At 41.8% G+C, this 144,179-nt stretch overlaps 7 protein-coding genes, 2 long non-coding RNA genes and 3 other non-coding genes across 16 annotated transcripts in view; 8 read left to right on the forward strand and 4 right to left on the reverse strand.

The window, feature by feature from the left end:
* Positions 1 to 10,382: 10,382 nt before the first annotated feature.
* LOC148893718 (uncharacterized) lies at positions 10,383 to 13,251 on the reverse strand. Its single transcript, XR_016116066.1, has 3 exons — positions 12,769 to 13,251; positions 11,234 to 11,406; positions 10,383 to 10,833 (listed from the first exon to the last, which is right to left on the reverse strand). It is a non-coding gene; the product is annotated as an uncharacterized LOC148893718 (long non-coding RNA).
* A 13,474-nt stretch (positions 13,252 to 26,725) lies between these two features.
* On the reverse strand, positions 26,726 to 43,800 carry arel1 (apoptosis resistant E3 ubiquitin protein ligase 1). Its single transcript, XM_089004444.1, has 22 exons — positions 43,734 to 43,800; positions 43,006 to 43,184; positions 41,811 to 41,979; positions 40,880 to 41,100; positions 40,353 to 40,424; positions 39,460 to 39,686; positions 38,653 to 38,890; positions 38,407 to 38,576; positions 38,122 to 38,302; positions 34,276 to 34,520; positions 34,117 to 34,194; positions 33,561 to 33,702; positions 33,367 to 33,488; positions 33,221 to 33,296; positions 33,026 to 33,135; positions 32,438 to 32,617; positions 32,083 to 32,205; positions 31,559 to 31,688; positions 31,388 to 31,446; positions 30,205 to 30,294; positions 29,951 to 30,126; positions 26,726 to 29,280 (listed from the first exon to the last, which is right to left on the reverse strand). Coding segments are annotated over exons 1-22 (3,093 nt in total). The 5' UTR covers positions 43,736 to 43,800; the 3' UTR covers positions 26,726 to 29,177.
* Positions 43,784 to 47,303, forward strand: fcf1 (FCF1 rRNA-processing protein). The gene is made up of 8 exons (XM_089004443.1): positions 43,784 to 43,911; positions 45,152 to 45,216; positions 45,290 to 45,361; positions 45,445 to 45,593; positions 45,672 to 45,744; positions 46,715 to 46,802; positions 46,935 to 47,029; positions 47,106 to 47,303. The coding sequence occupies exons 1-8, from the start codon at positions 43,909 to 43,911 to the stop codon at positions 47,152 to 47,154; spliced, it is 594 nt and encodes a 197-aa protein (XP_088860569.1). The 5' UTR covers positions 43,784 to 43,908; the 3' UTR covers positions 47,155 to 47,303.
* Positions 47,304 to 49,334: 2,031 nt separating this feature from the next.
* Positions 49,335 to 59,200, forward strand: vash1 (vasohibin 1). 3 transcript variants are annotated; one of them, XM_089004979.1, is made up of 8 exons: positions 49,335 to 49,454; positions 49,883 to 50,169; positions 55,298 to 55,386; positions 55,614 to 55,670; positions 55,948 to 56,022; positions 56,478 to 56,859; positions 58,423 to 58,532; positions 58,610 to 59,200. In XM_089004979.1, the coding sequence occupies exons 2-8, from the start codon at positions 49,948 to 49,950 to the stop codon at positions 58,680 to 58,682; spliced, it is 1,008 nt and encodes a 335-aa protein (XP_088861105.1). In that variant the 5' UTR covers positions 49,335 to 49,454; positions 49,883 to 49,947; the 3' UTR covers positions 58,683 to 59,200. The 3 variants fall into 3 exon arrangements, with proteins under 3 accessions (XP_088861105.1, XP_088861104.1, XP_088861103.1); XM_089004977.1 differs by having other exon boundaries at positions 49,351 to 49,454; positions 49,927 to 50,169; XM_089004978.1 differs by having other exon boundaries at positions 49,339 to 50,169.
* A 527-nt stretch (positions 59,201 to 59,727) lies between these two features.
* On the reverse strand, positions 59,728 to 60,788 carry LOC148893722 (uncharacterized). Its single transcript, XR_016116101.1, has 3 exons — positions 60,389 to 60,788; positions 60,205 to 60,313; positions 59,728 to 60,124 (listed from the first exon to the last, which is right to left on the reverse strand). It is a non-coding gene; the product is annotated as an uncharacterized LOC148893722 (long non-coding RNA).
* A 241-nt stretch (positions 60,789 to 61,029) lies between these two features.
* pomt2 (protein-O-mannosyltransferase 2) lies at positions 61,030 to 71,896 on the forward strand. The gene is made up of 21 exons (XM_089004988.1): positions 61,030 to 61,718; positions 61,897 to 61,981; positions 62,076 to 62,180; positions 62,317 to 62,425; positions 62,506 to 62,614; positions 63,245 to 63,404; positions 63,477 to 63,583; positions 63,654 to 63,736; positions 67,760 to 67,869; positions 68,201 to 68,267; positions 68,340 to 68,400; positions 68,486 to 68,564; positions 69,295 to 69,446; positions 69,522 to 69,613; positions 69,704 to 69,780; positions 69,843 to 69,914; positions 69,984 to 70,043; positions 70,131 to 70,236; positions 70,418 to 70,558; positions 70,625 to 70,736; positions 71,405 to 71,896. The coding sequence occupies exons 1-21, from the start codon at positions 61,441 to 61,443 to the stop codon at positions 71,508 to 71,510; spliced, it is 2,271 nt and encodes a 756-aa protein (XP_088861114.1). The 5' UTR covers positions 61,030 to 61,440; the 3' UTR covers positions 71,511 to 71,896.
* Positions 71,897 to 72,207: 311 nt separating this feature from the next.
* lin52 (lin-52 DREAM MuvB core complex component) lies at positions 72,208 to 94,009 on the forward strand. Of its 2 annotated transcripts, none has more exons than XM_089005083.1 (6): positions 72,208 to 72,241; positions 73,719 to 73,793; positions 73,878 to 73,915; positions 73,993 to 74,059; positions 74,432 to 74,515; positions 93,200 to 94,009. In XM_089005083.1, exons 1-6 carry the CDS (start codon positions 72,223 to 72,225, stop codon positions 93,253 to 93,255), a joined length of 339 nt encoding a protein of 112 aa, XP_088861209.1. In that variant the 5' UTR covers positions 72,208 to 72,222; the 3' UTR covers positions 93,256 to 94,009. The 2 variants fall into 2 exon arrangements, with proteins under 2 accessions (XP_088861209.1, XP_088861210.1); XM_089005084.1 differs by lacking the exon at positions 93,200 to 94,009 and adding an exon at positions 76,595 to 78,103.
* A 10,719-nt stretch (positions 94,010 to 104,728) lies between these two features.
* vsx2 (visual system homeobox 2) lies at positions 104,729 to 114,475 on the forward strand. Of its 2 annotated transcripts, none has more exons than XM_089004416.1 (5): positions 104,729 to 105,288; positions 105,604 to 105,688; positions 106,140 to 106,263; positions 111,261 to 111,441; positions 112,901 to 114,475. In XM_089004416.1, exons 1-5 carry the CDS (start codon positions 104,760 to 104,762, stop codon positions 113,275 to 113,277), a joined length of 1,296 nt encoding a protein of 431 aa, XP_088860542.1. In that variant the 5' UTR covers positions 104,729 to 104,759; the 3' UTR covers positions 113,278 to 114,475. The 2 variants fall into 2 exon arrangements, with proteins under 2 accessions (XP_088860542.1, XP_088860543.1); XM_089004417.1 differs by having other exon boundaries at positions 104,736 to 105,288; positions 112,964 to 114,475.
* Positions 114,476 to 129,924: 15,449 nt separating this feature from the next.
* LOC148893726 (synapse differentiation-inducing gene protein 1-like) overlaps positions 129,925 to 144,179 on the reverse strand; it is a 19,978-nt gene continuing 5,723 nt past the window's right edge. The window contains exons 2-4 of the mRNA XM_089004063.1: positions 142,667 to 143,128; positions 130,906 to 131,043; positions 129,925 to 130,441 (exon numbers count right to left, since the gene is read on the reverse strand). Of these exons, the coding sequence (XP_088860189.1) occupies positions 130,283 to 130,441; positions 130,906 to 131,043; positions 142,667 to 143,083 (714 nt within the window). The 5' untranslated portion in view covers positions 143,084 to 143,128 and the 3' untranslated portion in view covers positions 129,925 to 130,282. The remainder of the gene's footprint in view (positions 130,442 to 130,905; positions 131,044 to 142,666; positions 143,129 to 144,179) is intronic.
* Positions 132,615 to 132,687, forward strand: trnat-agu (transfer RNA threonine (anticodon AGU)). The gene has a single exon. It is a non-coding gene; the product is annotated as a tRNA-Thr (tRNA).
* On the forward strand, positions 133,207 to 133,279 carry trnat-agu (transfer RNA threonine (anticodon AGU)). The gene has a single exon. It is a non-coding gene; the product is annotated as a tRNA-Thr (tRNA).
* Positions 136,005 to 136,077, forward strand: trnat-agu (transfer RNA threonine (anticodon AGU)). Its single transcript has one exon. It is a non-coding gene; the product is annotated as a tRNA-Thr (tRNA).

Genomic DNA, 144,179 nt, shown 5'->3' on the forward strand with positions numbered 1-144,179 from the left:
TGGCCATCAGTCATAATTCTAGTGAATCGACCTTTACTGGGTCCCCCATAGCGTCAACTACGAAGGACTCCAGAAAATTCACTTTTTTGGGTTTATACCCTTCTTCTGTTGGTATTAACGCTATTTGCAATTTTTGTAACAGGTCTCTCCCCAACAAATTTATAGGACACTCTCCACTCAAGACCATAGTGACCTTGTATGGACTTAGTCCCTCATCTAAAATTTTTATTGGTTTGGAAATCGGTAACAATGTCACTTTCCCATCTGCAGATACCACAGAAATTTTGTTGTCGACTCGGAGTGACACCTGGAATGGTGTCTCTTAAACACTGATCTGCATGCACCACTATCGCAAAGAAATTTGACATCCTTTTTCCCGATTTTTAGCCAATAATAAGGTTTTTCGTTTTCCGGTAAAGTTAAGGCAAACACATTAGTCAAATCCAAGATTTCAACTGGTTTTATTGATTCCCATTCCTCACTGTTGTGATTGTTGTCATCAGTGTTGAAATGGGGTTCCTCACGTCAATCTGAATGTTTTGTTTTATGTCCTTCACCATATCGCGTATTATATGGTGGAGGTCTGTAAGATTTCCCATGTTTCCTTTTCGGTATAGGTTTCTTTTTGCAGTGGCGAGCCATATGCCCTACACTGCCACAACTGTAGCATCGATCATTATGCGGCATCCGTCTCTTCATCCGATCCTGGTATAACACGTTCTCCATTATGTTACCCATGGTAGATGCCATCACATGTTCCATCGGCGAATCTGCACCATTTCCCCACTTTTTTCTCACCACTTCTTGGGCGTGTATTGCCCATTCCATGAGATCAACCAACCTTCCAGTCCGGTGTTGGACATAATGTTTGCGAATGAAATCTCCAATTTCCGGCGTCAAATTCTGCAAAAATGTTTGCTTGAATTGGTTGACATATATAGAATTCTCATCAGCAGATTCAGGAATACAGCAGTGGTTTCGAAAAACATTTTCCAAGCGTCCCCGAAAAATGTTAATATCTTCTTCCCACGTAACTGTCTACAATTCTGAATCAAGCCAAAGTTTGGTGTTTTCTTCCATAATGTTCGGATGTTTTCACAAACCAATCTTCGTTGGGTTGACGCTTCCTCGGTACTGTCATATTTGTTCCCATCGATGTTTTCCCAGTAAAGTCACCTTTCACCCGATTCCAATGGTGTCCCAAGCATCTCCTGAAAACCTTAAGTGTTTCTTGTCCATTCAACTGATAAGAAGCACATAATTCCTCAAAATTCTCAGTCCAACTTTCTGCATTTTCAACAACATCACCTAGTCCTTTACACGCTTCTGCAACATCACTGTCGCCCCATGGCCGATAAACCAAGATAGTTTGATCATGTATGCTTGAAGAATTAGGATTTGCTACCTGAATGAGTGGCAAAGCGTCACAGTCGCTTCCATTATTCATTTCAGTTCCATTCAACTCTTCAAACGGATACAATTGTCCAGAACAATTTGCTTTGCTCCTCGTACGCGAAGAGACACAATCAGCGGCAATCTGATTTGCCATCTCAGGTTGTAATCCTCGTATTCCTCCAGTAGGGGTCATAAGCGCTCCATTCTGCTGGTCTGCCCAACAGACATTTGGAGTCATCACCTGGGGGGCCCACCCAGGGGGGCCCACCCGCCCCACAGGGGTTGAACAAATGGCGTCCTCCCCCTTCTTCAGCTCCGCGGAGGATGGGTAGAAGGAGTGGTAGGAGGGGGGTTGCTCAGGGCAGCCTGCTCGGGGCAGCCCCCCGCCTCTCCCCCTCGCCTCCCGTGGGGGAGCCCTGGGGATTGAAACAATGGCTGCTCTCCATTTTCCACCAACTTTTCATTGGGACGTGCAACAGACGAAGCCACAGTTTCATCGTCAGAGCTCACTTTGGAAGACATTGCAACTATCGCTTTCTCCTCTTTTTTCATCCGTTTGGCTTCCATTTCTCTCTCTCTGATTTTTGCTTGCGCAATCCAAGCTTCGCAGGCAATTATCTCGGCACGTATCTTTCCAAGAGATTTTTTCATCGCGGATGCTTCCTGAAGTTTCAATCGAAACAAAACTTCCTTCAGAGGCTGGAGTTGTAAAGAACCAGAGAACGTACTACAGTCCATCCATTTCTTGCAATAAAGTTCGCTACCTGGGAACTTTTTGGACATAAACTCTACGTCCCTATGAATTGGGGTCTTTTTAGAAAAAATAGCACCCATTTTCACGATTGCAACAACAAATTCCTTCTTCAGCTATCACAAGAAAGGAAGCACACCTCGCGATGTTGATTCAAACCCAAGAACAAAGGGCGTGATTCGCGCCAATCCTCAGCCAGGATGCGCGTTCACGCACACACACAAGGAATGCTCTTACGCACACACGCACACACACACACACCAACGGCTCAAATGACTTCGCCCCCACCCTTTCTTCTCTCCGAGACAAAGAACTTTCTCTGAGCCACGATGCTAGCATAGACAAACCAAGTTAAGAATGTATTTTTGATCTTATTTCTTTCCTCTCGACTCAGTACAATAGCAGCTGCCCTAAAACACTTCCGCTCTTCAGAATAAAAGCGGTCCACCACACAAACTGAATCCCAGCTATCACCACCTTGTGAACAATATTCTTTCGCTGGAAAACTTCCGATTCATCACATTCGGCGTGTGGATATTGCGTGCACCTTAATATGCACTCCTCCACCGGCACACGTATTCTCATTTGGCCACCTTGCCTAACGAAAATCGCTTCACACCGGGTCCGTACGTGAGTCAAGTGGAAAAGAGACTCTCTGGCCAGGAGGTCTCACAATGCATTCAAACAATGGCTGCTAGCTAGCGCGCTACTTACTTAGTGAACTTTTGAATGCTGCCGTGTAGTCCTTCAGCCAGAACGCGAGGAGCACAACTGCCACCAGAAAGTTGTGATTCTTTCCGTCTCTCGCGTGGAGGATTTTCGCGAACAGGCTTTAGTGAAGAACGAAAAAAAACTTCGTATCTTCCGTAGGTCGTCCCAATCAAAGCGCAGATTTGACGCGCATCTCAATGCGGGTCTCCCGTCGAAAAATCATAAAACGGGTCAATCGCCAGGAGCTTCTTTAGCTCCCGTCTCGCTTTGACTGGTCACCCAGGTTGTGGTCCTCGAGCAAAGATTGATTTGACTTAGCACGGGTTTTTCGGCACCAATTAATGTCCGATTAAAACTTCGTTTGTCTTTCCTGGTTCGCGCATTGTCTGGAGTTCACTTGATAAAAATATCAGCAAGTACAATAGATGGTGGACAAACATCTACTTTATTCTAATGAGACAGAGAAAGCACTTCTCGTCTCGGTGGGACGAAGACATGAGCACAAGAGCACAAAGAACAAAGAGAAAAAGCAAGAGAGAGAGCTCCCGCTCTGACAAGTTTTTACTCACTGAAGGAACAATAGCAGACATTGAAAACAGCTACAAGTACCTCGGTATACCACAGGCCAATGGCAACCTCGAATTAGCAACAAGGAAAGCGGCTACGACCAAATACCTCCAGCGGGTGAGGCAAGTCCTCAGAAGCCAGCTCAATGGCAAGAACGAGACCCGGGCAATAAACAGCTATGCCCTGCCAGTGATCAGATACCCTGCAGGAATAATAAGGTGGCCAAAGGAAGAGATTCAGACCACGGATGTTAAGACCCGAAAACTCCTCACCATGCACGGAGGGTTCCATCCCAAGTCCAGCACATTGAGACTGTACACAAGCCGTAAGGAAGGAGGCCGGGGACTAGTGAGTGTGAGAGCCACTGTCCAGGATGAAACATCCAAGCTCCATGAATACATCAAAGAGAAGGCTCCAACGGATGATGTACTCAGAGAATGTCTCAGTCAATGGGGAACAGAGGATGAGGTGCTGGAAGAGGGACAATCATGGGAGGAAAAGCCCCTACACGGAATGTACCACCGAACCATAGCAGAAGTGGCTGATCTCAAGAAGTCCTATCAGTGGCTAGAGAGGGCTGGCCTAAAGGACAGCACAGATGCACTCATCCTGGCTGCCCAAGAGCAGGCCCTGAACACCAGAGCCATGGAGGCAGGGATATACCACACCAGACAAGACCCAAGGTGTAGGTTGTGCAAAGAGGCACCTGAGACAATCCAACACGTAACTGCAGGGTGTAAGATGCTGGCAGGGAAAGCCTACATGGAGCGCCATAACCAGGTGGCTGGCATAGTCTACCGAAACATCTGTGCGCAGTATGGACTGGAAACCCCAAGGTCAAAATGGGAAACACCTCCCAAGGTGGTGGAGAATGACCGAGCAAAAATCCTTTGGGACTTCCAGATACAGACGGACAAGATGGTAATGGCCAACCAACCAGATATCGTGGTCATAGATAAAGGGGAAAGGAAAGCCGTTGTCGTGGATGTAGCGGTCCCGAGTGATGGGAACATCAGAAAGAAGGAACATGAGAAAATCGAGAAATACCAAGGGCTCAGAGAGGAGCTGGAGAGAGCCTGGAAGGTAAAGGTGACAGTCGTGCCTGTGGTGGTCGGAGCACTTGGGGCAGTGACCCCCAAACTCGACGAGTGGTTGCAACAGATCCCGGGAACAACATCGGATATCTCGGTCCAGAAAAGCGCAGTGCTGGGAACAGCACGGATACTGCACAGAACCCTCAAGCTTCCTGGCCTCTGGTAGAGGACCCGAGCTGAAATGGGGACAGACACCACCCATGGTGGGTGAGACGAGGATTTTTTATATATATATTTGTGTGTGTGTGTGTGTGTGTGTGTGTGTGTGTGTGTGTGTGTGTGTGTGTGTGTGTGTGTGTGTAACGGAGTTGTGCACTTAGATTATTAAATTATGAAGGAAGTGACGCAACGGCGCACAGTGTGGCACCATGTCCCGCCCATAGTTTCCAGAACAATCTAACGCACATTTTCATGACAATATGTTATTTTGTTTCCCTTTTATACTGTCTAGTGTTATCTAATTAGTTCCCTTATTCATTTCGAGTCCAGATTACTTTTTGTGTCATTATTTACTTCACGTTTTGTCGAGTGGAACTTTGAAGCACATGTGCTTCATAGTGCTTTTCTATTGCGCAGTTAATCACAAGACGAACCCATGCGACTTCACCCATCCCTTCTGCCATACTGTGTTGCAGGTAATAATTGCTTCATTTCGTTTTTATTGTACAATATTTAGTTTCTTGTGTCGTGTTTCATTTGCCCGTGAACGTTCGTGGCGGGTTGAACTGTGCGCCCTTGCAAGCGCACTGCGTGTTCTGCCGAGTCTCCGCGTATGATGCGTTCAGGGACATCACGTAAATAACCATGAATTTGTGTTGTATTCTCTTTTTCTGTAAATAACCACTATACGATCACACGTTGTTAATTCTGTTTTGTTATCTACAATGTTTTGCATTTGAGAACAATCTGGAGGAGATTCATGTTAATCACAAGACGAAACCCATGCGACTTCACCCATCCCTTCTGCCATACTGTGTTGCAAAAAATAAAAGAAATAAAAAGACACATCCACGCGTCTGGTCTCATTAATACGGCAGCATCGTGGAGATGAAGACAGTCACTGTTGTGCCACCCGTCACACACACACACACACACACACACACACACACACACACACACACACACACACACACACACACCTATATATATATATATAAAATCCTCGTCTCACCCACCATGGGTGGTGTCTGTCCCCATTTCAGCTCGGGTCCTCTACCAGAGGCCAGGAAGCTTGAGGGTTCTACGCAGAATCCGTGCTGTTCCCAGCACTGCGCTTTTCTGGACCGAGATATCCGATGTTGTTCCCGGGATCTGTTGCAACCACTCGTCGAGTTTGGGGGTCACTGCCCCAAGTGCTCCGACCACCACAGGCACGACTGTCACCTTTACCTTCCAGGCTCTCATATATATATATATATATATATATATATATATATATATATATATATATATATATATATATATATATATATATATATATATATATATATATATATATATATATATATGCACACTTTTTCTTTTTTAATTTATGCCAATTAATCTTTATTATATCTGGGTTAAAAAATACCCAAAACTGGGTGTCACAACAAGCCCCAAAAGGGGCCAAGTCAGTTCTGATCTCAATACTGATTAGTTCAATTGAAGGTAGCAAATGACCAGATTATTGTTATATTGTAGTTGTGATTCAAAATAATTGTAATTTTCTAAGAAGTAACTTTCCACTGTCAAGGGATTTATTACACCAGATCTTTACTTCATAATGCTTTCATTTTTGTCCAGCCTTGGGAGTGACAGAGACTGGGAATCTGGAGGGGGGGTTACTGTCCACCGATCATTTCCAAGAATGTTACATTAAACTTTTCATGCACCCTGTAACCTGATAACTTGATAAACTGTCCACTGTAGTAATTGCTATCCCTGAAAGGGGTAAATTTACTTCCACTTCAGTACACAAAATGTAATCTGCCTAACCTAATCAAGTAGGTCAAAATAATTAACCCAACTTGGATAAAAGCCAGCCATTCAATCCAGAAGTTTTTAAGCGTTGATTAATAAACACACATGAGCTATGTTTAGTGTTCTTTCCAAAAGGCTGATGCTAGAAATGTAAAAGGCACCCTACATGCCGAATGTTTCAGGAGATCTTTTAGCGGCGCACTTCTGTCTCTTGTTGTGATTTAAAAAGCACCTCCTGATGTGAGCAATGTACACAAAATGATGTCACGCCATCGAAAGATAAATGCCACTGGAGCTAATTCAAAGGGCGTAGGGGTGCACTGGCAGTTTCGAACTGAAGACGGCAACGTTCCAGGAAGCAATTGTTTTCTGAAGATGTCAGGGATAATAAAAATGCTGAAGAAAAAGTAAATTGAGAGATCCACCCCTGTTCTCACTTTTCCAAGCCGTTCAGTGTATCACCCAGCTTTATTTTTAACTGAGTGTAATAAGGCCAGCTAAAGTCCTCCCTACTTTGTTCTTCATGTAATAAGGCCAGCTAAAGTCCTCCCTACTTTGTTCTTCATGGCGAAGCAGACATGGAAAATTGTACCTTGAGTAGTATTTTCCGCATTAACAGGCGGATAGAAAGTGATATGAGTTGGCGACTACCCCACATCCTTCCAATTCTACCACAGGAGCTCCAAAACGATGAATAAGCCAATTCAAAGTCAAAAAAGAAACCAAGTCTGGTAGTGAGTGCCCATATTGACTTTCCGGTGAATTGTCCAAATTGTCAAATCTGACAAAGGGTCAGCCAATCCAATATGAAGCAGTTTATCACTAACCTATACAATCACTTGGAACCTCATAAAAATGACTTTAAAACAATCAAATGAAATATGATGGGACAAGAACGATGGCAGGTGACACTAAATTTCAAACAATGTTTTTGTCAATTCATATGTGCAAAGCGTACCAGCTTCGTTTGAGGGCTTCCCATAAAACATAAACATCAAATAACTCCACAAGGTCAGCACCTGAGCAAAAAATACAACTTTAAAAGATTGATAGACACTTGCAACAGCCTAAAAAATCAGAGGCAACAACTCCTTTGACTCCCTCGAAGCTAAACCTATCATGATTTGCCAGGTGGTGGTGGTGGACCCCAAAAAAGCAGACAGCAAGGTGTAAATAAAAATTGTATTAAGTCAGCAGGAACAAAATCTCAAACAACAAAGTCAGCGGAAAAAAAAAGGTCCAAAGTAGCAAACAAAATCATGAGTGAAACATGACAAGACGAAACAAACCTGACAGGATGAAACAATGACCCAACACTGAATGGTCATGCGGGGAGTCCTTTTAACTGCCACTGATTAAAACCACCAACATTGTGCAGCTCTCGGCGGTGCCCGACAGTGCCAACCGTTGGTCGCAAACCGAAACGTGACAAAACCATCCGTGACCATAGTGGTCATGTACATTTTGATATCTAGTACAAGAGCTCCATTTCAAACACAGTGGCAAAATATAAGTTCAATAATAAACATTGTTGACTGAGTACCTCTCGAGCAAGCCATTCAAAACTATTGTCTTTGTAAAAGTGGAATATGGGATAAATGTCTGATTGGATGTTGTGATACTGTATATTGGAAATAATCATGTTGCAGCTGGTCGATAAAAAATATTTGGTGAAGAAGTTTGCATTGACAATTCTGATTGCATTGACATTGAATTGCATTGACAAAACATTGATGCATCGGCCTGAATTCTGTTCAAGCTGTCAGTTCAATTCCCACTCAGTGACAATGTGAATACAAGCATGCATGGTTGTTGGCTGCTTGTGCCCTGCAATTGTCCAGAAAAAAAGATCTGTCATTCACATTGTCAGGTTTGATGGGTTCCCGCTCCACATGGCACTGAGCAGGTTAAGTGATATTGAAAAAGGAAGGATGGAATATTTCCTTTGTGCGTAATCTGTATCTGACTAAGCAGAAAAGGGTTTGTGGGCATCATGAAAGATGGTTGGATTCTAGAAATGGTACCATTTGTTTTCCACGCAGTAATCACAACAGTCGGTTCAGAACACTATTTTGGCCAACACAACCATTTGCCACAGATGGGCTGTCCACCCTGGCCCAGATCTGAACCCCAATATCTGTGTTCCAAGTCAGCAGTGATCCCCACTGAGTCATTCAGCCACTGCCAGTATTCAGAAAAGCTCGCCGATTTTTTTAATATGTAGAAATTTGAGCGCACCACATTTCAAAGACGACTGATGTATCTTTGTCGTAAAACGTTTGTGAAGCAGTACCTGTAAATGTGTCATCATCCTCCTCATTGAATGACTAATTGTCTCCAGGCACAAACAATGACAGAACGACGAGGAACTTGAACCACGCTGAAGCCTCAAATATTTCCTTTGAAACATTTTTTGTCCAAATGCCACATCGTCAGCCATAAATCTCTTCAATCTTTGTGATCTCCTGACAATTAAAAACACACCCTCTCTCACGCGAAGCGCGGTGCCTGCGCGCAGGACCACAAAAAGGTTGACAAATCAGTCGACTGTTTTGATAGCCACCCGCAACCTGTTGAGTAATGTGCATTTTTAAAAGTCTGTTTACGACGTGGACTAGATGATGAATGAAACCCATTTAGCGATTGACTCACCGATGACACATGCCTTTCAGCAATCCCACCACTGACAGCTCACCGGTATGATATGGTATGGTGCGGGCTGTCTGGCCATACTAATTGTCGGCTCTGTTTTCAAGCCGCGTCCTTCACATATGTAGCATTCAGTTTCATATCAAGCTCACGTTTGACGAGTGCCGGTCCCAGTGGACAGGCCTCACGCTTGGTTAACTGCAGAGCACAGTCATGTGCTCCGCACGATGAATGAAACGTCTTCTTCGCTGCCCCCAATTAACATTAAAGGTCAAGCACCCAGAAAGTTATGATGCGATTTAACCCTCCGCATGTGGTCAATTTGACCTGACCAGCTTCCTACTAAGCATGATAAATTTGTTATTTTTCAATCCATTAAACCTTTTACACATAGTCCATTTAGTCGGAACAAACCTGCCCTAACCTTACCGAGCGGACTAAAAGACAACACGGCTTGGCTTCAAAGTGGGATAACAAGGTGATGTCGTGGGGGAATAACTGAGTGAATGCTAACTTGTTAACTCATTCACTGCCGTCCCCGAATTTGTTCGGGAATTGAAAATATGACATGGAGTGCCTTTCCCAAATTTGTTCGGGTTTTGGTTTTTCTTGCGGGGGGGGGGGGCTGATAAAGTGCTGGTCGGACCTCTGGCAGTGTTTTTACCTCCCACAAGTCGGTAGACTTTGAATTTTATACAGCCCCCCCACTTGCACCTCATATTACACCAGACCCATATGGCTTAGGAATTAACTATTTTTTTCTGATGAAAGAAGAGAGTCTAAGGTTTCTTACACTGCATTGAATGTTTATGTAGTCATAATAATAATAATAATAATAATACATTTCATTTTAAGCACGTTTCAAAGCTCTCAAGGACACTTTACAGACACAGACAAGCATAGGTACTATAATAAATAAAATACAATCAAAAATAGAATACAATAAATAAAATAGTTATAAATAGAAACAAGAGAAAGAGTTACACAACCTAAGATTCCGTGGGTCCTGGAATTTCAATGAAAATGACAAAAACCCTGGCACTGAAGTTGACACATTTTTGCACGTCTGGCAGTGAATGAGTTAAGCAGATCTCAGATCGGACTTTTTTTGTTTGTTTTGTTTTTTTTTAATCCCTCATAGCTAATTAGGGAAGAAAGACAGTTGTATGCATGTGTGCATGCGTGCCTGCGCTCATACCCACAATTATTTCATTGCATTTTCAATTAGATCCTCGACTATTTAAGTATTCGACAGCTGCAGATCTAAATTCATTCATATGAACATATTTTTATTTTTACAGGCCTTCAGATCACGGTTACAAACCTGCAAAATTGCTGCTCAAAATCAGTAATTTGCTCCTGATGCACACATTTTTGCACACATCTGGCAGTGAATGAGTTCAACATAACTTCTGTCATGCTTTGTGAGGTGGCAGGTGGAGAAATTCCAAAAGTACAAAAATACAAACAATAGTACAATGGAGAAAACTAAAAACTAACTGAAGTATCCAAATTGTTGAAAATGACACAAAAGCAAAGAAATAAAAAAACTGATGATAGATGGGAGAGCATGACAGGAGCAAATATGATCGAACAATGACTGGCAGAACTGAGGGAACTCAATACAAGCAAAGTAAAAAGACAACGAGAAACACCTGGGAAAGACACAGATGGTTGAGGCAGCTGATTGGTGAAACACAAGGGACCCTGAGGATGAGAACAGATGAAGACAAAAATGACATGAGGGAACACAAACAAATGTCATCCAAACAAAAGTACACTCCTTCGTTGTTGGTGCAAAAGATACATTGATAATACACAGGTCATTAAATTATCACTTCCGAATGTATTTCTGAGTGAGATATTTTCCACCAAAAATCTGTTATGAAACAAGATTGTTTGAATACTAAAAAATCCATCCATCCATTTTCTTATCCGCTTTTATCCTCATAAGAGTCGCGGCCATGCTGGAGTCTCCATCTTCGAACAGGAGGCAGGGAAGACCCTGAACTGTTTGCCAGCAAATCACAGGGAACCCAAAGGTAAAAAAACAAAAACATCCGCACTCACACACATACTGCGGGAGAATTTAGAGTGCTCCATTAACCTGCTATGCATGTTTTTGGAATGTGGGAGGAAACCAGAGTCCCCAGAGAAAACCAATGCGTTGCGTAGGGAACACGCAAATGCCACACAGGGAGACCAGAGCTGGACTTGAACCCGGTACCTCTGCGCAGTGAGGTCAACGTGCCAACCACTCCATCACCGCGCCACCTACACCTAAACAATAAAACAGGGCAGACAGCAATGACCTCTGTGAGTAATTTATAGGAAAGCAGCTTAGAGCCTTACATTTTATTCAAAAAATGAAAATCAAGAACACCCAGCAATGGCTTTGCTATTAACTCATTCACTGCCAGACGATGTGCAAAAATGTCCACTCCAGGGGTTTTTGTCATTGTCACTCGAATTCCAGGACCCACAGAATATTGAGTTTTAGAACTACATAAACATTCAACGCAGCATGAGAAACCTCAGCCTCTCTTCTTCCATCAGAAAAAAAGAGTTAATTCCTAAATTATATGGGTCTGGAGTTATATGAGATTGAAATGAGGGTGGCTGTCCAAAATACAATGCAATACATACATATTGGTTTATATCACACTTTAATAACAGCTGAAGCTGTAACAAAGGGCTAACATGGAAAAAAGGGAAGTGCTCCCCCATTTTGGAAAAGAAAAACATTGCCAGAGGCCATTGCCAGTGTCCATGGCCAGCGCTTTATCGCCACCCAAACAAGAAAACACAAAACCCGAACACATTCGGGAATGGCGCTCTACGTCATATTTTCAATTCCCGAATAAATTTGTGAAGAGCGGTGAAATGAGTTAAGCATGATATTGTCATGATCTGGTTGGCGACCAACGGGGGGCGCTGTCGGCCCCGCCTGCACCTGCACAGGTGCTGGTCGTCCCGATCAGATTGGCGACCAGCGGGTAGAGACGTCAGCCCTGCCTGGCAGCCTCGCAGGTGCTGGTCGTTATAATCAATAACACTTAAAAGGACACCTGGCACGATCATCCGGGGCCGATTCATTGTTTGTTTGCTGCTTGTTTGCTGCATGCATTGTGTACGTGTTTGTTTAACCTTGGCGGACTTTTACTTTTGGTCTTCTTTTGCTACTTTGTATTTTTTTCCATTCAGATGATTTTGATGTTTCACATTTTGTTCCTGCTGACTTTATTTTAATACAATTTGTCAAACAACCTCCTGCTCCCTCCTGCCTGCTTTTTGGGATCCGCACCCGCCATCACCACCTCGCAAACCGTGACAGAATGAACCGGCCAAACATCGGATCCCGCAGGTACATCGGACCCGTCTCATTTCCACCCTGTGCCTGGCAATGCTACGTCCACGTTAGCGCAAGCCTCGTCGCGTTTGAATCGCGTCACTCGACGAGCCGCAACGTCCACGTAAACGTCCGGCCGAGACCTCCTTCCAGGTGGCCGTCCAGGGTGACACCGGGTGACTGGCATTGCACGCCCACGTCCAGCCACGCTGTCGTCGTGCATGACGAATTGAGTCTCATCCACGACGAGCCGTGCAACGTTCGCGTCAACGTCAGTCCGAGACCCCACTCACCGCTGGATCCCGGAGCGGCTCTGGACCCGTCTCGTTCCCCCGGAGCCGGGCAGTTCACGCCCACGTCGGCGTCCGGCCGAGACCTGGTCCCATACGGCCGTACGGGGTGCCATTGTGCGCCTGGCAGTTCGACGTCCACGCAGAGCCATGCGCCGTCGCGTGAACGTGTGAGAGGGATCGCACTCACGCCCACGACGATCCGTGCCGCGTCTTCGTCCACCCCAGGCCGAGTCCCGTTCCCATCAGGCCGCCGCCCGTCGTATGCTGGAGAGGCAGCGGTTGCCCTCTCCACCGACCGTTCCCTGGCGAGTGGACCTTTTGGGAGACTGTTGGGACTTCTGGAAGCAGCCCCTTGAAGGGGGGGTACTGTCATGATCTGGTTGGCGACCAACGGGGGGCGCTGTCGGCCCCGCCTGCACCTGCACAGGTGCTGGTCGTCCCGATCAGATTGGCGAACAGCGGGTAGCGACGTCAGCCCTGTCGGCAGCCTCGCAGGTGCTGGTCGTTATAATCAATGACACTTAAAATGACACCTGGCACGATCATCCAGTGCCGATTCATTGTTTGTTTGCTGCTTGTTTGCTGCATGCATTGTGTACGTGTTTGTTTAACCTTGGCTGACTTTTACACTTGGTTTTCTTTTGCTACTTTGTATTTTTTCCATTCAGATCATTTTGATGTTTTACATTTTGTTACTGCTGAACTTTATTTTAATACAATTTGTCAAACAACCTCCTGCTCCCTCCTGCCTGCTTTTTGGGATCCGCACCCGCCATCACCACCTCGCAAAACCGTGACAGAATGAATCGGCCAACCATCGGATCCCGCAGGTACATCGGACCCGTCTCATTTCCATCCTGTGCCTGGCAATGCTACGTCCACGTTAGCGCAAGCCTCGTCGAGTTTGAATTGCGTCACTCGACGAGCCGCAACGTCCACGTAAACGTCCGGCCGAGACCTCCTTCCAGGTGGCCGTCCAGGGTGACACTGGGTGACTGGCATTGCACGCCCACGTCCAGCCACGCTGTCGTCGTGCATGACGAATTGAGTCTCATCCACGACGAGCCGTGCAACGTCCGCGTCAACGCCAGTCCGAGACCCCACTCACCGCTGGATCCCGGAGCGGCTCTGGACTGGTCTCGTTCCACCGGAGCCGGGCAGTTCACGCCCACGTCGGCCTCCGGCCGAGACCTGTTCCCATACGGCCGTACGGGGTGCCATTCTGCGCCTGGCAGTTCGACGTCCACGCAGAGCCATGCGCCGTCGCGTGAACGTGCGAGAGGGATCGCACTCACGCCCACGACGATCCGTGCCGCGTCTTCGTCCACCCCAGGCCGAGTCCCGTTCCCATCAGGCCGCCGCCCGTCGTGTGCTGGAGAGGCAGCGGTTGACCTCTCCACCGACCGTTCCCTGGCGAGTGGACCTTTTTGGGAGACTGTTGGGACTTCTGGAAGCAGCCCCTTGAAGGGGGGGTACTGTCATGATCTGGTTGGCGACCAACGGGGGGCGCTGTCGGCCCCGCCTGCACCTGCACAGGTGCTGGTCGTCCTGATCAGATTGGCGACCAGCGGGTAGAGACGTCAGCCCTGCCGGCAGCCTCGCAGGTGCTGGTCGTTATAATCAATAACACTTAAAAGGACACCTGGCACGATCATCCGGGGCCGATTCATTGTTTGTTTGCTGCTTGTTTGCTGCATGCATTGTGTACGTGTTTGTTTAACCTTGGCGGACTTTTACTTTTGGTCTTCTTTTGCTACTTTGTATTTTTTTCCATTCAGATGATTTTGATGTTTCACATTTTGTTCCTGCTGACTTTATTTTAATACAATTTGTCAAACAACCTCCTGCTCCCTCCTGCCTGCTTTTTGGGATCCGCACCCGCCATCACCACCTCGCAAACCGTGACAGATATGAGAAAGAATAATGCGGCAAAATTTGAACATAGGAGTGTAAATACTTGTCTCTTATTATTTACATGGTAAATCATGCAGATCATTGGCTGTCTCCCTGTGCTACCTAACTCATAAATTCAACCTTGGAGAGAGATGATTTTTTCTTGTGCAACATTGTTGTCTACAAGCCCACACAACCCATCTCGGCTTTATCCGACCTAACCATGCAAATTCTAATGCAACAGTTTGTTGACGAGGCACACTTTCTGGCTCAAATTTTGCCCACTTGGACAAGGCTTGCAGCACCACTGAGGGTTGAATCATTCATCATGTTATCAAAGAACCAACAATAAAATTCTACCATCTGCTCTGGGTTTAACACCAAAAAAGTATTTCAGAATCAGAATACCTTTATTCGTCCCGCAATGGGGAAATTTGCAAAATTTATCTTATTAACATTCCAGTGTAATCTAATGTAAAGTGTTCATATGACTTGACCTCCAGCCTGCCGCTACAGCTGACTTTTACACCCCAGCTCTCGGTAGGGAGCAGGAAGACGCCCCGTGCATGCAAGGCCTCGTCTCATGCGCTGAACTAAGCACTCAGCAGGCTTCAAGGGCCAATGTTCATTAGGAAGCCAAGTTTTAATAAGCCCGCAGACGGACATGCTGCTAAACAGTCTCAAATGCCAGGAGAGGTGAGTTAGCTTATCTTGCAGATCCTCATGACCTCACATGGTAACGTAAACTATTTTTTAAAATGCTGCAAAGAACACCTCATCGGGCAGGGAAAAGACTTTTCAGGAATTGATGTTGACAAGTTACTGCAATACAATACACAGTATAGTAGGAGCATTTTTGAGACATCGTGCTTTATCAATTTCAAAAATGACCTGAACAAAATGCACTCATTCACCACTTCATCCTGACCGACGCAGGCTCAATCAGACCATGCAAACTTCATACGGGAAGGCGGAAGATCGAACCTGCGACTTCCTCACTGTGAGCTCACTGTGGTGCAATAGAAACAAAATCCAAATAAAAAAGTCATGCAAACTCCACACACGAAGGCCTTCGATGAGATTTGAAGCTCAACGCTCACAATTGAAGTAGCCACTAAACTACTGTACTTCTCGTGTGGTTTCAGTTTGCAAGAAAAACACATGTTAAACAGTCCATTGCATTTTACCTATAACTGTCATATCAATCATCGAGATTTTGGAACTGGTTTCGATAAACAAATTACCCTTTAAAAAATTCCAATGATTAGAAGAGAGTGGGAGCATCTATCTGTTTCCTATGACGACTGCTGAGCTCTAAAACAGCCATAATATATGACGTAATGAAACGTCAAAGAGGTTGTATTTAATCCCTCTTTCATTGTGAATGGGGTCACGCAAGATAACGGACACAGTTTTAATGTCGGGGGGTTAAAGCCACCAATCTTCCAAACGGCTTTCATCAAAGGGACAGTCAACGAGTGAAAACAAGTCAGAAAACCATGACGACGACGGGCTTGACAATGAGGTAACATAAAGGTCACAAGGTCACATCTCAGTTGGACAGACTTAACCCCGTGAGCCCTGAGAAAAGATTAAAGATGGGGAAAGGCCGAGATTCTGCATCAAAACGTGCCCGAGTGAACCTGATATACGTCCTCTCTGTGCGGGATGTTTAGATGTTTTGCAAAGTTTGGCTCGCACACTTTGTTCTGCAGCAGGTTTTGTGCTTGGAAGGGCTTCAGGGGATTTCATAACGGGACAAACGGAGACGAGAATGACAGCGTTGATACTCACAAATAAACCACTGTCTGTTGGATATTTGCACGTTGAGCCTTGATCCATCGTGTCAAGCCTGCCTTTGAAAATAAACATTGTGTTGCTCAAGTGAAAGAAAAATGTCACATGGTGTCTTGGTGTTATCCCTCAAACATAAGGTTAGGTTAATTTTGAAGGCCTTTGTTCCCCACTTGTTGTTTTGTATCATATATACACATAGATAATATTGACTTGTAAGATTTCCATAGATCGGATGTCACGTTGCACCGCATCTTGATCCACCATGTCACATTGTCAAGCAAAAGTAATGTGCAAATATTATAGTACAGTATTTGAACTTCAAGCACAGAGTGTGAGGACTTCTGCCACATTTGTTTATCTGTTGATAGAGCATGAGTTGGTCATCATTGATGGTCAATGTTCCTTCCTTGCCTGGACACGGGTGCAGTTGTCTGCCATTTAATAATGAGAAGGATTCAGAGGGTCTTTTCTATTTCTCACTTTATCCTGTCACACATCATGATGGATAATGAAAGATGGTGCTCGTTCTCTCTCACTCTCACTCTTTCTCTTTCTCCTCTCTCTCTCTCTCTCTCTCTCTCTCTCTCTCTCTCTCTCTCTCTCTCTCTCTCTCTCTCTCTCTCTCTCTCTCTCTCTCTCTCTCTCTCTCTCTCTCTCACCCTCGCTCCCTGCCTCCCCACAGCATTGATCAGAGAAGTCGACGGTGTGCAGTTACCGTAGGTGAAACCACATCTGGAGGCAGCCTGGACACCGTTAATCTAAACAGAACAGAGTTGAATCTCCTCATCGCAAGCACGCAGGAACTCCTGGAGTTGCGTGAGGCTCTTTAACATGTCATTTGCCCAAGATCAGAGTGATTCCACATTCTCATGAAGGTTTGTGATGAGTTACGGAAAAACCATGCGCTTACCTCACAAAATGTCAAAGTGACAGGAGTATGTCAATAGAAATATGGAGACTTAAAATCCATAAAATGCTCTGGTAAAATAAAGTACTGATTTAACTTAAAAAAAGCACACAAGCTGAAATGTATATGATTGTAAAATATAAATTAATTTTCACTGAGGAAGCCCCGGTAGATGAGTAGTTAGCATGTCGACTTCAAACTCTGGGTACTCCAGTTTCCTCCCACACTCCAAAAACATGAATGTCTGCCAGATTGAACACTTCAAATTGTCCCGATGTGTGACTGTGAGCGCGAATGGTTGTTTGTTTCTCTGTACCCTGCATTTAGTTGACAACAGGCTCAGGATGCCTTGTGCATGAAGACAGCTGAGACAAGCTCCAGAACCCCCCGGCGACCTTGATGAAGATAAGGTGGCTCGAAAAAATGAATGAAAAAATGAATTTTGGTGATGGTTATAGATAGTTATGTCCAATAACTTGGTACAAGAAAAAAATGCTCCTTCTGGTGTGCATAGCTTGGACATCAGAGGGCGGTATAAGAAATATATAAATAATATTGTGTGTGTGTGTGTGTGTGTGTGTGTGTGTGTGTGTGTGTGTGTGTGTGTGTGTGTGTGTGTGTGTGTGCGTGCGTGCGTGCGTGCGTGCGTGCGTGCGTGCGTGCGGGCGGGCGGGCGTGCGTACGTGCCCGCGCGCGCGTGTGTGTGTGTAACATATAAGGCGCAGGGTCATCTTTTGAAGAAAATCAAGGCTTTTGGGTGCACCTTATACACCGGAAAATATGGTAAGTAAAGTACCGATCCCCCAAAACAAAACAAAAAAGTTAGTTAGGAATAAACCTTTTGTACTTTGTTACAACCCCCCCCCCCCCCCCCCCCCCCCACACCACGACTGAAAAAATATCCCACATTCTCTCGAGGTCAAAATTAACGCTGATGTCATCTTAATTTGCTACATCCTATTTGACTGCAACACGAATGACTAAATCTAGGGATGGAAAAGTCTTTCTACCGCAATCCAGATAAAGTTGCACATCTGACAAAATGCATCCGTGCTTATGGGGCCTTTGGCCCGACTTGTAAAGTGCAAGTCTGGAGAGGGCGACCTCAAACATCGGCGGAATCCAACAAGGTCTGGGGAATATGTTGGGCCTGCTTGAGGTAAAGGAAGTTCAACATCCTACCATGCGGCCAGCCTGATATTGATGACAGAGTATGTCACTATTATTACCCCCTTAAGGGCATCACTGCTGGACGCAGTCACTCTTGGGCCTTCTTCTCAGCTTTGTCTTCTATCTGCATAAAAACAAAATGACTGTACTTCCCCAAATCGTGCCAAGGGGACATTCATTTACTCAAATGCTGATAGTACTAGAGCTTTATTTGAAGGAGGTGTTGATTTGAGGGAGGCCCTTTATTTTCTTGTACATTCTTTTCCACTCCATGGACGTATATGGAGAGGGTCAATGCAATTTTTATTATAAGATGTTTAGTAACAAGTAGTCAATCTGCAGTAAAGTGCAATTTTCCTTAATGGATAATTTGAAATGGTCAAAGCCTAATAAACACAATTAAGACTAAAAGAACACAAGGTCATCGTTTGCTCACAGTGAACATTAAACATCTCCTTTCCAAGGTGAATGAGTCACTTTTGCCATCACATAAACACAAGTGTGAAGTCATGCCCTAAGACAAATGAGAAGAAGCAAAATGGCCACTTTGTTTGCCTATGTTCACCCAGAACTCTCTGTGGTGACCTTTGATGGTGTGGCTATGTTACTACCGGTTGCCAAAAACAGAAAAATTTACAGGCAGCTCAGACAGACACCCACACACACACGCACATCAACAGATAAGCAGGCTCACACAAAAGCCCAATGTTGTCGCTGTCTCTTTCATTTAAGATCTGGAGAGAATCCTCCTGTCACCCATTAGGTCTTAACAGAGAAAGTAAAGATGAGGCTGGATCACATACAGCAGAGGAGTTTCTCAATACATAATACATGTGTTCCCCTACTTACGACCACTCGAATTATGAACAACGGTACATACGAACATTTTTGCGGATATGTCGAAAAACATTCGGACAGATGCTGTAAGTTAGATTTTGTATTGCACTTTTTTTCCGAGTAGTGCTTCTTTCCACCGCTAATACCGACGTGAGGCACAGTGAGAGCTCGCCCAGCAGCTACCCCTCATCCGGCTTCCTTTGCCTAGTTCGTCACAGTGCCCGAGCATATATTTTATTAAATGTTTATTATTCAGTACAAACCAATACAGGTTACTTATACAAGCCTTAAACATACTTATATAAGCCTTAAACATACATTCCTTACAGACTATAGCACTGGAGCAACCTCTGAAAAAAATCAACTTACAAAAGACCGTTCAGAATGTATTTCGTTCGTAAATTGGGGAGCTTCTGTACACGTTTGAAAATAAATTGCTGGGTTTATCTGTACATGTTGGCAAATACACCACTCTGTTCGGCTGATAAATGTGGAAATTTAACTATAGAATTGTGAGTACAATTAAAAGTCATGAAAACATATGACTGCATCAGTCAAGATTTGGAAGCAGCGGCTGATCAGATCAATTAATTCTTTCTGTCTGTTCGAACAGAGGCGCCCTCTATTCCCCCTCACACTCTTGGGGTGGTCTCTTCACACATCAGCAATACACGTTCATGGATTCATTTGGCAGACAGGAAGACGATTCCTCTCAGTCGCAAGTGTACTGGAACGTTTTTCGGGCACGTTCATATTTAAAAAACTTTCACCTTGAGGACGGCAGATGGAACGTGTGGCACTTCTGTGGTGAAGCCTTTCATGTACACATGAGACACGCGATTTTAAAAACCAGTCAATATTGGAGGAAAACATTTCAAGTTTCAGCTAGAAAACTAAAAAAAAACTCACTTCATGACTTCCCTTGAGGGTTTGTAAAGATTTTTTACCCTTTCATGGACAGTGGTTGCTACAGACTGATCCACACAACCAGGATTTACAGCAGTGACATCAGGATGTCATTCGGGCTGGAGAAATGTAGTCGGATGGTGACTAAGAGGGGAAAGGTAGTCCACACTGAAGGGGTCTCACTCCCTGAAGGAACAATAGCAGACATTGACACCAGCTACAAGTACCTCGGTAAACCACAGGCCAATGGCAACCTCAAACTAGCAACAAGGGAAGCGGCTACGACCAAATACTTCCAGCGGGTGAGGCAAGTCCTAAGAAGCCAGTTCAATGGCAAGAACAAAACCCGGGCAATAAACAGCTATGCCCTGCCAGCGATATCCTGCACGTGGCCAAAGGAAGAGATTCAGACCACGGATGTTAAGACCTGAAAACTCCTCACCATGCATGGAGGGTTCCATCCCAAATCCAGCACCCTGAGACTGCACGCAAGCCGTAAGGAAGAAGACCGGGGACTAGTGAGTGTGAGAGCCACTGTCCAGGATGAAACACTGAATCTCCATGAAGACATCAAAGAGAAGGCTCCAACGGCTGATGTACTCAGGGAATGTCTCAGACAATGGGGAACAGAGGATGAGGTGCTAGAAGGGGGACAATCATGGGAGGAAAAGCCCCTACATGGGATGTACCACCGAACCATAACTGAAGTGGCTGATCTCAAGAAGTCCTATCAGTGGCTAGAGAGGGCTGGCCTAAAGGACAGCACAGAGGCACACACCCTGACCGGCACAGAGGCACACATCCTGGCCCTGAACACCAGAGCCATAGAGGCACGGATATACCACACCAGGCAAGACCCAAGGGGTAGGTTGTGCAAAGAGGCACCTGAAACAATCCATCACATAACTGCAGGGTGTAAGATGCTGGCAGGGAAAGCCTACATGGAGCGCCATAACCAGGTGGCTGGCATAGTCTACCGAAACATCTATGCGGAGTATCGACTGGAAACCACAAGGTCAAAATGGGAAACACCTCCCAAGGTGGTGGAGAATGACCGAGCAAAAATCCTGTGGGACTTCCAGATACAGACTGACAAGATGGTAATGGCCAACCAACCAGATATCGTGGTCATAGTAGATAAAGGGCAAAGGAAAGCCGTTGTCGTGGATGTAGCGGTCCAGAGTGATGGAAACATCAGAAAGAGAAACACCAAGGGCTCAGAGAGGAGCTGGAGAGACCCTGGAAGGTAAAGGTGACAGTCGTGGCTGTGGTGGTCGGAGCACTCGGGGCAGTGACCCCCAAACTAGACGAGTGGTTGCAACAGATCCTGGGAACAACATCGGATATCTCGGTCCAGAAAAGCGCAGTGCTGGGAACAGTGATGGATACTCCGCAGAACCCTCAAGCTTCCTGGAGGATCCGAGCTAAAATGGGGGACAGAGGATTTTTGTTTATATATATACAGTAAAGTCTCGTTATATCGATATCGGATATATCGATAGTCCTGGTTATATCGATACTATTTCTATGCACGCACGGAGAAAATTACATGCAAACAGGGTCGGATATATCGATAGTCCCGGTTATATCGATATTTTTTCGGACTCCCTTGAATATCGATATAACGAGACTTTACTGTATATATATATATATATATATATATATATATATATATATATATATATATATATATATATATATATATATATATACACACACACACACACATATCAGTGGTGGGCCGTCAGAGCCAGCAAGGCCTTCTCTGCTGGCCTAACATAATCAGACATCATTATCATAATTATAATAAAAGTCAATTTCATTAAAAAAAGTATTTTTTTCTAAATATATATATAATTATTCTACATACTGTTTTCTTGATGTTATATTATATCCATTTGGTTATGCTCCTTTCAGCGTTGTAGTTTTAGGTCAGAGTTTTTAATCCAATCAGAATTCAGATAGCTTGTGTCGCCAGGCTGTATGAAATCTGACCGACGCCTTCAGAATCAACAGTGAGGGCGTCTGTGCGCTGTACATGAACGGGCACATGTAGTGCATGTAGTTGATATATAGTTGAGATAGCCAATCAGATCACAAGTTGGCACAGTAAGGCCAGCTAGAGGGCCTCGCGTTGAACATGACATGTATGCGTCCTGTGATTGGATACTCACTTTACCTCAGCCCTCAGCGGAGGCAGCGCTATGCAAATCAACCAAGCTACAACAGATCAGACCCGGAAACTTTAGCAGAACAACCAAGTATATCTACTCGCTTTTTTAACCCACAATGGCTGAAGGAGAGGACAACTCGCTGTCGCATGTAGGCCTATTCTCAAAAACAAATGAAAAAGATTTGTTTACTTTTATTTTCAACAAATTTTGTGAACGTCTTGTTGTTTTTCTTATATTAAACTGACATTTTGTAATTTAGCGTAAAATCTTGTTAAAGATTGCATATTCTTGGTGGACTTCATAAAACTTTGTGGACAAATGATTTTAAATTTCCTTTTATTTTTAAGTGTTTGCAGTATCACGTATAGTGACAAGTTCTAATTGCTGATGCAGATTTATTTATGTGTAATTGCTCCGGAAAATAGCCTGTGTTGTAGACGATTAAGGTGATGCCACGCCCAGTACTGCGTGCGTGTAAATGATATCCCCAGCCGTTGTGTCATAAATTATGGTATTACGAGGGATATTTGTTCAAGTCGGACTAAGTAGGACTTCACTGAAGGCCTAGGTGTGAAATGCACGGACCGCCACTGATACATATATATATATATATATATATATATATATATATAAATATGTATGTATGTGTGTGTGTGTGCGTGCGTGTGAACGCACACGCGCAAACACACACACACACACACACATACACACACACTTCCTCTCATCTTGAACAGTGATTGAAAGAAGAATGAGAAAGCTGTCTATACTGGTCAACATGGGTGTTCTGTGCGGAGTGCGGAAATGAATGAGTTGAAAACAAACCAATCGGAGGCACAAACACCAGTGAAAGCATTTGACCCATATCGTCGCATGTAATGCAAGCAGCTGATTTCAATCATGCTTCAAACATATTTGTCCCGGGTAATCGGATTGATGAGGGATCATTTTTCACTTACCGTGAGGTTGTGGTTAATAGGGCAAGTTAATCTTTCTTGACAAATTCTATGGGTAAAATAAAATTCACATTTTTGGTTTTTGATTTTTGAAGGCCAACATGAAAATGGAATGATGTACAGAATGTCACCTCTCTGCTTGCCAATGATCCTCTTCCAACCCTTTCATTTCAGGCTTCGAGGACAAATCTTTATTGTGATCTGAGACTTTGGACCGTAAACACGGTCTATACCCAACCAACTGCACAACTACACAAGATGAATTTACACATGTGCAGGCCACATGTGAATACATTTGTGGAAATCAATTTAACTGGAAACCAGGAATACACAAATGCCCCAGCATGTGGAAAACAATGACTGAAACTATGCAGCTAGCGCTAACTGAGTGTCGGTATGGTGGGACTTTGGAAGTTCTTTTCACCAACGGGTCACTTGGGTGTAATTTACTTTATTTTTATGGCCCCACAAGACCAGTTCAAGGAAAGACAGTCAGTCCATGTGAGGAGATCTTGTGGAATGACCAACAATCTGACAAGGGGCCAACACTGGCTCATTACTGGCTAGTTCCATTAATAATGTAAGACCTGGAAAGAAGCCCACCAAGGTTTGTTTAACTACGGAGCAGAGTTTATGAATGGTGATATGAACCTCACCCCGAGGAAAGCGGGCTCTACTCACCATTACTTGCCTCAGGCATGTTATCAAACAACAATGCTGGTGAACAAGGCTGTCCTGTATGCATGTGATAAAGGTAAAATGTTAAAATGGTACAACAAACCAACAGTTTTTCAACAGAAAAGTTGTAGAGCCGTGATCCTCGAGGGCCACCATCCTGTATGTTTTAAATGTTTCACTCCACCAACCTACCTGATTTAATCAATCCAATCAGCAAGCTCTACTGATCTTTTGTATCAGGTCTGTTGGAGGAGAGGAACATCGAAAACGTACAAATTAGTGGCCCTCCAGGACCAGAGTTTGAAACCTGTCCTGTCCTGTCAATGACGTGGTGAACGCTCCAAGCAGACCAGAATCATCTTCATTGGACAAGTGTGTAAAACACACAAGGAATTTGTTTCCAGTAGAACACGCGGCAGACCAGGCGAAGCTTATCCTCTTTCAGAATGCTGCAATTCGGCTTCTGACCGCAACCAAGAGATCAGAACATATGACTTCAGTCTTAAAGGCTCCTGATAGTGTTTAGGAAAGCAGAAGCGGCGGAATGATTGGTGATGTCCAGTGGCTCGAAACACTCATTTCATACAGTCCATGATTAAAACTGCAGCTGGCATCTGAATGGCCAAGGGAATGCTTGAAGTCAATGAATAGACAGGAAGACAGCTGTAAATGCAGAACCTTGAAGTTTTGCTGCTCAGAGGCCTGAGTCATGCACCGTAAACGGTGATGTTGATGCATGAGAGCACCGCAGTGTACATTAGAAACTTCACACAGGAAGTACAGCACACTGCCCGTAATGTTTCATGACACATCGGGTATTATCAGGCTCTCAGTTGGACCTCAAACTCTATGAATCAGCCTCCCTCTAAGGCCATTTATAATACAGGCAGCCACCAGCTGTGGGACACTTAATCTCTCGCAAAAATGGCCATTTCTCCAAATCACTTTTGGCCGTAAGCTTCTGCTCTTCTCTGACCACATTTTAAATCATGTTCACAAATGAAACACATGTAGGCGCTCCTTTTCACATGGAGGGATATAATCTAATAAGGCCACTTTGGTGGGGACTCGTGGGCTTTGAGTCAGGTCACGATCCTGAAATGACAGAATTTGGAAGAGTGAAATGGAAAGTTGGGGGCCTCTCTTTAGGCAACCATGCCCCAATCCAAATGCTCACTTATGGACTGGGGTCGCTTGCAACTTTGCGGGCAAAGACGAGGGGTCCCAAGTAGAGCGATAGCATACCAACCTGTCTTCATAATGCTTTAGGAATCTCTCCTGCACTGTGACAAATGACATCAACATCAATGTCGGAGGAGCGAGAATCCATACATTCCTCACCTGTGATCGACTTCCAGACCTTGGCGCGTTTCTCACAGCTGTCCTTCCCAAGTGCTCAACACCATCTGTAGCCGGGAAGAAAGCATACCGATTTACACCGAAAGGTGAAAATTATTAGTCATTGTTTCGAGCGGTTGGAGGGGGTGGTATCATGAGATAGGAGTGACCTGACTTGAGATATGTGTTTAAGTTGCACAACCCTGCGTTACATTAGAGGCCAAAAAAGCAAGTCCATTTTGACTAAAGGATTAGAGAGTATGGATGTTTTCAAATGTAGGGTGTAAAAGTGTAAAGTTGGTGAGAAAAAAAAGAATATACAAGTGTAGACACCTAAAAAACACTACTTGAGTTCAGCGTTTGTACTTCATTTCCTCCCGTCATTTTATTCGCCCCGCGAAAGCGCATCAAGTACGTCAAGTGCCATGATGATTGCATGCTTGAAACCGTAACTACCAAGTGGCCCGCAGCATAAAATACATTGTACAGTATAAAATGATTCCCAGAATAATCCCCCACTTTTAGAAAATAGAAACTAGTAAGAAATAGTTGTCCATCCCATAGGTTCTCTGGGAAACAGGAAGTACTCGAGCATGGTAGTTACTCCTAGTCCAAGTGCCAAAGGATGACTGATTTGTGGGATGCTCTTTAGCAAACATTCCTGAGGGAAGTTGAGAGGGACCATCATGCAAATCTCCAGGTGCATGCCGAGACCAAACAACACGGGACTCCTGATTCCCAAGTACTTCAAGATGCCAATCTGCTTGTCTGTCGGTTTCGACCACACAAAGGACATATGCAACCATCTCGTGGAAATTCAATCCAATTATTGTTTGCACGCAACGTGCGGTACATTTGGGCACACACAGAAAAAACTGAACTTTTGTCTCAGTATGTTCACGATGTGTGTGTTGTTTGAGTGACAGTATCATCTGGCTGTGATGAATATCTGCAAGGTCACATTAAGCCCGGTTTGCTCAAGAGTTGGCGAATCGGACTTCATTACCGTGTGGATTCACTGCCACCTGCTGTCTACATAATTCATTGTTTAAAAAAGTACTCCCACCCCACAATCCCCGCCGCCCCCCCAAACACACACGCCATTATTTTTAATTGTCCCATATAAACATTGCGACCGACAGGAAGTAGGCTGGGAGGTTCCAGCACACCCACGAGCCACACGAACGTGAAGTGCTAGAGAAAATTAGAATACTTTCATTCTTTTGTAATTGAATTCATACATTCAGAAAAATATCTGTTTTAAAAAGAAAAACAATGAAAAGACCTTCACAAGTACACTTTTTTAAATGTGTTGATTTTATTCCCATTAACAGCAATTGCAGGAAATCGCACACATTCATCATCAGAGGCTTGACATTAAAAATAATAAATAAGAATGTCATATAGGTGAACGTCAATGCCATGTAGGTGAAATACTGTATACACGTCTAATAGTTCACAGAGAAATTAAACTTAAGCAAGTTTTAAAATTTCTTTTGTTGCGGCATTTTTCCTCCAGCGGTAGAGCTTTGATGAAGGCTACGACGGGCAGCTGAATCTGTCCACAGGATAACAGAAAATATATGCATCAACAAAAGAAATCTAAACCCTGCTATTCATTAAAAAAGACAGACACGATGAACGTTTTTGCTCTAATAAACAAGACCAACCAGTGGTGTTGAAATCACAACAGTACATCTTCATTTTGTTCTTAATTCAGTTCAATGGGGCTTTACAAGTTTAGGTAACAGTGCTATATATAGGTATGTTAACACACTCTAATAATGTTAGGTCCGGTGCTTTCTTTTAATAAACCTACATGGCACAAACCAAAACAAACATTTTCCTACTAAAAAAAAAAAAAAAAAAAAAAACATGACATCAAAAGCATATCCCCTTTTACTTCCCGAGTCGCACTTCGCGTCATGTCACAACGCAAGCAAGCTCCGATGTAATATCTTTTAGGTGCACGACAGTACATTCAAGAAAGCCTTGAGGGCATCTGGGAACATACTAATGTTTATGTCTGAACATGTACTTTTACATTTCAACTTAAAGGAGTGGCAATAAAGATGGGGCAGACTCTTCTACTAACAAACAACTCAACAGCATTGTAGGATGTGGAAGATCAACAACCACATACGTGAGGCTGTGTGCCGGGGGAAAGGAGGCAACTATGAATTGTGCGTGTTTGCTCAAAGCCAACGCATACCTGTGTCGGGATGCACAAGTGGCTGCTAGGACATGCTGAGGTAAAACCAGAAGAGGCTAATAACTAAAAAAAAAAAACATGCTCGTGAGCCCCCTCATAGTTGAGCGCCGCAAAGCTGTAAGCTTCTCTGGATACAATCAGAGGCCAAGTATGAATAAGGCAGCCTTCAAAAATACTCAACACAATAACCAGTCACCACTCCTCAGACGGAATGGTGGATTCAAATTAAATATTTTCTCAAAACACAAGTTAAGAATCTACACAAACCATAGAGTGGATTATTTTCAAAGTGAACTACAAAAGAAAAGCTCTCAATAAATAATTATTACATTGAAAATAAATCAAAACCCTTCTTTCAAAACTCATTTGGAAAAAAAGTATAAGGACAAAACTTGAAAAAAAGAACAATTCTCATTTCATGCATTAAACAAACAAAAGAATGACCAAGAACATTTTAATTTTACTAGGGGAATAAAATTATGAACATGAGGGGGAAAAGTTGGAGTTTGAGGATAAAGACAGAAAAGTTGCCACGTTACAGGCCAAAAAAGCCACAATACTACAATATTAAAGTTGCTTTTTTAGACTACGGTAAAGGAATAATGTTGACTTAGATGTTTTTAATTTGGTTATAAGGTTGCGGGAAAGTATGCCCTTTGAGTAATATTATGCAAGAATAAAATCATCATGGGAATGGAAAAAAATACAATAAAAGAACAGCAATAAAAGTTGGATCTTTCAAGAATCAACTTCAAAATCTTAAGAAAAATGTCAATGTTATAACACTCGGAAAATAAGTTCCAAATCATGAGAATAAAATGAAATGTTTGACCACCAACAATCCCCGCAAAAAAAAGTTATGTTATGGTTGAATAAGGTAGATGCATTGCAAGATATTTATTTAATCTATAGAATTCCTACATCTCAATAAGCAATAGAGTTAAGTTGGGAAAAACACTCATCACAAGTCACATTTATTCTTACAAGTATTTCATAAAAAAAAAAATCAACCTTATTACTGCATTAAGAATGCATTTTAGTTTTCGGCTCATTTTGCAAACCTTGATTTACTTTTGTTTCTACTCGGTGTGGCCCCCTCTTGTGTGCACACTTATATGTACAGGGAAATAAAAGCAAAATCATTCTTTACAAACACGTCAGTCAGTCCCTGATGGTTTAAGGCCAAAGTGCTCGTGATGCAGATCCCACCCGTATCACGTGTAAGCTGCTGCCTCAACTTTAGTGTTCCTCAGCTTGTACAATAGTACTCAAGGCCTTTGCTCTAATGTCATTTACATTTACACAAGAAAAAAACTCATCAGCTAACGTTAGCAATAAGAGTAAAAGAAGCTTCAACCTCAGATCCTTTTTGACACTCCATGGGTTCCCCTTGAAAAAGAAGGATGTTTTTATATACATATACCAGTTCATGAGGTTCCAGCGCAGTCGTCTTCTGCAAGGCTTCGAGTGACACCTTTCCATACCAGTCAGTTGGGCATTCTCTGTTCAGAAGCAGATTTGTGGCTGGCTCCTCCTAGGCTGGGTCAGAGCATGCCAAAACCCTCACTGCCCTCGCTGATGGCCAGTTTCAGCATTTTATGCAGCTCCTCGTACGAATCGTAGGACGGCAGGCACAGCTGGTTGAAACTGCAAACATGAGAAACATCCTTGTTGGAGCACTTGCGCAATCTTAACAACCCGGAGAACTGCAATGTATCATACGAAATAATTCAAATTCTAGTTTGTGAGTGACTGAGCCCTTCCACATTACCGACCCAAATAAAGTTTGTTATTGCCTATTAAGGCCGTAACATGGCAGCGAGCACTTTTGGGTAAACGTAAAGGTCTTTCCATGGCCACATGATTGTGGGGAGGAGGAGCATCATAACTGTACTAAGCAATGTTTTAAGAGATAAGTAAGTGTCCCACATTGCTAAATTGGTCCACAAACTATTCTTTACTCCAAACCTGTCTTCATTTTTCTCCTGTATGTATGCCACTGGGAGGCCGAAGGTCGTGTGGATAAGGAGGGCCAAGATTGTTAAAGTCTGATGAATGTGTGTAAAAGACTTTTGAATTGAATTCTATCAGGAGCCAGGAAGCCAATACATTTTTGGTATTAATTCTAAAAATTAAAAACATGGAGCAAAGCACATGTGAGAGTAGATTCCAATGAAATTCGGATGTAAACTTTACTTTTGCAGCTGTTTTAATAGTAAATCTCATTAGATTGTGCGGGTACACCGAAATACCATCTTGGTGAGAAAAAAAAGCACAAAATATGAAATGGTTAAAAGTCACTGCATTCCCCACTGACCAGGTATGTGCGGTGGGCAGCGTACTGTGTGTCGGGGCAGCAATGATCTGGAACGAGGGACAAAGGGTATTGAAGCCTCCGGGGGGCAGCTGGGAGGAGCCGGTGGTGAATTGCAGAAGGCGAGCCAGCTCCTCTTGGGTGAAGCTTGACACCACCGCCCAGAACCACTTCATCACCTGCGTGTGTCAAAGCGGACATTGCTCATCTCTCTTAGGCTTCAGGCAAAGTGACAACAGTGCAAGACGGAAGCTGACCTTCTCTCGGAAATGCCACGATCCACCCACGATCACAGCGTGAGCCTTGAAATCCTGTACATTGATGTCGCCGGTGCCACACATCAGCAGCTGAAAAAAAAAATTAGGCTTCTGATTGAGAAGCAAGTGTCTAAGCTTCCAACAACACTGCAGCTCAGTTGCTCGTGGCAAGATGGCGCTGAGAGCAATGTCATGTAAAATTTTCTCCCCTGTTGTCTTTCGGTGTGAGTGTGAACACGGGTGATGATTGTTTGTCTATGTGTGCCCTGTGATTGGCTAGCAGCCAGTTCAGGATGTCCCCTGCCTTCTTCCCAATACAGCTGGGACAGGCTCAGGCACCTCTGCTACCCTTGTGAGGATAAAGTGGGTCAGAAAATGGATGGATGTGACAACAACAGGTGAAGAGCATTATGAGAGGAGACTGCAGAGCGGTTGCCCCTTTTCGGCAGCACGAATATGCCAGCACCGTTTTTGATTGGGAGGAATGTCGGTGCCATTTGACTGACGTCGCTGGACAGCTTTGGGGCAATTGTGCTTTCCTTGGGCCTGTAATATGCAGCATTTTCACAGCCCCACTTTGTTCAGCGGAAAGGTCGGTGCTGTTGAACAGTCTGCGGCTGGATGCGTATGTGGAACTGTCACGGGTTGGAATTGAAGCGGATTTACGTGGGACAGGAGATGTGAGACAATCTCTTTTGTCAATAGATGCTACAGCTTTGTGTTTGCTTTCAGCATTTAGCTTGTAGCAGACGTATACATTTCACCATGATGTCCCTGATCCAGTGGTGAAAAGGACACTTTGATCCTCTCCTCTTTCATCTAGAACTGTTTCATACTATAAAGAAGGTGCAGAAAGGACTTAAGATTGAATGAGTGTCTTTGTCTTGTCATATTATTCAGTTTTTTTTTGTTCGTTTGACTTCAAGATGGCGCCGCGTGAGCATTTAAAGCAGCTCCTGTATTTTGTGTTTCTACTTCTTCCTTTCCTTTCCTTCTCCTTCCATAACTTTGCTGCTGTGAAATGTAATATTTCTCCACTGCGAGACTATTAAAGGTTAATCCAATCCAATATTTTCTGACATGATCAACTTTGCCAAACGTGTGCTTGCAATTCAATCAAAACTTGCTTTTCAGACATATACCCCCCTTTCCATCTCAAAATCACTGCAGTATAAATACATACCTCCAACTCATTCTCATCAAATATGGCAAGCAGGTTTTCTGGGACCAATTCATTCAAACCTGCGAACGACATTGAAAAAAATTACACAAATTTAGTGCATATTCCCCCCAATGTCAGAGATGATGCATTGGGGGTGCAGGCGTGGGTTGATGGCAAGAATCATTCACATACCTTTCAGGAAGTGTTCCACCTCATCTCTCACCTGACTGGCCAGCCTGTATTGGGCCAGTAGGTTAAGATAATGCATCTTGTTTTCATTGTTTACTGCAATGTTGGTTCCCCCTGAGATCAACTCCACCACCTGCAGCAGAAACGCACACTGAAAACAGCAGCTAACATTCAATGGCAGTATCTCTCTTCTTCTCTCGGGAGAGTAGCGGAGTTAAATGCATCAATTCATTTTCATGAGCACTTAAGCTCAAACTCCAAACAGCAATGTTTGAACACAAATTCACTTTACAAGTCAGACAAATGTTCGCGCCACTCTTGCTGCTTCATCTTGCTTCTAAATTGTTGTAGAAAACAAAGCTACGGTGACCGTAGAAAACATCGCCAGCATTTAGAATAATGAGGTTCATGCCAAACTAACAACATGTTTTCCTCTGGTTTGCTTTGGTGGTTGCTGTCCCCTGTGAAAAGATGTCATGGATTAAAAATGATGATAATACAATGTGTACGGGGGGATGGATGCTCACTTTTTCCAGCTGGCCGGACTTGTACTTCTCCTCAGCAAACACCAGATCCATTTCGCTCACGTCATTGTTCAAGATGAAACACACTTTGGTCTTGTAGAACTCTTGGTCATCTGTCTCAAAGAACTGCGGGTGTGGAGGACATGAAACATTGAAATCAACATTTTGGCTTTGATTGGTGATTGATTCTGCTTTTGAAATGCATTGGGTCAGGTTAAAGAGCAGGTTTGGATAAACAAGGTAGGGCACATCCAATTTCTGTGTTCTGCCCTAATTTTTGGGGGGAAGGGTGCAGAACAGCTGGTGACCAAGACATAAACAAGTCGAAGAGGAACAAAAGGTTGCTTTCGTTTCATACCTTGTAATTCATTCTTAGACCAATGATTTGTGCCAAGAAAGAGCGCGTAAAGCGAGCTCGGACCAGCTGTTTGTAAGCTCCGCCAAGTGCAGACTCGTACAGGCACTTCCCAACCACGCGGCCGGCGAACTCGTACATTTTCAGTCTCAAATGCGCCGGTCGGTCGGCATTCGGGTGCACCTGAATGAAAAGCGTTATGTTAGCATGCTTTTTGTAAGATAAAAAAAGTTGTAATTGTGTCAAGGACGAATAAAAACGTCAAAAAGTGTCATATAATCTTGTCTCCATTAGGGTGGAGGCGATTTAGCCCCGGTGGTTCGTGGAACATCTTTTCACTCTTGTGAGTGGCTATTCAAAAGAAATATAATAACCTGGCAGCCATTTATTTGATGTGTGGCGTTTGAAATTGTGTAGAAATATCATGACATAATAGTTTGCGCTATATTTTCAGTTAAACACCTGAAAACTTTTTATGGACGCATCAATCAATCGCATTTGGCTGTTTGTGGCAGGGTTGGTCATTTTTCCCAACGGCTCACTGGACGTAATAACTTACTATGATGACTTTTATAAGTCGATGCAACTCACCAGGCCCTGGTTGGTGTCACTGAAGCGAGTGAATAACTGGTTGGAGGTGTCAAAGAGAGTCTTGCATATTAACTCAAACCATTCCCTGCGGGGGCCTCCCCAGTCCAGAGCTGCAAAGCAAGATACAAAATGTTACTTTGGTATTCCAGCGAAATGCGGCGATTATTTTGTTGAAAACTGACTGCGATTAATTACCTTCCTCATCTTGAAAGACAACCTCAAAATTTTTACTCCAATCTGACACTGAGAAGTTCCGTGTTGCCTTTAGGGACTAAAAGAATTAGATGGAATTAGAATTTTCACAATGAGCTTGTTAAATCCTAAATCCAAAAATCACTCACTGAATCAAGAATGGAGTGCCGGGTGATTTTTAGGCAGATCTTGGTACGAGGTCGCTTGGAGTGAATAAGCCTGAGTTCACGTTGAAAGAAGTTCACCTTGTCCTGAAATGTTTCTGAGCCACCTGTGGACACATCAACAATCAAAACACAGCGAGCTAACAAGAAAATGTATGTCCTCGACAGGAAAAACAAACCCATGTTTTTGTGGAGAAAGCGAATGAAGGTGGCGGCCATGATGTTCCTTTCTTTGCAACTGAGCTCCACGGGTGGCTGTATTCCATCATCGACCACGAGTGTTCGGTATTTGTGAACGGGGTCAGGACCGTGGTAGCTAAACTGAAAGAATGGAAATTGGACCAGTGAATACCTGGAAAACTCAAGACTTTGGGGCCAAATCCGACTTTCTGAAGAAAATCTAGTGTGTACTGTATACTGTTTATTGTTATGTGAGATTTTTCTTTTCAATTGGTCAGAACACTTATGCCAAAAGTTTCATTATACTATTACATTCCTATTTGCATGTCAACATTTTTCATGCATTGGTTTCAAATTCAAATTTGTTATGAACTGTATTGTATAATAGTATTCCCAGGGCCAATTGAGTATACTCCAGTCATGATGGCCGCTTTGAGGAAAACCACAAAACTCCAATGTCAACGATGAACATGAGATTGACTCTGGCCGACAAGAAAGTAATTATATTTAAGGTGGGTGAAGTGTAATAAAAAAACAACTACATTTTCTAATTACCTTTGTTCCAGGACAAACTCGAAAGGTGAAAAGGCGCCACGGAATAATTTTCAGGTAAAATTCCTTCACAGATAGTTGCTGTTAAAATAAAAATGCATGTACATCATGTATTGTTATAAATTATTTCAATCAAGTTGACGGCTTGGTCAATGCACTTACCTTTGGCGATATATAACAATAGACCTTTTTTGGTTTCTTGACTTTCTCAGATTGGCCCTCCACAGGAGAGTCATGCTCGTCGTCTTCCTCGCCCATGGACGGCCTAGTCTGCGGTGCCAGCAAAGATGAGGCAGGTAGTTGCCACGGGGAGCTGCTGTAGTTCCCGTTGCTGTAGTAGTACGCCTCAAAGTAGATGCTGTTGCCTGGTGTGGACACATTCTTCTCCACATAGGCCTTTTCATTCTCTACGTGACAAGGAACAGTTGCAGCACACTTCATCAACTGCGCAGTGAATGACCAAATTAATTATTTAATTACAAATTATATAGCTAAATTATATTTTAAAGCACAACCGATACTATTTTTTTGTTTCCTAACTGACATGAGAAAAACGTTTTATAGCATCTATAATACCCAAAACACACAGGCTGACATTTTAGTCAAATGAAAAACACCAATAAAAATGACTTAAAGTGTCCCAAAACTACTTCAAAATGAGCTGAAAAAGTTTCAGTTTCAGAAGGTCCCGCCCCCTTTCACGACGTCACGCCAAGACGTCTTGCCTTGCTCGAGAATCAAAACAATGGCTTCAGATTTGGAGAAGATCCTTTCTTGTTACTCATCCAGTTATGAATATGAATGTTTGCAATCGATTAAAGAAGTCCTCCCTTATCAATTCGAGCCGTCAATGACACCAATGTAGCATCCCAGAAAATTCACAAGATGGCGCCTTAGCTCCGTTGGAAATGGGCTGATTTGTCTGCTGGGAATTTGTGTCATTTCGTATTAAGTAGTAGTCTTGGTGCAACACACAACGATTCACCATCGCGTTATTTATGTGTTTTCCTTCTAATTTCGCCATCAACGCGGATCAACGCTTAATTTTCAGACCAAACAAAGTACCCAAAATGCATTGTGTGTCGCTTTCTCGGTCAGTGACGTACCTACCGTGACGTCACGGTAGGTATTGTCACCAACTCAAATACAAGACTTCCTGAATATTCAGCGAGAGTCTTAAAAATTAAAATGTAGCTCTATGCGGTGGAATCTTTGTAAAATACGCTCAGTACAAGTTATTTGAAGTGATTTTACAAATTATGGACACAACTTGTCCTGGGGCGTCGGTTGTCCTTTAAATGCCAAAAGATGCAAAGGAAAGTTAGGTAGATTTGGCTATGCCAATGTGACAAAACTAAAGTGCACAAGGTGTCGCATTAACTAATGCACTCGAGTATGCAGAAATACAATACATTGGGTATTGTGGCATTTCTTTCCAGAATAGAAGGGTAGTAAGCAAGTACAAGTATTTAAAAAAACGATACAGCAATGAAGTGTGACCTGAAATTTTCCACAACATTCCAACATTGTGAGAGTGTAGTGAGGCCACGCTAGGAGAATCGCTTTATAGCTGGGGGGACATAATAAAGTCAAGCTTTACTCACCATTGAGAACAATAATGTCAAATTCCCCATTACTGAGTGGCTGATCCAGGTAGGCGATGCGGGCCCTGAAGCAGCCTGTCTTCCACAGGGTCAATTTCATCAAAACCTGACACTGCTGCTCGTTGAGGGAGACCGTTTTACTGTAGCACCCCTCTGTGCTTTCATCATCCACTGTGCCCAGCTGCAAGAAATAGTGCAGGCATAAAAGAGCGATTTAAAACTAAGATATGACAGATAATTGTTGGGAGCTCTCAAAACGCTTAAAAGTAGAAATCGCTCCCTTACAGAGTGCATGTGGATGCTGTAGTTGGCCTCATCTGTGAGTGATGTGGAGTTACTGGTGGGGTTTCCATATTCATCTCGAGGCTCAATCTGCAGAGTGTGCTGCTGGTTGTGTGTTAACACTAGCGTCGAGAAATGGTAGGTTATCTTAGTCTTGGATGGAACGACTATACCTGAAATGGGGCAAAAACAAGGGATCGTCAGAGCAGAAAATGGATGAAGTTAAAACAGATTCAATAGAAAACTAACCTGGCTGGAAGATTTTATAATAAGGGCTGTAGGCCACGTTGAGGCCACCGAGTTTGACAGCGACCTCATAGCGGCCAGCCTTGCGCACGGTAAAAGTTACTTTTACCACGTTTGACTCTGGTTCGTGTAAGACTTCCTGTGTAACAGGGATATCCAGAGCCAATTCAATGTGGGTGATGTTGACCCTCAACCCCACTGGACGATGAGCTGGGAAAGGCTGGCCGTTCTTATAGAACAGCTGAGAAGAAGAAAGGACATAGCGGATCAGGACATCACTTGAACATCACACAGAGTCACAACTTTAACTGGGAGATATAGCCATACAAAAATGTCCACAAAAATAGGGCATTAAAAAATTTATATGCGACATTTTGTATAAAATAAAAGAATCAAATGAATTTTTTTTAAATTGGCAACTGAAAAAAAAAAAAGTAAATCCCCGGGGGGGAGAGGAAGGTACCGGGGGGGGGCGGATAGCCTGGATCCCCACTCAAGTTGTGAAAAGACTGAACCCCCTAACTCGCAAAAAAAAAATGTTAAATCAATGAGAAAATTTCCCTTTGAGGTTTCCTGCTGCCCCTTCCAGGGGCCCTGAAGGAAAGGAAGATGGTCCCTTTGACCTTTTTGGGAGCTTGTTGGGATTTCTGGCATTTCCCTTTGAAGGTAGGGAGGTGATAGTTGGGATTTATTTTTTTTTTTCCCCGAAAGTTCCTTATTAAAGAAGTATATTTTTTTTTTTTTTTTTTAGCTTAACTTTTTTTCTTCTTCTCTCATTAAATTCTAAGTACACATTTATTCAATATAAAATTTTCCCCCCTTCAAAAACCATAAGAGTTTGGCATTAACATAAAAAAATAATTTCCCCCCATGGGGGGGTGAATCTTGATCCCGCCTGGCGTAATTTTTTTATGTCCCCACCCAAAAAATAGTTGGGTAAATTTTTAAACAAATTAAATTTAAATCTTTTAATTAAAAAGCAAACTTAAGTCAAAATTTCGTTTTGGTCCCAAAGTAAAAAAGGGGGGGTTTTCGCGTTCAACCTTTTAAATTGTATGAAAGGGGAATAAATTTGTTTGTTTTTAATGGGTAAGTTGAAAGGGGCATTTCCATTTTGGGGGGAGGAGCAAAAAGAAAAGTTTTTCTATTTCATTCAAAAAGCTTACCAGTCCACGCGATTTAACGGGTGGCAAAATTTTTTAAAAAAAATATAGAAAAAAAAAATCTGGGGTTCCCGGTGATTTTGTAAAAAAACGCTTTTGTTAATAAATTTTTTAACAAATTTTGAATTGTTGGGTGTTTTCCAGGAATTTTAACGCCGTGAAAGTGGAATTAAACTCCGGGGCATTGTGTGTCGCTTTCTCGGTCAGTGACGTACCTACCGTGACGTCACGGTAGGTATTGTCACCAACTCAAATACAAGACTTCCTGAATATTCAGCGAGAGTCTTAAAAATTAAAATGTAGCTCTATGCGGTGGAATCTTTGTAAAATACGCTCAGTACAAGTTATTTGAAGTGATTTTACAAATTATGGACACAACTTGTCCTGGGGCGTCGGTTGTCCTTTAAATGCCAAAAGATGCAAAGGAAAGTTAGGTAGATTTGGCTATGCCAATGTGACAAAACTAAAGTGCACAAGGTGTCGCATTAACTAATGCACTCGAGTATGCAGAAATACAATACATTGGGTATTGTGGCATTTCTTTCCAGAATAGAAGGGTAGTAAGCAAGTACAAGTATTTAAAAAAACGATACAGCAATGAAGTGTGACCTGAAATTTTCCACAACATTCCAACATTGTGAGAGTGTAGTGAGGCCACGCTAGGAGAATCGCTTTATAGCTGGGGGGACATAATAAAGTCAAGCTTTACTCACCATTGAGAACAATAATGTCAAATTCCCCATTACTGAGTGGCTGATCCAGGTAGGCGATGCGGGCCCTGAAGCAGCCTGTCTTCCACAGGGTCAATTTCATCAAAACCTGACACTGCTGCTCGTTGAGGGAGACCGTTTTACTGTAGCACCCCTCTGTGCTTTCATCATCCACTGTGCCCAGCTGCAAGAAATAGTGCAGGCATAAAAGAGCGATTTAAAACTAAGATATGACAGATAATTGTTGGGAGCTCTCAAAACGCTTAAAAGTAGAAATCGCTCCCTTACAGAGTGCATGTGGATGCTGTAGTTGGCCTCATCTGTGAGTGATGTGGAGTTACTGGTGGGGTTTCCATATTCATCTCGAGGCTCAATCTGCAGAGTGTGCTGCTGGTTGTGTGTTAACACTAGCGTCGAGAAATGGTAGGTTATCTTAGTCTTGGATGGAACGACTATACCTGAAATGGGGCAAAAACAAGGGATCGTCAGAGCAGAAAATGGATGAAGTTAAAACAGATTCAATAGAAAACTAACCTGGCTGGAAGATTTTATAATAAGGGCTGTAGGCCACGTTGAGGCCACCGAGTTTGACAGCGACCTCATAGCGGCCAGCCTTGCGCACGGTAAAAGTTACTTTTACCACGTTTGACTCTGGTTCGTGTAAGACTTCCTGTGTAACAGGGATATCCAGAGCCAATTCAATGTGGGTGATGTTGACCCTCAACCCCACTGGACGATGAGCTGGGAAAGGCTGGCCGTTCTTATAGAACAGCTGAGAAGAAGAAAGGACATAGCGGATCAGGACATCACTTGAACATCACACAGAGTCACAACTTTAACTGGGAGATATAGCCATACAAAAATGTCCACAAAAATCATTGTTCATGTTAAAGGACAACCGACACCATTTTTTTTGTTTCCTAACTGACATCAGAAAAATTTTTTATAGCATCTAAAATACCCAAAACACGCAGGCTGATATTTTTAGTCAAATGAAAAACACCAATTAAAATGACTTAATGTGTGCCAAAAAGTTTGCTGACGACGCTTCTTGGATAAGAAGCGAAACGTTCGACACCTTCAAAGAAGTACAGATGACGGCTGAAGAAACCTCATCGATACTTGGCAATAACGATGATTCTGATTCTGAAATAATAATAGCTTATTTTTTTCCTCCCTATATTCCAATCTGTATTGCACTTGTGCTGTCTTTTTCTGAGCAAGAATGTACGGCAGCAAATTGCTTTTTCAATTAAAAAAAAACACAAAAAAACTTGAGGTCAGAAAAGATATCCATCTAAATATTAGTCACCTAACCCCACTGACAAAATATCAAATTACTTGCACTCTGAAGCTCATCGTCTGCCCCACTTCCTGTGGCTCCTTCCAATCCCATGACACCTTGCAGGAGCGTGGATCCAAGTAGTTGCCCCGCACATAATCGTAGATGCTGCGGTCGCCGCGGCGGCCTGGATCCTCGTTCTGCAGGAAGCTAACAACCCTGGCTGCAAGCTCACACAGGAACTTGATGGTGAAGACAAATGCAATGATGGAAACAGTAATTCCACCTGGCAGATGAGGTGAGACATAGATAAGGAAATTACTACTCGAACATTCTTTCAGGAAAATATAGTACAAGTACAAATAAATATACATGTTTTTAATAATTATTACATGTATCGAATACCTGACCCGGATTAAAAATAAAAAATACATTACGCAAGGAAAGCAAATCAAGAATGATGTTTAGGTTATTGGATTATGGCCATCTCAGACACTTTGTCAAAATCAGACATGTGTCTGTATTATATGGTTAGTTATAGCCGCACATAATAAATAGCCAGACAAAATGGATGGCAGAGATAACAATGCAGCAAAAAAAGAAAAACTACACATTTGATGACCAGTGTAATTGGCTTTGCACCAAAAGTTAATCCAAGAAAACCAAATCAAGGTTGTGTTTTCATGAAGTTCAATTTCTTGAACTTTTTATTTTTGTCTTCCAAGAGATGTGTCAGTGCAGACTACAATAAAAGTAGTCATTCAGTCATACTCTGTATCGAGCAAACCAAAAAGCCATTTCCTGTTATGATAAAACATGCTCTCTTAAAATGCATTAATTGTACTGGCAATGAGGTTTGAATGTTCCACTTCATTGGTGAATACAGAAAGCAAAATTGTTTGCCCAAGCAAAAGTTGTGATGTGAAAACACAAGGGTTCATTAGGAACTCACCAATCACGTAAAACATGAGGTCCCTTATCAAGAAGCACAGTGCCACAGTACAACCAAATAGGAGCGCTCCAGCTGCAAAAGACATATTACAAGAGTTTGAGGGGATAAGTGTAAAGTGCTGAAGATGCATGAGCACCCAGCAAAAAATAAATTCAATCATGAGACAATTTGGTACTTGTGCACGAAAGCTCACACTGTGGTTTGCTGGAGTCCTTAAGCTTTAGGAAAGGCTTAGTTATCTTTTACAGACTGACAAATACATTATTTTATTTTTCATACGCTGCAGCTTTTTTTTTTTTGAATCTTTTGACTGACATAGTTTTTGGTAAACAGGTTCTATAGAAGTGATTTATTGGCTGGACAGATGTGGAGGGAATCAGGTTTTCATCGGGTCATGACATTACAGTATATAAACAAAAATAAACATTTTAAAATAAAATGATTATGTTCAATTTTAACGATTCCCCTGTAGTGTGCAACCAAGGCGAGCAGCCAAAGTTCCTGAGTAGACGAGTTCACTCACTTACCGATTGACCACTTTTCATTCAGACGTCTTTCAGCAAGACTGCGCACAAGTTGTATCTCGTAATCCTGGTCCCGACTCCTCCGTGAGGTCTGGAGGATCTTGATGCCCGTCGACAACTTGATGTAGTCTTCGTAATAGTACCCCCAGGCGGCTAGGGAAAGGTGCAGCTGACTGTCAAACTGTGACAAGTCATCCAGATTCATATAACCCAAAGTCTTCAGCCTACAGTGGACAAGAAATATAAGATAACAGTATCCAATTCGTTCACAAATATCATCAATACCTCATTCCTGCAAGAGGACGAAAAATATTGGATGTCACTCAACCGGCATATAATGTCTTTTTTGATTATATTCACTGGTGGTGGTGCGGTACCGGGAAGGTGGCAACATGTTAAATTGCAAACATTTTATTTCATACAGTCAAAAAGATGACACTTTATAACTTAAAAATACAACTTGAACAATATCACTCTATCCACTTCATATTACAACAATAAAACGTTTTTAATACTCCTTCATAGTGCTTTGGAAATGAAATTAACAAATGCTCTAGCAAAAAAAACAATCATGTTTTTATTTTCATGTAAATTATGGTTTGATTACTTAATTTTGGTTACTTAATTCTGCGCTTTGCAACCTTTATGGAATTATAGCACACATTGCACACTAATTGACAATAACGGACTTAATTTATCCCATTAAATTCCAAACATTTATTCCAATCTGAGTCATTAAAATTATTTGTAATTATACCATATTTTAGGGCCTACAGGTCACTTTTTTAGAGTTGTCTGTTCCCGCAGCTCATACTTGGATGGAATCAAACTGTATATATTAAAGACCTTTGACTTGCATTATTATTACTTAAAATATTTTTTTTTAAAAAAAGCAAAATGACAGCTGTATTTAGTAGTATTCCGATGAACTTACGTTTTGTAAAAGTGTCCAAGGTTTTGAGAACAAAGCCACTCTTGCAAAGCAAAATCTCGGAGCAGGTGAATATGAGCTTCAGCAATTTCCCTCCAGCTCTGTTGTTCCTGCACCACTTCTTCCAAGCGACTCAGTACACTCAGACTCAGCTCCTCCAGTGTCTGCACATCTAAAATCCTCAAGGAAGAGGCCGGGAAATGTACAATTTCACACATTAAATCATGTCTTCCCCTGACAGACATGAAGAAAAGACTTTATTATGCTTCTAAAATTTCATCGAGTTATATGACCATTGTTCAAAATTCAGTAACTGTCCAGAATAAACAAAGACATGACAAGTGGAAATGTGTGCTTAGCCTCAGGAACGTGTTTTCGGGGACAAAAAAACTGTTTTTGGATTCAGTCATAATCTTTTTCATTTTGAATCCTCAGGGGGGTAGGGCCCCATCACATCGCTGGCTTAGATGGTAATGTAAAATGGGCTCTCACTAATGTTGCACTTTTTTTACCTTCGGTACTAAAAAGCACTCTACACTGGTTTAGTGTTTTGCTCAAAGACACTTGGACAAGGTTGCAATGTCTACTACTGAGCCATTCTGCCGCTTTAGGGTGCCGGTACATAAAAACAAGACAATAATTCACAGCCTCATTGAGTGGCAAATAATTCACATTTTCTGCACTATCTGAATGGAAACTCCGGCGAGTGAATCAGTATACTGCACAATCAACGACTCCAGACTACATTTTAAATACAGGGACAACCACACAAATGTTTTCCCCCAAATCTGAGCATACGTATAAAGGTTGTGGGGCTTTTCAGGACAGTTACTCCTAAGTTTTATTTCTGCAGATGAGATCAAACTCTCAAGGACCTTATGGCAGCCCAAAGGCTGTATTTGCCGACAGCTGACTTACACATTCATACAAGAATAGATCTTGTTGAAAACAATAATAATAAAATAAATACATAAATGAACAAAGGGTGGGTGGATGGATGGATCCATCGATAGATCGATCATTTGTTAATTGCCTGACGAGACAAAAAATGTGTTCGAAAAGTTGAACTCCAAATTCCTATCATGTCTGCAATGAAGAACTTCGGGTGATTGTCGTTCTCATTTTCATGAAGACCATGCAACAAATGTTAGGTACTGTGTATTACATATCATATTAATAACAACTGCCACTCACTGACCTTCAAATAAATGTTTGTATTGAGAAAGACTGTGTCCACGTAGCCATTCCTCAATCTGACCGTCTTTGCCTTTCTTCCAGCGAACTTCCCAGAAGAAGATCCACAGTGCCGAGCAGATGATAAAGGTCAGGAAGAAGCGGCGGTCCATCAGACCATCGTGCCCCTGACTATCTAATTTCCTGACAAAAACATATGTGTCTGACCCCCAAAGCGCATTCATTATTACACAAATAGTAGTGTCAAAACCCTTGGTGACTACCCAGTCTAATGAGAAAACAACATTAGCGCCACAATGAAAACCTCATTAAATGCAGGACAGGTTTCTTAGAAAGATCAACGCTCTTGTTTGCCACAGGTTCCGTGACCATATGGAGGAATTAGCTGATTAACCTCAACAAATTCCAACAGAACGCGCACATGTGCTCGTGATGTCACAAAACACGCAACGTGCTAATTAGTTATTCATAGACAATACTGGATTTGACAAGGGAATAGTTTAGTTTAAACACTCGACTTTTGTGACTTTCCAAAATAGATTAACAAGGAACACGAATAGATAATTACGATTGGCTGAAGTGCGGAAACCGGGTAGCATTAATGCTAACAGTGTTGAATTGACAAATCAGTCAATAGAAGACAGACACTTACAAAGAAGCGTATCGTATGCATAAGCTAAAACATTTGCAGCCTTCTAACCAGCTGCATCAACAATTATAATAAGCACTCACATATTTTACTTCGGATATTTCTCGCATTACCACAACGCAGTCTGTGTACCTAACAACCGGAACATACACTAGCGTGTCGATGTTTGATGGCGTCACCAGTTCTGTTACAACACACGAGGACGGAGTAGCATGCAGTAATCATATCGTAAAGGGGCATAAATAATAGTTTTCAAGCATGGTAAGTACGCGATGTATACATGTGTAGGACATGCATAATGACGCTAAAATGTTGTATGCAGGTTTCTTTGCGTTCGTTTGTGCTGATTGGTCTCCAAAGCTTTGGCTGCCAAGTCTTCGCGCTAACGCTGCTACACTAGCATAGAGTAGTGCATGTTCTTTAATAAAAAGGAACACACAAGAAGCATATTGTAATCGTACCGTCACGAGATTAATGTCGAAATACTACGACAGTAGATTCGTGGATGTACGAAAAAAAGATGTTGTGGTCGGAGGAAAAAGGCGTATCATATATGAGGAAAAACAATACCACAAGCAGACGTCTACCTGCCAAGTTACACACGATATTTAACCTCGGTTGACATTTTTGTACACGAACAATAATTGTATTTTGCTAAGCTGGGGTGGACTGCAAAACCCCCGTGCGACATTTGTGAAAATAAAGCTGATCGGATATTAATGAAAAAAATAACGCCATTATTAATGGTTTTTATTAATGGGTTAACGGCATTGATTTTGCCCTTGTGCCCCTTGTATGAGCCTTTTTCGTTAATTTTCTTGGCGTGTGTTTACATGTGTATGTTCTTGTTTTTCTGATATTTATTTGTATTTCTTTATCTGAACTTTGAATCTATACAAAGCAAGTTATTCATTTATTAATCTTACCAGAAGTATAATCCTGAGTAAATATATAATTAGAGGCAAATCCCCACAACTCGCAGCTGGTCTCAAACTTGTGTTGACAGTCAGTTGTTAAAATTCAACTTTATTCTTTGAATTTAGCATATTTTTCCGTTCAAAAGTAGGAATCTCATGCTGGAAACATGTGACTTTCGCACAATGTTCCCATATAAAAATTTAATACATGTTGTTTTTCCCTGATCTTATTAAGCTTAATTTCTGAAAACATCATATTTGTTTTATATTAACAAAAAGTGGTCAAACATTTTTGGTACTTCAGCCCTGCTGCTTATACTTTCGAAGATAGGACATGTGTTAGTTTAGGCTAAACTCTCCTTTTTATCACAATTATATGATGTGAGTTCAGTGTGTTTGATATTCAGTGTTTTTATTTGGGCTTCTGCGTTTTTAAAAGTAATTTAATTGCAGCTTTTTATTTTCATGTTATAAAGTGTGTATTTAAACAACATTACAGCTGAAATAAAATGCATTGTGTACTGTCATCTCCTACTAGTGAACACTTCAATTTCTGTTTGTTGTGATTTTTTTTGGTCATGTAGCCAAAGCAGAAAACCAAAAAGTTTGCTGTCATGAAACGGATGATCAATTTGAAAGACCAGCGAATGTGAGTTGTATTTTTTTTCAGTAGCTCTGGCTGTTAGGATCATAAAGACACTTGAACCTTGTTTGTCTTGCAGAAAGGAGGAAAACCGCTCGAAAGCTCAAAAAAAGAAAAAAAAGGACCCTTCAGAGCTTAAGGAGAGAGAAGTGTACGTTTGCAGTTGAGTTTTGACTCTTAGTTGGGCAGTATTTGGTGGCTGTTTGATTTGATTGCACTTGTCTGTTTATGCAGGCCCAAGTACGCATCTTGTCTGTTCTTTCAGTACAATACTCAGCTTGGTCCACCGTACCACATTCTAGTTGATACCAATTTTATTAACTTCTCCATCAAGGCCAAACTGGACATTGTTCAGTCAATGATGGACTGCCTCTATGCCAAATGTAAGTGTTATTGTCAAATTTTGGTTGTTCTATTATGGAAATGTATCCACAACAGTTGTTATTTTTCCTCCAATCCAGGTATCCCTTACATAACTGACTGTGTAATGGCTGAGATTGAAAAACTTGGAATGAAATACAGAGTTGCGCTCAGGTACAAGGCACTTCCTGCTACATGAGCAATTTGTACTCACATGGCTGAATTTCAACATCTTCATCATTTTTTTAATGTCAGAGTCCATACATTTACATTTACCTTGTGTCCTTATACTGCTTATTGTGTATGGTGTATTTGTGATGATCAACACTGCACCACACACGCCGATATCTAATGCTGTACAACAGTGACGTGCAGTCAGTGGAGGCAGGTGAGGCAGTGCCTCACCTGTCATCATGGAAAGCTGTCATGGAAATATCAAATGAAAAAATAAATTAAACAGTTAGATGTATTTAGTGATTTGTACTTTAAAGTTCTTGTCCATTTAACTTCACCGTTTTAGGATTTTTTTCAAAATCGCTGAATTTTCACATTTACCGTTCAAATACTAAGTAGAGACGAGCGGTGACGTCATTGATGACGTCAGTGCCTCACCAGCCATGAACCTCACCGCACGTCACTGCTGTACAACAATCGTGAGTCTCCAATGAACTTGATGTCTTGTCATACCAAGACTGACCTGTGATAGGCATCATGTTGCCACGGGGTATAAAAACCTCCAGAAATATACAAAGAAATGGAAGACATTATCTTCTAAGTTTATCTACTCACCACCTCTTCTTGTCAGTGACTTGATAGACATGGACAAACACTCAACCAATTGCTCCAAGACTGGTGTGCAGTCACATTGTGAGCATTCAATTTGGCTTTTGTTCCATTCCACATAACAATCACTAAGTGTGTGGGTTGGCATCACTCTGTTCAACACACTTGGTGATTTGCTTTGCTTCATGGTAAACAGGTTTAGTTTTTGCCATTGTCATCACCGTTTTCCAAGCACGTTAGGGAGCAAAAATCTGCTTTAATGCACCCCACGCCACATATCATATAATCTGACCCGTGTTGGTTTTGACCAGAAAGCTGCACAATTTTTACCTAATGAAGTGATATTTTTTCCTGGTTGCAGGATAGCAAAGGATCCAAGATTTGAGCGTTTACCTTGCACACACACAGGAACATATGCTGATGACTGTCTGGTCCAAAGGGTAACACAGGTAATAATATCCATATATCTTTTCTTTACAACCACCTGTCTGTTGTCGTTTGGAATAAGACCTCTCATGCTATCTGAAAACCATATTTTGCAGAGTTACCGATGTGAAAACTGTTTTGTAATATTTCTGCAGCACAAGTGTTACATCCTGGCTACTGTGGATAGAGATTTAAAGCGGAGGGTAAGAAAGATCCCTGGAGTGCCCATTATGTACATCTCAAACCACAGGTAAAATCAGTTTACGGCTGCAGCTTGTATGACTCCCAAATACAATTAGGCTAACATTTTTTTCCTAAACACACAGGTACAACATTGAAAGGATGCCAGATGATTATGGTGCTCCAAGGTTTTAATTATTCAATTGTGCTGTGCTTGTAAATACATGTTTTCTTTTGTGCACATTGAAATTCTTAACTGGCTCAAACTCAAGCCATGCGGTGCAATCTCCTTTCTAAAATTGGACAATAGTTTATTTTGTTGTTTCATTAAATCATTTTCTGCAGTTGTCTTGAAGTCTTGAGTTATTACAGAAGGGGGCGTGCTCGGGCGTCTGTGGTGAAACATTGGAGATTTACAACAAAAACAATCCTGTATGATGACAAGCATTTGGTGGCTCAGGAAAATGTAGAATGGCCCTGATATAAAGACATTTCCCTACTCCTTCCTTAGTATCACAAATAAGCTGTAGTCACAAATAAATGGACTCAATATATTATTATTATTATCATCAATCCCCCTTATTCAGTGTCGGGAGTGGGTTGAATACATTGATTCCTCCTTGACGCATACACAATATTTTCTTTCTATGGTGAAAATGCCACTGTACAGTGAACAGTTGTGCATTGTACCTGAAAGAACTTGCACTGAAAGCTATGCACATTTCATCAAAGAATGAAATTGTCAATATTCCCCAAAAAATTATAATCACGGAGTCCTCAAATATTCCTCTTTATCATTTTGTCAGAACCATCAATAATGAAACAAAACCAAAGTCTATAAAATTCTTAGAATTTTTTTAAATGTTAAGATGACTATCTTCTGGCTTCAGCTGCTGGGGACTATTGATAGTCTATAGATACATGTTGTGTTTGGGAGCCTTTTACTGAGCGAGTTGCTTGTTCTGTAGCTACAAAGGGACATATGTCTTCTTGTGCCGGTCCCAGGCCCGGATAAATACAGAGGGTTGTGTCAGGAAGGGCATCCGACGTAAAAGCTTGGCCAAAACAAACATGCGGATCAAACCTCTCAAGATAGAGGTCACTGATTTGCTGTGGCGACCCCTTGAAGGGAAACGCCGAGAGGAAAATAAGAAGAGATACAGTGATACCTCAGTTTATGAACGCTCTAGCTCAAAAGATTTTCACCTTCCGAACAGTGAATTCGCGAGAATATAGTCTTGCCGAACGAACTCCTTTTTGTCGGACGAACCAACCACACAGCGCCACAGTGGCTGGCGGACTGGTTTTCGGTGGATGAACACTAAACCACACGGTCGAACAGCGCCATGGTGGATGGCGGACTAGTTTTCCACACCTCCTTTGAGTGCAGATGTGGTTTTCTATCGAGTGGAGTACTTTTGCTATTATGGACCGAAAAAGACCCCGAAGAGGACACAAGAAAAATACGGTCGAGCAGAAGATCATCGGAAAATACGAACAAGGTGTGCGTTTGTGTGACTTAGCTGTCCCAGTACCATTACGCTAAGTCGACCATTGCTACCATCCATTGACAACTACCATCACAAAGGTAAATAAAACTGCTTTATTATATAGTACAGTTTATTTCTTTAATTACATTACAGTTGCACATTTATTATACGTAAAATAAGGTATATTTTGTGTAGTTTTGAGGCTTATTTAGTAGAAAATTATGGGGACCTGAGAACGGATTACTGTCATTTGTAATGTTTTTTTTAATGGGAAATAGATGTTTCGCACACAAACTTTTCGCCTTGCACATACTTTCTGGGAACCAATTAAGTTTGTAAGCGCAACTTGATGTCTGTTGTACCAAGGCTGACCCGCGATAGGCAGCATTTTGCCGCAAGGTTCAAAACCTCCAGTGAGGTTAAAAAATAAATTTTATGATTAAAGTAAGCAGCTAACAAAAAATCCGAGATACCCCATTTCACTTTAAACTACAATTATTTTAGTTTTAGAATTCTACATTTCGAGCGCAGGCGAGTGTTTTCAGTCATACATATACACTACTGTTCTGTCGAATCAGTGCAGATTGTTAAAAAAACATTATCTCAAACACGTCATATACAGTGCAGATTGTTAAAAATCATACTAATCTCAAATCATCTCATGGAAAACGTTTCTTGAAGGGTCATTGTTTCAATTATTTTCCCCTTTAAAATATGAAATGCTTTTCGATTGCTTTTATCCCGATTACAACAGAAAGTGAATTATTTCTGTTTAGCATCGTCACTAGTTGTGTACAGTAAATACGTTTATGACGTTTCCGGGTGACCTTGAACGCACCGTTTGTCACAGTTGAGCTCATCCTCTTGGTTTTGAGCATGCGCAGGAAGAGGCAGTCAGGGTGTCGACCAGGGTTCTTAATCAGATGTGAAGCCTCACGCTATGGCTTCGGATCGACCCGGCATCGTTTTTGAAACAATGACCCGATGACGGAAATACATTTTTTTGTAAGAAATGCAAATGAAGTAAACGACTGTTTTGGGGATCAGATTGTCGGATTACCACGTCATTTGTTGGCTATCTTTTGTTAGAATGACATCCGGAGGGACTGGGAATTAGTCTTTCGCACAACACTTTTGTATGATTGCCAAATCCTCTGAATTAAGTGTTAAATATCGGGCTGGGTTGTGGACCGTTAGTTCATTCATTGTACATTCATCTAGATTTTCAAATCTTTTTACTGTGGAATGGGAAATATATTTTCACATTGTTCTAGAGTCACTGACAAGTAACGTTTAGTGATAAAAATCACTGGTGCACTTTAATCTGCTGGATCCCCTTGTTTTAAGTTATAATACATCTAAACCCATTAAAGATATTGGTTCCATAAACTGGTGGATGTAACAGGCTGATCCTCCCCAATACCTGCATGCAGAGCCACGAGTGAGCAGTCCAAACCATCAACGAGTACATTCCCAGTTCCAGGATTCTGTCAGTGAGATGCTGAGGGCCACGGTGGGGTCAGTGGAGGACCGGGATGATGAACAGGAAGATGAAGGAGATGAAGAGCTGCGGGATGGAGGGGTGCCTTTCTACGTCAATCGAAGCGGCCTGCCCATGGATGAGGAAACCTGGGAGAGGATGTGGCGCCATGTAGCTCGGATCCACCCACACGCAGATGCTTTGGGGAAGGGCATCCGGGGTGCAAGTGATCTACCCAAGGTAAATATTTAAATTCAGTTAGGTTCCGAAATATTTGGACCACAGATCAACTTTTTACATTTGCGTATCTATACACCAGCATCGTGGAATTGAATAAATAATGAATATTATCACATTTGATAATAAAGCTGACTTTGACTTTTGATAAACATGGCATTGAAATGGGAAATACGTACTGTAGTTTTATCTCTAAAAGGTGTCACAAAACTTAGGCAACTTTGCCATTAACCATTTTTAATATTCAGATAAAAGTTCTTCATCTGAAGTTCCACTGATGTAACCATTTGGGATGGTGTCTCCACTTTTATGTATAGTTTTTGACAAATACGGTCACTTATGTCTATATCTGAATGAGCATTGTGATTGGCTGCTGTGTGAATATAGGCGGTACTTGGGAAGAATGATTACATTCCCTAATGATTACAGTGAGTTATTGCCCTTTCCACAAGGGAGCAGCATTTCCCTTTTGTCCATGTTAGCGCTTTGTTCCAGCTTTAGCTGTTGTTAAAGCGCTATATAAACCGATATGTATGTGTAGCTAGCTAGCTATTAGCTATCTTGCTGGCTACCTAGCTAGCTAGCTATTTGCTGTCTATTAGCTATTTGGCTGGCTATCCATCTGGCCACGTGGCTAACTATCTAGCTAGCTATCTATTAGCTATCTAGCTATCTATCTAGCTATCTATTAGCTATCTGGTTAACTTCTATCTATTTGAGTTACTTACGGGTTGAGTGAATGCTGGCGCATGTGGCTGCCGCTGCTCACCAACAGAACAAAAAACTTATCCCGTGACTGTAAAGTGACCTTGAGAGTTTTGAAAGGCGCTTATAAATGAAATGTATTATTATTATTGTGCAAAGACAAACAATCGTAGCACAGAAAGGCAAGGGAAAAGAGTTATCCAAAAGCATATTGGTAAAGAGATGTGTGGGAAATCATTCAAAACTGCCTTTCTCAAAATACCTACAGTATTTGCCTTTCCCATATAGCTGATCATCTGATGTGGTACGATACACAATAGAAGACTTGTCCTAGCTGGACATATTGTCCATATGAAGTGTACATCATGCACAGACACTTTCCACTCACTGTATCCTGTAACTGCATCTCTCTCTTGGCAGTCCATCGAAGTCGAGGATGACGTCGCTTCCATTGCTTTGTGGGGTATTGGACAGTGGTTATTGGCGCTGGCGGCGATGCCACTGTAGGTGACTATGAAGCCCGATTCTGGAGCCACAAATCCTGCCACATTCAGGACATGTGAGGCCAGGACCGGGCTGGCGAGACGGTACTGAAGCAGCACAAAGGTGTCTTTGCTCGTGCCGCACGATCCTCCTCTGGGTGCGCTTGTCTTCAAGTTGTGTCACCCCTTCGTGGCATAAGGAGCGCCACAGTGGCCTGTTCACTGCAGCAGACTCCAGATCGCTGGGCTTGATGTTGCAGTTCTTTAGAGTCTGTTTAAGCTGGTCTTTGTATCGCAGCTTAGGACCACCAGGCTTCCTCTTCGCTGACAAGAGTTGTCCATAAAGCACCTGTCGAGGCAAGCGGCAGCTAGGCATCCGGATGACATGTCCAACCCACCGAAGTTGCCTCTTTGCCAGTATGGCCTCGATACTGGTGGAGGCAGTGCGTTGAAGGATGTCGGTGTGTGGAACACGATCCTGCCAGGTGATGCCAAGGATTCGTTGGAGGCACCTGATGTGGAATGCATCAAGGCGTCTCACATGGCGTCGATAGACGGTCCAGGCTTCTGCGCCATATAGCAGCGTGGACACACACACTGCTTGGTAGACTGCGACTTTTGTTGGAGTTCTTAAGTGGTTGTTTTCGAACACACGAGTACGCAATCTGCCAAAAGCTTTGGAGGCTTGATGGATGCGGGCCTGGACGTCATCATCAATTAGACAGGAGGGTGTTAGAATGCTGCCGAGGTAGCTGAATTGTTGGACAACCTTGAGGGGTGTGCCACTGAGGGTGAACACTGGGGTTGGAGAACTCTCTTTTGCCATGACCTCCGTTTTGGTTACATTGATCACGAGACCGAGTGATCGGTAGACGGAGGACATGGTATCAAGGGCATTTTGCATGGCAGCTGGGCTGTGGGCCAGCAGAGCACAATCATCTGCATACTGTAGCTCGTGGATGCCGCTGATCAGGGTCTTGGTCTTGGCCTGTAGGCGTCTGATGTTAAACAGGTTACCATCCAGGCGGAATTGGATTTGTACGCCGCCACCTTCCTGGATGGACTTATGGAAGAGGAGCGTAGCTGCCATCAGGAACAGGTTGAATATAGCAGGGGCCAGTACACAGCCCTGCTTCACCCCGACTTCCACAGGGAACGGGGAAGATTGCTGGCCACCAACAAGTACAGTTGCTTGCATGCCGCTGTGGAACTGTTTTAGGATGCCGAGAAATTTGGAGGGGACGCCAAATTTCTGCAGTATGGTCCAGAGAATGTCACGGTTAACTGTGTCAAATGCCTTTGTAAGGTCAATGAAGGTGATATAGAGGTCCTTGTTTTGTTCCTTGCATTTCTCCTGAACTTGGCGCGCAGCGAAGATCATGTCCAGAGTGCTTCGATCCTTCCTGAAGCCGCATTGTGTCTCTGGGAGGATGTCTTCGGTAATGCGCGATGTAAGACGGAACAGCATTACTTTTGCAAGAATCTTGCCAGCAACAGAAAGTAGGGAGATGCCACGGCTGTTGCCGCAGACTGACTTGTCCCCCTTCCTTTTGTAAATGGTGACAATGTTGCTGTCTTTCCATTCCTGAGGAAGTGTCCCGTTTTGCCAGATGTTGCAGATGAGGTGGTAAAGCTTCCGTGTCAGGAGGTAACCGCCGCTCTTGAAGACCTCAGCTGGAAGTCCATCAGGGCCAGGGCTTTTGTTGTTTTTAAGGCTCCGGATTGCAGAGAGGACCTCTGTGAACTGAGGAGGTTCATCAAGGGAGGGAACTGATGGAAGCTCTGGGAGGGAGTCAAGGACAGATGTGTCTGAAGGGTTTACTTGGTTGAGCAGGGAGTCAAAGTGCTCTGCCCAGCGCTCAAGTATTAGCTGTTTGTCCTTCAGTAGTACAGAACCGTCTGCAGATTTAACTGGGACAATGTGTTGTCTTCGTGGGCCGTGCAGGGATTTTACAGCATCATAGAAGGCGTGTGTGTTGTTGTTGTCTGCATGCCTCTGGATTTCTTGGGCCTTGCTGAGCCACCACTTGTTCTCCATCATCCTCAGCTGTTTCTGTGTTTCACCACGGATGGCCTTGTAGTGAGAGAGGAGAAGTGGAGAATGAGGGTTGGAGAGAAGTGTGGTATGGGCTTTGCGCTTGGCTTCCAGAAGCTCCTGTATGGCAGCTGAGCTGTTATCGAACCAGTCTTGATGACGTTTCTGAGTGAAGTCGATGGTCTCAGAGGCAGCTTGATGAATTGTTGTCCTCAATTTTTTCCATCTGCTTTCAACATCAAGGTCACCGTTACTGGTGTCGTTGTCCAGGCTGGCAAGTCCCTCTGCCAGCTTGTGGCGGTAGCTGGCTGCACATTCTGGGGACTCCAGGGCCCTGGTGTTAAGACGCCTTTGGGGTTGCTGTTTCTTATGAGGAGGTCGAATTCTCAGCTTGAGCCTGGACTTGATCAGTCGATGATCAGTCCAGCATTCAGCCCCACGCATGGCCCGCGGGATGCAGACGTCATTTTGGTCTCGTTGCCTTGTGATGATGTAGTCCAGTAAGTGCCAATGTTTGGACCTGGGGTGCATCCATGATGTGATGTATTTCTTTTTCAGCTGAAAGATGGTGTTAGTTACAATCAACTGATGCTCAGAGCACAGAGTGAGGAGTCGGAGGCCATTGCTGTTTATTTTCCCCGTCCCGTGCCTTGCGATTACTTGTTTCCAGAGCCTGGCATCAGTACCTACTCGGGCATTGAAGTCACCCATCAGAACAAGTTTATCAGAGGCAGGGATTTTGGATATGTTAGCATCCAGGGACTCGTAGAAGGCATCTTTGGTGTTATCGTCAGCATCCAAGGTGGGAGCATAGGCGCTGATTAAAGTTGCGACGCGACCTTTTACCAGGGGAATACGCCAGGTCATAAGCCGTTCACTGATGCCTTGGGGGGACTCAGGGATGTTACTGAGTAAGCTGCTTTTCACAGCAAAGCCAACTCCATGGAGTCTTCGCTCATTCTCTGGGAGACCCTTCCAGAAGAAGGTGTAACCTTCACCAACTTCTGTGAGTGAATCCTCGCCTGAGAACCGAGTCTCACTGAGTGCGCCAATATCGATGTTGTACCTTCTCAGCTCATGTGCGATGAGGGCAGTTCGTCTTCGAGGTCTCTCCATCCCGTCTCTAGCATCGAGGAGGGTGCGAAGATTCCAGGAAGCCAGGTTCATAGTCATGGGTTTGATTATATTTCGTTTTCGACCGCAGAGGGGGGATGCCTTGGTGGCTGCGGTGGGCCACCCAGGTGTGGTGGAACAAGCAATGTTTAGGTCACCTTTTCTAGACCCTTCCCCTATAAGGAGTGAGCAGTGCGGACCCTGAATAGGGCTGCTCAGACGCACAGGATGCTGCCGAAGGATAATGTTGCTCCATCCCATCTTCGCAACGACCATCAATCCTGTACCGCCCCTGTGTAGGAATCAAGCTAGAAGCTTCCAGTCACATCCATGACCTGCCCCCGTCACTTTATCCTATCGCCAGTGGACTTATATGGTGTAAGCTGAAACCTGCGCTACTAGTGGATTTAGTGTGAGGGACGGGGCGCGCAATTCCTTCCCCCACATACTTGGCCGCACCCACTGTATTCCAGTGGCAAGAGTGAAGACTCGAGACGACCTTCAGGTGAGTGCGGTTGCAAGGGGCTGCCGGTGGTCCGATCTGTTGGACTCCGCCTACGCCTACCCCCGGGTGCGGATTTGGGATCACTCTTTGTCTGGCCTCTACCCTCCAACCTGTTCGACTTGGGTGACCCTGCCAGGAGTACAAGACTCCAGCCGACATAGCTCTCGGGGTCACGGAGACGCGCAAAGTGCCTCACCACGATAAGGTGGTGATCCCAGTCGAGGCACACTGTAACTGCATGTTACACAGAGGTCCACATGAATAATGCAAACTGCCTTTTTTGTCTTGCAGATTGCAATGCCAAGTGTGCCTACATACCAGCCTACCACCACAATTCCACTGCGCCTAGAAGCCATACAGAAATATATCAGGGAATTACAGTATCCTTTGACAATGGAGCAGTGGTTTTTGAGTACATTCTATTGTTTTCCAAACCCAAATTGCCTTTTCTTTCTTGTTCCATTTCATTAAAAAAGATGGGTCAATATATATATAAAAAAATGATAGGATTTTTTTTAGCAATTACAGCCACGCTTGAAATTAATCCATACCGGCTTTGAATATCACAAGACACTTTAATCTATGGTGCCTTAACTCTGATTTACAGATATAATCACACTGGGACGCAGTTTTTTGAAATCAAGAAAAGCCGTCCTCTTACTGCGTAGGCAAACATTTTTTTAATTACCCATATGTGTGATTTCCATAATTTTATGGAAGCCTTGACTTTGTTGTATACCTAAGTATACTAGGTGATGCATGTGTTCAGTGTTCTTAATGAATATGACTAAACTAGGGAAGTTCTGATAGACAAAATAAGATGTAATGTTTAAGCAAAACAATACATTATTCTTATAGTCCTGTTTCATACCATAATACTGTGATGTGAAACTCAAAGCGTTTAGTACACTTTTATCTTATTGTCACATTGTTCTGCACAGGTTGATGGACATCGCTAAGGAGATGACGCGTGAAGCCCTGCCAATCAAATGCCTGGAGGCGGTGATCTTAGGAATGTATCATTACTCCATTACACTTTTGCTCAATCATCAGTCCCCAACCATAACTGGGCCAAGGGGCATTTGGTACCGAGCTGCACATAGAAAGTGAACCAAAAACATACTTTATCGATCAGTGGGAAATAAGTTTTACTTAAAAAAAAATCTAGATTTTCCACCCGTGACAAACCTCACGGGAAATACGGACATAAAATAATTTAAAACCAGAAGCTAATCAAGACAACTTTGGAGAGCTTTGAAAATGAGAGAAAAGGCCAAAGAATGAGACCAAAGAGCTAAACATCACTGAGACAATATCCAGTAAGTCAGTCATACTGACTGATTTTCTAATCCGTCTCCCTATTAGTAACCAATCATAGTAAAAGTAGAAAAAGTCTGAATACAGCTTGGTAAAAACTAACAACCTGGTTGACCATTTTTGTTCAGTACATTTCCTTGACCAAGCTTGGCAGTTACCTGACCAACAGCATGCCGGCTGTGGAGCGTTTTCCCCTCAGCTTTAAGTCTCAATTCTCAGGGACTCACTTCTACCACATTGTGCTGGGAGTCCACAGCGGTGGACGGTTTGGCGCGCTGGGCATGAGCCGGCGAGACGACCTCATGTTCAAGCCCCTGGAGCACCGCACTCTGATGGACTTGGTGCAGGACTTTGAAGTTGCCTACAGAGGCTATTGGCACACCCTGCTGAAGGTCAAGATCGGCCAGTACGTGTCGCACGACCCTCACAGTGTGGAGCAAATAGAGTGGAAGCACTCCATCCTAGATGTAGACGGGCTGAGCAAGGGGGAGCTCCGCAAAGAGCTAGAGAGGCACACTCGAGACATGAGGCTTAAGGTAAAAATTTGGTTCAGTACACTTTATCTGGATTTGATAAACGTTTCCAATGTTTGTGTGTTAATTAGGGACGCCAATAGCTACATGAGCTGTGGGAATCTTTTTTTCCTTCATTTTACAGTACCAGCAGGTGTCAAAGGTCTACAGTAATCCCTTGCAAATTCGCGGTTCAATTATTGCGGGCCTTGATGCCTCACACATTTTTTTGGAACCAAATTAAAATGACAGCGAAAGTCATAACAGTACAGTGTAGTAAAACAACAGCGGGTCACAGCTAGCAGCATACAGCAGTCATTAGATTTACTCTTGTTATTTTTTTAATTTATTAATTCATTTTGAGGCATTTCTCTGCTGTAAATGCACAAAACTGAACATTAGTTCAGTAACCCAAAACATTGGTTTCATTTGGCCACATCTGACAATGAGTCGACAAATAATGTAAACACATTTTTCATCGCTTTGCTTGCTGTACTTTTTTTCATTTGTTTTTGTGCTGACTCGGGCCAAATCTGATTGGCCGAGAGACGACACTACTGGACAGCATTCAACCTACCTGAATGCTTATCCCTCCTCCTGTTCTCGCATCGCATTCGTTCAGGTTACGTACAGTACATATTCTCTTATTTTCATTCGTATTTAATACTCCCCCCCCCCGACAATGGCTCCTAAACGCGCCCCGTGCCTTCAAAGTCCTCCAGCGAACCCAAAAAGAAGAGGAAAATGATGGCAGTGAGTGAAAAAGTAAAATTCCTTGACAAACTAAGGGAAGGCAAAAGTTATTCCGCTGTTACATGCCATTACAACGTCAATGAATCTATAGTGCGTTACATCAAGAAACACGAGTAGTGTACTGTACCTGTAAAGATTAAAATACAGTATATACTGTATGTTGATAGTGGACAGTTTATTGCATTAGAGTTTTGTACTGTACTACAAACATTTACTGTGCATCTTTGTCCATGTCCTGCACTGTGGTCCACTAAATTTGGCCTTGTAAATATGTTTTTGTACTCATACATGTAAATTTACTACATCGCGCGTGGTCCCGGTCTGCATTAACCGCGATAAATGAGGGATTTCTGTATATAATATGATTTGTAATCAAGGTATATGTTAAATTACTGGGCTGCCCTACAAATACATAACATCTGCAAATTATTATAATCTCATTGGGATAGAAATAGTAAATGAACTTTATTTTGGGAGGCTATTGGCGATAAGCGTTTTCCATGAAAAACAAGTTGGTGCCCCAATCAATAAGACAAAATGTAAAAAAATGTTTGACAAATTACATCGCTGAAGATGAATCATGAAACTGAGTTGACCCACAATACTACTCCAATGATGCTCCCGTCGCAGCCACATGATGAACAAATAATGGCAGCTTTGCTGCTGAACTCTGCATGTAATAAAACTAATGTGGTGGCTCAAAACGCTTTCCCGCACAACTCCTCAATTCATCAATTGCTGCTGCATTTTACAGCGAGCACTCAGCACAATGACATTAACTCTCCTTGGTCATGGTTACATTTTGAAGTGGGCTGTGCCTTTTTTTTTTTGCAGATCGGAAAGCCTGCGCCCCCTTCTCCCACCAAAGACAGGAGAAATAGCATGGGCTCACCACTCAAGGGACAAGGAAGCCCCATTCGCAGGGTCAGCCGTGTTGAGAGACGGTACGATTGCCCATTGCGGGTTTGTGGTTTAACCTAATAACCGACTAGTGACAATGCTAAACTTGTTTTCATTTCAGTCCATCTGGAGACAAAAAGGCTTTGGAACAGACAACATCTGGAGAGATGAGCGTGTATCAGATTCGAGTGTGAATATTTTTTTTTGTATCTTTGACAAAGCCAACAGGCCCATTGTTAGTCTGCAAAATAGTCTCGTTCTCATGTGTTTTTTTATTACTCCTTGAGCATTACATAGTATGTGCATAAATGCTGCTCTTGCATGTAAACATTTTACCAACTTTTTACATGCAGTGTACGTTATCTGAAAAAAGTAGAGTATCAAGCAGCATAAATGTGCTCCTTGATACTATCAATGTGTGTCATTGTACTGTAAATGTGATGGATTACTTTGTGTGATTGGATTGGATTGGATTTGCCTTTATTAGTCTCGCAGACTAATAACTACTAATGACTACAAATTAACCCCTGTGCCTTGTGATAAGACTAAAACAACACAGTCCTTGTCATCACCTGACTAAATGCCAATGAGAATGGTCATTCTTTAGTGTGTACGTTTTTAAAATGTCAACACCTTCAAGGATGCATGCATGCTTAGAGAACTATGGACCTTAGTGACACATCATTGTGAATATCTCATGCCTCGAGATGAGTTGAGTAAATCAAGGACAAGGCACTATTTAGCATACTATGGATTTTTTTTCCCTCCCACTTGTACTCCAGCGACTTTGCTCATTTATATGAACATTCTTTGTAGCATTTTTTTAAAAAAAATTCACTTGCCTTAAAAAGTGACCACTTCCAAAAAGATGTCAATGTATTAATTGGCGGCACTTTTTATGCCTGTAGTTTTAAGAACTGCTGCGTTCTGCTCTTTTATATGTCACAGTTGTCATATGTAAAATATTGCACATTTAAAACATGCAATCATCAATAAATTGTCACAGACGTGTGTCATATTTGAGTGATCCATAAATTGCACCCATGCATTAATTAGTTGACATCTAGTGATTGACTAATGCAGTTGGTGGATAGCGGCCAATTTTGATTTGTACAATACATGCGAAGGATTGTTCTTGGGTTGAGAAAAATTCAGATTTATTTCAAACAGAGTTTTGAAAACAAGGGGGGCAAGGTTCCATAAAATCTCTAACCTCCATTTTTATGGTCTCCAGATGCAAAACACTCGATTACTGTTTACGAAACTAAGAAAAATGTTGCATCCTATTAGGAAGAAAAATCTCCTGACCCACTTCTTTATTCCTTTTACATATTGGATGCCACGTAAGCAATGAATACATACAGGAGTTTAGTTCACAACTTGTGTAAACCATTCTGAAACCACTCAATAGGGAAATCACAAAGATTGATTCTTCAAATGCAATTTTTTTTATGCGGAGTGTAAATAGAGGTCAACGAATGCATACAGAATCATCTGGGCTTGAAAAAAAATTTTACATCCTGGGATGGAGGAGCACGCAGCATTTACTTGACCATACTGAGTACTGCACCCATGATGAAGAACAAGAGGATGGGGTCCAACAGGATGTACTGAGAAATAGTGATGCAGCCCGTGTCTGTCAGGAAGAAGCGAACAATAGGAAGTGAATGACAATTGACATAGTGCACTGAATAGACGTTGAGTTGAGAGACCTACCAAATATGAGCAGCCAACCAGCAATGAGAGCGGCTGTGTTGGAGTGAAAAAGCTCCAGTACGATGAGGTAGGCAAAAATAGGGAGAAAGGAGCCTAAACCAGCACAAAACTAGACGAAAACAATCTGCATTATGTTTGAAAAGGAAATATTCGAGAGCTATTTTTTGTCTGGCCATACACTCACCGGTGAATATGTGGTCCATTGACAAGTTAAACATGAATCCCAAATAATCTGAGCTACATACCCCTCTCATCCCCCAGTAGTTGTGGTGTTCATATTTATCTCCTGGCTTTGTGAATGGCAATGTGCCATCATAACCACTCATGTGTATATATATTTTTTTCTTTTCCTTCCCACATTCAAAAGACATGCATGGCAGGCAGATTGAACGCTCCAAATTGTCTGGACATGTCCACACCATCTCAGTCTGGCCTCTCTGACTTTCTCTCCGAAACCTCCAATATGAGTTTTCCCTCTCCATACTCATTCCTGATCCTATCTCAACCTGGTCATTCCCAAAGAAAATCTTTAAATAAAGTCACATCAATTAAAAAAATGTATGTATTGTATATTTCTTACATTAGTAATTCGTTTTACATATAGCTGCTTTATTTTTTGAATAAATTCGATCCTAAAAACGGTCTCTCTAAAAAAAGCCGGAATTCCCATCATTTCAACAGCTTTGTCTGCCCCGTCTTGTGATTGGTTAACACGAAGCGAAGCGTGGACACCTGGGATATGTATGCTTTTTGGACATTCTTATACCCAGTCAAATATGATAACGTACTGCAATTCCCACAAACCACACCAAAGCTAGTGTCACGATTGCTGGTGGCTTGCTCTGTAACGTGCCCACATTCTATATTGGTTGTGGTAAATACAGAATACGAAATATGCAATCGTTTTATTTAATTAGGCCTAAACAACGTAAATGAATATAATTTATGTTAAGCGTAAATGTCTTTGTAATTGTTTGGAAGGACCACTTTTGTTTAACTTGTTTGACTGGATTTAAACACGAATAAGCTAGGATAAGTATGCGACAAGTGTTTTTCATAAATCGTGCGACATATACTGTATTCAGGGACAGTACTGACACACGTGGCCGTCAGGACAGCGATGCGGTTCATATATCACACTTCCTGCCGGCTATGTGATCACATTTTGCATCATAAAATTTTATTTTCAACCTGCTAGCTCGTCATTTGGAATGGACGTTTTCTTCTGGCGTTTTAATGGAAAATGAACGATGCTCAACACCGTTTCGAAATGCAGGAGACACGTCAGTAAGACACAGAAAGACCTTTTTGCCGTCTACTCCTAAATCTACTCATAAAACCCCAAATAAGGATGGACACATCACAGAAGATGACAGTCAGCAAACTAATGGGATTTTTTCCAGAAAAAGAAGGTCCACTGGTAATGAGCCCACCAACAGAGGACTGCTTCTCTTGTTGGTTGGACTGTCCTTCTCCACACGCCTCTATCAAATAAAAGAGCCTCCTCATGTGTGGTGAGTGTGCAAAACATTCCTCTCGAGTTTCCATACATATTGCACTTATTCGGGCCGTGGGTGAGATAGTGCCTATCTCCAGCTCCGTTCAGGGGAGCTTTTGGCTCACCAACCTGCGTTCTGAAAAGCGTCTCGTTATTTTTGGTACTTATTGTTGTTTTCTTCTTTGGTCTTTAAGCTGGGATGAGACACACTTTGGGAAAATGGGAAGCTACTATATCAACAGGACCTTCTTTTTTGATGTCCACCCACCTCTGGGGAAGGTGAGATCACGACTTTCTGTTTGAATTTCAGTTCTGAGAACGAAATTCTGTATATCAATTATCCCATTTTGGGTATTTTGGGGCAATTTTCCAGATGCTGATTGGACTTGCTGGACACATGAGTGGTTATGATGGCACATTTCCATTCACAAAGCCAGGAGATAACTATGAACACCACAACTACTGGGGGATGAGAGGGGTATGTAGCTCAGATTATTTGGGATTCATGTTTAACTTGTCAATGCAGCACATATTCACCGGTGAGTGTATGGCCAGACAAAAAATAGCTCTCGAATATTTCCTTTTCAAACATAATGCAGATTGTTTTCTTCTAGTTTTGTGCTGGTTTAGGCTCCTTTCTCCCTATTTTTGCCTACCTCATCGTACTGGAGCTTTCTCACTCCAACACAGCCGCTCTCATTGCTGGTTGGCTGCTCATATTTGGTAGGTCTCTCAACTCAACGCCTATTCAGTGCACTATGTCAATTGTCGTTCACTTCCTATTGTCCGCTTCTTCCTGACAGACACGGGCTGCATCACTATTTCTCAATACATCTTGTTGGACCCCATCCTCTTGTTCTTTATCATGGGTGCAGTACTCAGTATGGTCAAGTTCAACCAGCAAAAACACAGGTTCCCAATTGTTTGTCTAATATGCTTGCAATACAAACATATGCAATTTACATGAAATACACAACTTTCATCCATCCAATCCCTTTTCAACACTGCTTATCCTGAAGGGGGTTTAAGCAGGTGCTCAGTGCTGGAATCCGTACCAGCTAACTTAAGCTGAAGGGGGGACTATACTGGTTGCCAGTCAGTTGCACATATACAAATGACTGATCTCATGCCACCCACACAAAAGTAATGCGAGTGTACTGCTACTCCTTCAGCAACTCAATTACAACGGCATTGCCGTAAAATTACAACTTTTTTTTTCTTATTATTCTTTCCTCTCATGCGTCTTTTTTGAAATGTGAATATATTCTATTCTTGGAACAACATTACAATTTTATTCTCTGAAAATTGTCTTTTCAAAAGCTGTTTGTCTTTATTCCAATTACAAATTTGACCGTGTAATCCATAAATAGATTTATAATTACAACTTTATTTTTAGAGTTGTATTATATTATTCTAATTGTTTTTTTTTCTTTCAGTGTAGCCCTTTTAAGTCCCTCTCACTGCCTGTCAACATAATGAAAAAAAATGTATATCTTAGTCCATGTGGAAACAAAAAATCATGTTGGCTTATATGTTTTCTAGGCCTTTTTCTGCTCCCTGGTGGGCTTGGATTGTATTTACCGGTGTCAATCTTGCTGGAGCTCTGGCGGTAAAGTTTGTGGGCCTTTTTGTTATCCTGCTGGTGGGATTGAACACTGTATCAGACCTCTGGAGGCTTTTAGGGGATCTGGACCTATCACTGGTAAACAGCCATGTGCAGTAAACAAAAGTAATGTGTCTCTTCGTCAAATGTAATGTTTTTTGCTGCCATTAGGTGGACGTTGCAAAGCACCTCTTGGCTCGAGTTGTGGCGCTAATCTCGCTTCCCATCTTCGTCTATGTTGCAATATTTGCAGTCCATTTTGTGGTGCTGAACAAAAGGTGAGTATTGGATGCAGTTTGATGTCACCCATTCCACTGTTGGATTTATCACAGTGAAATTCTTTATCAGTGGGCCAGGAGATGGTTTCTTCAGTTCTGCCTTCCAGTCTCGCCTCATCGGGAACAACCTGCACAATGCATCAATGCCTGAGTGTAAGTATGATGCAACATGTATTATTTTGACCACATGAGTACAGTTATATCAAGTAAAAAATATATAATAATAACATGGGTGACTGTCTGTGTAAGCTCTCAGTCGTACAGGAGTGGTCCATCGATGAGAAGGTTTCTTCAGCCGTCATCTGTACAAAAGTGAAGGTTTCGGACGTTTCGCCTCCTATCCAAGAGACTTCGTCAGCGAACTAAAGTCTGACTGGTCGTATCGGCCCCATTTATATATCCCTAATGTCCAGACCTAGTGGCGCCGGACACAGCTATGATAGGTCCCTACTCTCAGGTTGGGGGGGGGGGGGGCGCGGGACCCCCCCCTGTGGCCCCACTGATTGTTCCTACATTCCTGACTAACGATTGGCCTATTACCCCCACTCCCCCCGGTATCACCTCATCAGCATAACGACCCTCATCAGCATTGCGAAAGTTGCCTAACCTGTTTTGCCTGAGCAGGCTATTGTATGAACGATCCAAATTGAACCTCACACCACCCGACCGGTTTAATGAAGGATTTTGTTGTTTTATAAGAATCGCCTCTTTTACCCCCCTTTCAAACCATCTATGTTCTTTCGCTAAGATTTTAACCTCATTGTCGTCAAATGAGTGGTTAGTAGCTTTTAGGTGCAAATGTACTGCCGATTGAGGCCCACTAGTATTATCCCTGCGATGTTGATAAAGTCTTTTTTTGAGAATTTGTTGAGTCTCCCCAATGTACTGCTCTTTACAATTTTCATTCTTACAATGTATGGAATAAACTACATTACTTTGTTTTTCATTTGGTAGCCTATCTTTTGGATGCACTAATTTTTGCCTTAACGTGTTTATCGGTTTGAAATAAGTAGGAATTTTATGTTGCCAAAGGACTCTTTGTAATTTTTCAGAAACTCCTGCAATGTACGGTACTGCTACTCCTCTCCTTTTAGAATCTTGAGAATTATTGGTTTCGTTCGCTATTCTTTCTTTCTGACATTTGTTGAATGACCACTGAGGGTACCCACAGTTAGTGAGTGCTCTCCTGATATGTTTTGACTCCTTTTCTCTACCTTCAGTGCTAGTTGGTATAAGTTTAGCCCTATGCTGGAGGGTTCTGATAACTCCTAGTTTATGTTGTAAAGGGTGGTTAGAGTCAAAAAGTAAGTATTGGTCAGTGTGCGTAGCCTTCCTAAAGACTTCTGTTTTTAGCGCTCTGTCCTCTTTTATAATTACTTTACAATCCAAGAAGGCTAGTTGGTTCTCTTGAATGTCCTCACGAGTAAATTTAATGTTGAAGTCTACAGAGTTGAGATGATCTGTGAAGGATTGAATTTCTTGTTTCTTATACTAGGAAAATTCTAAATTTGCGAATTAGGAGACTTAACATAGAGATAAAAAACAAACAGTCAGAAATAGAAACTTATTATCAGCGATTACAAACTAATCTTACCCACAAAATCTTTCAGGAAGTGTGTGAATTTACTAAATCCGGTTATATGAGGCACCACAGCAAAACCAAAGAGAGACAAAAGGGTAAATTTCAAAAATTACTTTTACTGAAACAATCTCAGCTACTGGTAAACACGCGTAAAATTAGGTATGAACAGTTTGCAAGGGAGAATTGGATCAAAAATTTGTCAGACAGAGATCTCTCAGAGACAGAAAAGGCAGTACTTACCAAAGGTTTAAATTTCTCAGTGACTCCTAAAACTATACCTACAATAGATTATATCACAGCTACTGAATCGGCTATTAAAAATAACAAACTTTCGTATGCAGAGGCAGATGATCTACGCATTAAAATATCAGCTCTTCTCAGTAGTGCCAAACTTCCTCCGTCCAACATAACATTAGAAGAGAGAAAGGCGTTAACTACTCTACAAAAAGACAAAAATATTACTATTTTGCCAGCAGACAAGGGCAGATGCACAGTGCTGCTCAACACATTGGATTATGAAGACAAAATAAATAGGTTAATCAGTGATTCTAACACGTATGAGCAACTAAAAAGGGACCCTTCCAATAGATACAAGAAAGAAATGATTGACTGTCTCCAAAAGCTAGAGAAAGGAAAACATATAGATAAACAGATGTATTTTAGATTATACCCGGGAGAGGCCACGCCATGTATCTATGGCCTGCCAAAAATACATAAAGAAGGGTTCCCCCTCCGACCCATTGTTTGTAGCATTGACTCCTCTACATACAATGTAGCCAAATATTTAAAAACTATTTTAGCTCCGTTGGTTGGTAACACAGAATACCACGTAGAGAACACCACAGGGTTTGTAGAGAGGATCAAAGACCTCATATTGGAACCTGAGGAAACTTTGGCATCATACGATGTGACTTCTCTCTTTACATCTGTCCCAACCCCAGCAGCAGTCTCAGCGGTGAGGACGAGGCTGCTGGCGGATGTTTCTCTGCATGAAAGAACCAAACTGAAACCGGATCACATCTGCCAATTATTAGAAATCTGCCTTAATACTACGTATTTTCAATTTCGGGAAAAATTTTATAAACAAATCCATGGTTGTGCTATGGGCTCACCAGTTTCACCCATAGTGGCTAATCTTTACATGGAAGAGATGGAGAAACAGGCCCTCACATCCTTCCCAGGGACAAAACCTCGACACTGGTTTAGATATGTGGACGACACTTTTGTCATAATTAAGAAACAAGAAATTCAATCCTTCACAGATCATCTCAACTCTGTAGACTTCAACATTAAATTTACTCGTGAGGACATTCAAGAGAACCAACTAGCCTTCTTGGATTGTAAAGTAATTATAAAAGAGGACAGAGCGCTAAAAACAGAAGTCTTTAGGAAGGCTACGCACACTGACCAATACTTACTTTTTGACTCTAACCACCCTTTACAACATAAACTAGGAGTTATCAGAACCCTCCAGCATAGGGCTAAACTTATACCAACTAGCACTGAAGGTAGAGAAAAGGAGTCAAAACATATCAGGAGAGCACTCACTAACTGTGGGTACCCTCAGTGGTCATTCAACAAATGTCAGAAAGAAAGAATAGCGAACGAAACCAATAATTCTCAAGATTCTAAAAGGAGAGGAGTAGCAGTACCGTACATTGCAGGAGTTTCTGAAAAATTACAAAGAGTCCTTTGGCAACATAAAATTCCTACTTATTTCAAACCGATAAACACGTTAAGGCAAAAATTAGTGCATCCAAAAGATAGGCTACCAAATGAAAAACAAAGTAATGTAGTTTATTCCATACATTGTAAGAATGAAAATTGTAAAGAGCAGTACATTGGGGAGACTCAACAAATTCTCAAAAAAAGACTTTATCAACATCGCAGGGATAATACTAGTGGGCCTCAATCGGCAGTACATTTGCACCTAAAAGCTACTAACCACTCATTTGACGACAATGAGGTTAAAATCTTAGCGAAAGAACATAGATGGTTTGAAAGGGGGGTAAAAGAGGCGATTCTTATAAAACAACAAAATCCTTCATTAAACCGGTCGGGTGGTGTGATGTTCAATTTGGATCGTTCATACAATAGCCTGCTCAGGCAAAACAGGTTAGGCAACTTTCGCAATGCTGATGAGGGTCGTTATGCTGATGAGGTGATACCGGGGGGAGTGGGGGTAATAGGCCAATCGTTAGTCAGGAATGTAGGAACAATCAGTGGGGCCACAGGGGGGGGTCCCGCGCCCCCCCCAACCTGAGAGTAGGGACCTATCATAGCTGTGTCCGGCGCCACTAGGTCTGGACATTAGGGATATATAAATGGGGCCGATACGACCAGTCAGACTTTAGTTCGCTGACGAAGTCTCTTGGATAGGAGGCGAAACGTCCGAAACCTTCACTTTTGTACAGATGACGGCTGAAGAAACCTTCTCATCGATGGGTGACTGTGTTTATTAAACTGCAGAATTTTAATGTTATGCTCTGTGACACATTTGGCTTTTTTGACAATTTATCTGCAAATGACAAAAACGGTTTAAAAAGAAAAAAATCCTTGTTTATATCAGGAAATGTGTTGTTTATCGCGTGCAGATCTGGCGTATGGCTCCACCGTTACATTGAAGAACCTTCGTATTGCTGGAGGTTACTTGCACTCTCACTGGCACTTGTACCCAGAGGGAGTTGGAGCAAAGCAGCAGCAGGTCAGAAGCACACGGTGAAAAATTGTCATCATGTACACGGTAATGACGTCTGTCTAAGTCAGTAGCTCACAAATGTGTCGACATGCACTTGATTGAACCAAAGAATAGCAGTGAACCTCACTGCCTTCAGCTACTCTGATCACAGCTCGTCTTAATGCATTCATACCAGTATAACCACAGGACCAGTGGATAGGAACACGTGGAGTGGATATCGTGAAACAGAAAATTGCTTCTTTTTTTTCTTTTTGAAAGCCTGGAAACAGTGGCCGCAAGTTGGCCCTTACTGTTGCACAGCATATACTGTCCAAACATTCTGCTTTTTCCCCTCTAGGTTACAGCCTACCTGCACAAAGACTACAACAACTTGTGGTTGGTTCACCGGCACAACGACACAAACTGTAAGGAAACGCTGCAAACCGTTGCTGTATTTTTCAATTAAAGCATTTATTCCATTTTCAATCATGTTATAGCTCAGTCCGAGGCCCCTGAATTGGTTCGCCATGGTGACATCATCAGATTGGAGCACAAAGAGTCAGTACTTAAGATGGAAGTTGCATTGTATCAATTGCTTCAAATAAGTAAAGAAAACTTCGAATGCCTTTCCTGGTTTTCTCAGAACAACTCGAAACCTTCACAGTCATCTGCACGAGGCCCCACTGACTGGCAAACACTTCCAAGTTACGGGGTATGGCATTGTGAGTAGATGACGTACCGAAAATATTCATAGACACCAAGGGAGTTGTACTTGGGAAAATCTCAAAATTGGAATACAATTTATTCCGTTGTGATTGATTTTCATTCCAAAGTTTCAATAACTGAAATGGGGAAACACTTGGTTATTTTCGTTTTGTAATTCAAACGATGACAAAAAGTGCAGGGAGTTGCCAATGTATACTGTATGTGTGAACATTTTAATCAAGAAGCATTGCAATTCCCTGAAATTGATCTCGACTTTAGATATCTAAAATGATTGGCCGTCTGCCTCTCTTATCATGTGGCATCTTGGTACAAAGATGACTGATATTTTTGTGAGTGGAGGCATTTCTATAGAACACGCTGAAAGCCCCGTCAAGGACAAAAGTAATGGTTTGCTGCCATCTTGTGGATTGGATTTGGATTTGCCTTTATTAGTCTTGCAGTGGAGAAATTTACATTTCACAGCAGCAAAGTTATGAAAGGAAGGAGGTTATAAGCTTTTATGTGGGAGAGGGCGAGATCAATTGTGTTTATTTTGTTTGTAATTCTCTACACGGGTCTGTCTCCATCCCACAGATTATTATCAAACTTTATGTTGTCATGTTATTGCTTCTGGGCATCCAGACCCAAATTCCTATTCAATGACGTTATCACGTACTGACACATCAACAATTCTATCCTTGAATATCTGGAATATTGCAAATGCAACCGGGTCCTGTCTGTCCATAGAATCATACTGGTGACAGTAATGACCTCTGGCAAGTGGAGGTGTGCGGAGGTCGCAAAGGTGACCCCGTGAAAGTGCTACGCAGCAAAGTCCGGTTTCTGCACAAAGCAAATGGTTGTGTGCTTTTTTCTTCTGGGAAAAGCCTCCCCAAGTGGTAAGGATGAGCTCATCCACTTTGAACCATCAAGTAATTACACTTTGTTCAGGCTGGCCTCCTGTTTGTGTTCAGGGGCTGGGAACAAGTGGAGGTCACATGCAGTCCTTATTTGAAGGTGACTCCCAGCTCTCAGTGGAACATTGAAGATCACGTCAATGCCAAATGTATGCGCCGCCATAGTCTTAATTTTTTCTTTGTTTTTTAAGTTAGTCATTCACCATTGCTGTTTTCTTCTTCTGCTCTTGTTGTCTTAGTACCCAACATCAGTCTGTCAGTGCTGAAGCCTCATTTTCTCGAGATCCTAATTGAGTCTCACATTGTCATGATAAGAGTAAGTGAAAAAAGAAAGGTTATTAATGTTCATATGATTATATTATGATTATTTTTGATTAGGGTAACAGTGGTTTGAAGCCCAAAGACAATGAGGTGAACTCCAAACCCTGGCACTGGCCCATCAACTACCAAGTGAGTTATAATGAAAACGAATGACTTGCAAAACCAATTTCAAATAAACGGTGCTTGTCTCTCGTGAAGGGACTGAGATTCTCAGGAGTGAATGAAACAGAGTATCGTGTGTACTTACTTGGTAACCCTGTGAGTAATTAGCTTGACTTCTCTCATCCATTATGGGTTACGCATCACCAGCATACATGAATATGCTTTTGGTTAATGTATTTTTAGGTGGTCTGGTGGCTAAATCTGGCGTGTTTGGTGTTATATCTGGTACTGGTAGCAGTTGCTTCAATTGCCTTCCAAAGAGGAATCTCAATGAGCCAAAGGAGAAAAGGTAGGATTGATTTGGCAGTGATACTCAGGGGAACTGCCTTTTGGGCAAATTCATTCATGCACCATTAAAAGAAAACAGTCCACTTTTGGGCCTACAATGTGTAAAACCTCTGTAACCACTCTAACCCTGCTTCTGTGTGAATCATGTTATTAGTTAAAAATGCCAATTTTATGGCTTTCAGGTCATTGTTTTGTACTCATGAGGGGAGGGGGCATCCTTTTCCTTGGCTGGCTCCTTCACTACGTCCCTTTCTACACCATGGGCCGGGTCCTCTATTACCATCACTACTTCCCTGCAATTCTCTTCAACAGCATGCTGACAGGTACCCCGACCCATTCCCATTGTGCTCAAGACAATACAAACATGGAGAAATGTTTGTCGATCACAGGAATTACATTGGATTTCCTGTTGAATATGGTTGACCTTCTGCTCCAGCCACCGTATTGCGACTGGCTGCAGAGACTTGCTAAAGCGTTACTTCTGTTGATTGTTCTGTACAGGTGAGACGAAATATATTTTTTTCTCTTGCACCATTGGTGCACAAGCCACCATTATTTTTTTAAATGTACCGCTTGGTTGGGTAAAATGTAAAATAGCTTATTCTTATGATAAAATAAGAATAAAATGTTATATTAGATTTTATTTATAAAGGCATAAGCAATTTTTATAAAATAAAAAATATTCCATGTAATTTGCCATTTGTTGAATTAGATGATTTTTAAAAAGTTAAATGCACTTCAATTTTTTATACATTAAATTTGAAAGCGGATGGGGATTATGAGTTCGAAAGTGACATAAAACACATAAAATGGTTTATTTGACTTATGAAATAATTGTCATGTAGAATATTACTATTAATCGCTCATTAACCAATTGTTTATAAATAGAGAAGTCACTGTTAAATCTGAATCAATAATTTAAAAATAAGTGAATGCAAAATTAATTAAAATGCAAAACAATCTGACAATTAACCATTTTGAGAAGCAACTTTTAAAAGAATGCAACAAGTACGTATTACATCAATTAATAATAATCATAATCATCATAATGAGTGGCCAATATTGAGGATTCATGTGGTTCGCAGGCTGTGCTTTTCCCTCCCATGCTTTAAAACATGATTATGTTTCGCTATTTTTCATATATCCTGTGTAATGTTTCTCATTAACAGCTTCTATCTGTTCCACCCACTCACATATGGCATGACGGGGCCTCTGGCACACGAGCCTGGCAGCTCAATGTCCGGACTGAAGTGGATGGAGTCCTGGGAGTTCTAACGAGTTCTCAGTAAAGACACCACTTCATTTATAAAATGAACCCTTTTGTGATTTCACAGTCTTATAGTGTTAATGAAAATGTTTTTTCCCAGTGACTGTACCCGGTAAGGATTCATTTGCGTTTACCGTTTTATGATGGAGGATTTAGGGCCATATGTAATAAGTGGCAACCTCTCATAATTGTACTGGATGTTAAAAGGATGATTTTTTTTAAGTGCCTAAAAATATGGAAATAGATTAAGAATTTATTTGGTCATTAGTTTGAGACCCTTTATTATACCTATTTAGATCTGTGTTTAAAAAAAAATATTTTTGTAATAAAGCTTTTTTATGGCGTCTGTGCATATATTATAGTCAATGTTAATAAAATGTCATATTTGTTAGAACGTTTCTTCCAGAAATTATTTCTATATCATGATCTCCAGCCATTTTCTCATTAAAGTAGAGCTAAACTAGATGCTTATCCAGATGACGATTAGCCAGATTTGGGTTACACTCTGGATTTATAGCCTGCCAATTAAAGTCGTATTACAGTACAAACAAACAACCGTTTCACGGTCCCATTTGCAACTGTGGGTTTTTGAAAGCGCTCACAATACGTATCCGATTGTTTGGTCCAAGCCTCGAGGCAGATACAGGAAATTGTACGATGAACGTTACTTACTTACACTTGCTGCTATTGGTTGACTTTAGTCACGTGTTCTTTTCGAAGATGGCGTCTCCAAGTGGAGGTAAATTCTAATTCTCTACCTGGCCCTTCAGTGTATATGTTCGTATTTCGGTATTGTTTCGTCCCAGAACTCATCCACGACCTCACTCGAACGTCATAATGGGCCAAAGTCAACACGTTCGTTGTGTACGTGCTGATAGAATTTCTGTTTTACGCGAACGATTCAAGTAGACTTCGGTGTTTGTTTTTGTCGAATGTACCATTCAGTAGCAACTGTGGACAATTGCCACACGTAAATGCCCTTGTTGCATAGCTGCTAAAAATATACGTTTCAGCTGGTGACATACCGAGGTTAAATCACACTGTCGTACATCGATGTCCATTGTCGACCTACATGTTCGGGTTTTTTTTTTCGAGTTGTGTTCGTGGAGTGCTACATAGCGGGAATGCTGAAAACATTCAAGTATATCGCCATCCTACTAAAATCATGTTACAGGCCATTAAAAAAGAACACGAAAACCTGAAACGAATTTGAATGAAATTAAAATCATTCGTCATTTCATTTCAGAGGTAGAAATGAATGATCTCTTTCACTAAGATCTGACTGATTTTTAATAAACGTGGCCAATTTCTTGATGACTAAAATGTAGCAGATTAAAAAAAAATCCAGTGACTGTAAAGTCTTCAGAGTTTTGAAAGGCGCTTAGAAATGAAATGTATTATTATTATTAATAATAATACATTTCATTTAATATAATATAATATAATATAATATAATATAATATAATATAATATAATAATAATAATTTATTATTATTAACAGAAGTGGGCAACAACCCGAGGAGTTTTTTTTTGCAGAGGGGGCCAGGTTAAATCAGATGTGGTCATTATTTTTAAAGGCTGGTAGTCCATATGAATAGATTACTAATTTCTCACGTTAGCAATGGCACATGCCCATCTCGGAAACAAACAGGGCAGCTCAGCTTCTGCCCATCAGAACAGTGGCTCGTGATGTTTGTTAAACAGATTTGTCAATTCATTATATATGATGTCATGCTAATTCAAACGTTGGTGCAGCATGATTACAAATGTAGCACTGTATAAATAATGTATAAACAGTCCATGTGTGACGGGTGTGTCACAACAGTGACTGTCTTCGCCTCCACGATGCTGCCGTCTTAATGAGACCAGACGCGTGAATGTGTCTTTTTATTTCTTTTATTTCTGCAACACAGTATGGCAGAGTGGGTGAAGTCGCATGGGTTTCGTCTTGTGATTAACCTGAATCTCCTCGAGATTGTTCTGGAAACTATGGGCGGGCCATGGTGCCACACTGTGCGCCGTTGCGTCACTTCCTTCATAATTTAATAATCTAAGTGCACAACTCCGTTACACATGGTAACACATTTTCTTCACATCTAGAAATTCCATCGCAGTGACTTTGTCTTCTTACTGCTGTTACTTAGCATTTACTAAATTATGCCTCCACAATGCATTCAAATCCATTCAAAAAGCCAGCAATTTTCTTGTCTTGATAGTGGAAGATTTTGAAAACTCTTTGCTCAGTTATGAGAATCTGGACAGAGCATCGCCTGACCTTTGGCCCGAGCAGCGTAAGACCTCATTTCATTGTCTTTTCTCTTCTTTTACGTCGTCTTTCATTGTCTTTGTATTCAATCCAACTTCTTTTTTCGCAGTGCCCGGAGTTGTTGAATTTGCTGCGTCTTGTATAAATGTGAGTTAAATGTCCCTTTAGCTCCTCTGCTCTTTTGAATGGTTCTTCTAATCAAATAAGTGTTTGTCACTTGGCAGCCCATCACAAATTCACCGCCCAAGTGGATGGCTGAGCTCGAGATCGAAGACATCGAGATGTTAAAAGGTAACACATTGACCATTGCAAAAGGAAATTGTCTTAACGGTGGGAATATCGAAACTGTAAAATTGCAGTTCATGCCATCAAAGGGTGTATTTTTAGGAACTCGTGGTAACCTGACAAGGAGGAAAACTAATGGTGAAAATCATTTAAAAAAAACACATTCCATTTTTGTGGAAACATTATTTCAGGATTAATCATCCATTTATTAATTACGGTGTGTTCGAAAATCTCTCGAGTCCCTAATTTGATATACTGTCGATAACATTATTGTCATGAGGATATTCATGGTCTGAGTCAAAATTCATTTGGAAAATGTTATGTGCACATGGAGAATGAATTGTATGTCAGGATTTATTTCTTCCCCCTTCCTTGTAGAGTTGGGTAGTTTGACAACAGCCAATCTCATGGAGAAGGTGAAAGGCCTTCAGAACCTCGGTTACCAGTTGGGCTTAGAAGAATGTGAGTACCACTAGCAATTCAAGCTCTTTGCAAAAAATGATGTTAATAATAATGGCTTAGAGGCAAGTATGAAACACGTCTAAAGTTTGCTGTTTTTTGCTAACCTTGAGTTAAAAGGACGTGCGAGCACACGCACATCCACACGCACACAAAAAGTCTTTTACGACCACTAGATGGTGCCCGTTGCCTTTAAATTGCAGACAAACAGTCCAGCATCATCCTAGATACAAGTATGTACGTACAGTATTTGCAATGCGTCAAAATCACATATTTAGGTCAATCTTGTTACAGCGAAAGGTTATAGTGACACGAACATGACTATGAGCGTTGATAATAATACAAGTGCTGGATGCATGTGAGGCATGATAAATCGAGTTTTTAATCTTTTCTGTGTTGACTGCCTCCATTGTCATAATCCCGCTGGAGTGTGGATTAGAGAGCTATTGCTAAATGTTCAAATTTTCTGAAGAGAAAATGGCTGTTGATTTTTGTCAGGAAATAACACACAAGTTGAAGCCGGTGACACAGACGGACTCGTTCATTGCGTTAATGTTTTTCCACTTTCAGATAATGCATACAAGTTCTTGTTCAAAGTGGTGATAAAATGCCTACACATCCCTATTTAAATGCTCGGGGGATTGTGTTTGTTTCTTTGTTTTTTTGTGATTTCAATACCCCAAAAAAAACAAAAGCAGGAAAAGCATTTCTTTCACTACAATATGCGCTTTGCTTGCTAGTTTTCACGTTCATCGTGAAAATGCATCTTACCCAGTTGCCGCCTTTTATTGTACAGATGTTTCTTTTCGGACAGTTTGTGAGCTTTCATTGCAACGTGGAAAGTCCCATGATGACTACTAGACAACATTCTTCTGAACTACAAGTCAAATTTCGAAGCCATTTTTCATTTCATAGTAACTTTAGGTCACAGTGTATCATCCTTAGATGTTATGCAAATATAACAGGAGTTGAAGCACTGCAATTGACCTGAGGCAAACAGCTAATATTTGCATAGAGCGGACCCCCCTACCCCAAATTATCTAGAATTGTCTCAATTACAGTAAAGTCTCGGTTATATCGATAGTACCGCTTATTACGATACTATTTCCATGAACGCAAGGAGAAAATTACATCCACGCAGGATCGGATATATCGATAGTCCCGGTTATATCGATATTTTTTCGGACTCCCGAGAATATCGATATAACGAGACTTTACTGTAATTGTGTACATCCCAAACTATGATCTCAAAACACGTCATTTTATACTAATCAACCATTTCCAATTTTAAAAATTTATACCTTCCAATGTGAATGCCTGGCACGGTTTCTTTGCAAGCCTGGATGATATTGCCCTTCATTAAGATGCAGTTCTTCTTGAAGTTCATAGTACCTGCAGTCAAGGCAGACTTCATCCTTACTCTGCTTATTTTGCAGTACCTACAGTACCTACACGTCAGTACAGTACCTACAGTACCTACAGTACCTACACGACTGCAAAAATTAGCTCCTACTATCTTCCTTATAACCTTCTTGTTCTCCTTTAAGTACTGTTCAGTATTCTCTCTCAAACCATCATGGCGGGTGACTGGATTTTTTCCTTCCTTTGAGCATATCCAGGTTTACCTTCTCTGAGTGCATCATAAGCTTCTGTGGGGTTGGGCTGTTTGCCAGAAGCCCCAAGGGAGCAAAAACGGGCAGCATATAAGTGTTAATCTCTCAGTTAACATCACTTCTACATTATTCCTTGACATCACTACTACTTTCAGTACAAGTACACCTGCTGGTGATATCTGTGCTATTTTTGGGGAAAGGCTTTACTGCAAGGGGAGAAAAACACGCACAGGCCAGTAAATTAATATATGAGCATGGATATCCTTGACAATTAAAGGTTTACTCATAACCCCATCACTGAATTGCTTAGTCATAATAAAATATTTTTCATTATTTAACCACAAAATGTGTGTCCGAGGTATAGGCCTTATTTTCGTCTTGGGGTCTACCTCCTAATGCTCCACATAATAATCTGACAACCGACACCACTTTTTTGTTTCCTAACTGACATCAGAAAAACGTTTTATAGCATCAACACCAACTCTATCCTGAAAAAGGCCCAACAGAGAATGTACTTCCTGAGGCTGCTAAAGAAGCATGGCCTGCCACAGGAGGTGCTGCAACATTTCTACACGGCTGTCATCGAATCCATCCTGTGTTCTTCCATCACCGTTTGGTTCGGGGCCGCCACAAAAATGGACAAAATCCGACTTCAACGGACAGTTAGGACGGCGGAAAAAATCATTGGCACCGCCCTACCCACTCTCGAGGACTTGCACACTGCAAGAATCCAAACTAGGGCGCGGAAAATCCTACTGGACCCTCCGCACCCTGCCCACCACCTTTTCCAGCTACTCCCCTCAGGCAGGCGCTACCGATCCATGCGCACCAAATCCAGCAGACATTTAAACAGCTTCTTCCCCCAAGCCATTAACTCTTTGAATTCTTTGAACTCTTTCAACAGTAGCCAAAATGGAACTGTATAGTGCCACTTAGCAGTTTTTTTTTGACGACGATACTAGTGCAGCGTGTTCTACCGGAAACAAATTCCTTGTGTGTTCTACATACTTGGCAATAAAGATGATTCTGATTCTGATCTAAAATACCCAAAACACGCAGGATATTTTTAGTCAAATGCAAAACACCAATAAAAATGACTTAAAGTATCTAAAAACTACTTCAAATTGAACACAGAAGTGGCCCGTTTCAGAAGGTCCCGCCCCCTCGTCCGTAGTGTCACGCCAAGACGGCTTGCCTTGCTCGAGAATCAATAAAATGGCTTCAGATTCGGAGAAGATGCTTTCTTGTTACTCATCCAGTTATGAATATGATTCAAATAGTTCTGAAGAGAAAGCATACATGTTTGCAATCGATTAAAGAATTTATTCCGTGTCATTTTGAGGCATCTGAAGAGAAATGTAGCACCCAAAAAAGGCAGAAGATGGCGACAAAGCTCCGTGGAAATGGGCTTATTTGTCTCCTGGGAATTTTTGTCAGCGAATATCAAATAGTTGTTCGGAGCAACACACAACGATTCACCATCGCGTTATTCATGTTTTCCTTCTAATTTCGCCATCAACATGAAGTTTTCAGACCAAGCAAAGTACCGCAAAATGCATTGACGTGATGAAAGGACTGCTACAGTGGGTCCTTTCTCGGTCAGGGGCATTCCTTCCTTCCGTGACGTGACGTCAGGAATCGTCACCAACTCAAAAACAAGACATCCGGAATATTTAGCGTGAGTCTTAAAACGTAAAATATAGCATATGCGGTGGAATCTTTGTAAAATACGCTCAGTAGAAGTCATTTGAAGCCATTTTACAAATTATGGAGGCGGCGGTTGTCCTTTAAATGTACAGTGAAACAGGGGAATTTTTTGCTCTTATACACACATGTGCGCATTCAGGCATGCGCGCGCGCACACACGCACACGCACGCACACACACACACACACACACACACACACACACACACACACACACACACACACACACACACACACACACACACACACACACACAGGTATGTGTATTCTTTATTTGTATTCCAATAGTGCAAAGGTATAAGCATACATTTATTTCACACTTCATATAGCCAGTGTAAGAAAGAAAAACATGGGATAGAAATTGAAAAATTTATGATCAGCATTCACTTTTACTTCAATCAATTTCTTAATGTATTTTACTTTGCTCCCTCTACCTTTCATTTTTATTACTTTTATCCTGTCTTAAAGCGTTTAATATTTTCATTTCTTTACTCCTTGTTCTGCAAAGGTCTGTTTTCTGGCTGTTTGAGCAGTGCAACGTTGCAATAGGGTGGCTTTTGATTGTCGGGCAAAGCATAAAAAAGAGAATGGGTTTCATGCATGATTTTTTTCACACGAGTAGGGTATTTTTGCACATGTATGTTTTATTGTACTGTAGTTTCACTGTATGTGTCTTTAAAAGTGTAGCTTGGCCTGCTTAGTGACAAGGGAGTCATCGAATGAGTGTGTTGAGTTGTCTGTTTCACGGCCTCTGTGCGATGATTGCCTTGAGCATCAGGTGTGGCCGTAGCAGCCTATGTTTGGATGTAGGCTTGGTTACTGAAGTGCAACGGCGGAGCATAGTTTTAAATTTTTTAGGGATTTAAATCATTCACATTTCGGACTTGTTTTACTTTTTTTTTCATAACTTTATCATCGTCAAATTGTTTGATGAATAGATTTAGCCATGTGGTTAGCAAACTGCAAATGATCATTTATTATGCGTACTAACTAGAATTCAAGGAAAATATATGATGTCACAGATGTTGATTGTGTCATTGAATATTATATTATTTATTCATTATTTATACATATTTATTCAAAAGAGCTGAATGTGGTTCGCACACCTTCCGTTTACTGCTACTAGTTCTACTACTAACCTGAAGGATCAAGTAATCTAGTTGGTATAAAGATGTGGGCTGTCACAGGTGGTGAATTGCAAGATTTGCAATGCTGTGATGTCTCCTTGCTTGACAGGACACAATGACGATTATTATTAGTGTCAGAGCTGCCCCGTAATGGGGGGGCCTGTTTAAGGCTCTCTGGTTTAATTTTCTCCTTTTCCTGGCTGTCAGGGGAGAGCTTGTAAATCTCAGCTACTTTTTCATCACGTTTGCGATCTTGCTCAGAACCCGTAAACCAAACTCGGTCGAGGGTGAGGGGACAGGATTTACTGCCCCTCCCCCATGGGCATGTGGACCATTAAAAAAGGAGGCTGCTTAATGGGTAGGACACAATCAACTACTGAAAACTCACCTAGCCTGCAGTAAGGAAAGGCAACCCGAGCCAGTCGTTTAATAAAACACATAAAAACCATTCCCTTGAGTTTACAAAATAGCAATTGAGCCTGTGTTGGTTTTCTTTGCCGCACACCAACCACGCACTCATGTTAATTCATCAGCTCTCGTGCACGGGGAGGATGTAGCACAACCTTTAGGCCCCCCCCCCCCCCCCCCACCGCCCACTTCCACTGGTGCCGCCAACAACGGCTGTATGACGCCTTTCCGAGTCTATTCCCATTGGGGCTTGACGCGTGCCTCTTCCTTGGGCCCAGCTGTTACGCCTCCGTGTGATGAATGCCTCTATCGCGGGCCGCTGAATGTGGGCAGCGGGCCCCGTGCCTCAGGGGAAAGCCCGGTGCTGTGGTAAGTGTTGTTATTGGAGGTAATTGAAAGCCGAGTGTTCCTTTGGGAGGCATGAAGGGCCCCTGCTTCTGATTTTACCCAAGCGATGATGGTGGTAGTCTATCCTGCTTGTGTGCTTGAGGGTACTGCCGAACACTTGCACTGGTAAACATGCTTTTAATTAAAAGTATCTCGGCATAGCTCTTCTCATTAACTGACATTACTTTTCATTTGTGTCGAGTTGCACATTTTCTATTATCGGCTGGCTGCGTCTCAGGGGCCTTCAGCATCACCCCGAAAGAATACTAATTGAATCACCTGTTGCCTGCTGTCAAACAACCAGTAAATAATCTTGCAAGCACGTTTTGAGTGACGCTGAAGTTTAGAATTGGCTGAGTGGTTGTCTATGAGTGCAACAAGAAGCATGCCAGGGTGCAAACCTATTTTTGGATCTTTGGTTTGTCACAACAATGAATAGAGGGACAGTGGGGGATTATTTTAGGTCAAGGGTAGGAACTGTGGGCTAAAACATGATATTTATCGAAAGTTTATACCGTATTTTCCTGTGTATAAGGCTCACCAAAAGCCTTGACTTTCTTCAAAAGTTTACCCTGTGCCTCATACACTGGTGCACCTATGTGATGTCATATTGCGCCACAACAGGTCTTGCAATGACTGTCAGCAGCCACCTACTGAAAACCTTTCTATATTTATATATTATACTTGGAAAACCTTTTTCATTTATATTATACTTGGAAAACATTTTTCATTTATTGAAGGTGCGCCTTATACTGAAATTCTCCTTGTTGGTACCAAATCCACCTTGAGCAAAGCTAACAGTTTCTCTGTCACTATTGACAATTCGACCGTTTCTCCCTCCCATCAGGTAAAAAGCCTAGGTGTCATTCTTGACAGCACACTATCTTTCCACTCCCATATAAATAACTTAAGCTGGTCTGCGTACTTCCAACTACGCAATATCAATCGCCTTTGCCCGTCTCTCACTCCTCACACCACTGCTATCATTGTTCATAGTCCTGTCACCTCCCGGATTGACTATTGCAATTCACTTCTCTTTGGTATCCCTCAGAAACAGAAACTGACTCCTACAGAAACCTCACAAACATCGTGTTCTTCCATCACCGTTTGGTTCGGGGCCGCCACAAAAATGGACAAAATCCGATTTCAACGGACAGTTAGGACGGCGGAAAAAATCATTGGCACCGCCCTACCCACTCTCGAGGACTTGCACACTGCAAGAATCCAAACTAGGGCGCGGAAAATCCTACTGGACCCTCCGCACCCTGCCCACCACCTTTTCCAGCTACTCCCCTCAGGCAGGCGCTACCGATCCATGCGCACCAAATCCAGCAGACATTTAAACAGCTTCTTCCCCCAAGCCATTAACTCTTTGAATTCTTTGAACTCTTTCAACAGTAGCCAAAATGGAACTGTATAGTGCCACTTAGCAGTTTTTTTTTGACGACGATACTAGTGCAGCGTGTTCTACCGGAAACAAATTCCTTGTGTGTTCTACATACTTGGCAATAAAGATGATTCTGATTCTGATCTAAAATACCCAAAACACGCAGGATATTTTTAGTCAAATGCAAAACACCAATAAAAATGACTTAAAGTATCTAAAAACTACTTCAAATTGAACACAGAAGTGGCCCGTTTCAGAAGGTCCCGCCCCCTCGTCCGTAGTGTCACGCCAAGACGGCTTGCCTTGCTCGAGAATCAATAAAATGGCTTCAGATTCGGAGAAGATGCTTTCTTGTTACTCATCCAGTTATGAATATGATTCAAATAGTTCTGAAGAGAAAGCATACATGTTTGCAATCGATTAAAGAATTTATTCCGTGTCATTTTGAGGCATCTGAAGAGAAATGTAGCACCCAAAAAAGGCAGAAGATGGCGACAAAGCTCCGTGGAAATGGGCTTATTTGTCTCCTGGGAATTTTTGTCAGCGAATATCAAATAGTTGTTCGGAGCAACACACAACGATTCACCATCGCGTTATTCATGTTTTCCTTCTAATTTCGCCATCAACATGAAGTTTTCAGACCAAGCAAAGTACCGCAAAATGCATTGACGTGATGAAAGGACTGCTACAGTGGGTCCTTTCTCGGTCAGGGGCATTCCTTCCTTCCGTGACGTGACGTCAGGAATCGTCACCAACTCAAAAACAAGACATCCGGAATATTTAGCGTGAGTCTTAAAACGTAAAATATAGCATATGCGGTGGAATCTTTGTAAAATACGCTCAGTAGAAGTCATTTGAAGCCATTTTACAAATTATGGAGGCGGCGGTTGTCCTTTAAATGTACAGTGAAACAGGGGAATTTTTTGCTCTTATACACACATGTGCGCATTCAGGCATGCGCGCGCGCACACACGCACACGCACGCACACACACACACACACACACACACACACACACACACACACACACACACACACACACACACACACACACACACACACACACACAGGTATGTGTATTCTTTATTTGTATTCCAATAGTGCAAAGGTATAAGCATACATTTATTTCACACTTCATATAGCCAGTGTAAGAAAGAAAAACATGGGATAGAAATTGAAAAATTTATGATCAGCATTCACTTTTACTTCAATCAATTTCTTAATGTATTTTACTTTGCTCCCTCTACCTTTCATTTTTATTACTTTTATCCTGTCTTAAAGCGTTTAATATTTTCATTTCTTTACTCCTTGTTCTGCAAAGGTCTGTTTTCTGGCTGTTTGAGCAGTGCAACGTTGCAATAGGGTGGCTTTTGATTGTCGGGCAAAGCATAAAAAAGAGAATGGGTTTCATGCATGATTTTTTTCACACGAGTAGGGTATTTTTGCACATGTATGTTTTATTGTACTGTAGTTTCACTGTATGTGTCTTTAAAAGTGTAGCTTGGCCTGCTTAGTGACAAGGGAGTCATCGAATGAGTGTGTTGAGTTGTCTGTTTCACGGCCTCTGTGCGATGATTGCCTTGAGCATCAGGTGTGGCCGTAGCAGCCTATGTTTGGATGTAGGCTTGGTTACTGAAGTGCAACGGCGGAGCATAGTTTTAAATTTTTTAGGGATTTAAATCATTCACATTTCGGACTTGTTTTACTTTTTTTTTCATAACTTTATCATCGTCAAATTGTTTGATGAATAGATTTAGCCATGTGGTTAGCAAACTGCAAATGATCATTTATTATGCGTACTAACTAGAATTCAAGGAAAATATATGATGTCACAGATGTTGATTGTGTCATTGAATATTATATTATTTATTCATTATTTATACATATTTATTCAAAAGAGCTGAATGTGGTTCGCACACCTTCCGTTTACTGCTACTAGTTCTACTACTAACCTGAAGGATCAAGTAATCTAGTTGGTATAAAGATGTGGGCTGTCACAGGTGGTGAATTGCAAGATTTGCAATGCTGTGATGTCTCCTTGCTTGACAGGACACAATGACGATTATTATTAGTGTCAGAGCTGCCCCGTAATGGGGGGGCCTGTTTAAGGCTCTCTGGTTTAATTTTCTCCTTTTCCTGGCTGTCAGGGGAGAGCTTGTAAATCTCAGCTACTTTTTCATCACGTTTGCGATCTTGCTCAGAACCCGTAAACCAAACTCGGTCGAGGGTGAGGGGACAGGATTTACTGCCCCTCCCCCATGGGCATGTGGACCATTAAAAAAGGAGGCTGCTTAATGGGTAGGACACAATCAACTACTGAAAACTCACCTAGCCTGCAGTAAGGAAAGGCAACCCGAGCCAGTCGTTTAATAAAACACATAAAAACCATTCCCTTGAGTTTACAAAATAGCAATTGAGCCTGTGTTGGTTTTCTTTGCCGCACACCAACCACGCACTCATGTTAATTCATCAGCTCTCGTGCACGGGGAGGATGTAGCACAACCTTTAGGCCCCCCCCCCCCCCCCCACCGCCCACTTCCACTGGTGCCGCCAACAACGGCTGTATGACGCCTTTCCGAGTCTATTCCCATTGGGGCTTGACGCGTGCCTCTTCCTTGGGCCCAGCTGTTACGCCTCCGTGTGATGAATGCCTCTATCGCGGGCCGCTGAATGTGGGCAGCGGGCCCCGTGCCTCAGGGGAAAGCCCGGTGCTGTGGTAAGTGTTGTTATTGGAGGTAATTGAAAGCCGAGTGTTCCTTTGGGAGGCATGAAGGGCCCCTGCTTCTGATTTTACCCAAGCGATGATGGTGGTAGTCTATCCTGCTTGTGTGCTTGAGGGTACTGCCGAACACTTGCACTGGTAAACATGCTTTTAATTAAAAGTATCTCGGCATAGCTCTTCTCATTAACTGACATTACTTTTCATTTGTGTCGAGTTGCACATTTTCTATTATCGGCTGGCTGCGTCTCAGGGGCCTTCAGCATCACCCCGAAAGAATACTAATTGAATCACCTGTTGCCTGCTGTCAAACAACCAGTAAATAATCTTGCAAGCACGTTTTGAGTGACGCTGAAGTTTAGAATTGGCTGAGTGGTTGTCTATGAGTGCAACAAGAAGCATGCCAGGGTGCAAACCTATTTTTGGATCTTTGGTTTGTCACAACAATGAATAGAGGGACAGTGGGGGATTATTTTAGGTCAAGGGTAGGAACTGTGGGCTAAAACATGATATTTATCGAAAGTTTATACCGTATTTTCCTGTGTATAAGGCTCACCAAAAGCCTTGACTTTCTTCAAAAGTTTACCCTGTGCCTCATACACTGGTGCACCTATGTGATGTCATATTGCGCCACAACAGGTCTTGCAATGACTGTCAGCAGCCACCTACTGAAAACCTTTCTATATTTATATATTATACTTGGAAAACCTTTTTCATTTATATTATACTTGGAAAACATTTTTCATTTATTGAAGGTGCGCCTTATACTGAAATTCTCCTTGTTGGTACCAAATCCACCTTGAGCAAAGCTAACAGTTTCTCTGTCACTATTGACAATTCGACCGTTTCTCCCTCCCATCAGGTAAAAAGCCTAGGTGTCATTCTTGACAGCACACTATCTTTCCACTCCCATATAAATAACTTAAGCTGGTCTGCGTACTTCCAACTACGCAATATCAATCGCCTTTGCCCGTCTCTCACTCCTCACACCACTGCTATCATTGTTCATAGTCCTGTCACCTCCCGGATTGACTATTGCAATTCACTTCTCTTTGGTATCCCTCAGAAACAGAAACTGACTCCTACAGAAACCTCACAAACATCAACTCGTCCAAAATTCTTCAGCCCGGATCATCACCAGAACCTCATCCTTTCACCACATCACCCCCATCCTCCATGAGGTCCACTGGCTCCCGGTCAAATATAGAATCAACTTCAAAATTGTTCTTTATACATTTAAAGCTATCCATAACCTGGCACCCCCATACTTATCTGACCTTCAAATTTCTATTCCCCCTCGTTCCCTCAGATCCTCTTCCTCCCTCCACCCCTGTGTAGAGAGGTGTGTGTGTGTGTGTGTGTGTGTGTGTATATATATATATATATATATATATATATATATATATATATATATATATATATGTCTCCCCAACCTAACGCTTGTAAGTCAAAATGGTCGTAATTCGAAATCCATTCAAAAAGTTGAATAGAGACTCAGTGCTAAATGACTTGCAAACGATCTGATTCGGACACCACGGGGGTGAGCGGGCGTGGGCCTGGGTCACCGGTGTTCTACCGGTTGCCCTCTCCCACGCCCGAGCGCCGACGCCCACCGCCTCTGCTCTCGTCCTGGCCGCGCCGCTGGTGTCGGTGGACAACCCCCCCCCGTCCAGTGCCATCACACGGTCGATTGCTGTGTGAGAGTGATATGCTGGCTGCCCAAAATTGTCGTACTTGTTCCCGGGCTGCTAGCGCGTTGCGATGCCAGGCGTACAATTAAAAAAAAAAGGGGGTGGTCTGGCGGTCGTGGTCGTAAAAAATGACTACATTACAATATGTGTATTACTTTTCCCACAGATGCCAAAACTCAATTCGTATGCACGCCACTTTAATAAATAATTACCACTCTGAAAAAAACCCTCAAGAAAAATATAACGGGCAGGTACAGTACCTCCTACAGGACCTCATGTATTTGACCTCACAATAGAAAGTAGAAAGCACTCTGCCTGCAATATGGACCGGGCATGTTTGCATTAGAGTTGAAGTAGGATGATGTGCAATTTTCAACTTTTTCACATTCACACACAGGAGTCAACAGGAGCAAAAAAAAAAATCACATCACTTTCACTTGACATCCATTATCGTTCAACTCTGCTTTAGGTCATGTTTAGAAATGAAATACCAGACCTCCTGTGTATTGTTAAAAGACCAGAATAGAATGAAAACAGCCAACAAGACCGCCCGCCCTGTGCTTTCCTCATCTTGATGCCACCACGTGTAGTCCCCACGCCGACCCCTGTTGCTTCCGCTTCTGTGAAGGTGATCCTGAAGGTCATCCTACCCTGACAGTTCCTAATGGCCTTGCCTTGGGCACCTCCTCCTCCTCCGCACCCTCAGGATCAATCCCTGGCCTATTAGAAGTGTGCCGTTGTTGAATATGATTGCATTCACTCGCCTCAACTGGCACTAATGTGCCGCTATCAATCCATCAGGGCGGGCTGACCAAAGAACGGGCGGTTATGAAGTGCTTGTGCTGACAGCCGCTGAATGAGGATACCCTTCTTCGCCCTCTTCATCCTCCTCTTCAGCACTCCTAATACGCTGGGCTCATCTTTTCACCTGGAGCCAATTTCTTCACCGGCTCAATGCTATAAATGCTTGTGTGGCTTGCTGTAGAATCTGGCTTCTCCATTTTCTCCTCACAATTTTTTGTTTAATTATTACTTATTTATTTTGTTTATCGCGTTACACTTTCAGATTACCTGCATGCTGTTTGAGTTCCACTCTTGTGACCCGGCATTGGGAAAAGTTATTTGGCAAACGTTTTCCAAGCAAATGACCCCAATGTGTGTAGCAGGTTGTGGCTGTGTCTGCAGCAGCCTGATCACATCCCAGACAGCATCAGTGTTGGCGCTGTGTGAAAGGAGAAGAGGCACAGCTTTATTAACACACACACACACACACACACACACACACACACACACACACACACACACACACACACACACACACACACACACACACACACACACACACACACACACACACACACACACACACACACGCACGCACGTACACACACACACGGCTCCCCATCTCTGCCTGCCTCCTCCCTGAGCAGATCGGAAATGACACCTCATTTCCATAAAGGCATTAGGAATTCATTGAATTTTCCTTCCCAGCTAATCATAGTCCGGGTGTAAAACCTTTTAGGCTTTTTAATGAATGATTCTTGACTGATTGCCTATTAATAAGGACACCTCTTGAACAGGCATAGTAAGAGGCCGAGGCTGGGAGGTGCAGGTGTGTTTGTTTTTGTGTGTGTGTGTCAATGAGGCGCAAATGCGCCGAGGAGGAGTAGCCTCCCCGCTGCCGCCCCCTCCGCCCCGACTGGGACATAAAGAGGAACCAGTGGCTCCCCTGGGAAATCACAGCCCGTGTCTGCATCTTAAATATCCCTGTGAAGTATCAATAAGTGGGTAATTGAATTTTGAACACAAACATGAGCGTGAGGTGTATGCATCGCTAGGCGGGGCTGGAGGGTGTTGAATGTGGTGTGTGAATGTTTTCATGCTTGTGTGTTTCGTCTCCTCTGTCTCTCCCCTGTCCCCCCCAGGGAAGTGGGCGACGAAAGCGGATGTTAAACCCATTAAATAAAGCTTACAGGCCGTGATAGCTGAGCAGCACTTGGAGACGGGCAGCATGGGTCAGAAAAGTCCTCTTTGCTCTTAATGAAAGCGAATCGAGGGCACGTGGGGCCGGGGTCCAGGACTCCTCTTAACCCAGGTGGTCATCTGTCTTTGGGGCTAACAGGGGTCCCGATCTCACTGGAAGCGTGCCGTCCAGAGAGGTTCACGGTGGGAGTGGGGTGGTGGACTGATGATTACTCTCATTTCATACGCGGGGGAACTGTGGTCAGAGTAGGGTGGGGTAGTTTTATGACAATGACATCCAGATCAATCACCATAAAGGCACGGAAGTAAGTTGTTCCACTGCAGCGTTTCATTTTCATTTACATTCCGACCACTTGTGATGTCCTCCAAATGAAAATAATTTAATAGTGCAGAGCACGTAGAATACATTTCATTTGTGACACAGAATTTCTTTTCTATGCATGACTCCATACAGGCCTTTTAATTTCGAAAAAAAGCCGCCATTTTAAATAGCAGCAGAACACATTCAACTGTTTGCACATATCGTTTCATCTTTTTAAGGAATATGTATTTGGGAGTAAACTTGACTTCTGTTGAGAATTATAACTGTCTTAAGGCAGTGTAAAAGCAGTCCGCCTCCACTTTGATGATAACCCTTCCAAGCAATCTTTGCAACTGAGCGCTAACTCTAACATCAAATGATCGAAAGTCCCAAGTACAGTACCACAAAAATCATGAAAGCATCATCGTACATGACAACATACAACATACATACTTCAGACAGATGAATATTTGATCATGAATTAAATGCCAAACTATTAATTAATTAATGTATATATTTATTTATTTATTTGGCCATCACCGTAAAGGAGGAGGAAGTTGTGACGTCGTTTTGCACATGCTAGCTTCTCATAACAAGACGCCTAAACAATAAAAAATAAATACATTCCATTCACACTTAATAAGAAAATCATAATAGTTAATGGAGAGTACATCATATAAAGATTATTCACCTCAGTTAACTTTACAATTAAAAAATGTTAACATGGCATAGATCATAGCCCGGCTAACTCATTCACTGCCAGACGTGCAAAAATGTGGGACCCATGGAATATTGAGTTTTAGGACTACAGAAACATTCAATGCAGCGTTCAACCATAGACTCTCTTCTTTCGTCAAAAAATGTGTTAATTCCTAAATTATATGGGTCTGGAGTTATATAAACTTGAAATGGTGGTGGCTGTCTAAAATAGAATGCAATACATACCATACATATTGGTTTATATACAACAGTTGAAGCTGGATCAAAGCACTAACATGGAAAAAAAGGGAAATGCTGCCCCATTGTGGAAAGAAACAACATTGCCATAGCCAGCGCTTTATCGGCACCCAAACAAGAAAAAACAAAACCCGAACAAATTCGGGAATGGTGTTCTACCTATCATATTTTCAATTCCCGACATACATTCGTGAATGGCAGAGAATGAGTTAAGAGTGGCTTTGTGATGTAGCCGTTTGTCTGAAAGAGATTTTACATGATCTCAGTTTCAGAATGGATTGGGTTCAACATTTTTTTCCTTTTATTTGTAGCTGGAAATAACAACAACAAATTGCTTCTCGGCCATACAAAGTGGAATGTCAGTAATTGCATACAGTTTACTGTTCCCCGATGAATGTGCATACCAGTTAAGTGATAATGAGATGGTACCAAATCAGCAGGGCAAGGAACAAGCCCTGGCAATCCATAAGGTGTCATTTAGCCGTAACAAGAGGCTGATTAACTTAGCTGCAAAATTAGTAATTGACCTTTCTAATCAACTAAACAAATCTCTAAGTTCCTCTAATCAGTATTGATCTCACCCGTTGTATGACATAGCGTGTGTGTGTTTGTGCATGCATGTGTACGTGTTTGTATGTGTGCTTCTGTTTTAGCGGTGAGGGATTGTGATTGGACTTTGCTCATCAAGTGGCCTGTCAGCATCGTCCTTTATCTTTTTGCATCATTTGTACTTGAGCCATTTTCCTTTTTTTAAAATGCCAGGTAGAAAAAAAATGAGCGCTGTCTTAATTCAACACCATTTGCCGACATTTGTGGGATGAAAATCCAATCTATGAGGAAGCATTGAACTCATTCTGCGTTCCTAAAATGAAATGTATCCTGATGTTTACATTTTTTTTGCTAGTTTTGTTTTCATTTTTGTTTGCCAAAAAGTCAGATTGATGCTGCTTCTTCACAATCTCATTGGCAGGTATCGCGTAGCATTGCGGTTGACAGGCAACATAAAACGACGTTGCTTTGACAAAAATGATTTGATAGTTACTCAGCTTCACGACAGGCTGCACGTGAAAACTAACTGCTGATTTATGCAAGGTGCTGTAATTCATGAGACTCTCTGTGGTGCTGTGGGGCCTCGAGGCGTGGCACCTTCAACCTGGGCTCATCAGAAGCTGAAGAAAAGATGAGCAGAGAGCGAGAGAGAGAGAGATCACGACATCATAAATGAAATATAAAAATTAACTGCAGCAGACAGTCCTCAAGCATAACCGCTTTCTAATAAGAAAAGTGGGGGTTTGGGGTCATCCAAGTGTAATTGCGTTCAACCATTTTGATGACTGTTTCAATCAAACGCATCCTGTGCGTGTCCAGCTGTGCCCCAGCTGTTTAGAGCGACGGGAAGAGGTGGCAAAGTGCAAAAATTAATTTGTGGCATTTGAATTAGCATCGTCTTTAAGCCCTCAAGGTGACGCGGAGCCCACAAAAACGAGTGCCATGATAATTCCCTACTGGGCACCTCATCAGAATTACCAACTGGGCCCAGCCTTTTCATTAGCCACCATGTGCAAAGGGGGCGGGTTTGTGGGGGTCTTTTTAGCAGCAGACCGTTGTTTCTTGCAAGCATTATGAAGGTGGATGACATTCCTCTTAATGCCGTTTTGCAATCAGTACTCACTGATGCCCTATACACTTTTATTGTGTGATGTGCAAAATGAATTCACGGAGGTAATTCCAGCTCTGCAGCTCATAAAAGAGCTCGCCAAGCCTAGAGCTTCTTCTCATCTTCAAAAAAAAGATTGATTAGTGTATCTGGATGCTGCCTCTCCGAGCTATGTGATGATACTGGAGGAAAGTCAGTTTCCATATCAGTCCACAAGGAACTTAGTCATCATTGGGCTATTCTCCAAGACATCTTTAAAATATGGACAATTTTGAGTGTTCGTCATATGATACCCTTTTGAAAACATGCCTTCTTTCAAAAGATGACCCCAAATACATCCAGTGTCTTCTGACATTGGGTCAAAGGCCTGGACCAACTGCTCTTTATTCTTCTGCATGATACCCACTAAATTCTCCACTGCTCCCCTGCTGACAAAATTCCAATGACAAAAAACATAATACAATAAATATTGATTTATAGAAGCTGCAACAAAGTACCTAACATGGACAACTATCCTATACAGGAAATAAAGCAGTGACAAAGATAGTCGAAACCACCAGGGAGTAAAACCAAGATCAAATCGGAATCATGCTGAGTCGAATGCCAAAGAGTACAAATGAGTTTTGAGACGAGTTTTAAAGATGAGCAGCAAGGGGGCTTGCCGAATATTCAGTGGGAGGTCATTCCATAGAGTGGGACCAGCAACGGAAAAGGTTCGATTCCCTCTGAGCTTCCGTTTAGTTTTTGGCACATCTAATAATGTCTGGTGAGCGGACCTGAGGCACTGGGAAGGTGTTGTCGCGGTGCATGAGCTCGGAGAGGTAAGTACAAGTGAGGCCATTTAAAGATTTGAAAACAAATAAGATCTGGAAAAGAACTCTAAAATATATAGGGAGCCAGTGAAGGGAAGCCAGAATAGGAGTTATGTGCTCCCTCTTACGAGTACCAGTCAAGACGCGAGCAGCAGCAGTATGGACCAGCTGGAGACTCTTCACGGAGAATGTACAATAGGTACACTTTGTAGTATGTCGTTATTTATTTGTCCCAAAACTAAAGCGAGTCGAGGCACATAGCAATTGTGTTCCTATTCTTCTTCAGTTTTCCCAAACTCTTATCTAGTGCCATTCCTTTGTCATGCTCTCACCCTGTTCCTCCATTTATTATATTTCCTTAGTAATCTTACTTTTACACTGCATATTGCAGAGATGAGAATTTTCCGCCGATCGGCGGATTTCCGACTTTTTCAGACCAAAATGACCAGATAAAACTAAATATGTATTCTCGCTTTTCGCTGTTAATTTCCTGTTTTGGCTTGTGTTGGCGGAAAACGGCATTTTGATTGGATGACACTGACGCCGGTTGGCGGAAAATGCCATTTTGATTGGATGATCTTGATTTAGGTGCCGTTGATGTCGAAACAGGTAAACACCCCTTTTTGAATAAGCGAGGGGGGCGAGTAAATAAAAAAAATCAAGTTGATTCGCCTTTGTGGAGAGAACAGGTTCTAATTTGATAGATTCTAATTTGCAATGAAACAATACCATCGATGAAACAGTCGAATGTCAGTGGCACTATGACAAGCCCCATGCTAACGTTAGCATCAATATACTACTATGAGAGGCGGCTGAAAACAAGCGTGCAAGCTAATGAGCCGTGTGCAGGACAGCTAGTAGTAACCTTGTGTGCGTACACGGCAAATCGACTTTTATTCCGATAGTTTGCCTGGATTTTTACCAATCATGAGGAACAGAAAACCATGGTGAGTATTATAGTTATTTCATGAGCGAACAATTGCTCCATTTCTGTTTAACACAATAGCAGTAAGGAGCATTAAGTCGTCTCACCGCGCTATAGTCGGAAATGGAACGAAAGGCGAAAATGGGACAACATTTAAAATTCTGTCCGAATACACCCTCCAAGCTACCACGGCGGGCGGACGGCCTCAACATTTTGTCTCAGATGTGCTAAACTTTTACACACTGCCAGTGTGAGGGTATGGGTGTTTTCTTTCTCAAAGTTTACGACTTTCTGTGACCATGCTTGTAATTGAATACCAAACCATTTTCCTCTCAGAATGTTTTTATTAAATTTAATCTGACATAAGGGGCCTTGGCAACTGGGCGTTACGAGATCAAAACTCTGATTCTCCCTGTCAGAAAGTGAGCTGTGTTACCCACAGAGCTATCCGATCGCTCGAAGACATAAAAATGAATCCAAAAATGTGACCAGCTTCAGCTCTTGCCTCACCGAAAACCAATTCTCCCTTTCCTTGTGCGGTGAAAAACAATGTGAAACATTGTTGAGAGACGCGCGACTTCTTTTCTGTCAGTTATCTCGCACGTGATCGTCCTCCTGAATGATATAATAAAAACAAATAGAGTCATTTTGCTTCTGATTATTCCGATCTTCTCAACTTTATGCTTTGCATGCATACATAATGTTCATCCACAAACACATCAGAACGCTTATGCAATCAAGCAAAGCGCAATGATCTTTTTTTTTTTTTGCGATGTTGTTTACTGTGTTGCGAGTGAACAGATGTTTGTGTAAATTACCTTCCCAGGGTGACACGGCGCATATTAAAGTCATGCTTTGCATCACTAATGGTGCGGCTCAAGAATGGATGGAGCTGCAGGCCAATGATGATCACAGATTTCCTGAAATAGCTCGGTGCTTACTTGTCTTGATGCGGCTGTTTTTTTCCTCCCAGTTTTAATGTTTTCTCTCCCCCAACCACCCTTTCTTTTTTCCAGCAAGGGAAATGACGAGAGGCAAGTTCCTGAACATCTTGGAGAGGCCGAAGAAATGACATCAAAGGATTTTTTTAATAGCTGAATCCAACCAACCGATAAATTATTGCCCCATTTTCTTTAAGTACAAATGAAAAAAATGTGTTCTAAATGTAGAAAACCAGTTGTAAGAGAAGATCGGTCCGACAACCTATGATCCTCTCATATTCTATTTTTCATGACTTAAAAGACAACCGACGCCTCCGGACAAGTTGTGTCCATAATTTGTAAAATCACTTCAAATGACTTCTACTGAGCGCATTTTACAAAGGCCGCTATTCTGGGCGCTACAATGGAGTCCAGACGCCTCAAAATGACATGGAAGGACTTCTTTAATCGATTGCAAACATTTATGCTTTCCTCTTCAGAACTATTTGAATCATTCATAACTGGATGAGTAACAAGAAAGCATTTTCTCCGAATCTGAAGCCATTGTTTTGATTCTCGAGCAAGGCAAGACGTCTTGGCGTGACGTCACCAACAAGGGGGCGGGACCTTCTGAAACTGAAACTTTCTGAGGTCATTTTGAAGTAGTTTTGGGACACTTTAAATCATTTTTATTGGTGTTTTGCATTTGACTAAAAATATCAGCCTGCGTGTTTTGGGTATTTTAGATGCGAAAAATGTTTTTCTGATTTCAGTTAAGAAACAAAAAAATGGTGTCGGTTGTCCTTAAAGTTCCTCTTTGATTAGGTTCACTCCTTTATTTATCTTGTATTTATTACTCGACTTATTCTTTCCGTTTTATCAATACATTAAATGCTCCTGCTTGTTTTTGGTCGATGTGTTTTAAGTTGGAAGGGGTCGTTCACATGATTCAACTTGTACAAAAGCCGAGTTTGAAAGTGAATGTTTAATTAGGGCAATAACTTGGTGCAGCCAGCGAAGGAAGAAGCGTCTCACTGCGCCACCAGAGCAGTGCTTTGCTTTTAATGAGCTTTGGAAGCAGAGTCCCTTATACACAAAACATTGCGCAAAAATAATATTGCTCATTGTCGTCACCTTTAATCAAAGTTGACATAATTACGAGGACCATTTCTCTTCTAATTAGCACACTTCAGCATTGTCGGAGCAAGCGGTCAGGCAAAAAGAGAATCAGACAGGCATGCCGAATGGGAAACAAAAAGAAGTTGGTCGGCCATAATTAGGTAAGACAATGCCCCTGACTGTTCCCGGCTGGAGATGTCGCTCAGTCTCTGGCCGCTCACTGCCAACAAGTTACACTCCTCCCGGGCCTCTAATAAGCCCCCAATCGTCTTTCCGATTCACACGGACAGAGGCCGCCTCTGCTTCGGTGACTTCACCTCCCACGCCCACCCAGGTCACCCAACTGAACAACACAGATCATTTGTACAATTTAGCAGGCCGCGGAGAGATGCTATGTCGTAGTGTAGCAACCCAATGGGGTCAATATAGTCCTCCTCTCTTGTCCCCTCGATCAGTGGTCACCAACCTTTTTGGTGTCACGGACTGGTTGAAACAAGGTCTTGCCCTGCTGTTCACAGACCAGCTATCCATTTTTGTTCACGGCTTTTAAAATAACAGTTTTACAGAAACGGTACTGACAATGTAGGTGATCATAGTCATTCTACGTTTTATTTACATTCATTCATTTTAAATGGTGTTATTAGTAGAATAAAATAACGACTAATGAGCCACTGCAGAATGATCAGCATGCCTCATAATGTCAACATATGTTTTCCAATAACGCGCATGGCATGAGCATCATTGCTACTTCCAAATTTGATGGAATTGATTTCATCAACAGGTTTTCTATTTATTTTGTTTCTTAAACATAGCACTAAATTCCAAAACATGGTAAAGTTTTGTTTGGGGTAGTGTCTATAGGCCAAACTGAATTTAAAAAAAGTAAAGCCACTCTTGAAATCAGCGTAAAAAAATCTATGTATAGGTACACATGAGGAGTAACATTTGCTGTTCATCAGTATAGTCAATAAAATTAAGAATTATTTGTACAGTATTTTTTTTTTTTTAATCATCTCTGCTCGATTACTGTAATGCACTTTACTTTGGAGTCAGCCAATCCTCCATGAAGCATCTCCAGCTGGTCTAGAATGCTGCAGCTCGCCTCTTCACTCCTACTCGTAAGAGGGAGCACATAACTCCTATTCTGGCACCCCTTTACTGGCTCCCTATACAGTTTAGAGTGATTTTCGAGATCTTATTTGTTTTCAAATCTTTAAATGACGTCGCTCCTCCTTACCTCTCTCCGAGCTTGTCCACCCCTACACACCGCCTCAGGTCTGCTGACCAGACATTATTTGATGGGCCAAAAACTAATCGGAGTCTGAAACGGGATCAAGCTATTTCTGTTGCTGGTCCCACTTTTTGGAATGACCTGCCGCTGAACATTTGGCAAGATCCCTCGCTGCCCATCTTAAAACCCATATCACAACTCACTTGTACTCTTTGTCATTCGACGCAGCATGATTCTGCATGATTTTGGTTTTACTCCCTGGTGCTTTATTTTTCCTGTATATGATGGCTGTCCATGTTAAGTGCTTTGTTACAGTTTCAGATGTTGTTAAAGCGCTATATAAATCAGTATATATTGTATTGTATTGTACCACGCAGTTACCAGTTGACCTTTACAGACACTTGTTGATAATGGCGAAGGATGTCTGCGTATCACTCCACATGCTGTGCTGGCCTACTAACTATGCTGACGCTCTCAATATGGCCTGTCACCACGTTTGGCTGGGTCACTGTCCACAGGCCCATTTATCTGCATGGAAGCAGACAGCCTGGTGGGGTTGGTTCAAGCCTTAACCCCACATACCCTCCGAGCCCCAACAAATGTCAGTCTGATGTGCCCCCCTCAGTCCTTAAATTAGCCGTCAATTAGTGCAAATTAATCAAGTCCTCGCCTAATTAAGCAATGTCTGCAGGGCAGCTACCAAACATGCCATTAATTGTGGGAGGGCCATGAGAAAGCTGCTGACCTTGCAAAAACGATTTTTTTGTTTTGTTTTTTCTTTGTATGGGGGAGGGTGATATCTTTGGGAAAGCAGTGGACCACTTAGTCCTACTTCCTGACTCTGCTTCACATGGATGCTGTCATCAGGTTGGAGTTTCTTTCACAGCAGAATGTCAGCATCATCATACATGGTGGTGCTATTGTTCCTCTTCCGACATTTGGTTTATGTAAAAAAAAAAAGTCACCGCATCTGTTTTCTTCTTGATGTGCACGCTCTTTGACTTCCACCACCAGTCACACCATTTACTGTAAATTTTCCCTAATCTGGAGTCCTTTTAGGCGAGTCTTCTCTGCATACCAACGGGTATGCTGCCATACTCGTGCAGGAGAATAGTACAAGCCATTTCATGATGCCCTCCATCAACAAGCAAGACACTTGCATAGATGAACTGATAAGAGTGTGGGGCGTGTGTGGTATTAAATTGCCTTGTAATTGATTGGCCGTTCAGACATGGCCTATCCCCAAGGGCATATTTCCTGGAATCTTTCAGCGAGATGGCCTGAGTGACAGATCTTGCAGGCCTAAAATGCGAGTATGTCTGCAACCTCCGCTCTAACCGAAAAGTGATTGTTGATCGTGCCATCCACACACTGGGTACGTCTTGAAATTAAATGCACACATATCTGGAACCTTGCTCAACACACTCATAATATAAGCAGGATCATGTGTAAGTATAAAAATCATTGATTTGATTTTTTATTTTGTCTCCTGTCAGAGAAACTTGTCTCGAAGTAGGGGGCCCTCAGCGCTGCATACTCACATTGTACAAAAACATACACATACAGTACACAATATCTCATCTTCCGTACCGCTTATTCCTCATTAGGGTCGCGCTGGAGCCTATCTCTGCTGTCTTCGGGCACGAGGCGGGGGACACCCTGAATTGGTTGCCAGCCAATCGCAGGGCACACAAAGACATACAACAGTCACTCTCACACTCACACCTAGGGACAATTTGGAGTGGTCAATCTGTCTGAAATACATGTTTTTGGAGTGTGGGAGGAAACCGGAGGACCCGGAGAAAACCCACACGGGTCCGGGGAGAACATGCGAACTCCACACAGGGAGGCCGGACCGGGACGCGAACCGGCGACCTCTGCATTGTGAAGCCGGTGTGCTAACCACTCGACTACCGGGCCACCATAGTACACAACATAAGTTGGCAAATTACATGCGATACAAGACAATTTGTGAGATCATTCATTTTTATTTTGTTATTTCTTTGCTTTTGTGTACTATCCTTAGTTATATTTTGCTTCTACGTACACTAATCTGCATTTGATAGCTGAAAGCCAATCACAGAGAGCAACTTTTATCAACCATTTAATGCTGCGCTAAGATCAGTTTCTGTTAGCTTTTATGACAAAAATCCCACATCACCGATAATATCAATGCATTCTCTTCATTGACAATCATATAGTAGTTAATAAACTTAATTAATGAAATTAATGACAAGAACACGACTGGTGTTCATTTGACCAAATCTGAGATGATAATAATTCAACTGAGCAAAAAGGAATAAAACAAAAGATAACACCAGCTAAGACATTTGACACTTAATTGGACAGACAGTAAAACAATCCATCCATCAATTTCCCAATATTTTTTTCGACACAAGGGTGTGCCTATTCCGGCTGTCTTCGGATATTAAACGGGGTACGCCATGAACTGATTGCGCCCACCTATCGGGGGCCAGCAACACAAATAGGTTGCTCACAGCGCACTTCCCGTTATTGCTTTTATTCTGAAGTCTTTTCATCACATTTTTAGCGGACACACGCTGACTTTATGACAGCAGCAGTAATCGGAGCGGCTTTCCCGTCATGCTTTACTGCAGTTACAAGTGATTTATGTTTGTTTAATGTTAAATTTTCAACATACACTGTGATATGGCTGTATTGCGCAAGCCTGAACATTTAGTTTAATTTATATTGACTAGACGACAGTGTAGGCCCTAATCCTCTTCCGTAACAGTGTAATGCAGGGGTGCTCACACTTTTTCAGCATACGAGCTACTTATAAAAACTACCAAGTCAAAATGATCTACCCACGACAAAAATGCAAAACATAATTATTTTCAAATGTTTTAAGGATTCTTTGTATATACAATGTATGTTGATGTACCTTGCATAACTGAATAAGCCAATATTGCACAACACACATAATAACTACATATACATAACATAATTAATAACTATTAACATTTTTTTGTAATTACCTGAGTTTACTTTGGTGACTTGCACTGAATTGAATCAGCCAGAGATGCATAGTAGGTGCCGACAGCAGCCTCAAGCACATTTCCAAATGTTCATCATTCATGGTGGAAGGGTATTTGGACTTAATGATCTTCATGTAGGAAAAGGCTGACTCACATAAATAAGTGGAGCCGAATAATGCAGTCAAGGAGGTAGCACATTTCCTCATGTTGGGGTACTTTTCCTGTGTGAGTAAGTTACAGAACTGTCCATGAGCCCTGGACTTCAGCAGTGAGAACACTCACAATCTCCGATGTCTTTCCACATTTGCTGGGTTAAATCCTCAGCCATGGCTTCACAGCGCCGTGTAACTGTATGTCTTGACAGATGCAGAGCTTTGAAGATAATATCTCTGCGTTATTTTTAAAGTCTCTGAACAAGGAGTCAGCTGCTTCAACGAATGCTTCTTTTACCATATCTCCGTCTTGGAAGGACTTATTGTTTTTAACGATGGCGTGACTCACCCGGAACGATGCTTCGGTGGCGGCTTTCGCTTTTGAAGTATGTTGAGTGAAAAATGACTGCTGTCCGGACAACTGGGATTTTAGTTCGTCCAACGTTCTCTTTCTCAGCTGGCTTTTCGGCGGGAAGTCAATGTCGTATTTTCCATGAACAGTCCGAAAATGCTGCTCCACATTTTCCCATTCCGTATGAAAGTAATACGTTTTTGCCCCCTTACTTGGTCCCGCTTTCTCACTCATTTTGATCACCATATGTTTTAGCAAGGGCTTAAAATCGGAGGTAATTCGCTGACTAGCTTGTAAATTTGGCTGCGTTTAGCGCCATTGTTTACGCATGCACGGCGACCTAAAGGTAAAAATTCAGCTCTGAATGGTTGCCCTGTATGTCAATCAAGTGACGGGACGTTTGATAGGCTGACAAATGTTTTTTTTTACTGTCACGCTGCGATCGACCAGTACTACCTCCGCGATCGACCAGTAGATCGCGATCGACGTAATGTGCACCCCTGGTCTAATGAACAAGCATACCCATGGTTCAGAATCGACTTGGACACTTGGTAAAATACTATACCTGTACATCTTAGCATCTTTGTTTACCATGGTTTGAAAGTAATGATTTTGATTGATAATTACTGTAAGAGGCTCAAATTGTTTTCAAAAGACATATTTTTTTTCATATTGAATTCAGTTGTAATTATATTTTAATTGTATTATTTTAATTATTATTTTTTGTATTATGTATATCATATACATTATTTGTGTCAGAATGTCAAGGGAGCCAAGAATACTGCAATGCATGTTAAAATGGAAGGACAATCACAAGAATCTACATTTTCTCTTCTTTGTCGGCTAGCCAGAGAGTGACCAGCAGCTAACACTGTCAGTGCCTAGCCACCCCCATCTCTTTCCGTGTTAATAAATGGCTCGATCCCAACAGGCTGCATATGTCATTAGCATATCCTAATAACATTGATTTCTTCATTAATGGCATTTCCACTAACTAGGCCCTAATTAGTTTCAACAGGACCGGCACTAATTGACGCAACACTATGTTCCTGCCTCCAAATCAGTGGCTCATTTCCAAATGTTTGATGTGAATTACGACTTTGTTAGTGGATCAGCAGATGTACATGCAGCAATGACTCTATACGTCAGTCTTGCACTTTATCAGTTGTATGCTTAAGATGACATGCTAATGTATGCAATGGATGCCAACAGGCTGGTGCACCTGAGGTCAAGATGACAGTAAATAAATACTCTACCATGCATTTAAATGCACTGTTAATTCTCAATAGTAAAGGTTGCTTTCCCAACAAAGAATTGACGAGTCCATCACTGACAAGACAAAACACATTAGGAGGCATGTTTTACTGCAGTCATTGGGCCCAACGTGCTTTAATTGGCAATAGAGTGGATTTGAAAAATAATACATGAAATTACGTATTGTCTATTATTATTTGAGTTATTACTGGCAGTTGTCATGGTAGTAGTAATACATAATGAAAATATCCCACCATCTCACACTGTATGGAGTTTCCATATTCTCCCTGGGCCTGCTTGGGTTTACTCCGGGTCCTCCGGTTTCCTCCCACATTCCAAAAACATGCATGGCAGGCTGATTGAACATTCTAAATTGACCCAAAGTGTGAATGTGAGAGCGGATGGCTAGTTGTCTTAGTGTGCCTGCTGGTTGCTGGCTGTCAACCAGTTCAGGGTGTCTATTCCCACAACACGGCTGGAATAGGCTCCACCACCTTCTGCAACGCAAATAAGGATATAAGCGGTTTTACTGTCTATATACAGTGTGTATATCTCTATAAATATACTGTATATATATATATATATATATATATATATATATATATATATATATATATATATATATATATATATATATATATATATATATATATATATATATATATATATATATATATAGGGCGGCCCGGTTGTCGAGTGGTTAGCACACCGGCTTCACAGTGCAGAGGTCGCCGGTTCGCGTCCCGGTCCAGCCTCCCTGTGTGGAGTTTGCATGTTCTCCCCGGACCCGCGTGGGTTTTCTCCGGGTCCTCCGGTTTCCTCCCACACTCCAAAAACATGCATGGCAGGCAGATTGACCACTCCAAATTGTCCCTAGGTGTGAGTGTGAGAGTGACTGTTGTGTATGTCTTTGTGTGCCCTGCGATTGGCTGGCAACCAATTCAGGGTGTCCCCCGCCTCGTTCCCGAAGACAGCTGAGATAGGCTCCAGCAACCCCCGCGACTCTAATGAGGAATAAGCGGTACGGAAAATGAGATGAGATGAGATATATATATATATATATACAGTAAAGTCTCGTTATATCGATATTCAAGGGAGTCCGAAAAAATATCGATATAACCGGGACTATCGATATATCCGACCCTGTTTGCATGTAATTTTCTCCGTGCGTGCATAGAAATAGTACCGATATAACCGGGACTATCGATATATCCGATATATATATATATATATATATATATATATATATATATATATATATATATATATATATATATATATATATATATATATATATATACAGTGAGACCTCAACTTATAAACACCTTATCTTACAAACTTTTCGTCTTACAAACGTCAAATTTATGAAAATTAAACTTTATAATAAGCACTATTTTCATAATACACACCCACCACGGCTGGCGGAGTGATCTTTGGCGAAAGCACACGACCAAACTGCACCAACAGTCCTTATGGAAGGTGACTCTCCTTCCATAAGCCATCAACGACCATCAAAAAGGTAAATAAAACTTTATTTTACTGCACATTTTATTTCTTTAATTACAGTCCTCATGTAATGTGCCTCTCTTTCCAAACAGCAACTCCCTTTGACCTTCGACCTCCAACGCCATTCCATCAAGCCATAAATGACCATCACAAATGTAAATAAAGTGACTTTATGATACAATGCAGTGTATTTCTTTCATTACAATACAATAGCACATTTATTCATCAGTTACTGGCTTTAAAATCGTCAATAAGAGCCGAACTTCCAGGTTGGCGCATGGCGATATCTGCGTGAATTAGCCGTGCTTTCCCGCATAAAATAGCTTTACTCACGCTGACGCCGGATAGTTGCTTTTCATTAATCCAAATTAACAGAAGTTTTCAATTTCTTCGATTGCCCGAGACCGTCGCTTTGAGAGCACGGAAACACCTTTTGCAACAGACGCACCTTTGATGGCTTTTCTGTTCCGGAGAATGGTTGACTTAGCATAGCCGTGCTCCACCTAAATCACACAAATGCACACCTCGTTCGTGTTTTTAAAATTATCTCCTTCTTCTCAGCCGCAGTGATTTTATTTTGTGTCTTCTTGGGCTGAACACGAGCCTGTGGTGGGGTTTTTTTTCGGTCCCATTATAGTAAAATTATCAGCAAAAAGCTCCAAGTAGGCGATCGACATGTGCATTCAATGAGAGGGGGTGTGGAAAGTAGCGCCGGCTGGAGCGCTGTTCGGTCGTGTGCTTCCGCCGAAGATCACTCCGCCAGATCCGAAGGTCGTGCGCTTGATGGACCAGCCGTGGTGGGTGTGTAATATGAAAATAGTTATGATAAATATGAAAATAGCTTATTACCAGTTTCAATTTTCATAAATTTGACATTCGTAAGATGAAAAGTTCATAATATAAGGTGTTCGTAAGTTGAGGTCTCACTGTGTATATATATATATATATATATATATATATATATATATATATATATATATATATATATATATATATATATATATATATATATATATATATATATAGTATACATGATAGATAGATAGATAGATAGATAGATAGATAGATAGATAGATAGATAGATAGATAGATAGATAGATAGATAGATAGATAGATAGATAGATAGAAAACATAACATGTACTGTCTGTATAACATGTATGCTAGGTGTTATGGAAGAACTACAAATTGTCCCCAGGTGTGACTGTGGGTGTGAATGATTGATTGTTCAACTTTGCGTGCCCTGTTGTTGGCTGGCAACCAGTTCAGGGTGTAACCCGCCACTGCCCGGAATGAGCTGGGATGGACTCCAGCGCACCTGGGATCCTCATGAGAATAAACTGCTTTGATTATGGATGAATGGATGATCACGTGCACAACAAGGTTGCACGAGGTAGAGTGACACATTCAATCAACTTTCTAACTATATTTTAAAAATATGAAAAGTTGAAGAGAAAACATATATTTATATTACACAATTTCTCTCTCTCTTTCTCACTCTCTCAATCTCTTTCTTGCTCTTAAAAAAAGTAAAGGGAACCCTTAAACAGCACAAAGTAACTTTGTGTTACCCTTATTTTTTGAGCAGTTTATAAAAGTTCTTTGAAGGTTTTCAATATTTTTGGCCACAGGTTGCTCACCCTTCTGCTCATAATGTGACTGTTTTTAAAGAATGGGCTAGGGTTTGTTTTCCTTTGAAAATTGGATTCTTTTTACTGAAATATTTCTGCAAGACCTATTTTCATTTTATTTTGCGTTTTTTTCAATTTGGTGTAAATATTTGATGATGGAACAAGTTTAAAAAATCGACTACTTTTTATTCCATATGTTTTATAAAAATAAATATTTTTGACACAACGACACTGAGCTAGATGAGTTAAATTGCGCCACCTTGCTTCCAAATGTAAATATAGTATACATATTTGTATATGCGTATTATTATTATTATTGTCGTTATGGTTGTTGTTATTGTTGTTATTGTTATTTTTAGTATTGTTGTTATTGTTATGGTTAGTTTTATTATTTTATTTAGTTTATAATGTGATGTGGCTTTACGATTTTCCATCCTTTTTTACCCACGATGACACACAGCACTGTCAACTATATGAGTTAAATGGTACCACCATGTTTCCATATTTCTATACAGTGCACATATATTTTTTATTATTATTATTATTATTATTATTATTATTATTATTATTATTATTATTATTATTATTATTATTGTCGTTATTTTTATTTTACTTTATTTTATTTCTTTTCTTTTTTTCTTCATTTTATAATGTGGTGTGGCTTGGCCTTTTTCATCCTTTTTAACTCACTTTTGACAAAGGACTGTGAGCTTGACAAGTTAAATTGTGGTACCTTGCTTCCAAATTTCGAGACAGTACACCTATTTATGCTTGTGTTTGCATTATTTATTTATTTATTTATTTATTTATTTATTTATTTATTTAATATGATGTGATGTGACGTGGCGTGGCCATTTTCCATCCTTTTTACCCACCCAGCCGCCATATGTATCATCTTCCTCTCTTCCGCCTGTTCTTTAATCTGCTGCTGTAGGATTACTACCAAACGTTGCTGGGCCCACGTTTGCAACAAACAGGCTCAAAAAGCACCCTGACGCCACGTTGTCGGTCCACCTGTCTTGTTCTGTGGAAGGCCTTTAATTATTTGCATTTGATGAATATCTAATACGCGTACACACACGCAGAGGCACACACATACAACATCTGGATATCAATTACGCGTCGATGAAAACCATTACGAGAGTGTTTTGTTGAAAACTTGTCTGTCCCTCCTTTTCGCCCCAAAGAAGATTTTTAAATACACCCAATTTTAAACGATAAACTATTTCCTGTCGTAAATTGCTCGTGCGTTTGTAGTCATGAGATTTTATCAGTGTGTGTGAGAAAAGGGCGTTTGTCTAAAAATGCATCCATGATGATCCGCGGGAATCCTGAATCCTCGCTGCTGATTGGCTGCTGGGCTTTGCCTCTGGACCTGTTGGATAAAGGGACCATTTTGTGAAGAAGCCCCCGCATGCACTTGTTGTGCACAGAGGGCCATGCACCGGGGAACAGCCTGTTACGTCCAGTAAAAAAACACACAAACTCCAGCCCAAGCCAAGCCACCATGACGGGCAAACAAGGCGCAGTTTTGTCCGCAACTTTGAACCCCGTGGAGACGCGAAGACCTGCTCTGGGTGCAAACGGAGGCAGCAGCATCAACAACCAGCCGCAGCCGCCCAAGACCACCGTGATCCACCCGCCCAGCAGGTGCACGGGCTTCGGTATCCAGGAGATCCTGGGACTCAACAAGGAGCCCTCCGTGGCCCCTCGGAGCCCGCTGAGCTCCTTGTCTGCGGGGACGCATCTCATCGCGGCCAGGTCCGTGCTGGGCCACGCCGGCGTGGGTGTCGGGATGGGATTAATCGGCCCTGGTGGGATTCCGGCGTTTTACCGTCAACCCGCCTTTCTGGAGGGCGTGCTGGAACCGCAGGATGTTCACTTGCGGCCGCACAACACCTCTTCTGTAGGGCGGATGGACGCTGGGCAGTCTGCAAGCTCCGGTCAGCCTCTCCTTTCGTTTGTTCATGCTAGATATCAAATATTGTATCGATATCTATATTTTCCCTCGAAATCATGCATGTATATCATGCAAGATAATATAAGAAACACTGACACCACCATGGAAACACAACAACGCACATTGTAGCGAAATGTAGAATCGGGCTTATGCTTTAATTTGTATATGTACTATACATTAATATGTCACACTGTCGATCATACCCCCTTCCTTTCTCCCACTCAAAAATACGAAGCAAATACGCAATTTCAAGTGTGATCAAATGGATGGATGGAGTACTGTCATTTTCCTTGTGCAGATTCCGAGGATTTGTCTTCTGGTGAAAGGAAATTGTCCAAGTCTTCGATAGCCCAGAGCAAGAAACGCAAGAAAAGACGTCACAGGTCAGTGATGGTTTCAGTCTGCAAAATCTGCTTTAAAAATAAAACAACACAATACAAACAAACGAAAACATTATATTAGAACGGCAATTTAATTCTGGGTTGAATTTAAAATTGTGTACTGTTCAATCAATTTCGCCTTTCTTGTGCCATAAAGAATTCTCAACAATAATAGGGAAAATCGTCTCTTTTTACACGGGCGAAGCAGGAAACATTTTTTTAGATCGATCATACAAGCATGATCGTTTTTTTTTCTTCTTCTTTTTCCCCCCTCGGTAAATATTTGTTTTAATTCCATGTGGTGCTTTAGGTCACGGCATGTTTTGTTTCCCAAATCTATTTTAAAGTGTTTCAATTTTGGAAAATAAAAATCTGACATGCAGTTCAATTAAAATAGGACCGGGGATGTGGGCGGTTTGTGCATGAATTGAGCGTAGTATTTTTGTCCAAACAGGACCATATTCACCTCGTACCAGCTGGAGGAGCTGGAGAAGGCCTTTAATGAGGCCCATTATCCAGATGTGTACGCACGAGAGATGTTGGCCATGAAGACAGAATTACCCGAAGACAGAATACAGGTCAGACTCACTCACACACAACGAAGATACACGCAGGCCAAAACGAAAATAAATAATGTTTTCCTAATTCTGCAACGTTATTTACCCCCTCTCAAAGCATGTAGAAGCATATATATATATATATATATATATATATATATATATATATATATATATATGGATGGATGGATAGATAGATAGATAGATATTGATATAGATATAGTATATAGATATACATTGATATAGATATAGTATATAGATGTATATATTGATATAGATATAGTACATAGATATACAGTATATATATAGATATATATATTCATATATAGTATATTAGAAACATGAATATTGTGATTCTTTTATTGATTAATTATTTTCAACCTGAGAGAATTTTGCTTTATGAATCATTTAAATACATTATGTGTGCAAGTGTGTGTTATACATGTAAATAGGGTGTACAAGAAAAATCTTGATGCATTATTGGTGATTACCAAATGATTGTTCTTCTACACAACACTGAATTAGTAGCTTTCACAACACATTATACGATTGATGTTTAAAATCTACCTTTCAAAGCATTATAGTCAGTTTTGATTAACCTTTGTTGTGGTTGTTGTACGTCCTTTGCATCAACTGTTCCCAATATTTTTGCCGTTTTTTTCTTGTTTTTAAGTATGCGAGAGGTACAAACAACAAGTGCAACAATGACAAAAATCCCAAAATTTATTTGAGTAAAATTGATACGTAAAATTGATCTTAGTGTACCAAATGTTCTGGGGTAGAGGCAAAATGCCAGATTTTGGACCGGTCTCCCTCCCCGTGCATTTTGCAAGCTGACGTTTCTCATCTCTCAGAGAGCTGCGTTCCCCCAGCCCTGGACACATCATTTCTCATCAGGCTCACTTGGAAAGTGAAACAATTTGTTGTGGGCAAGCAGACACTAACGACCTAATCAAGCGATCAAGGCGGGAGAAGATTGCGGCGTGACCCCTGCACCATCCATCTGCTGCAGAAGCCCGCCTTTTAATCTCGTTTCTCATTAAGGCCCCGCAACATCTCCCAATAAATAATACCAGATGCAAATAGACACACAAATAAATAAATAAATAAACAATGTGGCCAGCTCCTATGCTAAATAAAAATTAATACCCAATTTTTGCTCATGGAGCATAATTAGTTAAATCAAAAAGGCTGGGTATGGGGGCTGCCGCGCAAGGTGCGGAGCTCAAATGAAATAACTACATTGAATTTATTAGCACGGGTCAATCGTGTTGATCCCCGGAGTCTCGCTCGTTTAATTTCCCGTGATATTTGCCCGCCTGGCCACCATCGATCAAGCCTGAAATTAACTTGTTTTTCAATCAGACGTCGGTGTGCCCCAGGGTAGTTTCTTCTCCTGGAAGCAGCTTCCGGCTCCCTTTGACGTCAAGTTTTTACCTTAGACGTCATCGTACAGTCGTGTTGTTCACACAAATTCTGTGGAACCAAGGCATAGACTTGACTTTTGAAAAAAAATCTTACAACAGCTCTAAAAGAAAAATGTCACCAATGTTTTTAGTTGTTTGGCCATTTGAAGGTGAATAGAAATACCCAAAATATCAGTCTTTGACAAAACTGTAAATATTTTAAAATGAACCAGTAAAACAGTGCAAGTGAGGGACTTTGTATATGTGTTTACCATATTTTCACAGTTTTTACAGAAGAGGTGCTGCTGATCTTGAAAATCTCATGGAGGCGCCACGAGAGTGGCTGCCTTTCCAGCAGCTCATGTATTTTGTGTTTTTCTACTTTCATTCCTTTTATCACTCTGCTGCTGTGAAATGTAAATTTCTCCACTGCGAGACTAATAAAGGCAAATCCAATCCAATCCAATCCAAAATGATTCCATTTTGCCACACTTATTAAGGAATTGAAGTCAAAAACTAACTTGACAAATATATGAGATTTACCGCAGTCAAAGTTCCACATTCCCCTTTCTCTGATGCAATTGAATTGGATTGCATTAGCCTTTGTAGTCTTGCAGTGGAGAAATTTACAATTCACAGCAGCAAAGATGAAAGGAAGAGGACAGGAAAGGAAGAAAGAGTAGAAAAATAAATACACCATCTTCAAGTCAAAAATACAAACAAAAACTAAATAACAAATCATGTGACACAGCATACAAAAGACACACCAGACTCTTATTAAATCTTAAGCACTTTCTGCCCGCTCTTTGTTGTATGAAGCAGTTCCAGACAAAAGAGGAGAGGATCAAAGTGTCTTTTTCACCAGTGGATCAGGGAATTCAAGGTTAAATTTGCAAGTCTGCTACAAGCTGAATGTTGAAAGAAAACATGAAGCTGCAGAATTCATTGACGAAAAGAGATTGTCTTAAATCTCATTCCCCATGGAAATCCGCTTCAGTTACAAGCCGCGACAGTTCCACGCATGCATTGGCGCTCTGCGCCATACGAAGGATTAATGACCATTTTCTGACTGACACACAAGCTGCTCCGAATACATTTTAAAAAGATTAATTAGGTTAATAATTGGGTAATCCTCGTGAGAATGTTCTTAAAAAGCAACCTGGAACATGCTGCCATTTGTGTTTGGACGGATAATAAACAATAGGGGCTTGATGTCCCGCTCTTTGCATTTTGAGAGACTTCTTGGAAACAACACATCATGTCAAAGCAATACATGTATGCAAGAGCGAAAAGTCTCTTTCACACTGGAAAATCCATCAGTCCGATGGCCCCAGAATTTCATCTGAGCATTTTGCCAGTGATGCGGTTTTGACAGCTCCATCAGGCTGCCGACTTGAACTCTTGCTGGAGCGGCAACCAGCCCAATGTCAAGCGGTTGAGATGATAATCAACACCTTCAAATCGGAGACATGTTCTTCAGTCGTAAAAGTGTGAGGTGCCCTCAAGTGGAAGATCTTGAGGGGGGCTTCGCGAGTGAGGAATGGATTGAAAGGAGGGAGATCTACAGGTGGATCGGTTCAGTCTCTGTACTGATGCCCACTTTGCTTCGGTCTGTTGTGGCAAAAAAAGAGCTGAGCTGAATGAGGACGGTCTCAATGACTGGTTAAGCTTTGTTCCCACTCACAACCCAAAAAGGAGAGCAATCGAGAAAGAATCAAGACATGCTAGAAAGACTACCGTACATCTGTAGGTTGGAGTCAGAACTTTGGGATCTCTTGGAATAGCTGGACAATGTAGCTGGGGTTATGGAAGTCAGGGTATCTCGCTCCCCTTGAGCCAACCCTAGCTCGGTTGAAGCAAGTATTTCAGTGGTTTAGCGATTTGTGCGCAAATATTATAAAGTCACCTTTAACATGTCTCTCTGTACAGTATTTGTTTTTCTTGAGAATCATTCGAAACATTCTTACTTTACATCCATTTTGACTGGTCTGGGTTTGACTCATTTTTGTCACGTTTCGGTTTGCGACTAACGGGTGGCTCTGTCGGGCCCCGCCTGCAGCGGCACAGGTGTTGGTCGTTTTATTCAGTAGCAGTTAAAATGACCCCCGTTATGACCATTTGGTGTAGGGTCATTGTTTGCTTCACCCTGTCAAGTTTGTTTAATCTTGTCATGTTTTATTCCTGGTTTTGTTTGCTACTTTGGACCTTTTTCTTCTGATGACTTTTGTTCGAGATTTGCTTTCTGATGACTTTATTTAATAGAATTTGTCAAATACACCCTGCTCCTCCCGCCTGTTTGCTTTTTGGGGTCCTCCACCACCACGATCACCACCTTGCAAATTGGGATAGATCGACCTGACCCCTGACAATTTTCATGATTTTTTCATCTGATTGGACAGTTCCAACATGGGAATAGGAGAACTCACACCCTGAATGTTTGGAACTCATATTTGCATCTCAGTATTAAAAGTATGAAGCAGAAAATGCTGCATGCTTTGGCTGTCAATTTCTCTTTCTCAATCTAAACTGACTCAGGAGCCCCTAAGCTGTTTCCATCCAAGTATTGCACTCCATTTTGCCACAATTGCTTCAAGACGTGATTAATCAACTATTGATTTTTGCACGATTGAACTGATCAGTGAATGGAGTAATTGGTCATTATGTCCCACTCCACTGTGTACAATTCTTTATCCTTGTTAATGAGTTTCACATTGCTTCTTTCTGTAATGATTGAAAATGGCATCATCATTGCCATGTTTTACACAGTTTATCATCATCCACATTTTGGGGGACTCGAGTTACACGAGTAGATTCGAGTCAGACTGAAGTTGTCGATTTTTGCCTTGCTCGCCCTGAAAGACTAGACTTTGACTTGTTATCATGAGACTGGAGTAAATATAAGTTTGACTTGACATACGAATAGGTGAAATGCTGAATTGTATGTGTGAGATTTATTTGGGGCCCATTAAACACAATAAGTACAGCTACTTCATCCAACATAGCTAATGTATGAACGGTGTATACGATCGAGATTTTATGACCTGACCCTGAGAACTTGTTTATTGTAAAGTAGTGAATTGCTTGATGGTTAGTGGAGATTTGACTGAACTTACCTCATTTGCTGCCATTCCTGAATTTATTCGTGAATTGAAAAGTGTGACATGGAGTGCCATTCTTGAATTTGTACTGGTTTTGTTTTTTTTTCTTGCGGGGGTACCGATAAAGCACTAGTCAGACCACTGGCGATGCTCTTCCTTTCCACGACGGGGCAGCATTTGCCTTTTGTCCATGTTAGCGCTTTGTTACAGCTTCAGCTGTTGTTAAAGCGCGATATAAATCAATATGTATGTCTTGTATATATTTTGCACAGCCACCCCCATTTCACATAACCCCAGAGCCATATAACTTGATTGATTTAGCTCATTTTTTTCTGATGAAAGAAAAACACTCTGTGTCCACTCTGGCACCAGAGTGGACACATTTTTGCACATCGTCTGGCAGTAAATGAGTTAAGATTCTCTTTGATCAACTAAAAATTGCTGTCGCTATAAAGCAATGTAATGATAAACAATTCCAAACAAGTACAGTAACAAGCATTTTGTGTTCTTTCAGGTATGGTTTCAGAACCGCAGAGCCAAGTGGAGGAAGAGAGAGAAATGTTGGGGTCGGAGCACCGTCATGGCCGAGTACGGCCTCTACGGGGCCATGGTCAGGCATTCCATCCCTCTGCCGGAGTCCATCCTCAAGTCGGCCAAGGATGGCATCATGGAGTCCTGTGCCCCCTGGTTGCTAGGTAAGTGAAACACTTTGCTCGGCTTTCTATTCCTCATTTTCGTGTGGTCAACCACCGCTCCTTGCTTCCATCACGGACACAAAATATCATTATTATCATTATTTCCCTCCATCCACCCTCCTTTCCTCCCTTCCTTGCTTCCATCCTACGAAACTACCAATCAGAAGATGCCATTCTAAACCTGCATGGGGATGCGCAAAAAGCTCGATTTGCTTTTTCTTCTTCCTTTCTACCAATAACCTATGGTGCATGTTTTGGAATGTGGGAGAAAAACGGAGAAAGGTCACGCAGGCGCGGGGAGAACCATGATGGTGCCCAGTTTGAACAGGTTATTTTTTTAAAATCAAGAAATTAAAAACTGCAATTATTTAATGCATCACGTTTAAAAACATTGCATTTTACCCAAATAAATGTTTGAAAATAAAGTACCGTATTTTCTGATATATATAAGGCACACCCAAAAGCCCTCAATTTCTTCAAGAGATGACCCTGCACCTCATACGCAGGTGTGGCTTATATGTGAAGTAATATTGAGCCACAACAGGTCTTGAAACTACTCTGTTTTCTAGTGTATAAGGCACACCGGACTATAAGGTGCACCCGCAATGAATTGTGTATTTTCTAGCTTTTTCTATATATAAGATGCACCGGACTATAAGGCGCACCTTCAATGAATGAAAAAATGTTTTCCAAATATAGTATATGAATATAAAGTTTTGAAAATATAAGGCAGACCACATTATAAGGCTACAGTAGAGGCTGGGGTTACGAACTACTTCCTCTACAAGGGGAAAATGGAGTTGGTGGCAGCTGACAGTTGTTGCGAGACCTGTTGTGGCTCAATATTATTTCACACAGAAGGCCCACCGGCGTATAAGGAGCAGGGTCATCTTTTGAAGAAAATGAAGGCTTTTGGGCACGCCTTATACACCGGAAAATACGGTACTGTCAACAGCCACTGGCTCCATTTCATGCCTGAAGAAGTAGTGCGTAACCCCAGCCTCTACTTATAATGTGGTGTGCATTATATTTGAAAAACCTTTTTTATTGAATTCATTGAAAGTACACCTTATAGTCCATTGCGCCTTATATGTGGAAAAAGTTTAAAAATACACCATTCATGAGGGGTACACCATATACTATGGTGCGCCTTATACACTGGAAAACACGGTACACAAACGTTAAATGCAAATCTGCATCACTTAAATTCTGAAAGTAACAGCTTTGTCCCTTACAAATGTTCTGACCTAGATTTAGAAAAAAAGTAATTCCAGTCACTATCAGATGATGCACAGTTTAAACATTTAATTCAGTACGAGATGGATGGTACACATAGCAAATATTTTCTGCAAAACCTAATGTTCCACATTCTCCATTCCATTGAATACCTTCACCCTCCAAGCTTGTCCTTTGCAACATCCTGTTCTAAAGCGCAACCTTCTTTGCTTGCTGTTTCCAGTTCAAGATGGCTTACCAATCATCAGACGCGATTCTAAATCTGAATGCCCGCAACTCTTTGCAGGGATGCACAAGAAATCCATGGAGACCCCGGCGCCCCCTCAACCGGCGGCCGGCAAGTGCGACGAGCTGCCGCCACCGCCGCGGCCCAGCTCTCCGAGGGCCGAAGACACTGAGGTGGAGGAGAGGAGGCCGAAGGGCGAGTCAGCTATTTCTAAAGAGGAACTGAGAGAGAACAGCATCGCTGCCTTGAGGGCCAAAGCACAGGAGCACAGTGCCAAAGTGCTCGGGACGGTCTGTCACGAAAGACTTGAAAAGGACGAGCAGGAGAAGACCGGTGCTCCTCGGAGTCCCGCCGAGGAAGCGCACAGCCCTTAAAGACTCAACACTCAAATGCAGGGCGCTCACCTCTCATTGGCTCTTCTAAAGCGGCCTGTATTTTGGACTCTCATAAGGATGACTCATTACTACACAGAAGATACAATTGCACTTTTTCTTTTGGTCCAAATATTTAGCATTTTACATCCTCAATGGTGACAATTTCATTGTGAATCATCTCGCCAACTGTCCTCTTAAAGGGGGAGGAACGGCATTGTTGTTCTGTGTTCTGCTGCATCTCACGGGTTGTCAAACCTATTGGGTCCAAGATGGCCTGATAGTGTAAAAACAAAATAGAAGAATCCCCTCATAATCTCTAAACCGATTCACCATTCATACGGTTTGCATCTCTAAATGCCATGGGGATTGCTCTTAATCTTTTGAGAGTTTAAACCACAATAATTCTGACCCATTTCAATGAAAGACATTTCTCATATTCAACTGAATTAAAGTCTGTATTTATCCATTGTACCGTGTTTACCTGGTCCATACTCCTACTATCAAAGCGGCTGTAGGCAGTGAAAAGCAAGTCTTTACAATCGGGATGCTATATTTAGCCACATTTTTTAGCACTCTTGTAACTACCGGTACATAAAAGAAAGCCAATAGCAAATTTAATTCCCCATAAATAAAATGACAATATGTGCAGAATTATTTTTAACACTTTTCTGCGTGACAAAATGAGAGTTGAAGGCAATCACTGTGCTGAGCATTGCCAAAGACATGGTGCCCATTCATAAGCTACAAAAGTTGTGATTTATCTCCACGTGTGAAATTTTTGACCAGAGGTGTGTGCCTCCAAGAGATAATAATTTGACTATCCTGCACAACTCTACACGGGAAAGTGTGAGAACAAGAAAAGCATGATTGTCCGATGTGTCACAATGTGGGGGTAGGGAAAAGTAATTAATGTATTATGTGTGATGTACTGGCACACTGGTCGACATATGTAGATAAACACATAATAAAATGCTGACATATTTTTCTCAAATTATTTTCCAGATCCCCAAGTTAAGGCTAATGGACCCCACAGGGTCCCCAGACCTCGGTTTGAGAACAGCTGCTGTATATAACCGTTGTGTCCCATGAGACAATTTGAGTCGTTTCACTTTTACAAATGTATCACCCACAAAGCATCCAAAAAGAAATCATCTTTTATTATTAAATGTGACTTTCTGGTGTCTGTCGTTAAACTCTTTTTTTGTGCCTCAACTGGTCTGACGCCGCAAATCGCCCCCTTGGTGCAGAAGCTACTTGTTGATGCTCTGTTGCCTCGCCTCATTAGCAAAGCACCCCTCCCAATCCCATACCCCCCCCCCACACCCTACCCCAGTTGCATGCCTGGGTTAACTCCTATAATCCGTCGAGGTTGAGAGCCTTCAATTTCTGATGACATTGGAGGGGAGGGGAGGGGAAGGCGGAGGGGCTGGCCAGAGAGAGCGAAAACTGCCACAAGCAGAAAGCGTCTGATTTGAAATCACTTTAACAGCCAACCAACACGTAAACCGCTCATCCATCCTCTTATCACCCACCAAAGAATGACAACTTGATTTCACACCCTTCCTAGTTCAAATATCTTTTTGTATCAAGCTACCCGAAGGCCACTTAGTTTAGCTCACGAAGCTTCTCTAGATTAGAAAGCCCTTCGTTTCGTTGAATTAAAACAGATGAGCTTTTCCTCAGGAATCGCATTAAGTGTCTCAGAGGATGCCGAAAGTGTTGATAGAATGAACCTGCATAATACAAACAAACACGAAAGAAAGAGTAACAATCAAAAAAGACATTCAAACGTCATATATTATAAAAAATGTTTTTTTAATCTTAGCAATTCACCTTTATATTTTTTATGCAGTTTGAGTAAACGCAGCAAAGAACTCGTGTTTATCAATGTTTAAAGGAAAACAATTGGATAAGATGACTGCACCATTTAAAAATATTCTGTTTTACCAAAGTCCGAAATTAATTTTCCGTCTCTCTCTCTCTCTCTCTCTCTCTCTCTCTCTCTCTCTCTCTCTCTCTCTCTCTCTCTCTCTCTCTCTCTCTCTCTCTCTCTCTCTCTCTCTCTCTCGCTCGCTGTCTCTTTCTCTCGCCCCCCCCTCTCTCTCTCTCTCGCTCTCTCACTCTCTCTTTCTCTCGCGCTGCCCCTCCCCCCTCTCTCCCTCTGACAAATCTGTACCATTCGGATCTCATTTCAAAGAACTGTATTGACAAAATTTGTAACACAATATTACACAATACTAGATGAACATTGATCTGCAAAGTTCCATCCAAATTCATTTATTGAGGCCAAGACATGCAACTGAGTGAGGATTAGTCCTCTAAGTGCAAATCTATTTAATCCTCCGAGAGAGAAAGAGTAATAGGCTATGATAGATCAGATTTGTGGAAGATCCAGATGTTTACACTACAAACCACGAGGTCATTCATATTCGACCATACGTCGCCATGTGTCTTGAAAATAAACAAATAATTCTCCACAAAATCATCTCAATCCATGCAAAGAGAGATCAGGGGAGGCTTTAACGGAAGGTATTCTACTAATGCAATATTAACATTCAATTTCCTTTGGAGCAATATGATTATATGATTGACATTGCTGAGGTTAACAAGTGCACGCAGCTCATTTTGGGAAGCTCCCTCAATTCGAGTCGTTTCAAATTGGACTTCCTGTTAAGGTCCTGTTAAGTGGTGTTATATCGCCGTCTGCCGTTATATTTGATAACTGCAAAACATACAGCTGTTTTGTCTCCCAATCATACCGTACTGCATTTAATCTCTGACAATGTCGCTATTTACCGTCACGTCGTTCCTTCATTTTGGATCTTTTTCCATTAGAATGCTCATTATTTTGTCGTGTTCCATGGACTGCTCTTCCAACCATAGTGTGTGGTGATAAAATTATAAGAAGTCATGATTTTGACGATGATTTATGCATGTAATTTATGCCGTGACTGTAAAGTGGTCCATGAGAGTTTTGAAAGGCGCTTATAAATGAAATGTATTATTATTATTATTATTATTATTATTATTATTATTATTATTATTATTATTATTATTATTATTATTATTATTAAGCCAGGATAGCTACAGAGGGTTGTGTCAGGAAGGGGAAGTGACTTAAAAGCTTGGCCAAAACAAACATGCGAATCAAACCTCTGAAGATGGAGTATACCGATTCGCTGTGGCGACCCCTTGAGGGAAAAAGCCGAAAGGAAAATAAAGAAAGAAGAAAGGAAAGGAAAGCAAAGAATGATGATGATGATGATAATGATTTATTACCTTTAAACACCCAAACATGTTACATTATTTGATCAAAAAAGTAGTTGGATATAAAAAATAATAATGATTTAAGTTGTTTACATTGTACATTCTGTTTAACTCACTTTGATATTTTTTAGACCGCAAAACTATTGTTTTATCCAGCATACACCCACATTTTTTCCAGACGTGATTTTGCGAAAAATGTAAAAAAATATCAGTTATTTCCATCAGCGGTAAAATTTAAGTCATGTAGGCCAGCTTTTGGTGCAGTACAATAATTAACCACATGAGGACAATGTCGCACCACTATTGCAAGAAAAGAATGAATATGCCACCTCCGTGGTCTTAATAAACATAAGCATGAAGCATGTAAATATCAGTGACGTCCGGTGAGGTTCATGTCTGGTGAGGCACTGACGTCATCACAGTCAGATTTACAAACATATGAACTCTACAGAGTAGCTTATTCACCATTTGGTTGGCAACAGTTCACGTGTTTTGTTTAAAATGTCGTGAGCATTCTTGATATAAACTGTAGCATAGAAAAAAAAGAATTAAAAAACGTTATTATCGTGTTACCTTTACTTATAAATGAAGTCCATGCGCCGCTCCTTCTGAAGAAAGGCATCAATAACTTCTTTGTAGAAGCCTTCCAGATCTTTCTTCAGTTTTAAGTCTGTCTGTTTCTTTCAATTTAGATATGTAATCCTCCATTCTGAAAATAAGGCTGGATGGTTGCACTTAACTTGCTGTTTACTGTAGCTTGCTGTCACCAATTCTATTATTCTGCAGCTGAGGATTCGCAAGAAAAATCTGTAATCACCAGCGCCCCCTGTCATGAGGCAGGAGAACTGTGTGCCTCACCTATGCACACAGTTTTGATAAAAATAAAATAAAATAAACACTGTAGTACAGTGTTTATAATGTAAAGTGACTCTACATTATGTACACCAGCGAAACTGCAGAAATTTAGTTCATATATTGAATCTAATTTCAAATAAATTCCAAGTCATCTTTTACAGAGTCCCGAGAGAACGACATTACAGTGAATTGAACAAGATCTGAATTTGAGTCTTGTGAGCCAAATGCTGAGTAAGTGTTCTTTCCTGTCCTCAATTCATTGTTAGTGGATTCACTGGCGCCGACCTACAAAGTCTCCCTGGAATAATCAAATATACATTAAATGCATCTGCATGCATGTGAGAATGATTATAGGATCAGCTTCAAACAGCATGTGAGTACTTGAGGAAATGAGGGTTTCTAATTAAAAGATTGTACACAGTATAGAGCTGTTTACGTTTGATATATAATTTTTGTTTATGCTTTATTATTTACGTAAGACTTCCTCCACATGAGGTTTGGACCTCGGCTTGTTGATTTTTCCGGTCACTCCAGGTTCTTCCCATATTACAAAAAGATGCTTTGTGCAAGACTGTACGTTTTTATTGAGTCATCATTTTAAGCACTATTTTATTGAAGCACAGAGTTCATGTTAAAATGTGTCAGTTCAACATTCCAAATAAAGACACTTGATTGTAATATCAATCTCATGAGGAGGAACAGAGAAATGTAGTTGGTTTTGTTTTCTGCACGTCACTCATGGATCTCATACGTGGGTGAGAATAACCTACAAAGTGAGTGCTCTTAAAACGCACTGAACTTAGTTGAGGATGTATGTGTGAGTGAGAAAAAAAAAGTCATTTAAAAATCATTACAAAAAAAACACCAGGTAAATTGCCACGTCCACGTCTGCCCTTGCTCCTGTTTTGTCTCCTTTCCTTATCTCTTTCCAACCACATTCTTGTAACGGTGGTTGTGTCCCATAACCGTCACCCGTCGCATAAAGCATTCGCTATTCTATGTATGAGCATATCTTTACAAAGTGTATTCTTCGATGCAAGCATAAGCAATTCTTCATTATTCATATACAAACATATGCTCACTAAAATACAGAATTTGTCATGATTCGCAAGGTGGTGGTGGTGGTGGACCGCAAAAAAAGCCGACAGGAGGGAGGAGCAGAGTGTATTTGACAAATTGTATTAAAGTTGGCAGGAACAAAATCTCAAACAGCAAAGTCATCAAAACAAAAACGTACAAAGTACCAAACAAAACCATCCGTAAAACATGACAAGACGAAAAAAACCTGACAGGGTGAAACAAAGAATGACCCAACACTGACTGGCGACGGATTTAAACGACCAACACCTGTGCAGCTGCAAACAGGGCCCGACAGAATCATTCTTTCACTGCGGCTCATGCTTTAGTACAGGGGTGTCCAAAGTCGGTCCTCGAGGGCTGCCGTCCTGCCTGTTTTCCAGCTCTCCCAGGAGCAACGCACCTGATTCAAATGATCAGCTCATCAGCCAGCTCTGGTTGGGAGAGCTGGAAAACAGGCAGGACAGCCATAGAAATAGATAGGTTTGGAAGTGGCGTAGAGACGAGGTTGATTGCAAAGTGACGGCACGAGTTGTAGCGTCCATAGTAACGTGGCTTGGTTTGGCATAGAAATAGGATAGTTTTGAGCGTATTTAAGTCTATTTAACGTATGGATGCTGTTAAAAGGAACAACAGTTGGGGGCCGCAATGTTTCGCTTACGGATGCTTCAACTACAAGCTGAAAAACAAAGGAATTTCGTTCTTCAAGTGAGTGAAAATGAAATTTCTATAAAAAGAAAAAAAAAATTCGTTTTGCGATGTTTTAGCGACTAATTTTCGTCCTGTTTTCGATCTTCGACCGTGTATAAGTACGTTCTAGCTGTTCTTCATTAGTATGAAATTGAATTGGCTCTGCCTCCTCAAGCATGTAACTAATTCGACACTAAATATGAACTGCAGGGGTGTGCGTTTCACTAAACATTGCTAACTTAGCAATATTGCTAATATATTGCTAAGTTCATTGTTAACGCTAAAAACGTGTCTCACTAAACATCATTTAGCAATATTGTTAACGCTTAGCAATATTGCTAAATAGCAAAGTTTAGTGAAACGCGCCCCAGGTTAGCCGACTCTGCTCATACAACATACTAATAATTACTTCTTGATCTTTTTGATCCGTTGTAGATTTCACACATATATACACTATACACAGTGTTACCTAATCCTCTACAATTTCTGATTTAGTCCAATTCCGATCACCAATTAAGTATGATCATTCTTTATGAATGTTATTTTTTTCACGTTTGAAGATTGGTTACAATCACACTCAAAAGATAATTATACTATGTATTTGAATTTTCAATCTTAAAGAGCTGTCATTTCTATTATTCATAACATTTTTAGACTCTGAATAAATATACATCAATAGTGGTGTATTTAATTGCAATTGTATGTTTTGGATTATAAAAAAATTATAATCCAAAGCATATCTGATCTTGAAAGTTGAGGTTTTTGGACTTGTCCGACTTCACATCGCGCCGAAAGACGACGTGAGAGTGAAGTAGTTGTCTCCTAAAACATATTTAGCCACAAAGTATTAGAATTTCGTCGAATACCGGAAGAAAATCGACGAAAAACGAGCAAAAATTATTCATATGGTACGGAACTGTGTCAGAGGCTACAACTCGTGACGTCGTCAATGACGTCACGGCATGGTGACCGCGGGGCGCAATGCTATTGCCTCCTTTGGTGTTAGCATCGGTAGCCCTGCCTTTTCTCTTAGTCATTGTAGATTTTATCTGTTCACAGATCAAGCAGAGACGATTAAATGTTATCTTGCAGTTGCTCACATGATTTAATTGCAATTGTATGTTTTGGATTATAAAAAAATTATAATCCAAAGCATATCTGATCTTGAAAATTGAGGTTTTTGGACTTGTCCGACTTCACATCGCGCCGAAAGACGACGTGAGAGTGAAGTAGTTGTCTCCTAAAACATATTTAGCCACAAAGTATTAGAATTTCGTCGAATACCGGAAGAAAATCGACGAAAAACGAGCAAAAATTATTCATATGGTACGGAACTGTGTCAGAGGCTACAACTCGTGACGTCATCAATGACGTCACGGCATGGTGACCGCGGGGCGCAATGCTATTGCCTCCTTTGGGCACTTCTAAACCTATCTATTTCTATGAGGACAGCGGCCCTCGAGGACCGACTTTGGACACCCCTGCTATAGTAGCTCACAATAATGTGAAATAGGAATCAAATTGCATATTTTTTACCGAAATATGTTCAAAAGCACTGACCCAGTCCATTTGTTTGGATTTTAAAACATCATATTTTCCGCAACATAGGGCACACATAAAAGGCTTCAATTTTTTCAAAAGCTGACAGTGTGCTTTACAATCCGGTGCGCCTTATATATGCAATGAACTGGTAAAGTGACTGTAAAAAAAAGTGCCCATCACTGTGTTAACCAATTGGCCGCTCAACTACCATAAATGGTGACCCGGTGGTCAAATGGTTAGCACGTCAACCTCACAATGATGTTCAGCTGCAGCCTCCTTGTGTAGAGTTTGCATGTTCTTCTCTGTGATAGCGTGGCTTTTCCCCGGGTAATTCAGTTTTTTCCCACATTTAAAGGACAACCGACGCCTCCGGACAAGCTGTGTCCATAATTTGTAAAATCACTTGAAACGACTTCTACTGAGCGTATTTTACAAAGATTCCACTACATATTTCTATAGTTTTCGTTTTAAAACTCACGCTGAATATTCAGGAAGTCTTGTTTTCGAGTTGGTGACGATGCCTACCGTGACGTCACGTCTGGAACGCCCCTGACCGAGAAAGCTACACACAATGCATTTCGGGTACTTTGTTTGGTCTGAAAACTTTGTGTTGATCTGAGAAGGAAAGAAGGAAGGAAAACACATAAATAACGCGATGGTGAATCGTTGTATGTTGCACCAAGACGACTATTTCATTCGAGTTGACACAAATTCCCAGCAGATAAATCAACTCATTTCCAACGGAGCTTGGGTGCCATCTTGTGCATTTTCTGGGACGCTACATTGCAGTCCGGACGGCTCAAATTGATACGCAAGTACTTCTTTAATCGGTTGCAAACATTTATGCTTTCCTCTTCAGAACTACTTGAATTATGTTCATAACTGGATGAGTAACAAGAAAGAATCTTCTCCGGGTCTGAAGCCATTGTTTTGATTGTAGAGCAAGGCAAGACATCCTGGCGTGACGTCACGAACAAGGCGGCAGGACCCTCTGAAACTCGCAATTTCCGGGGTCATTTTGAAGTAGTTTTGGAACACTTTAACTCATTTTTATTGGTGTTTTGCATTTGACTAAAAATATGAGCCTGTGTGTTTTGGGTATTTCAGATGCTATAAAACGTTTTTCTGATGTCAGTTAGGAAACAAAAAAATGGTGTCGGTTGTCCTTTAAGTAAACATGCATGATTGAACACTCTAAAATGTCCCGAGGTGTGAATGTGAGCATTCATGGTATTTCGTCTCAGTATGCCCTGGGACTCACTAGCAACCGGTTCAGGGTGTCCCCCTGCCTGAAGACAGCTGGGATAGGCTCGAAGACTCCCTCGACCTCAAAAATGAATAAAGGGACCACAATTAATAACTGCGACAAACCATGCGCTTCTTTGATTAAAAAAAAAGAAAAAAAAGTCATCATGATATTTGGCGGCTGTGAGTCTTCACGCTGAGTGTTAATTTAAAAGCACAAAGGCGCTGAATTGAGTTGTGCGGCAGTTCGCAACAAGCCAAGCGTGTTGTTGATGAGCATGTTGTGCTCGGGCTGGCTGACAGGTATTTCATTTGAATAGTGACAGGAATCAAGCGAGTGAATGCCTTTCGGACGAATGAACAGTCAACAGCAGCGTGCTCGTTATAAATGTAGCACTCGGCTCTAATCTCATTCCCTCTTTCCGGTGAGTGCTTTTTCCTCTTTATCAACTTTACCTCGACACATTCATCACTGCTTTCCTCTTCCATCCTAATGGCTGTCATTATTGAGGTGTCGCACTGCGTGTCGTATTCGTAAGATTCTGAGTCGCCAGTTTCAGGACTTTGTACTTTAATGGCTAAAACCGATGAAAGGCTCAAGTTGACTTTGTTTTCATGGAACATGACAATCTTGAATTGCAATACTTTGCAATTTTGGCTTGTTGACATTGAACAATGTGCATTTTCACAACAGTGTACTCCGCTTGCAAATGTCACATGACCTTGCCCAGAAATCAGGCAAACCATCAATGGTCATGACATGAACCCTGAACAACTGTAATGTCATTTTCAGTGAACAACAAGTGTCAGAAGGGCCGCTAAGTGAAAAAAAAGATTGACTTTGCTGCTTAATTCATAACACATAAACACAATCCTGAGAATGACATGACAAGTCTAATAGGGGCTCATAGAACACAGTGGCATATCGTCAAGGCCTGCAAAGCCTTCTCTGCTGGCCTAAAAATATCTGAATCAAAGACTGATATGTTGTCCATGAATTCTCATTAAATAATTCCAAATTGTCTTCCAAATTCATTTCACTACTTTTCTTCCTATGACTCTGTAGTGGCTTCAGCATCCACGATGAAATTGTCTGGTGGTCAGGCAGCATCACCACCCGGGACAGAAAAAGACTGGAGCGCCTTGTCAAGAGGGGCAGTTCTGTCCTGGGCTGCTCGCTGGACTCTCTAGAGGAGGTGACCAACAGACGGACGCTAGCTAAACTAAAAGCTATGATGAACAACCCCTCCCATCCCCTCTTACCCACCCTGACAACACTGGGTAACTCCTTCAGCCAGAGACTGTTACACATCCCATCCACCTTTCAAATTGCTGCTGTGGACTGCAAATTTCCCTATTGTGGGACGAATAAAGGCTTTCTGATTCTAATTCTGATCCCCTGTTGCACTGCTTCCATGTGTTTGTTTTCATATTTAACCATTTAACCAATCACATTTCGGCCATCATTTGTCACCAGCGTCAGAAATCGAGCCATACGCCTTCACAATCAGTTCTGCTGGCCCTGTCACATTAAATGTGGTGTCGATGACTCCATTGCTTATACTAATGTCTGTGGCCTGCTTGCAGGCCTTGGTAACGTAAAAGTTTTCACTAACTATGATTGGCTAGTCACCAGTCAATCATAGTATCACTTACCGCAAGAGCATTCTGGCCAGAACTTGCATTGTATCGGTAGCGAGCTGCATAAGCAAATAGATTGTGTTGATTTAATTACTGTTTTGTCAACCTACAACGGCTGAAGGAGAAGGAATAAATTTGGTTAGATATTTACAGTTAAAACAATTTTCAAGACGGACTTTTCAAGAAAAAAAGGACATCATTAAGAAAGGTCGGTCAGTTATTTCCTGGCTAAGGGTATCCTCTCGTGGACTTGTAGTAAATCACATTGATTGATTCAAAGGTGGCACTACTGAAGGCATAGCGATGAAATCCACGGCCTGCCACTGATAGAACATATAATTAAAACAAAAAAAATGTACTCTGTATTTGACACATAAATAAATACACAAAGTGGAATTTTCTTTCTTGAGCAGAAAAATAGCATGTAGCACCTTTTTCAAAGGAATATTTAATTCTAGCTTCCAAACTGGCTTTTGTTGCGAAGTGAGTTGAGTCAGCTGCCGCCATATCGCGCATGCAAGTCCAATGCAAAATGATGGCTTGAATCTAAAAAATAAAAATAAATTAGACCGCAGGTCAAGGCACCGCTGTAATGAAAGTTGCGCCTCAGCAAGATTGTAATGTGACTTGCTTGAATCAAGTCATGATTCAATGACTTGCTTGTAAATGATTTGACTTGCTTGTAAATTTAGAGGGAATTGATTTTGACAGCAGACACTTGGGAATTTCTTGACACTTGATTATTATTAAAACTTGCAACATCATACTTTTCAGAAATATTTGACTTACATTTGACTAAAGCCAGACAAAATAATCATATTTTCAATGTTGGAACGCTACCAAAGCTTAAGGCCCAGCTGCGCCGGAACGATATATTTGCAGAGGTTGTGATCTGACTGTTCAGCTGCAAGTCTTGTGTTCACACGGGGGCGAATGACTAATAGGAGCAACCGAGCAAGCGTGGGTGAAGCCTCCCCCTGAATCCACAACACCGAGGGAGAGAAAACATTCCGCTGGCCGAACAAGCCCACTCCAGCACCCCGTTGAGCTCCTGATGATGTGAGCGTTACTCTCGCACCCCCATCGAGTAACATTTCATGCTTGTTTGCAGATGACAACCGGAATATAGCAGAGGCCAGCCACACTGTTCTTTAAGGCACACTGAACCTCACTGAAGGTTTAAAGGAGATGCAGTCTTCCCCTTCCAATTTGGATATTTTTTTGCACCCTCGTGGTCCAGTGGTTAGTACATCGACCTCACACATAGCACATCCACGCCATTGCTGAATGAGCACCACTCATCAGTCAGGCGAGTGTACCGCGAAACCACCATTGTCACAATTTGCAAGGTGGTGGACCCCAAAAAAGAAGACAGCAGGGAGGATAAATTACTGTATATTAAATAAAGTCAGCAGGAACAAAATATCAAACAACCATGTTGTCAGAACAGAAAGTAGCAAACAAAACCATGAGTAAAACATGAGAAGACGAAACAAACCTGGCAGGGTGAAGCAAACAATGACCCAACACTGAGTGGCCGTGCTGGAAGTCCTTTTAACTGCCACTGATTAAAACGACCAACACCTGTGCAGCTGCAGGGGGGGGGGGGGGGGCGGCGGCAGTGCCACCCGTTGGTCGCATACTTAAACGTGACAACTACAGACGCTCCCCAACTTACAAACATTCAAAATCAGAAAGAATCAGTATCAGAAAGCCTTTAATCGTCCCACAATGGGGAAATTGGCATTTCGAGTTACGAAAAAAAGTATGTACATACGAACATTTTTGCGGGTACGTCGAAAAATGTTCGGACAGCGATGCTGTAAATTCGATTTAGTATTGCGTGCCTTTTCACGGCCGAGTTCGCTTCTGATTGGCTGCGCACTGTGCTTCACGCACATGCACGCACACAGTCACATTGGAGGTTTCAAGGGCTGGATGTTTACACAACGGACACCAAGGCTGACCAATCAGCGCCTAGCTATACTGAAGTGTTGCCAAAGAGTTCAGGCCAAGATCTGCCAAACCCGCTTACGATTGGCTGCGTAGAGTATGTGGGCGGGGAGGAAATCCCTCTTCCCAGTTGATGCTCCAGGAGGATGCAATGTATAACAAAAAGTAATGGGTGCCGGCACATAATTCAGTAATTACGTGCCAGCAGCTTCAGTAATGGCTTACTGAAGACCAAAGGATATATGTCGTCACACTACAGTAGGTGTGAATTTATTTTACGACTGTTAGAGCTTCTTGGGTTTCCCAGTTCAGTGTTTGACTTAAACATATATTCCATACAAAATATAGCACTGAATGAATTTATGAACAAATTCACCTCACGAGTGACCTCACGAGTGACGCGGAACGTATCTCGTTCGTAAAGTGGGGAGCGTCAGTGAAACAGTAATTTAGAATGCAAATGATTTTTGGTCTTTGTTTTTTTGTTTTTGCCAAAAAATGCATTATGCTTGGAAATTCATTTGAGTTTTTGAGTTTTGAAAACATCGCAAATGTGCAGTATAGATATTCGCAGGTGTCTTTGTTGTATCTAGAAAGTGATGTTATGGAAAACATTTCAATACTTTTCCCGACTTTGTGTTGTACTGTCAAAGGCAAATTTTGCGACTGCTTGTCAGTTGGTGCAAAAATGTAAATATGAGCCCAACTGGCGGAAGGGAAGAAAGTGCATTCTGACATCCAAACTGCGGAGAGCAGTTATTTTTCCTGAGGCTCTCTTCACTTTGGCAGCAAAAGTCACCTCAAGCGGTGACAGTGAGTGATGCCAAAAGAGAGACGGGAGTGCTCACAATCGCAAACCACATCAGCGTGATGGACATCGAAAATGTTTCAAGCACACTGCAGCAACTAAAGTCTGCACAAAAATAAAGACATTCGGAGTTGGCAGAGATACGCACAAACCGCTCCACCAATTTCCAAAGCATAATAGTTGGAAAAACCCATTACATTACACACACACACACACACACACACACGCACACACACACACACACACACACACGCACACACACACACACACACACACACACACACACACACACACACACACACACACACACACACACACACACACACACGCACACACACACACGCACACGCACACACACACGCACACACACACACGCACGCACGCACACACACACACGTAAACACGCACGTGTACACACGCACACCTGAAAAAATCTGGTCAAAAAAGGAAAAAAGAAATAAAACACAAGACTCATGATGGAGGCAAATTCGCTTCATACCAGCTGGGGCTGAAAAGACAAAACAAAAACACAGTCATACATCACACACAAACGCTGTGTTTCAGCAATGATTATTCTTAAAATGTCCTTTAAGTGGATTTTATATGAAGTATTTCCTGTGATGCCCTGACACATGGGAAAGGAGAGCCAAAGTGGCCAATGCACTCGTCATTTATTTATTGAACATTTGGATAACAATAAAACACATAAATGCACTCAGAGCATACGCACGAAGAAACTGCTGTTGGCCACGGCTCTCACCGGACACTCACACACAGACTCATCATCATTATTGGCCAAGTACGTAGAAAACAAAAAGGAATTTGCCTCTGGTAGAATATGCTACACTAATACCATCATAAAAAAGACATGACAAATAAATATGGAACACACTAATAAAGGTAAATTTAATCTAATCTAATCTAATCTAATCTAATCTAATCTAATTTAATCTAATCTAATAGAATCTCATCTAATCTAATCTCATTTAATCTCATCTACTCTAATATCATATAATCTAATATCATCTAATCTAATCTAATATAATTGAATCCCTTAATGTAAATGGAACAACTGTGAGACAATGAGCAAAGTATCAAGCAGACAGTGGTTGAAGTGGAGCAACAATAATTATAACGGGATGCTGTTCCACAGGGTTGTGCAAAATTGCATTGCTATTTTGATTACTGTTTAGAGAGTTAACGGCGACGGGGGAAGAAGCTGTTTAAATGTCTGCTCGATTTGGTGCGCATGGATCAGTAGCGCCTGTCTGAGAGGAGTGACTGGAAAAGGTGGTGGGCAGGGTGCGGATGATCCAGTAGGATTTTCCGCGCCCTTGTTTCAATTCTTGCAGTGTGCAAGTCCTCGAGAGTGGGAAGAGTAGTTGATGGAATCAAATGATGATCCTCTCTCTGGTTCATGGCTCTTCACGGCGTTAGAAGATGGTTGTAAAATCAGCAGGAATCAAAGTGATGAACAAAAAGATAATTTAATCTTGGACAGCAGAGACATTGTGAGGTCGAAGCAGGAGGGCCATTGAGTGAGAAGCTTTTGCTCCCCCCCCCCCCCCCCTGAGATGTTTATTTATACAGAGGGCGGGAATGACATCATTTCAAAGGGGCCTCTCAGCTACGAGATAGAAGGGTGAAATATGAGATCAGTCCGAAATAAGAATGGTTGAGTAACGGTACACACTACAGATATGGAAGATTATAAAATAAACTACATACAGTACATATATAGACTAAACTAACATACAAATAAGCAGAAATGAAGAAACATGTTTAAGGATGTGTATCTAAAATCGTTCTATCAGTAGTGCCAATGATTTTTTCCGCTGTTCAAACTGTCTGTTGAAGTCGGAATATGTCCATTTCTGTGGCGCCCCCCAAACCAAACCGTGTTGGAAGAACAAAGGATTGTTTTGATGACTGCCGTGTAGAAATGTCGTAGCACCTCCTGTGGCAGGCCATGCTTCTTCAGCAGCCTCGGGAAGTACATCCTCTGTTAGCAGTGACGTGCGGTGAGGTTCACGGCTGGTGAGGCACTGACGCCATCACAGTCTGATTTACAAACATATGAACTCCACAGAGTATCTTATTCACCATTTGATTGACAACAGTTAACGTGTTTTGTTTAAAATGTCATGTGTCATTCTTTATATACTGTATACAAAGTGTACCATAGAAAAAACAATTAAAAAAACGTTATTATCGTGTTACCTTTACTTATAAATGAAGTCCAAGTCTCTATGTCTCAATGGAGTTCACTGCCAGTGTAGTCGTCGCTGTTCCGACTGTATGTTTTCAGTCTTTTGTGCTGAGAATGACCGCTCCACTGATGCTGTAGTAGCTGGAACAGTGAGCACGAGCTGGAGCAACTTTGACGCTTCAGGAATAGTTTCAATGAGATCCTTCTTGGCCAAAAAGCTGAGAAGCTGTCCAGGAGATTTACATTCATCCCTCACCGTTTGTGAGCTATCCAGTCCGGTGTTGGTCTACCTTTAATTATGATCTCCTGCTTCGATTGAAAGTCCAGTTTAGAAAATTCTTTCAATTTAGATATGTAATTCTCCATTCTGAAAATAAGGCCAAGCAACACGAAAAAATGACTGGATGGCTGCAGTTAACCTGCTAACTGTTTACTGTAGCTTGCTCTCACTAATTCTATTATTCTGCAGCTGAGGAGTCACAAGAAGAATCTCTGGAATCACCAGCGCCCCCTGTCATGAAGCAGGAGAACTGTATGCCTCACCTAGGCACACAGTTTTGATAAAAATGAAATTAAATAAACACTGTAGTACGGTGTTTATAATGTACAGTAACTCTACATTATATACACCAGCTAAACTGTAGAAATTTAATTCATATACTGAAAGCTTTTGAACACTTTAATAGCGATATGCAGAGGGACAGCAATGCGGTCTCACTGCAGAGCAAGCCAGCACAGTTAGCATAGTGATTGCGCAATCCATGGTGAGGCTCAGCCGGCTGGTGCCTCACCGTTCGCCTCTACTTAGTATTTGAACGGTAAATGTGAAAATTCAGCGATTTTGAAAAAAAAAAAAAATCAAAAAATGGTAAAGTTAAATGGAAAAGAACTTTAAAGTACAAATTACTAAATAAATATAACAGTTTAATTAATTTTGTCATTTGATATTTCCATGACTCCCCTGACTGCACGTCACTGTCTGTTGGGCCTTTCTCAGGATGGAGTTGGCGCTGACCTCGTCTTGGGAGACTGTGATTCCCAGGAACTTGAAGATCGTTGACGGTTGACACAGGGCAGTTGGATCATGTGAGGGGCAGCTGTGGTGATGGATGTTTCCTGAAGTCCACTATCATCTCTACCGTCTTGAGCGTGTTCAACTCTAGGTTGTGTCGGCAGCACCAGAGCTCTTTCGAGAATTAATATTCATAAAACTGTTAATATTCATGTGCAACATTTTGTTCATTGCATAAACAGTTTTGCACAACACATCCCCACAATTAGCCATGAACATCAATGGTGTACCAAGAGGAGAAGATGAACGAAATTTGTAGTCGTCTCGTTTCATTATTCATGCCAAAACTGTTTATTTAATTTAGTGTACAGTACAGAATATACATGAATGACCACTGCTCAGCAGTTTTTGTCTCGACAAACACAATTTAAGAGGAGTGTCTTTTTTTCAATCTGGATAATATAAAAGCACATTTTTGACACTGCAACTGTATCGATGAGGGAATACGTCACATTGATTACGTCAGGAAGGATTTCTTCTTTGAGGAAGGATCCATCTCAAAAACTCAAGATCAGTTCCGGGTCCCAAAAATTTTGAAATCACTTCATCTTCCTCTTCCCTTCTTCTTATTTTTTGACACCCAGCAGCCCGCAGGCATGGTAAAGTCTGTCCTCCTCCTTCCATTTGTCTGCCTCTATTGTCGGTGTTATACATGTCCATGCTTGGACAGGTAGGCGACGAGGGCCACCACCACCCCCACATACATTCCTGTGCCGATGGTAATGGAAAGAGCAGCGAGGCAAAGTGCTCTCCTGGAGCTCATTCCCGCTCTGGAGAAGTCTCCCTTAGCGATGGCCTTGCCGGTCTGACAAATAAATAAATAAAATAAAAATCATAGAGTGAAATGAGTTAGTCATCATCCCCGGCGAGTGTTTGAGTAGGCGTTTTGAGCTAGGGTGAGCAGAGAGAAAGCAAGAAGTCTCTCTGTCTGTCTCTCTGCCATTTGTTGCCATGGCAATGAGGTCATGCCTCTGACAGTAGTGACGAATGGTTTGTTTGGGTGTTTTGGTGAGCTATGAAAAAATATGCCCTCCATTGTAATTGTCACTGTGAGAGAAACACTCAGTGTACGCCGTGATTTGCAAAGTTGTGACTAATAGCCGCAACCACTCAGTATTCATCACACTAGTATTAGCTGCTAAGTGTTAACGCCATCTACACTATAATATAATCAATCATGCATAACGGGAGGAATGGTATGTGGGTCAGTAAAGCAAACTGAAATGCAAGAGCAGGATGTCATGCCATTGCTGGAGGTCATCTCAATACCTTGTGAGAGTAGTAGAATGCAACAATGCCCAAAGGCCAGAAGCAGCAGAGCATGGAGAAGATAGTCAGGCCCAAGTAGTCCCGAGGTGGAAGTACTAGGAAATTGTCCTCGCTCTCGCTCTCACTGGAGCTGTCACTCTGCAATAAAACACAGGACCATGATGTTTGATTCCTGCACCACAGTAGTGTTTGGAGACTCAAGCCGGCATTCAGTTTAGTTTTGTCTTTTTTCTTCACGTCACTTCAAGTCACGTCCACTCACGTCAAACTAATCACCATTTGAGCAAACAATTCAATTACTCAAAAAAGAGGATTAAAGCAACAAGCAACTGAAGTTTTCCATCAAAATAAACATAAACACACTAAACTACATAATATCTATTCAAAAGAGCCACAGCTTTACATTAGGAAAGTCAGATTTATATTTACATGCGAAGCATTGATAGCACTGGTTGTTACAGTTAAAGAAGCAATTTACAAGTGGAAATATAATTTAACACTTTTCATCGGCATATATGCTTTATCCTCAAGGAAAAAAGACGACTGCGTGCAGTATTTTACTAAGAGCAGTACAAGGAATTGAATGTTTTTTGAAATAACATTTTGTTATCTTGCTGTTTTATGTATTTATGAATTGCGCTTATTATCAAGTCAAAAACAGGGCCCATATAGACAATTATCTTGATTTACATTCACAACAATTTTAAGTCTTTAGTGAGGCAAAAATGCATGTTTTGCTTCGTTTGGATCAGAGGTGTCAAACTCATTTTTTGCCACTGGCCACATTGCAGTTCCGGTTTCCTCTCGAGGGCCATTATGAATTTGGGAAAACAATGAGAATGTTTCTCCTCCACACATTACATACAGAACACACAACAAATGAATGAATAACTCGTTGTCAAATCTGAAGTCAAGAATAATTACTGTTATTGTGGTTTACGTGGGACATCCTTCTATAACCTCCAATGATATCACATTTTCATGGACAGTGGTGCCTTGATTTCAGATTTTCTCTGTGACATCAAATGTCATGAATACTTCCAAAACACCAAGCACAAATTTTGTCGGAATACAATTTGATCATCTGTTGCGCTTCTAACCGATGATCATTCTGTTTGAGACAACTGAATAGGAGGCCTCATACATAGCTCAGTGCTCCAGTAAACCAGGGGTCATGAGTTCAATTCTCACTGAGGCCTTGAGAAATAAATGTTACAGCGAAAATCTGAAATACTAAAACCGGTGTTAGTTTACCAGACTCACCCTCAATGATTCCCCCATTTAGTAATTGTTTTTCATATATATTTATTAAACACATCCACCAGACCACAAGTGTCAAACTCAGTTTTTGCCCCAGGCCACATTGTTGTTCCTTTTTCCTCTCGTGGGCCGTTGTGAAATTGGGGAAGCAATAAGAATATTTAATCCCCTCTGCATATTACATATCGTGCACACAACAAATTAATGAATAACTAATTTTCAAATCTGAAGTCAAGAATAATGACTATTGTTGTAGTTTACATGGGACATGCTTCTTCAACCTTCTCCAATGATATCACATTTTCATGGAGAGTGGTGCCTTGATTTTAGATTTTCTCTATGACATAATGCCATACATACTTCAAAAATCGCCAACCAACATATTTGTGGAGTCAAATTTGATAATTGGTTACTCTTCTGGTCATTCAATTTAAGACAAGTCTGCTATAGGCCTCATAGCTCAGTGGTTAGAGCACTGGTCTAGTAAACCAGGGGTTGTGAGTTCAATTCTCACTGAGGCCTTGAGAAATGCAGTCTATGCAGCACTTCAGTTTCCACACTAAAAGATGCACTTGGTTATGAGCCACACTCTCAATGAATGACCAATTTAGTATTTTTTTCATCTGTGTTTATCAAACACAATCTACAATGCATCCACCAAACCTAAGGTGCCAAACTCATTTTTTGCCGCGGCCCTCATTGTAGTTCCGGTTTTCTCTCGTGGGCCGTTATGAATTTGGGGGAGTCATTAGAATGTTTAATCCCATAAACATATAACATATAAAGCGCACAACAGATTAATGAATAACTAGTTTTCAATTTTGAAGTTAAGAATAATGACTGTTATTGTGGTTTACGTGGGACATCCTTCTGCAACCGTCTCCAATGATATCACAGTGGTGCCTTGATTTCAGATTTTCTCTGTGCCATCAAATGCCATAAATACTTCAAAAATTGCCAACCAAAATTTTTGTGGAGTCAAATTTGGTCATTGTATGCTCTTAAACTGATGATCATTGGGTACAAGACTAGTTTGAAACAGGTCTCATAGCTCAGTGGTTAGAGCACTGGTCTAGTAAACCAGGGGCCGTAGGTTCAATTCTCACTGAGACCTTGCGAAAAGCGCTCTCCATAGTATTTCTTTTTCCACACTAAAAGATGCACTGGGTTATGAGGCATACCCTCAATGAATGGCCAGTTTTGTCATTTTAATTTCATATATATTTATAAAACGCAATCTACAATGCATCCACAAGACCAAGGGTGCCAAACTATTTTTTTTTTTGCCACGGGCCACATTGTACTTATGGTTTCCTCTTGCGGGCCGTTACAAATTTGGAGAAGCCATTCGAATGTTTCATCTCCTCTACATATTACATTCAGAACGCACAACAAATTAATGAATAACTAATTTTCAAATCTGAAGTCAAGAATAATGACTGTTATTGTGGTTTACGTGGGACATCCTTCTGTAACCTTCTCCAATGATATCACATTTTCATGGACAGTGGTGCCTTGATTTCAGATTTTCTCTGTGACATAAAACGTCATGAATACTTCCAATTCACCAATCACAAATTTTGGTGAAATCAAATTTGATCATCTGTTGCGCTTCTAACCGATGATCATTCTGTTCAAGACACATGAATGGGGGGCCTCATAGCTCAGTGGTTAGAGCACTGGTCTCGTAAACCAGGGGTCATGGAGTTCAATTCTCACCGGGTCCTTGAGAGATAAACGTCAAAGCGAACATCTGAAACACTAAAACCTGTGTTAGTTTACCAGGCTCACCTTCAATGATTCCCCCATTTAAGTAAAGGCGAGACTGATCTTTACAGGCTGGCGAGACAGAGAGACAATGAAACTCTGGGAAAGAGTAGATGAAGTTAGACTAAGAGCACAAGTGAACATTTGTGAGCAGCAGTATGGCTTCATGCCAAAAAAGAGTACAACAGAGGCAGTGTTTGCTTTAAGAATGCTGATAGAGAAGTACAGAGAAGGTCAGAAGGAATTGCAATGTGTCTTTGTAGATCTGGAGAAAGCGTACGACAGGCTGCCCAGAGAAGAGCTGTGGAATTGCATGAGGAAGTCTGGAGTGACAGAAAAGTATGTCAGAGCGGTGCAAGACACGTATCATGACTGTAAGACAGTTGTGAGGTGTGCTGTCGGTGTGACTGAGGAATTCAAGGTGGAGGTGGGACTCCACCAGGGGACAGCTCTGAGCCCCTTCTTAGACAAGAATCTCCTTGGACCATGATGTTTGCAGATGACATTGTGATCTGTAGCGAGAACAGGGAACAGGTGGCGGAGAAACTAGAGATGTGGAGATATGCCCTGGAAAGCAGAGGAATGAAGATCAGTCGCAGCAAGACAGAATATATGTGTGTGAATGAGAGGGATCCAAGTGCAAGAGTGATGCTACATGGAGAAGAGATAAAGAAGGTGGAGGATTTTAAGTACTTGGGGTCAACTGTCCAGAGCAATGGAGAGTGTGGAAAAGAGGTGAAGAAGCGTGTCCAGGCAGGCTGGAGCGGCTGGAGAAAAATGTCAGGTGTGATGGTCATTGCCCTCGATTTTTTTTATTTATGCCTGCCTAAGGTAGCTATCTTGATAGCTAGCTATTAATTAGCTATTAGCGAGCTAGCTTCCGGTTTGAGTGAATGCTGAGTGACCTTGAGAGTTTTGAAAGGCGCATAGAAATGAAATGTATTATTATTATGATGCGTGATAGAAGGGTTTCAGCTAGGATGAAAGGAAAAGTGTATAAAACAGTGGTGAGACCAGCCATGATGTTTGGACTGGAGACAGTGCCACTGAAGAAAAGACAGGAAGCAGAGCTGGAGGTGGCAGAGCTGAAGATGTTGAGGCTTTCTTTGGGAGTGACCAGGTTGGATAGGATCAGGAATGAGTACATTAGAGGGACAACTCATATTAGAGGCTTTGGAGAGAAAGTCAGAGAGGCCAGACTGAGATGGTTTGGACATGTCCAGAGGAGAGAGAGTGACTATATCGGGAGAAGGATGCTGAGCCTAGAACTGCCAGGCAGGAGACCGAGAGGAAGACCGAAGAGGAGGTTTATGGATGTTTCATTTTCCACACTAAAAGATGTACTCGGTTATGAGGCACACCTTCAATTAATGACCAATTTAGTATTTGTTTCATATGTGTTTATAAAACACAATCTACGATGCATCTACCAGACCTAGAATGCCAAAATCATTTTTTGCCGCGGCCCTCATTGTAGTTCAGGTTTTCTCTCGTGGGCAGTTATGAAAATGGGGGAGTCATTAGAATGGTTAATCCCATAAACATATTACATATAAAGCGCACAACAGACTAATGAATAACTAGTTTTCAATTTTGAAGTTAAGAATAATGACTGTTATTGTGGTTTACAAGGAACATCCTTCTGCAACCGTCTACAATGATATCACAGTGGTGTCTTGATTTCAGATTTTCTCAGTGACATCAAATATTATAAATCGGCAAAAATCGCCAACCAAAATTTTTGTGGAGTCAAATTTGATCATTGGTTGCTTTTCAACCGATAACCATTCTGTACAAGACGAAGTAGAAACTGGCCTCATACCTCAGTGGTTAGAACACTGGTCTAGTAAGCCAGAGGTTATTAGTTCAATTCTCCTTGTGGCCTTGAGAGATGCGCTCTATCCAGTACTTTATTTTCAACATTCAAAGACGCATTGTTATGTGTTAGGTGGGACATCCCTCTTTAACCTTCTCCAACTTCCAAAACACAAACCACAATTTTTTGTTGAATAAAATTGGATTATTTCTTGGTTTAAAATGATGATCAGACTATACTAGACAAGGTCAATATAGGCCTCATAGCTCAGTGGTTAGAGCACTGGTCTAGTAAACCAGGGGTCGTGCGTTCAATTCTCACTGGGGCCTTGAGAAATACATGTCACATCAAAACTCTGAAATGCCAAAAGATGGTTTCGAATATCAGGAACATCCTCAGAGAAGGCGGTGTTCTTTTCATGTATATTTAAACACAATCTACAATGTGTACAACAGGCGTGTCCAAAGTCGGTCGTCGAGGGCCGCCGTCCTGCCTGTTTTCCAGCTCTCCCAGGAGCAACGCACCTGATTCAAATCATCAGGACCATTTTGATGCTGCTTCAGAGCTGGCTGATGAGCTGATCATTTGAATCAGGTGTGTTGCTCCTGGGTGAGCTGGAAAACAGGTAGGACAGCGACCCTCAAGGACCGACTTTGGACACCCCTGGTGTACAATGTGCAATGAATAACTATTTTTCAAATTTCAAGTCAAGAATAATGACTATTTTTGTACTTTAAATACAACAATTTGAAATTTTGATTCTGACTTCATGCATCATGGCACTTCACATGCTTGATTTGCTTTCACGTACCGAATAAAGTGATATGGTGGGGCCAGATTTGACCCTCAGGCCTTGACTTTGATACCAGTGGTTTGGATGAAGCCAGCATGCAATGTTAATCAATACGACCCACTCACGCAGAAGGGTTGGTGTGATATGAAAATGATCTCTTGTATTGGGTCACACTGTGATGAGCACCATTCACTGTCAGACTCTTGATGACAAGGTAGGAAGTGATGTCGCTGGACAACAGAGTCTCTCGTGTTCTGGACCTCCGACGCAGGAAGTGCTTAGCACACCGGAGTGGCCGTGAGAGGGCTGACGAATAAAGGGGATTAACGGATTGTTCCATCGCTGTGAAGGGAGAGGGACACCGCAGGAGGAAAGTTCCATTTATGTGCTCAATTGCTTCTCCAGCGCGCACACCCCGCTTCCTTACACCCGTCGTTGTCATCGTCGTCCTCGCTGGTAACATACAGTGCAGTCTTACTCACAAAGACCCACAAAGCCAGACTGGGGCTAATTAGTGACGGATAGACATTGATCCGAGCGAGGTGAGCAAAATGAGGATGTAGACACGAATTCCCGGGTGACCTTTGAAGAGGCCGCAGCCTTTGCTTGGCTCAGCTCTTCTGCACAAACGCCAGAGGATTGCACCAATGGAAAGTAGAGAGCAGCTTTCATTAGTTCTGCTGCCTACAGCCATCAGTCAAGGTGCGAGCAGAATATATTGGATACTGTACACTTCCAGGATAGCATAATAGAGCCGTGTCATATCCTACAAAGGTGTACAATCAACTAATGCTGATCAATGTCACCTCATGAATTAGACATTTGGTGGGAGGTCATGAAGAACCCATTTTTAAGGTGACTGGACTTTATTTGAGTATTTCTTTTTCCAGACACACATGCAACATTAGAAAACAGATACAAGGGTAACTCTATTTACAAAATTAATTGGAAGAAACTTCCTGGCTAGAAAAAATTGTGAGTCGAGAAGCATTTATCGTGTAAATGCCCCAATCTGTTCCAAGCCCCCCAAAATTTGGACATATTTTTTTAGTAAGCCTGAAAATGCATCAAAATATGTAACAAATACATGTCACAATTATATTCTTGTACAATACAGTAAAGTCTCGTTATATCGATATCGGATATATCGATAGTCCCGGTTATATCGATACTATTTCTATGCACGCACGGAGAAAATTACATGCAAACAGGGTCGGATATATCGATAGTCCCGGTTATATCGATATTTTTTCGGACTCCCTTGAATATCGATATAACGAGACTTTACTGTATATGATTTTGTTCATAAATACATAATAAAGAAAAGAGTATAGAATAAAAATGATGGCCAATTCAATTTTAACTCCGTGTCCTTATTGTTTTTGCCGTCTTTAGTTCTATATCAGAAGTACTTTTTGAATGTCGTTTTGTAAAGAACTGATCCAAGGACATTTTCTTATGTTGGCTTTGAACCATCCTTCAAAAATGTCCAAGGCAAACATCAGCAAAGTGAGCGATTACTCGACTGATGAACACTTTTTCTATATTTTTATCTTTTATATATTGAAATTTCCTTCGTAATAATAGCCTATTTTTTTCTGTTGAGGCGTTTCGTAACTTGAGGATGGCAAGCGTTTCTGATGAAAAGGGATCTTTTCTGCCAAATTTGACAAAACAAAAACACAGCTAAGGTCAATTATTTCACTTGTTATTATATTCTTCACTAATTGAGCCTTTTGTTTTTTCCTTTACTTATTACATATGTGCTTGTCATGATTCTCGTTTTTTTTTTGTTGACCTTTTTGATTTGCTTGGAAGTGTGACTTGATTTAGTTTCCCAGTGGTTGGCTTGTATCTACACTGTGCGGTCATATTGTCTTGTTGTAATGCTCAATTCCTCCTTTTGGAATATACCCTGCACTGCTGCCCCCAGTTGCTCCCCTGCATTGAGGTCGACTTCTTCCCTGCATGACAACTCCTTCTGTCTTGGCTCTTTTGTCAATTTTACTTTTATTAGTTTTGTTTTGTCACAGTTCAGCATGTAGAAAAGCTGTGTTCAGTGTTTTTCAGCCTGCCATGCATGATTATGGAATGTTGGAGGAAACCAGTGTACCTGGAGAAAACCCACACTGGCCCAAGGAGAACATGCAAACTCCACACAGGGAGGTCGCAGTTGAAATTGAACCCGGAACCTCTGCCCTGGGAGTTCGACGCCCGAACCACTGTGCCAACGGGCCGCCAATTGCCAGCCAATTCTGAAAATACTAAGTTTTATTTATTTGGACACTGAAGCAAAGCATAAAATATCCAGACTTGTCTCCCAACAGCTGCCAAGACAAGATTACGAGGGTCCCATTCGCTGCTTTATGAACATGCCGCTCCTGGACAGGTGGCTGTGATCCATCACCACGGCGACGTCTCATAGCCACGTCATGATTTGACACTCCATGAATAAAGCAGTGGGCACACGGGAACCCGAATTTACCTTCATCTCGTGAGCCGCACTGGATAAGAACTGAGAGACTGGTGCTTTCGAGGTCACTGACACAGACTGGAGAGACACACCCGCTGTTCTTGTTTGTTTGCCAAAGTGATCACTCCTTTGTGTTTTTCAGTTGTTTTTTTTTCATTTCATCAGTTGTGCTACGTCTGAATATATCAGCTGTGAGTGTGGTGTGATATTATTACATGACCACTAGCGGGTGCGGTTGGCCACAAAATAACTTGTGACTTGAAGAAATGTAAGAAATACTGTCATTAAAATTTTTATGGTGAACGTCTGGCGTCATGATTACCTCATAAAATTGCAATTTTATTTGCTATTTTTGCTAGCTTCGGAGCTGTTCAACCCTAATGATGTCCATCTATTCTTGAAAAATTCATCTTGAAAATGGCTTTAACAGTATATCTTCAACCAAATCCATTTCTTCTCCTTCAGCCATTGTGGGTTGACAAAAACGCTTTTAAATTAACACAACAATATATTTGCTTATGCAGCTCGCTACCGATAGAGTCTGCTAGCTCTGGCCAGTATGCTCTTATCACCTAGCGGCTAATGATACTATGATTGGCGAGTTACTAGCCAATCATATGACTATCCAATCATAGTTTTTGAAAACTCTGACCCTTCCAGCAGGCCTTGAGTTGCCAACTCAAACTCTGATTGGCTAAAGCAAAAGTTTCATCAACATTGATTTTTATACTCCAGGGCCTGCAGAACTGATTGTGAAGGCATACAGGTAGATTTCTGACCCCGGTAACAAATAATGGCTGAAATGTGATTGGTTAAATACTTAAATACCAAAACACACATCTGGAAGCAGCACAACGGGCTAAAAGCAATGAAAGGAAGCTGAAAAAAAATGGAATTATTTTAGAAGAATTCATAGACAAAATATAATTTACATTAGTCGGTGATTCAGATATTTTAGGCTGGCAGAGAAGGCCTTGCAGACCCTGACATCTCACCACTGCATTTAAATGAAATATGTCAATCTTATCATCAATGACGACATACATTTTTCGGAATAAAATACAGAAAATACAAGAGCTAAAGTTGCTGATGGAGTAGTGATACACTCGCCTGACTTGTGTGCACGCTATGTGGGGATTGGTTCCAGCATATTGACAGTGTGAATTTAGGTGTGGATAATAGTTTCTCGGGGCGGCCCGGTAGTCGAGTGGTTAGCACACCGGCTTCACAGTGCAGAGGTCGCCGGTTCGCGTCCCGGCCCGGCCTCCCTGTGTGGAGTTTGCATGTTCTCCCCGGATGGGTTTTCTCCGGGTCCTCCGGTTTCCTCCCACACTCCAAAAACATGCATGGCAGGCAGATTGACCACTCCAAATTGTTCCTAGGTGTGAGTGTGAGAGTGACTGTTGTATGTCTTTGGGTGCCCTGCGATTGGCTGGCAACCAATTCAGGGTGTCCCCCGCCTCGTGCCCGAAGACAGCTGAGATAGGCTCCAGCAACCCCCGCGACCCTAATGAGGAATAAGCGGTACGGAAGATGAGATGAGATAATAGTTTGTCTCGATGCGTACTCTGTGATTTGCTGCTAGTTCCGTGTGTGGTCTGTCTTTTGCCCAAAGACTGCTGGGAAAGCCTCCACAGTTGAACTGTTTTATTCAGGTTATTTTTACTAGCCCAAATATTTGGCCTTTGAGTACAGACATTTACTCACCCCTGTTATACGTTGATACCATCTAACCATTCATGTTTTTTCAACTGCACAACATATGTTGGCTATCAATGGTTAGTTATCCACGTTATCGCACAGCAAAGATAAAGGTCAGTGGACACACCAGAATACGGAAAGGCAACTTTTACACAGACACACTTGGTCCGAAAAATTTGCTCGGTTGAATTGACAGGGAATAATCTCAGCCAGTGGCCACCTGCTCCAGGGACCCTTAATGCACTCAGGGCACAAACCGCATTACTTGTAGCAATGCCACATCTCTATGTGATGCGCCGGAGGAATAGGAGCACTCTGATCACAGTGTGTGACTGAAACGAGATTGCCGGCACATCTGAAATGACTTTGCTGCTTTGCTTTCGTGACTTTTATTTGAAGAGCATGCTAGTCATCACGAAGAACAATGGGCCCGGCGGAGAAAACCACGCACAGCAATTATAAAGCACAGTGAATCCACAGCGAACTTGAAAGACTTGCATTGAAATGACCTTTCTGAGGAGAAGGGAATGTGAAATGAGTGCAAATGGCTCGGATGGTCTCCGAGGTTGTTAAAATAATGTAAATGACAAAGCATCCCCATGGCCGTCCGCCTGCACAAAGATGGGCTGACCCCTTATAACTTATTGTTAATGAACTAACTGACTACGCACATTATTCTGCTCTCCCTGCGCAGTCAAGACAGCCAGTGAATAAAAAAGCATACTCTCTCATTAGGAACTGACATTTCATTTCTACCTATGAATGCACTATTTATTTTTAAAATCCCTAATGATTGTGAGAAATAACATACTTATTTTAGTTTTGACATCTTTGTTCCTTATTCTTTTTGCGATTTTATTAGAGAAATCATTTCATTAGGGCCGTGTTATAGTGTCAGTTGAGACGGTGGACGTGGACTGGCAAGAAAAACATCCAGTCACACTGACACATTTTGAAATGTCAATCGAACATTCATGTTTTTGGCACAGATATTCAGGGGCAAAAAGAGTCGAGTCTCACTATTTTTGGGACAATAACTAAGTGGATGTAGGAAAACTTAACAACATTTAAGGAAAAACTAACATCAAACTGTATCTATTGAGTCTAGTTTTGGGCTGTGAGGGCCTGCAAGACCTTCTCTGCTGGCATAAATATTTCTGAATCACAGACAGATGTCAATTGTACTGTATATTGTCCATGATATCTTATTAAATACTGTAATTCCAAATTGTCTTTCAGCTTCCTTCCATTGCTTTTCCCCTGTTGTGATGCTTCCAGATGTGTGTTTTCATATTTAAGCATTCAAGCAATCACATTTCAGCCATCATTTGTTACCAGTCTCTGTAAAATGGGATAGTCCCATGATTGGCTAGTCACTAGCCAATCATAGAATCATTAGCCGCGACTAAAGAGCATGCTGGCTAGAGCAAGCACACTGTATCTGTAGCGAGCTGCAACCCACAATGGCTGAAGAAGGGGAAGAAATGCATTTGGTTGCAGATACACTGTTAAAGCAATTTTCAAGACAGACTTTTCAAGAATAGATGGACATCATTAAGGTTAGAAACCGCCGAAGCTAGCACAAATAGCAAATAATATTGCCATTTTATGAGGTTATCATGAATCCACATGTTCATAGTAAAAATTCGAACAGTTTAATGACAGTATTAACTTCGTTATAAGTTATTTCCTTGCCAACATCACCCTCTAGTGGACGTCTAGTAATATCACACCACACTCTCAGCTGATTGATTCAGACATAGCACCACTGAAGGGCTAGGAGTGACATGCACAGCCCGCCATTGATTGAGTAGTAATTTTGTTTGGCAGTGTCCTCGGCATGAGATTTGTCAAACAGGTGCTTTGGTTCAATACAGTTTGGGAAACAGCAACAGAGAACAAGCACAAGAGTAATTGGATGGATTGGTCTTTACGTGATGTCACAACTGACCTCATAATCAGGAGCCTGCTCATCCTCCACCTCATATGACACCGTTTGGATCTTCACGTCCTTCTCCCCTTGCGTGCCGCTCAGCTGCTTCTCCGTGCAGTCGTCACCCGGCGCCGTGTCCTTATTCTCGGTGAAGGTGGTTTCAAAGCTCTCGCTCTTAGAGTCTTTGCTGTGCAGGCTCACATCGTCCTTGCACACAATGAAGTCGGGCTTGTAGAAGGCCTCAACTGCCAGATGCAGTGAGGTGGCATCAAGGAACTGTTGAGACTTGTGCTCATCATGGCTCCCACAGTCGAAGAAGCCCACGAGGCTCTCCTGGTGCTGCTGTTGGCCTGGGTACTCGCCAAGGTAACCCTGGACTAAGTGTTTGCTACTTTTGTCCAGAAGAGGATTCTGGAGCTCACTGAGGCTCTCCATGGTGATCCTGCTCACACTATTAAAGTCCAAGAGGAGGTCGGCGGTCTGGAAGTTGAAATAATATACACAGCAAACATTAATGATAAAGTTAATGAAGTTGACATCATGTTAAAATAGATAAGGTGCAACTTCAAGTTTCCAATCAGTGCCGAGAACCAGACACCATTTGAATAGTTCTGGGGAACTTTTACTAGTGTTGCATCTTCAATGCTTGCCATGCTAAGGGTAACGACCAGAATACCGTATAAACGCAATTGAACAAGTAGTTAATGAATGCCACAATGCTGCCACGCTACCATGGAGCCTTTTTCTGCCAGATGCATGAGAATCTCTGTCCTCTCCAAAATGATCCCTATCCTTATACTGCCTTCGCCGCACCCACGTACGGTGCACCATAACGTAAACAATATGTTGATCTCTTCCTATGTGACCATGCGGTGCTCCTTGTGGGGTGAGTGCTGAATGCCTCACCTTCCTGTGAGATCCCACCTCCTTCGCCGCCGGCTGGTGGGCATTTAGAGCCCCAGCGTCCTGCCACTCTGAGGCATCCCACCACGCGAGGCCATTTGGTCTTAACTGATTTCATCATCATCCAAGTCCAAGATGGCACCAGAGTAGGCAGCCTTCTGCAAGTGCTCTCAAGAGCCTTGCTTTTTGTTGTTGGTTTTGTGTTGTTTTTGTGTTTTCTTTTGTCAATTTGACTGATTGTGCGTTGTGTGGAACCAATACGAATTGTTTTTCAGCATTTTTGGCCATGACATTCATCAAGGAGAAGACTCTGCTGAGCGCTTGCGCCTTTTCAGCAGAACGAATATCCTAGCACCGTTTTGATTTGGGAGGCACCATTTGACATTCTTCACTGGACAGCTCTGGGCTGATTGTGTTTTTTGCGCCTGTCATGGGCAGCATTTTCACAGCCCTGTTTTGTTCAGCGGAAAGGTCGGTGCTGTTGGACAGTCTGGGACTGGATGGATGCATGGCTTGAGGAGCCCGCGATGTGAAGAAAGGAGCGGCTTGGAATTGAAGCAGATTTACGTGGAACACGAAATGTGAGTCTCTTTTCGTCAATGGATGCTACAGCTTCATGTTTGCTTTC

The sequence above is a fragment of the Hippocampus bargibanti genome, linkage group LG09 (assembly GCF_051943395.1).
Source record: "Hippocampus bargibanti isolate YZ-2025 linkage group LG09, ASM5194339v1, whole genome shotgun sequence".
Classification (NCBI taxonomy): domain Eukaryota; kingdom Metazoa; phylum Chordata; class Actinopteri; order Syngnathiformes; family Syngnathidae; genus Hippocampus; species Hippocampus bargibanti.

Coding starts and splice junctions, on each gene's coding strand:
- arel1 (XM_089004444.1), bottom strand. Junction 32,206..32,437: donor GTCTAAGAATGAATTACAAG/GTATGAAACGAA, acceptor CCACACCCGCAG/TTCTTTGAGACAGATGACCA. Junction 31,447..31,558: donor GGTGGAACACTTCCTGAAAG/GTATGTGAATGA, acceptor TGTCGTTCGCAG/GTTTGAATGAATTGGTCCCA.
- fcf1 (XM_089004443.1), top strand. Junction 45,594..45,671: donor GGACTGCCTCTATGCCAAAT/GTAAGTGTTATT, acceptor CCTCCAATCCAG/GTATCCCTTACATAACTGAC. Junction 47,030..47,105: donor ATGTACATCTCAAACCACAG/GTAAAATCAGTT, acceptor CTAAACACACAG/GTACAACATTGAAAGGATGC.
- vash1 (XM_089004977.1), top strand. CDS start 49,434: ATGACGGAAATACATTTTTTT. Junction 50,170..55,297: donor GTGCAAGTGATCTACCCAAG/GTAAATATTTAA, acceptor TTTGTCTTGCAG/ATTGCAATGCCAAGTGTGCC. Junction 55,671..55,947: donor AAAAGCCGTCCTCTTACTGC/GTAGGCAAACAT, acceptor TGTTCTGCACAG/GTTGATGGACATCGCTAAGG.
- pomt2 (XM_089004988.1), top strand. CDS start 61,441: ATGGAAAATGAACGATGCTCAACACCGTTTCGAAATGCAGGAGACACG. Junction 68,401..68,485: donor ATCAGATTGGAGCACAAAGA/GTCAGTACTTAA, acceptor TGGTTTTCTCAG/AACAACTCGAAACCTTCACA. Junction 69,614..69,703: donor AGATCACGTCAATGCCAAAT/GTATGCGCCGCC, acceptor TTGTTGTCTTAG/TACCCAACATCAGTCTGTCA.
- lin52 (XM_089005083.1), top strand. Junction 73,794..73,877: donor TGACCTTTGGCCCGAGCAGC/GTAAGACCTCAT, acceptor CTTTTTTCGCAG/TGCCCGGAGTTGTTGAATTT. Junction 74,060..74,431: donor AGACATCGAGATGTTAAAAG/GTAACACATTGA, acceptor CCTTCCTTGTAG/AGTTGGGTAGTTTGACAACA.
- vsx2 (XM_089004416.1), top strand. CDS start 104,760: ATGCACTTGTTGTGCACAGAGGGCCATGCACCGGGGAACAGCCTGTTA. Junction 105,689..106,139: donor CGCAAGAAAAGACGTCACAG/GTCAGTGATGGT, acceptor TTGTCCAAACAG/GACCATATTCACCTCGTACC. Junction 111,442..112,900: donor CTGTGCCCCCTGGTTGCTAG/GTAAGTGAAACA, acceptor TGCTGTTTCCAG/TTCAAGATGGCTTACCAATC.